The sequence below is a fragment of the Podarcis bocagei genome (genome assembly GCF_964188305.1).
Source record: "Podarcis bocagei genome assembly, chromosome: 2".
NCBI lineage: Eukaryota > Metazoa > Chordata > Lepidosauria > Squamata > Lacertidae > Podarcis > Podarcis bocagei.
Window position 1 is genome coordinate 72,918,479 of NC_138126.1, and position 144,179 is coordinate 73,062,657.

The 144,179-nt window shown below is 41.9% G+C and overlaps 1 protein-coding gene across 2 annotated transcripts; it reads left to right on the top strand.

Annotated features, from left to right (window-relative positions):
• Nucleotides 1–1,507: 1,507 nt before the first annotated feature.
• TRPC7 (transient receptor potential cation channel subfamily C member 7) lies at nt 1,508–108,915 on the top strand. Of its 2 annotated transcripts, XM_081185553.1 has the most exons (13): nt 1,508–1,835; nt 10,489–11,268; nt 45,367–45,549; nt 68,346–68,510; nt 74,080–74,296; nt 78,021–78,254; nt 82,209–82,473; nt 89,509–89,704; nt 91,195–91,416; nt 96,034–96,111; nt 102,251–102,304; nt 106,839–106,914; nt 107,725–108,915. In XM_081185553.1, exons 2-13 carry the CDS (start codon nt 10,516–10,518, stop codon nt 107,865–107,867), a joined length of 2,586 nt encoding a protein of 861 aa, XP_081041679.1. In that variant the 5' UTR covers nt 1,508–1,835; nt 10,489–10,515; the 3' UTR covers nt 107,868–108,915. The 2 variants fall into 2 exon arrangements, with proteins under 2 accessions (XP_081041679.1, XP_081041680.1); XM_081185554.1 differs by lacking the exon at nt 91,195–91,416.
• Nucleotides 108,916–144,179: the final 35,264 nt, after the last annotated feature.

Genomic DNA, 144,179 nt, shown 5'->3' on the forward strand with positions numbered 1-144,179 from the left:
AGGGAAGCCACTGTATTGCATCATGAAAGGAAGGAGGAGTTCTGTTCACAGAGGGGTGACTCTGGATCCAACTCAGTGAAATTGGCCTTTTCTAGAGTACAGATGCAACACACCATGCACTAGTTCCAGATATGTACATATTTTAAAATATTACCTTCCGCCATAACAACCCCTGGTGAGATGCTGGTGGTAATGCTTTCCACTTGGTACACTGCTAGCGATCCTTCTTGGATTTGCTATAGCCTTCACTTTTATATTGTATTACTGGAATGCCTAAGCTGCCCACCAAAACAAAATTTCCATTGCATTGGGGTTGGGGACAGCGGGAGCAGGAGAGAGATTGGAGGAATCCTAACACTTTGTAAAAATGCACTGAGCTTGAAAATGTGCTGTTGGTTCTAGGATGAGTCCCAGAAACTGACAATGAAAACATATTGTTAGTCAATTAAATCATTGAGGGACACACAGAATGTAGAGAAAGAGCCATGATACTGATGATTCTTGAAAAGTTGCCATTTAAAGTCTTGTCATCTTTTTGTGGCTCTGCTTTGCTTGAAAGAGTCCCTGATTCTTTGCCTTCCTCCCCTTCAGTATTACAGCATACTAAGTAGCCACTGTTATGAAGAGGAGATTGTGTTCTGCATATAAACTCATGGAAGCCCTTAAATCCTCAGAGGATTAGATGTGTGAAGGCAAGCATACCTTTAGAAGGATATTGGTTACTCCTTTGCTAAATCAATTTCCCTATAATGAGGAATAGGCTTACAAGGTTATTTAATAGGTTGACAAGACAAAGGAGATTAGGAAACGGGAATATGTGGTCAGGTAGTTTTATGTTGATAAAGGAGAGGGATGGGAAAGGGAAATTATACAGGTGCGAATTAGACTTTGTAGAATGTGGTCTCCTAGAAAGACAGATATGGGTGTTTCAACATCAAAGTCTGGAGACAACAATTGGAGCCAGCTCTGAGGTTTGGGGTGGGATTACGGTTAAGATTACTCTCTTTTTTTTTTTTGTTCCTGTGAGGCTTGGAGTTGAACGACCAGAGAGGAGTGTGTCTCATCACTAGCTTTTGCCTTTGCAGCCTAAACTATCCTGTTGGGCAAAGTAAAAAAGAAAGAAATGAAAATTGCTGTGAAAGGTTCGGATACTCAAGATAATCATTAAATGCAGCTTGTATGGGAGGTGTGAGTGCTGTAAAGCCACAGATGGCTGCCAAAGTATCATTTCATACCAGGTATTTTCCTTTGATGTTCCTGTGACGCTTAACAGGAATGTTTCCCTGCATGCCTATTTTATTTCCCAGGCAAAACAAAACAAAACAACTGTAAGGGATCATTCTGGACTGAATGAGGGGGAACTTTTTTTTTTAACTACATTATATAATAATTGAAAACAGAGGAGTGTAGATGGGTATAGACGCTGCACACATAGAGCAGGTCTGGGTCAGGCGAGTAGGATGGGAGGGAGGGTAAGCTCTCTCACTGCCAAAGCAGCCAGCAAAAGAGCAAGAAGAGAAGGAAACCACACATCAGCCAGGCACGGTTAAATCCCTAAGGTTCCCTGGGAAATTTCCTCCGTCGAGCGAAGGTGGTAGCAATGTTGCAGTTTATCCGTAGCTCAGCGTACTATTGCTGCACGAGGGACAGAGCCGCTCAACCTTGCAGCTTCTGCCTCTGAAGGGTCCCACTTGCCCAGATTAAATAACATTTTCAGCACCACGGACAGAGATTCGCCGACCTGAGTGACAAGCATGGAGCTCGCTGAGCCTGCCGTTCAACCTTGGACTCCAGACATCTAGAGGGGAAAGGATCCCACGCCTCGGATGATAAATGTAAGATGGGGGATGCTTTTCTATAAGGCATAGGGGATGGGTCTGTGCTGCTGTCGCTTTTTAAGGTGAAATGCAACTTGAATCAGTTTTTAATTATTGCCCAAGGAAATATTTCCTGGTGCCTTCTAAAGTGCAAATTCTCTCTCTCATAAAGGAATCTTGTGAGCCCTTTGTCTGAATGAAACCTAACTTTGTGTAGATTAACAATGCAGATTTATTCTCAATAGAACACAAAAGGGTAATTTGACACTTCTTAGCAACGTCTGGTTGTTTCCTTGCTTCTTCAATGTGGGCTTTTACTTCTAAAATAAAATCAGTGCTAGGTACACTGGTTAAGGAGAGATGATGTAGTGCTATCCATAACCTTAGGGCTGGAGAAAAGTGCAGTTCTGTAGATCTTATTTTAATTGTATTTCCTTCAAAGTTTTGGAAAAGGAAATTGTTAGTTAATTAATCTGATGTTGACTAGTAAAAACGGGTTTACAGAAACATTTATTGTGAATATTAAGGATATTTAGAGAGGCTGATATAATGCCAAAATTATGCTGCCATCTACTGGAAAAACATAATTCCTGTGACTATTATAAAAAAAGTAAAATGTTTGAATAAACACTATTTGATAGTTTGCAAACTTGGAGGATTTTCAGGGGGAAATATATTTTCCAAGTCCAGTTTCACACAGAACTCAGTTTCTGTAGATTTAGCATTACTTTCAGGAAGTCTTACTATAGCAGCTTAATTAAAATTGGTCACTTGGGGGGACAAAGGGAATTGTTACATTAGCTTCAATGTTAAAGAAGACAAGACTCTACATTTTCAACAAAAAATAATAATCCTAGTAGTATAGATAGTATTTTGCAATATGTTTAAATGAGTAGTTTAAATTCCGTATCTGGGTTCTTTCTTATTCTCAGTTCTAAATTTTAAAACTGGAATTTAATTTTAAAAAACTTTCAAAAAATTAGCAGATGGGTAAGATTTGAAATGACAGGAAAATAAAAACAAATGATCCAACTGAAATAATTTATCTTGGAATTTCTATATAAAGCTTGGATCTCAAATAGGATCCATTTATGAAAACCTAAGATCAAGTCTTACGCTGTCAGAGCACATCATTAATTAAACCAAGGAGGAGAGCAAAGCAAACTGAAATAAATGGGCAGCTATAACCTTCAATGAAATGAGGCAGAAATCTTCGAAGAGTTGCAATAGTTTGCACAGGAACAAGAATTGCTTGAACAATGGCTTCTGGATATTGCTATTTGTATAGCATTTCAGAATAACAACATACTGCTAAGTTGATACTACTATTTTTGTTAGTGGGGCTCATGCAGTACATGAATCCACCTACACCCTGGAAGTAATAGAATGTGCACAGTTACAGAGTGGAAAGCACCTTATATGCTTACATGGTTATTCATGGCAAATTATGAAGGCCTATAGCAAAGTGCTGTTGACTCTGCACCCACAACTCATTGGCATGATGATAACTTAATAGCAGTAAGTGTCTGAAAGCTTCAGTTCCAAATGATATCTCTTATAAAAATCAAGGGCAAATGAAAGAGCATGTAAAAGTGATGCATAATAGTAGTCAGGATAATTCTCTATTGATTCAATGTACAATGTGAATCCTAATCATGTGGTTTTTGAAGGCTTCATTGTAAAGAGTGGAAGGCTTAAAAAGGGGAAAGGGGTATGAAGAACAGAAAGTTGCTCTCAAATAGTTTATGGGGAATAAGGCCAGGTGTAACATGAACAAGCTCAAAGATGCTTCTCAACTAGGGTTGAAGCATGAAGTAAAACCTCAGTTATTCATTGCCGAAGAATGAGAATAAGTATCTGCCAGGCAAACTGTAGGTAGGCCAAAAAAGGGGAGGACTGAAATGAAATTAATGGGTTTCTGATAGCAAGTATGACAAAGATTAATTTGTGAATCTTATCTTATTTCCTATGTACATAGACTTTGGTGAATATCCATCAGTGACATTTGTGCAAGGACTGATGAGTCCTGCAAAGTCAATGAATATGAAACAGCCACATATTTGCTACTGGCTTTCTTCCAAAATTCCTGTGCTTTCATTGGAGGCATTGCTTCACAAGTGAAGGAGGCCCAAGCAAAGTTATCATGATGGACTACTTTAAATAGACATATATGCCTATGTTCTTCATGATGGATAATTGCTAGACAAATGAAACAGGACGTACATTGTTCTGCAGGATTTACTGATAAGCTGACCCTAGGCCCAATTGCCAATATTTGTGTGCATGTCTGAAAGTACTTACACTGAATCGTATTCCTAGAAGCTATACAATATTGGATGTACAAGAGTTAGAATGGCTGTTGAGACACCTGGAAGGCAATGGGCTAGGTTGCTAGAATGCTTGGCAGCCTTGTTCTTCTCTCTTCTCTCCATACCATTTTCACTCACCACCACATACATGCACATTTCTCTCCCCCCTCCCTCCCATATTTCTACCTCCACACAACTGTGTCCCTGGGATCTCTTGGGGCTAGTCCATGAGGACCTATTTAATAGAAACTGAATGATATTTGACATTGCAGTGCAATGACAAGAGCTATGATACTTGTGTGCAAATTATACATTTTCGGTGAAAAAATAAGTACCAATGTGCTGCTTTTTGCTTTTGTGGATATGTAAGCTCCTTGGGTTCTGTGTGAAGCAGAGAAATGTAGAATTTACATTTTTTCACTCTTTTGCACATACATCAGCAGAAGGGACAACCAAAAATCATGATTTTGTCCCACATGCATACAGGTTTGGCCTACATGCTGGTCAATGCAATATCCCTTTTACTACTACACTCTTTTCTTTTTTAAAATAGTTGCGCCGTGTCTCTGAGACACTCTAGGAAATGAAGATGGTGGCAGTAACAGCAGGGGGTTGGTGGACTGATGGAGAAAGCAGGGCAGGAGCAGCAGAGCTGAAAAAGTGGCGCAGCACATTCCCTCCCCCCACCCCCAAAAAGGGACCCTTGTATAGAGATGGGTTCCCTTAGTCATTTTCAAGAAGTGTCAGTGATCAGTGATGGAGATCTAATATACAACAGGCCAATCTGGATCATGTGCTTTGGGTCTCTTTCAAAATCCCATCATTTTGGCAACAAGCAGAAGGGGAAGATAAACCAACCCCTATAAGCTGATCTTGCTATCACCTTATTCTAAGATTATATTCATGCAGTTTTGGTCCATGCAAAATGATGGTGAAAAAGGGAACTCTGGAGGTGCTTTGTGGCCAAACAATCTATAGTTTTTAGAGTTCTTGAAGTGTAAATAAGTTTCATCAATAAAGAAGTGACTGGACATCAGGTTGGACAACAAAAATGAAAAATTATATACACTAGGCATGAAACTTTGGTTATGCATGATCAGATCTGGAACAAATATTTAGAATAAGTGGCATGTGGTGGAAACAAACACATGTCTGCTCAGAAACAATCCCTGTTGAGTCCAACCAAGGAAGTATGTAGAGTCCCTGTTCATTTCCCTCTTTTATTTTCATTTAATAGGTTTAGGGATAAGGATTAGCATAGCATCTATGATCTTACTTCATATTTATAATTGTTTTAGTATGCTATCAATTTGAAAACTAATTAGATTTAAAAATTGCTAAAGATGATTAGTTCATTCAGGTATAAAAAAAATTATTGGGGGAATTATGCACATGCAAATGTCATTGAAATCAGTTGGTCAAAGGCATGCATAATTTGGCACAATATTGTAGTCTGTATATGCTAACTTTACATCTATGGATGTGGCTTCTCTGTAGGAGAATAGGAGATGAACATGAACACTCAGAATGGATTAACAGTCAATCCCTCTTCCTAGGGAACTCTGGGAATTGTAGTTCCGGGAGGGGAATGGGGTCTCCTCACAGCACCCTTAATAAACTACAACTCCCATGATTCTTAGGTGAAGCCATGGCAATTTAAAGTGGTGTCATAGTGCTTTAAATGGATGGTGTGAATGTGGTCTAACTTAAGTCTTCGATTTCAATTGGTCTGTTCTTAGTAGAACTAACGCTGAATATAGCCCTATGATCTCTTCACATGGAAACTGCTCACTTGTGAATAACTTTGACCTAAAGGTAAAGGGACCCCTGACCATTAAGTCCAGTCGTGACCAACTCTGGGGTTGCGGCGCTCATCTCGCTTTATTGGCTGAGGGAGCCGGCGTACAGCTTCCGGGTCATGTGGCCAGCAGGACTAAGCCACTTCTGGCGAACCAGAGCAGCGCATGGAAACGCCGTTTACCTTCCCGCTGGAGCGGTACCTATTTATCTACTTGCACTTTGATGTGCTTTCGAACTGTTAGGCTGGCAGGAGCAGGGACTGAGCAACGGGAGCTCACCCTGTCGCGGGGATTCGAACCGCCGATCTTCTGATCGGCAAGTCCTAGGCTCTGTGGTTTAACCCACAGCGCCACCCACGTCCCAACTTTGACCTAGGCGAAGCTAATAAAAAAAGTCAGATTATAATCAATGGGCTTTATGATCCTATGCAGCAAGGGAGATTCACATCTTGTGTGAAAGACTGTACATTGTGACTGCTATGTAGTCCTCAGTGTACCTGAGAAATGGAGCTGATATTATTCTAGCAACAAAATATGACTAGAGCAGGATTGGGAGAGTACTGTTTATCACAATATTGTTCACCAGTGCCATCAAATGTCAATACACCATTCCTAGAAAAGTACCCTATCTTAATTGCTGTGTCTGATGAGATTGATCACTAGCAGCCTTCATAAAATATGCAAATACAGTGTAATTTAAATGCAAAGCACCATTAAACAAAAATGTTAAGATAGGTGCAATCAAGTCACAATTAGTTGTTTTTTTAAAAGAATGCATCATGCTCACTCTATACATATGATTAGTTCCCAAACGAGGGCAAAGCAAGAACTTAAAAACAAAAAAACATAATAGCATGCAGATCTCCTGTCACTGACTTTACAGTTTGCCCTGTTAATCTCCAGTCATAATTCAAAGGCAATATTTTAATAGAACATGAATTGATGGCTAAACATTATGCCTGGAAGTGTTCAAAGTTAAGAAAATCATTTTCTTTTGAAGGCTCCCCCCCCCCCCTTAGCTAGAGCTGGAGCCATAATTCATTCATCTCTGTAGTTGGGCTACACTACATACTGTGATAGCATAAATCTTTGCATGTTTTCGTGGAGTCAGCAGGGAGTCCCATAGCATCCAATGGGATTTAATCACCTGTGTGTTTTGGTCAGGTTTTCAGCCTCAATGTTCAATTTCAATAACAATTTTCTTGAATTATTTTAGCTTCATGTTGCCTTACCACACTAAGGCGACATATGTTTTGTATGGCAAATGCTTAGAAATGTAAGGAAGAACTGTAGAAAAATAAATAAATGTGGTAAATATCACAGCTATGTACCAGGCATGTGGCACCGTGTGAGTGTATAAGCAGTGAAGTCAGAGAGAAAGGCAATGCATTACATAATCTTCTGTATATACCTGCCAAATTGAGATGACATTTTATGCATTCCATGAAGTTGAGTCTAGTCCAGAAAGCTTTATACCTTATTCTTATGTTGAAGAAGTGGATCTTTTTTATTTTTTACAATAAAGGCAATATTCATTTGTGGCTAGTCTTTTTATGGGGTCACATGCTGGCTGTCAGTGGAGCAAAAGTCAGGAATAAGGCGAAGCCAAAACCAAAAATGGCTGGCTTCATCCCATTTCTCTCTCTTTTTGCCTTCTCCGTCTTTCTTTTCACCCAGCAAAAAGTGAAAAGTGATAAGCAATTGCAAGATGGTGGACTTGGTCCTTATTGACTTATTTTTACCATAACTTTTGCTTGTCTGCTTTTCCCCACTTCATTTCAGTCAAACTTTTTCTCAGCTCCCATGAAAGTCACCTATTTAAGAAATTACCCCTTTGACAGGATGGTTTCCATACATTCTGCTCCAGCAATCTCCTTGTTTGGGATCATATGTAGATTTCTCCCTAAGCTCTGGGGCTGTCATTTGCTTTTCTATGTAGTTCCCAACAACCAGAGCTTCCCACATGTCTGCAGCCACACAAAATAAGCCTGCAACCTTATTCAGGTCCTGTGTACCTTCTCATTGCAGGAGGTCCAGGAGGACCTTGTCACTGAGTCCCTTGCTGAAGTCTGGGCCCTTGGCACTTGCCCAGCCATGCTGGTTCTTGGCTCCAGCTCTCTTCAAGTCCACACCTGGCCATTGTTTCATTAAAAGCTCACCACCACTTTTACTCCTCATCATTCAGTTAGGTCTCTTTTGAATCTGTTTGGCTTTGTTGTTCATCCTTTGTGATTTGGAAAGCTACAGAAATGTTCTAAACAGCCAACTCATCTGACAAGTAATTGGAACTGAGCCTCCCAATGCTTTGAAAAAGTTAGCCATAAATATTGGCATTCAATTCTCAATGGGAAATGGCTGTGCTGATGGCAAAAATAAATTTCGCTGCTATCAAATTCCTCCCTCCCTACCCCTCCCACCTCTGTTGACCTGGTTTAACAATAAATGTGATTATGGAAAGTAATTAATATGTCTGGACCCTTTGGGGGTGGGTGCTGAGCACACCTACTTGTTTATATCTCTTTGACACTGTCTACAATGGACCAGACCATAAGTTAGACTTGCCATACGTCAGGAAAATTCCTGACATGTCCTGGTTTTCGGGTGTAAAAATGGTGTCAGGGCTAATTTTGCTGAATAGTCAAAATGTCAGGAAAAAACCCAGATGTATGGTAATTAACTATTCTATCAGCTTCCAGGGAGCTGTGTGTCTGAAATAATCCCATAGCACAAGATAGATATTCTAAACCATCCTGGTTGTGGTTTGTTCTTGGTTTTTTAAAGAATTAAATTACATCAAGTGTTTAGGAGTAAATAATTCCCTTTTTCCTAGACATCAAACCTGTGATCCTATGGTCACTGGGAGGGCATCCCAGAGGCTGTAAGATCCCCTGACATGCTCCAGTAATTTAGGACAAAGTACTTCAGCCTCAGAACTGGTTTGGTTTATTTCTCTCCCACTTGAATTAATCAGAGGAAAAGGTGTGTGTGTGTGTGTGTGTGTGTGTGTGTGTGTGTGTGTGTGTGTTTAAAAAGGAACAGGAGGTCTCAGTCTTACCCAACTTCATCTCTGCTCTACCAGCATGGACCTAGCATGACACAGAGAAGAGGTAGCTCATTCATATTTGGTTCTCTACCCGCTTTCCTCTGATAGATAGAGGAAAAATAAATACTAAAATAATATAAAGCAGGTATTTTCTCTCATTAGCAATAGAATTTCACCTGATGATTACTATTGCAATTCTAGGATTCCACTGGAGCTACCTAGCCATTTATCATCTAAATCACACTTGAGCACTAAGTGAACACCTGCATTTTGATGTGATGTTTCAGAGATCCCTAGGGATTCTCCAGGAAGGAAATCTTCTTAATAGGTGACCTTTGGCAATCTTTGGTTTTAAATTGTGACATGAGATCTCAGTGGAGAATATACGTTCAGATGTAGGAATCTATTAAGGAGATTAATGACTTCAGAGAAGCGACGTGGCTTATATATAACTATTACAGTTTCAGTTTTCAAACAATATATTGTAAAACTGCTGAGAACCTGGAAAAGAATGTTGCCATGAATTATTGAATCTTGTGCCCTTCTTTCATCAGTACTTAATTGCCCCTGGAATGATTCCAAGTAGTATTGAATTATTGACCATACAATTTACTGTGGTGAATTCCACTTTGCGTGAGCCTTTGAAGGTGTCATCCAAAATGCAAACATTATTTTTGACTTTATTGAGCTCTGAATCCAAATCCCAAGTTTCTATGTAATTAAAGTGTGCTGTGATAGTAAAATTCTGCTTAAAAAGGAAAATCTAAGTGAAACAAACCCAGATATATGCCTGATCTTTTAATGGCTACTTCATAACTTTGGATGATGCAGCAACAATCAAATCTGTACTTCACCCTATAAGTATGACCAATATTCATTACAGGTCAATATATTAAGATCTAGGTAAATCCTTTTAAAACATGCCATGTTGACAAGCATTTGTGTGCCTGCTTTCGAAGAAACTTTATGATTTAAAATAATGGATATGATCTAGTTGAAGTTAAGCTCAAACCAGATGTTACTTCAATTGCATAGTTAGTAGTTACAACATGGAATTATTATTTTTATTTTAAAGTTGGACAGGGTGGACCATTTTTCACAGGAATTGTAGTACTTGAGGTGGAGAGGTTTAACACAGCCTTCCTTAACTGCTCTCAAAAATATCCCACCGTCCCCCAGAAATTAACCTTAAATGAAATCTCCAATTGGTGCCAACTAAACTAATTCTACTTTCAGTCTCAGAAACCTTTAAGTTCCTTGGGTTGCGCCCAGCTTAGAGTAGACCCACTGAAATGAATAGACCTAAGTTATGCCCGTTAATTCCAAGGGGTTTATTCTGACTATGACAAACATGTGTTTCAATAGCAGAGTTAAGTACCTAAGACTTTCTGCTTGACTCTTTTATGGATATCAATGGGAAATAAAAGTCAGATCAAGCACAAGGTAATCAGTAGATGGATCGACAGACAGACAGCATTCGCCTTTTAGAAATCCACTATATTCTGTTCTTTCCCTCCCAGGCTTGAAAAACCACATATCTGAAAATCATGCATCGACGGCACACCACCCTCCGGGAGAAAGGGCGGAGGCAGGCCACCCGAGGCCCAGCCTACATGTTCAATGAGAAAGGCACCAGCTTGACACCTGAGGAAGAGCGCTTCTTGGATTCAGCAGAATATGGGAACATCCCGGTGGTACGGAAAATGCTGGAGGAATCCAAAACTTTGAACTTCAACTGTGTTGATTACATGGGACAAAATGCTCTGCAGCTGGCAGTGGGCAATGAACACCTGGAAGTCACTGAACTCCTTCTGAAGAAGGAGAATCTGGCTCGCGTTGGGGATGCACTCTTGTTAGCCATCAGCAAAGGATATGTGCGTATTGTGGAAGCAATATTGAACCACCCGGCCTTTGCACAAGGACAACGTCTCACTCTCAGCCCCCTCGAGCAAGAGCTACGAGACGATGATTTTTACGCTTATGATGAAGATGGAACGCGCTTTTCCCATGACATTACTCCTATCATACTTGCTGCTCATTGCCAGGAATATGAAATTGTTCATATATTGCTACTGAAAGGGGCACGGATAGAAAGGCCCCACGACTACTTCTGTAAGTGCAATGAATGCTTTGAGAAGCAAAGGAAAGATTCATTCAGTCATTCGCGATCGAGGATGAATGCCTACAAAGGATTAGCAAGTGCTGCTTATTTGGCTCTTTCTAGTGAAGACCCTGTTCTTACCGCTTTAGAGCTAAGCAACGAACTGGCAAGACTAGCCAACATTGAGACAGAATTTAAGGTAATACAAGATGAAAATCTTTTCTCCCCCTCCAACACACATACACACACACACACACACACACACACACACACGTAATGATATCAGAGAGTTTACAAAGAAAATGTAAGACCGAACTAAACTACCGTATTTTTCCATGTATAAGACTAGGTCCCCCCCAAAAAAATTTGGGGGTGTCTTATACATGGATAGATCCTCCCCTGTTTTCTTAAATTGGAGTCTCCAAAATTAAAGGGCATCTTATACATGGGGGCGTCTTATAGACGGAAAAATACCGTATATGTTAAATGTATGTTTTTAAAATGTCTGCATTTTGTTTTTCAAATTGCAGCCATGATGTTGGGGGGTGGATTAGGGTCAGAACCATGGTAGGCAGGGGAGGGAAATGATCTGTTCCTCACGTGCTGAGATCCCAGTGAAAATCCCTCCCCAAACAGCTCTTCATCCTTAGAAGAGAGCTGCTATTAATGTCGAAGTGGCAAATTCAGAGGGGTGTAGGACGACACCATGGAGGGAAGGGGTTAAAATTATTTTCATACACACATGCACACACGCACACACTATGGTTGCATCTCTGCTTGGGCTCTTGCAGCTTCTATTAGATCAACAAAAAATGTGACACCTTAAATGCATACACACATTTAAGGTATCTCCTGGTCTGACCATTTGAGAAAGCACATGTATCAATGACTGGCAGGACTCCAAGGAATGTGTGGCAGAGGCAGCGGGGTCAGAGGCTGGTCCAGGGGAAGCGGGTAGTGATTTTTGCAGTTTTGTGCCTCTTGAAAGGCAGCAGCCAGGGCTGGAGGAATGGGAAGAGTCTGAGCAGTCAGTGACAGAAGAGGAGGTGCAGGACACAAGGCTGGGGCTGGAGGACAGGGAAAAGTTGTAGCAGCTGGAGACAAGGGAAGAAGGGCAGGATACACCAGAAGTGGATGAAGAGATGCACCTGAGGGGGTGTGTGGAACCCCATCCATCCCTTTCCCTGCTGTCCCCCAGGACCAGGAGGGGCTTAAAGAGAAAGGCCCAGCAGCAACTTCCATGCTGGTTGCTTGCGTGCATCCCATCAGATGAAGGTACTTAAGTTTGGACAGAGGCATGGTCAAGCTGTTGCCCCAGAAGTCCAGCTTGGAGCACAAGCCTGGTGAGGGGATGCCATCTATTTAGTTGTTGGAAGTGTGTGTGTTCCATGCATCTTAAGAGCTACCATAAATGTGCACTTTGTCAATAAAGAATTAAGCTACCAGCTATTTGTCCTCCCCGGGCTCAGCTGGCTCAGGATAACATTCTAGAAGTTGTTATAAAGAAATCTTATTTCAGACTAGATTGATGGTTTTAGATGTATGGATGAAAGAAACATGAATCAATTTGATTTGGGTCACTCATGTAACAATGATCACCAGAATGTGGAAACGAGAACCCTTCTTGGTTCTGCTTGGCAGGTTGTTAGAATCTGTGGATGATTCCATTCCATACCAGCTTTGCCTACGCTTAAAATCATGGCTCTGTTCCATCCTATAATTTTGGCCAGGGACCAATGGATGAGGCCTATGCATTTCAAAATGTAAATGGAAAAAGTATCTCCCCCTTCCCTATTAGAACCCAACGTATTTTCACATTTAAACCAAGTCCTGAAAAGCTAGTTTCAAACATAGTATCTCAAATCTTACTGGAAAAGTCATTGATGTTATTCATGCTTCTGTTAAGAAGGGTAGAGTTCTAGCTATGGTTTCTTGGAGGGTGCTTGAAATGGTCATAGTATGATGCTTAATCCCCATTGATCTAGTATCCTGTTCCCAAATGTCTGTCTTTGGGAATGTAGTCGTTTCAGTTTCAGAAGTACCATGATGCCATACCTTCCAAGCTCTCTATCAGTTTTGCTTTTGGGTTTCTGAGAGACTGTGCACACTCCAGCCCTTCCATTCAATGGGTACATTGGCTCTGGTGATACCTGGAATCAGGTACCATCAATAGGTTGCCCTCTGTAGGTATCAGAAATCCTACAGTCATGGTGCGTACTACTTAGTTCCTTCACCCGCTTTTCCCTGCCACTGAAATTCACCTGCTGCCTTTAAACAAACAAGCAGAAAACCCTGATATGGTTCCTCTGCACATTAAGTCTTTGCAGAAGTGTTTGAGGCCGGGAGAACAGCTCTGAAAAAGAAAAGAAAAAGCCCTTTCTTTTTTGAGTGTGTCAAGATGTCAGCACAACTGATGGATTGGTTCCAACCTCTGTGACTTCAGTACCTGGGAGTTTGGAAGGAAGGGGGATAAGACAGAAAATGGTCCTGACCACTGCTAGAGGCAAGAATCAATATGACAGCTGTACTGCCTTCATTTTGAAAAGGAAACCACCAAGTATCTAGAATTGTTAATTGAAGTAGGAATAGCATTTGCTTTGAATGCACCCATATTTCTGTTAGCATGGCTCTGGCTGCCAGAGGTGTTTTAAAGATTAATAATCAATCCAGATAAGAAATGAGTTTCAGAAAGTGTGTAATCATCAGAAACAGGGGTCTGAACTGCAATGAATTCTACAGTTATATGTAGTGGACATGTTGATTGCTCGTAGGGAAAATAACAGTAAAATATATTATGCAATAGACATTCACCTCAAATTAGATATTGATTACCCAGCCATGTTTCTTCTAATGAGCATAGGTGTTAATCCCATCAATACTTAATTGAGAAATCAGTATTTGATTCTGTGTAGGATTTCCAACTAGAACTATTTCCATGAATACTATTGCTCTTTATTTATTTCTAATATTTTATATATTATTAATAATATATTAACAATCATATTATTAACCATTACTATATTTATTATTAATACTTTATTTGTTTAGTAATATATTACTCACTGCCAAAATACACTTCTAAACATTTTTTTAAAAAAACACCAACTGCGCAAAATTATTGAAATACATAATAATTAAAATATACCATAAAACAAAAATGAAAGAAGTAGACAGAGAGAAGCCATGTATGCAAAATATAATGGAAAGATTTTGAAAGACTGATTCTCTAAGCAAGAAGACTTTGAGAAATAGTCACTTTATTGATTCTTTTCTAACTAGTTGTCAACCTAAGATATACGGAATAATGATTCAATTTCCCTCTGTTTATGGATTTGGGCCAGGGTTCATCTTGAGTGAGTTGACGGTCCATGTTCTGACCAATAAACACTACCAGGGAGGGCATTTTTTAAATAAAAAAAAATCCCATATATCACCTTCTTAAACATCCTTAGAGACCAGTCAGCAACAAACTTTGAGTTCTCCTGCTCTAAAATATTACAGATCAGTCTTCAGCAATTTATGGGCGCCTTACAACAATATGATTGTAAGGACATAACATCACCCCTGAATGGTGCCATAGCAGGGAAAGATAAACCTGCCCGTAGAATATTCAGTATCAAATTTGTTTTAAAATCCCACATCTGATAATCTAAAAGACAGATTTCAGATGCATGTGGATATTCATCAATTCACATGAGAACACCCAAAACAGATATCTCCTTGCTTCGTGAATTTTCAGACCAGCCAGGACAGTTGTCTCATCTTTTTCCACTGCTGCAGTAACTGGCTAGTATAGCTGAAAGGCCTGAGGATTAGGTCCCTCAGGTTATCTATGGACTTAGGATCCAATGGACCCAAAGTTTTCAGGGCATCTAGGATGGCCATGTATCCCAATTTACAGAGGGAAGCTTTCTGATTCAAAGGGCTATGGTTATTTTTAAAAGCATCAGACAGATTTTAATGGTTATTTTAAAAAATCATTAAAAAGGGTAATGGTTATTTTAAAGCATCAGACACAATTGTCTTAATTTCTGTAAGTGAATCCTTCTTGAATTTCTGATCAAACTCACAGCAAGACTGATTTAAGATTAAATAAACAATTTTAGAATGATGTGGTGCACTTCCAATTACAAGTTCAGAAAGTCAAGTAAACATGTTCTCATAGACACCAAGGTTACAGTCCATGAAATGCAGTTCCTCCTACACATATCCCACCAAAATGAATTAAGTTTTGATTTAGGAGGGGTTGAACCCTAAACATAACATTTAGAAATATATAATTACTTTGACCTGCATGTCACAATATCATTCGGCAGGTGCATTTCAGAGCAGCTGACTGCCATGTAGCAAATTAAAATTATACAGCAACTTGGTAAAAAATGCAGGCATTTGTTCTCTAATTCAGCTTAGAAATGCCTTGTTCTATTTAATTTAAGAGCAGCAAATTCTCATCTTTAACCAGAAAAGACATATTCCATTCTCAGGTACAAGCCTCCTTGTCTCAATAATCAACAGAGTTCCTGAATATGTTTCTTTCATGAGTAAGTTGATTACATATTCTGTAAGAGCCTGGAAATTTGCCACTGAGGAGTAAGAGACACAATTTGACCCAATGCAAGTGGTATAAATTGTCACCTTCAGATGAAAGAATATGCAGATTTCCTTCACTCCCCTCCAACAGGTAACACCTGCAAGCAAGCAGGAAGCTCATTTCGTAAATAAGGAAGTGAAATAAACAAGAGCATTAAGTATAAAATGGCTGGATGCTCATTGATCATCTCTTCAGGTGACCATATTTTTAGCAAGCGTTCTGACGGCAATGCCCTTGTAAATAATGTCATACAAAATGTCAAACCTTTGTGCTTCTAAATGAAAACCCAGAAATAAACTACACAATGCCGAACAGAAACTGAATCATGCATTCTTCTTATTTCTGAGCGGCAATATGCCTCTCCTTGTTTGTTACCTACCTAAATCTATTATCGTGCTGAGTACAGGGCCTTCTCCTTACGCAAGCGGCATTCGGTTTCAAGATCACTTTGAGTCCTTGTGATAAAGAAAGCAACATCCATAGCATTCCATTTAGTAATCTAAATTCAATTACAGAATTGCACAGAGGAACAGGATGCGGTTCCACCAGTCAGAAATGTTATTATAAGATTTCAAGTCACACTCATTAGTACGTGCTACCCCTCCAAACCCATGCCAGCAGAGTGGAGTCCACACTGTTTATAAATGCCACCATCAGGAATGTATGCTAGCATAACCTCATAAGCAGTTCTTGATCTTAATTAAATTTAGGATGCAATCCTAACTTTACTTCCCTGAGAGTAAGATACACTGAATACCGAGTAGATGAGTTTAGGATTGTGCTGTTAGTTGAACCTCAAGTGGCTTTCACCTTCTGAAGTCTCCAACCTCCTTTTTCTATCGTGGCTGTTAATACATGGTCCAAAATTCTTTACAATGCAGTTTTAGTGTTCAAAAAGTGAGCTAAACCCTTATGTCAGGCAATGTGTGACAGTAATAGTCTCAGCAAGGCAGGGTCAGAGGAATAGTGAGCAGAAACAGGCATGCACGATAAATAAGCATTGAATGCCAGCCACATTTAAGTTGATTTATTTCTTAATAAAATTTCTTTTGCACTCTTCACCATAAGGACTCAAGTTACAACAATAAAACATACAACTATGTAGATGAAGAGCAATAGCAGAACAAGGGATTTACACAGAAGCAGAACATAGTTCGCCTTGATCACATGACCTCCTAAGATTCTGCCCATGTGGATTGGCTAGCTGGCTTCCATGTGGTGGTCTGCTAAGTAAGGTCCTACAGCCTGACACCCAAGGCTTTTAATTGAACTCCCACTGTGCTTAACGGGTTATGTGGTGTACCTTCATCATCCATTGCATGCAAGGGCCTAGATATCTAGTGATATCTGTGGGATTTGGGCAGATGAACTATGAGGAGGATTGCAATCCTTTGTGTTTTCAAAGTTTTTAGACTGCAGAATGGCCTCACTGACTTTAACAAGATTACTTGAGAGCAAATGATTTTATGATCGGAACCAAACTCCCTGGTGGCTGGAAATACTGGTTTGAGGAAAAATAGACTATGGGTAAATTGTAGGCTTCCTGGAGGTATTTAATTATATACTGTGTATTGCTTCCAAGAGAGCTTCCACAAGCTGACAATAAAAAACACCCCCCAAAACCTGAAGTTGTCTCAGCAGGCCAGCTAATGAAATGGGGATATAGAGATAATTCATTAAATATTATGTCCAGGTAATGGGGATACATAGAGAATTCAATAAATATTATGTCCAGGTAATTTATAAGAACCATTCAGCGAAACAGTTTTGGAATGTAAAGGCAAACTAAGGTAGCTCATTATGACAACCAAGGAGATACAGGGAGCACTATGGCAAAACTTCTGTCAGCACAAGCAATTAAGCTTGTCAGATGGAAGACCCCTTTCTCCTTTCCCTGTGTGTTGTGTTCTGGAGGTTGGTTGGGGTTATTTGCAGGGAAGAGAGAGGGGAAAGCCTTGTTGCACTCCTGTCTATTGATTCTTAAAATTTCTTTCTTCTGCCTACAATAGAAATGCATCACATTTTAAACTCTGTGAAACCTATTATGCTGCCCTTTGCCACCACCTAATATATTGTGGTCAGCTGGCCATTTTAGCCAGCGCTTCTCAACCTTGGGTCCGCAGGTATTGTTGTACTACAAATCCCATCATCCCTGACCATTGGCAAAGGCTGGGTGTGATAGAGGTTTAGTCTGACAACATCTGAGGACCCAAGGTTGAAGAACATCGTTCTTGGAAGAGTTGTTGGGCTACAGGCTGGTATGGAAAAGCCATCTGCTGCTGTAAGCACAAATGGGGCAGGCTTTCAACTCTTTTCTTTACAATTAAAAATAAAATAAATGTTAGGAAGCTCTGTGAAGCGAAGAAAGGATGTATTCTTAAAAGGCTTTGTGCCACAAGCAGAGCGGAACCACAGAATGTCAATGCGTTGAGCTCTGCTTATTAAACCTTTGCATTGCTTGTGATTGGGTGATGGGGGGGGGATTTTACTTTTCTTTTCATTGCTCCTCATTGATTACTCTGCATTCTTTTTCCTAGAACTTCCTCTGAGCACAGTTCAGCCCAGATAGCAAATATACCTTACATGTTCTGGTTCTAGACTGCCTTGCCCCACCATTCTGGCACCACTGTCTTCTAGTCTAGTTTTCTACCTGTTCATCTTTTGGCATCTGAGTGAACAGCCTCTTGGAACTGGCTTCACCATTTCTCTCCAAAGTTGTGCCTCCCCTCCAAGACCCCACCTCCACACCTTACTATGCAGTAAAGGTAAAGGGACCACTGACAATTAGGTCCAGTCGTGACCGACTCTGGGGTTGCGGCACTCATCTCGCTTTATTGGCTGAGGGAGCCGGCATACAGCTTCCGGGTCATGTGGCCAGTATCAGTAAGCCGCTTCTGGCGAACCAGAGCAGCGCATGGAAACGCCGTTTACCTTCCCGCCGGAGTGGTACCTATTTATCTACTTGCACTTTGAGGTGCTTTTGAACTGCTAGGTGGGCAGGAGCTGGGACCAAGCAACGGGAGCTCACCCCGTCGTGGGGATTCAAACCGCCGACCTTCTGATCAGCAAGTCCTAGGCTCTGTGGTTTAACCCACAGTGCCACCTGCAGTATCTGGGTACAAATCTTGAAAATGTTGCAAGTAGGGTAATAATATTACCTCTTTCTCTCCAATTTTGCCAGTTATTGACAACTTTTTTTATTATTCTGGCAGGCTTTTTGCTATACACAGTAAATACTGGTTTTTATGTTTCAGCTATTGAACCTACCTCTTAAGTAGGTCGATTTATATTTCTTTTTATTAAACTGTACTTTTTAAACATTGGAAGTTGGTCTTAGTGGTGGTTTTGCACCAGAAGAATGGGGATAAAAAATATTTTACATTTTAAAAAATGGATATTCGAACATTCCCCTCAATTCTGGATCACTAACCAGCTTGCAACAGCTATGAAAGGTACACCTAGGCCAAGTGCATATATTTATTATTTATTTTCTATTATTCTGTTGCCCATATTTGAACTGAATATACTTTTGTGGTATAAGTGCAACTATCATAGTTTGGGTTGAATCCAACATCTTTCCATCTCATTTTGAGACAAAGGTCCCTCCCCTTTGTTTTAAGATGGTGTGAGGAACCTCTGTTGCTGGACCTCAGGGATCATTAAAATTGTAGTCCAGCATCTGGACTACTACAGATGCTCCTGTGCCTGTATAATATGAAATACAGCTATCCTTAGTAGGGTTGCCATAAAGTAAAACTGGATATTTTTGAGCTATTTCTGAGGTAAATTGGCAAAAACGACACTCCCGACCCTATATACAGTATATGTACCTATTTATCTACTTGCACTGGTGTGCTTTTGAACTGCTAGGTTGGCAGAAGCTAGGACAGAGCAACGGGAGCTCACCACTGTCGAGCGGATTCGAACCACCGACCTTCCGATCAGCAAGTCCAAGAGGCTCAGTGGTTTAGACCACAGCACCATCTGCTGCGGTGGGAAGGTAATTGGCATTTCTGTGCACTCTATCACTCGTCATGGTGTCCCGTTGTGCCAGATGAGGTTTAGTCATACTGGCCGCATGACCCAGAAAGTTGTCTGTGGACAAATGGCAGCTCCCTCGGCCTGAAAAGCGAGATGAGCGCCGCAACCCCATAGTCACCTTTGACTGGACTTAACCATCCAGGGGTAATTTACCTTTTACCTTACAGTATATGTAAGTGTCATAGAATTCAGCATGCTTATTGCTGATTACCAATTTGTTTCCAGGCCCAATACAAGAAGTGCTCATGTTAGTATTTAAAGCCCTAACAACCAACACCCCAAATATCTGACAGAGCCACCATGGGATCTCTAGGTGAATGAAAAGAAATCTAATCTAATCAATAATAATAATCTTCATAAACTTTTCCATTGTGGGAGGTCATTATACCAAAGACTGTCACTGTACCCTACTCCATTGTAAGGAACAACCTCCCTAAGGCCCCATTAAGTTCCTGAGTCCTCAGCCACCTGTTTTCTTCTCCCACAATGTCTTCAGAAGCTTCTGCCTCCCACTCTTCTGTCTTCTGAAAGATATTGATTTGCAAATGTGAACACCCCTGAGGTAAGACTTTCCCCAGAAAAACTAGGCAGACCACATTTTTAGATGCATATGATTTCCACCCACTATGGGGAAAAATATGTGCCTAATTATTGATTCTCCATGACACACTGAAAGAGAGGTGAATAATTTGCAGGAAAATGAATCTTGCATATAAATTTAAAGAATGTGGATTTGATTGAAGCTGAGATACTTTCACATATCATTCAGCAAATATGCTATTTAATATTGTACAAAAACATTTCCTGCAGTAATTGATTTCCAACCTGCTTCCGTGTGTTGTTTTACTCACTGGTCAAATGCTGTCTGGGAAGCAAACACTCTGTCAATGTATATAAATTAGCTGTGTCTTAATTATTACAGTCCTCAGCAATATAGGGATATGTGCAAAATTCAAGGGCAAGCATTATTCTGCATTATGGCAAAAATCATTTTCTGAAAACGTGATATTTCTGTACTTGGACCAAGCCAGGAAGGCAGGAAGAGAAGTGGAGAAGAAGCAGACTCTAAATTCCACGCTAAATGCTTTCTGATATGGAAAGTTCAGATTTTGTCAGAGAAATGGTATAATTGTGGGAGAAGGGGAGAAATTGTCAGGCTGGACCTTTCTGTCTGTTGGGACCTGTAACACCTACCTTAGCAGGCAACAGCCCTTAGGATTTCAGGCTGAGGTATTTTTCAGCAATCTGAGAGCCTTTTTGTGTGAATCTAGGATATTATGTATGTAGAGACTGTGCTCTACCATTAATCTATGATGATGGATTTCCTTTTCTTTCATTATAAGGTTTGGCTCAGATTAGTTATTAAGCTGAGAATAGGACGGTAAATCTCGGCTCGTTCATATAGTTAATTCAACCCCTGTCTTGACATTTCTCATCAATGCATATCCATACCTTCTGCTTTCTGTCTTAGAGTAATATCTGTTGAATGTCCAGTTCAAGTAAAGAGCAGAATGCTCATTCTAACCCACCATGAATGCTTGATAGCAACCTTTAGAGCATAGGTGGGGATCCTGTAGCTCTTTGGATGTTGCTAGACTACAACTCCCATTATCCTTGAATCCGCTGTCCATGGTGACTGGAGCTGATGGGAGCTGGAGTCTGGAGGGCTGCAAGTTCCCCTGTTTTAGAGATTGCTTCCACTTGGGTCCTGCCACCTTTGGCTCCGCAGTGACCAAGGTAACATTTCACTAGAATGAATGGAACATAAAGCTGGCATAAATACATTTTTGAAAATGATGATTGAAGGGGTAAAGGAAGCTTTTCCTGAAGCCTCCCCAAATGATTCACAAGTGGAGCCAAACACCTGGTGCAGCACATAAGAAAAAAATAGATTTATTTATGCCTCTGAAGTTATGTCTTTTCCTAATCATATGAGAAAGTTGTCATTTTCTCCTGAACTTATTCATCCCCAGGTGTACAGTTTACTGAGCCCATAAGCAAACTACACAATCTTCCAGACTCCTGATCTAATGCTAATGTATAACATACCCGTATACTCTTCCCTTGTATAAGGTAAAGGGTTAAAAGAAGGAACTGAACATGTGAAGGTCAAAAATTGTTACAAGGGAAAGCTCTGAAACATAGAGAGGGAGTGTGGGGTGGAGGACATGTTTATAGAAGACTTCTTTATGCGTATGCATTCTAACTAATGGTAACAAAAATAAAGAACACTTTTCAATGAGCCTTCGTGCAATTTTACTTCAATCCACCTGGCCATGGGAGGCAGGTTAAAGTGGTTTTTCCTGCCAATATATATCAGATGTTTTATCAGTGCACAGTTTAATAATCTAATTTTGTCAGTATGAGTTCCTTGGTTGAGGGATGTTCGTTTTTAAGTGCGACAGATACTTACTGGAACACTTCATTTTACCACTGAGGCTCAAGCACTTTTGCTGTACAAAACCTTGTTACAAAACTGTTCAATGCATTCAGACTTTTTATATTGGTTGTGGTATGGAGGTGGGGCAGAATACACCACAAACTTTCTGCAAAAGTCTTGTACTGAAAAAGATCAGTAGCACATAACTGAAAATGTTCATTAAAGCCATGGTAGCATAGTTCTTAAAATCAATGTAGTCTATGGGTTAAGAATCTCTGACTACCTGGGAGACCCAGATTAAAATCCTCTCTCTGCAATGAAGCTTACTGGTTGATTTGGGGTTCAATCATTATCTCTTGGCTTATTGTACTTCACAGGCTTGTTGTGAGGATAAAATGGGAAGGGTGAATTGTGTGTGCTGCCTTGGGCTATGTACAGATAAGGCAAGATATAAATGTAACCATTAAATGAAATATAGGATTTATGAATACAAAATGTTGAAGTAAAAATATGTAAAGATGAATGTCCATACCAGTTTGTATGGGGTGAAATGGGGTGGCATTTCTGTAGCTGCATTCATTTCATTTTCTAACACAGAGGCACCTCATAGTGGTTGTACCTTATGGAAGTGCTGAGATAGAACATATTACAAATTGTCAGCTTACAGAAAATCCCAAAGCAATTCACTGTTATTTAAAAGCAGAAACAAAATGGGTAGACTTATAGTTGCTACCAACTTCATAAAAGCAGGTGAGGCTGTGCATTGCTGAACATTGGAGGCGGCCTGAAATACAGAATGGTTGAAGAAAATCTGGGAAATTGTTTTACAGTACTGACAAAACATAAATAGAATTTAAGAGCCACACACAACATGCAATATAATAACTCATATTGGAAAGTAGTTATTTGCTTTGAATTCAGGAAAATATCCAGCTTTGTTTATTCTTTATTTCTATGCTTTAAAAACCGGCCCCCTTTTATAGGATACAATGGCAAGCTACCGGTATGCGTTGGGCACGACTTGTTTAGCAAGCCACTCTTATTTTAGGATCTTTACGTAATAAACAGATGAGCACATTTGTAGACCTTTGTCAATGAAAGACCATCTTGACTTTTATTCTGTTTGAATTACTTACTTGGTTTCTAAAACTTTGTACTCCTACTCAGCCACAAAGCTCACAACGATGACCTTGGCAGATCACTGTAACCTTGTAGGGTTGTGAGGAAGATAAACTGGAGCCCCCCCCCCCACTTTGAGGTCCTTGGTTGAAAGGTGGGATAAGAATGTGAGATAGGTGCAAAAAATGCCATGGGAAACGTAGAAGCCATGAGAATTACATTTCCCATACTTTATGGCAGGCATCCCCAAACTCGGCCCTCCAGATGTTTGGGGACTACAGCTCCCATCATCCCTGCCCACTGGTCCTGTTAGCTAGGGATGGTGGGAGTTGTAGTCCCAAAACATCTGGAAGGTCGAGTTTGGGGATGCCTGCTTTATGGCATCTTCAGATCCTGCTGCAAGCATGCCCAGCAGTGTCCTTGACACCAGGAACCATGGGTTACATCTTGCCATGATTGCTGATATCCCTCATAGGCAAATTTCTTTGGCTTTCAGCAGTGGGGGTACCTGAGAATCTATTTAACATGCTGTTACCATCTTAGAGAGTGCTCCAGGGCAGGAGTGGGGCACATTTCCTGGGGAGGCTTGCTGTGGTCCTGGAGTGAGTCGGGAGTCTCTTTTAGCCCAGTGAATCTTGCTGGGACAGAATGCAGTTTGCTAAGGATAAGGATAATTTGTGGGTTCTCCCCCATCTTGTGCTTTGGGTCCAACCTGAGAGCAATGCACGAAATAAACAAGATTTCATGTGCTCGATATATTGGACATGATGTACTGAAAGCAGTTATTAAAATCTCACCCAACTACCATGGTCAGAGATTGAGAAGGGAGAGAGAGACAGGGGGAGGGGGAGAGAGATTTCTGAAATGCATGTTACCAAATCTTGCAAATCAATAACTTTCTCTTAATGTAGATTCTTTTTTACAGATTAAAAAAGAAAAATAATTGTTTGTCTCTCAGCAGACATTGCCTTGCAAATAAATGTCATGTAGCTGGAGGGTGATTCAGAAAAAGAAACTGCTCTGTTTTAGCAGACATTTTTATGTGAGAAATATTGTGCTTTTTATTTCCTGGAGAGTTGAGTATTGGCACAAATAGCTTGGCTGGGCGCAGCAATTGATTGCTGGCTGCTCTCTGTGTTAACTCTTCCCCCCTGTGCACTTGGGTGGCTGGTGGTTTTCCATCTGCTTTCCAATTTGCTTTACTGCTCCCACCAAGATAGAAGAACATCCTTGCCACACACAGGCTTGAATAAGGCTTCCTTCAGTGAATGGTATCTTAATGCTGAGGCATAATGGGCACCAATTTCACTCACTACAGAGCCTAGCAACCACAGGTAATAGCTTGGGATGAAACGTTTTCCTGAGAGTTTTGAGGTACTTTGCAATGGTGGGTTATCTAGCAGAGAGATGTATCAACTGAATGCAGGACTCGTGAAGTGAAGGTCTTCTTTGACTTTGATCCTACTGTCACTCTTGAGCTAATTCAGACTGAAATCCTATACTCAGTTACCCAGGAGTAAATCCCATTGGACTTTGTGGAGTGTGCATATAGGATTCTACTGTCAGGCAGTTAAAGGGGGTTTGCATAAAGTAGGAGTAGCTCGCCCATGACACTCCAGAAGCTGTTAGCCTCTCTTTAGCCCCAGCTGGTATGGCCAATAGTCAGGAATGAAGTGAGGTATAGTCCACCAGCATCAGGAGAGCCAAAGTTTAGGCACCTTGACATAAGGTTTATACTTGCACTTGAGGCAAGGGAGCTGGTGCTTCACATAAGCACATGATTTGTCATAACTTGATTGCTGGATATTTGATAGATTAGCTATCTATCAAGAATGCTTGATAGTGTTTGAGACAATGTGAAATGCTGGTGAGGTTCTTTTGTGGCATTTGATCTGTATGTCTTTGTTTAGTAGTCAGGCAGTGGGCTGCCCAGTGAGAAGCCAATGCCGGTGGGAGTCTCCTCAAGGGGGAAACACCGCAAGGTTTTAGCCTTGGGTGTCTCCCCTTCTGGGATGCCATTGAAGCCAAGGACAGCACCAACATGACTGTGGTGGGTCGGTGGTGGAAGGGCCCTGAGTGCAAGGCAGGGTAGTGAAGTTATTCCAGGGTAAGAGTCTGGGACAGAGAAGGAAAGTTCCCAGGTGAGAGCTGGGTGAATCTATCCTTTTCTGCGAGGGGTAGGAATTAAGAGCTTCATAATTGTGTTCTTTTGCACGGCTTTTGTACTTTAGATATCCTGCTGCTGATTTTCCAGTCCCTACTTTTAAACTGTGACCATTGGATATATATTATTATTGTACCTGAGATTATTAGGTAATAACTCATGTTATGAGAATCTGCATTTTATCAAGTTTTTATTAGTAGAATTGTGTTTCTATAACTGGCTTATTTTTGTATTTATTTTTGTATTGCATAGATATGGTGTTGTATATTGGCATTTTTTGTTATGTTCTATGTTGCCAACTGACCTATGGTCTTTTACTTAAGGGTGCTTTATAAATTTAATTATTAATAATAGTACTAATAATCATTATTTCAGCCCACTGGGTTTCACACTCATGAGATACCTATGTTCTGTGGGTTCCTGACTCTCAGTCTCCATTCATGTCCCTATGATTGGGTTGATTAGGGTACTTTTCATAGCAAGATGCCATGAGACTTGCCATTTTTGTTGGGAGGAAATATCTTGAAAGGCACACTTTACTTATAAGGTTACAGTGGATTGTCTTTTTTTCTTCTCCTCATCTGACTTACGTAGTCTCCATGCTAATACTCAAATTCTTTTCCATGGCTGGGGTCTGTGTGATGGACAATCATGATGATGGTTTAAGCATGATTATTATATTAAAGGTAAAGGTAAAGGTACCCCTGCCCGTACGGGCCAGTCGTGACCGACTCTAGGGTTGCACGCTCATCTCGCTCATGAGGCCGGGAGCCAGCACCATCCAAAGACACTTCCGCGTCACGTGGCCAGCGTGAAGAAGCTGCTCTGGCGAGCCAGCACCAGCACAGCACACGGAACACCATTTACCTTCCCGCTATAAAGCGGTACCTATTTATCTACTTGCACTTAGGGGTGCTTTCAAACTGCTAGGTGGGCAGGAGCTGGGACCGAATGACGGGAGCTCACCCCGCCATGGGGATTCGAATTGCCGACCTTACAATCAGCAAGTCCTAGACACTGAGGTTTTGCCCACAGCACCACCCACGTCCCAGCTTATTATATTACCTGTTGTGAAATTGTGGTTGCCAAAAATTCTTGATTTACTACATAATAATAATAATAATAATAATAATAATAATAATAATAATAATAATAATTTATTATTTATACCCCGCCCATCTGGCTGGGCCTCCCCAGCCACTCTGGGCGGCTTCCATAAAAACCAAAAATACAATAAAATATCACATGTTAAAAACTTCCCTGAACAGGGCTGCCTTAAGATGTCTTCTGAATGTCAGGTAGTTGTTTATCGCTTTGACATCTGCTGGAAGGGCGTTCCACAGGGCGGGCGCCACTACCGAGAAGGCCCTCTGCCTGGTTCCCTGTAGCTTTGCTTCTCGCAATGAGGGAACCGCCAGAAGGCCCTCGGCGCTGGACCTCAGCGTCCGGGCAGAATGATGGGGGTGGAGATGCTCCTTCAGGTATACTGGGCCGAGGCCGTTTAGGGCTTTAAAGGTCAGCACCAACACTTTGAATTGTGCTCGGAAACGTACTGGGAGCCAATGTAGGTCTTTCAAGACCGGTGTTATATGGTCTCGGCGGCCGCCCCCAGTCACCAGTCTAGCTGCCGCATTCTGGATTAGTTGTAGTTTCCGAGTCACCTTCAAAGGTAGCCCCACGTAGAGCGCATTGCAGTAGTCCAAGCGGGCGATAAACAGAGCATGCACCACTCTGGCGAGACAGTCCTCAGGCAGATAGGGTCTCAGCCTGGAGTAGTAAATTTCACCTGGAGTAGTAAATTTCATCTGATCCCTTCATTATACACCTTTAGGTGCCAGGCAAAAGCGTTCCTCTTTAACCAGGCCTTAGACTAATTGACATCTGATGCCCTTTCAGATGTGTTGTGGAAGGGGGTTGTATTGAGTTGTCTTTGTTCTTATTTTTATTATGTATCTTGTGTTTTTTATATTGTAATTTTGGATTGGGAACCAGCCTCAGATCTATTGGTATAGGGTGGTTTACAAATTCTCATCATCATAATCTAACACCTGTATTCCAGAATCTTCACTATCTAGCCATTGATTGGTGGCCACTATTTATGGACCTATAGAATCCCAATTGACTTTGGCTGGAGACCACAATATCTGTTAGGGCTGTCACATGCGGGATGGAGCGATCATGTTTTCTCCTGCTCCAGAAGCTAGGACCCAAACCAATGGATTCGACTTACAGGATAGGAGATTCTGAGTAAGAGCTGTTTTACAGTAGAACAGACTCCCATGAGAGGTGTGGACTCTCCTGCCTTGGAGCTTTTTAAGCAGAGTTTTGCCATGTATGATTTAGTTGAGATTCCTGTATTGCAGGGAATTGGACTAGAAGAGTCTCAGGGTCCCTGATGACTCTACAGTTTTATGATTCTGTGGATCATTACCCCAAGCCCTAAGGATGAGATGGGCTATACTTCAAGTACTGCCTATAGGTTGATAGAGTGCTATTCTTTGAGCATATACAAGTTTCTGAAGAACAAGTTATAAATGCATTGCAGGTCTTGTATACATCACAGCCACACAGATCAACATGTTAAGCTGCAGCACTAGAGCCAGTGTGGTGTAGTGGTTAAGAGCGATAGACTCGTAATCTGGTGAACTGGGTTCACGTCTCTGCTCCTCCACATGCAGCTGCTGGATGACCTTGGGCCAGTCACACTTCTCTGAAGTCTCTTAGCCCCACTCACCTCACAGAGTGTTTGTTGTGGGGGAGGAAGGGAAAGGAGATTGTTAGCCGCTTTGAGACTCCTGAAGGGGAGTGAAAGGCGGGGTATCAAATCCAAACTCTTCTTCTTCTTCTTCTTCTTCACTACACTGTGGGCAATGCCATTATGTTGTAGGCACTTGAATGAAAGGAGCTTGAATGGCCACAAAAACATAATCCCTTATCAGAAATTAATTATACTTTATATAGAGCGAGAGGTCTTTTGTTTAGATGCCACTGTTAAAAAGTCAGATACTAAATCAGGAATTTAATCGCCATTTAATCATGAAGGGAAAAGAAAAGTGCACATTCGTTTTCTGTGCTCAGTCCTTCCCAATGAGTTGCACACATTCTCTTCCTTCCAGACTGTGACGATGGACAGATTTCCTTGTGTCAGTAAGATCATGCTCATTTCTTTCCTCAGCTTCATACTCTGAAGTATTCTAGAAGGCAGAGCAAAGGAGTATGATGCTAGAAGAACGCTCCCCGTGTCATCCTGATCATGCAGGACAGATGGAAGGATAAGTTCACGAGGGCCTTGGGGAACAGTGCTCAGCTGCAGGCTTTCCTGAAAATGTAGATATGAGCAGCACATGGTTCCCTGTGTGCCTATTGCCAGATGCCCGCAAAAGCACAAGGCAAAGGAAGAATATGGGACATTGCCCATCACTTCCAATTGGATGGAGCTACTCTGCTAAGCTGTGGCTCTTGGGTTTGCAGCCCTAGTGACTACCTCTCAAAGCAAACAAAATATTGGAGCAGAAGCAGATGAGCCTCTTTTGCAAAGAAAAAAAAGTTGAGTTCTTAGATAAAGCTCCGTATGCTTAGTTGATTTCTGCTCCTTGACTGGACTTTATCCTATAAACCTAATGCACATGTATTATTCTTCTTCTTTTTTTTTTTAAAAAAAAAAGCTAATTGGCAAAGTAATAAATAGCAACCAATCAAAATAGCAGGACCCACTGGTTCATGAAATCCTCTTCCGTGCTCTAAAATGTCAATGCATTCCCAACAGATCTCTTTCCAATTTTTGACTGAAAAAATCTCCAAGGAATGAAATTGTACAGGCCTCATGGGACCTGTATGGCATGGCTGAACTTTTCTTACAACATAGGTAAAGGTAAAGGGACCCCTGACCATTAGGTCCAGTCATGACTGACTCTGGGGTTGTGGCGCTCATCTCGCTTTATTGGCCAAGGGAGCCGGCGTACAGCTTCCGGGTCATGTGGCCAGCAGGACTAAGCCGCTTCTGGCGAACCAGAGCAGCACACGGAAACACTGTTTACCTTCCCACCGGAGCGGTACCTATTTATCTACTTGCACTTTGACATGCTTTTGAAGTGCTAGGTTGGCAGGAGCAGGGACCGAGCAACGGGAGCTCACCCCATCACGGGGATTCGAACCGCCAACCTTCTGATTGGCAAGTCCTAGGCTCTGTGGTTTAACCCACAGCGCCACCCGAGTCCCAGCGCCACCTGCATCCCCGCGTTTCTTACAACATGGTGCCCTCCAAATGATCATGGACTCCATCTCCAGTCAGAATGGTCAATAGTCAATAGTCAATGGTCTCTTCCAACTCTATGATTCTATGATTCTATGAATAGTGGGGGTTGTTAGGAGTCACAGCACAGCAAAATCTGGAGGGCATCATAGTGGCTACCTCTGCATTACAGTTACAAAGTTTTTTCTGACATGCAAACTATTGCCCACAGAACTACAGCCTTCATGCTGAACTGATAGTCACAAATAATGCCTAGAATACATTTCTACATTCCAAAAAGAAATGAAGTATCTGAGTTTGCAGGCAATGTCTCAGGGTGATGAAAACTGAGTACAAACAACAGTAGGCTGTGAGTATGTTGGGAATTAAGGAGATAGTCTTATTTTAAACACAACTTTCTTGGTTTAACTTGGGAAACTGCTTGACCTAGGACAAAAAGCAATGTATTTTGCAGTACAGCGTGGTACTATTGAATTTCTTGGAAGGCCTTTCTAAGAGAACAGTTGAACCTAGAGTCTGTGGGGCCTCCTCCCTTGACAGTTGATGAAAAAGCTGCTACTGCTTCTTCATGGCAAGAAGGATTTGGAGCAAATCCCCATTTAGAATTGTTCTTTGCTATGAATCTGATTTTGGCTAATTAGACTGTTGCTGTCCACTGTAAGTGTTGAGTAAGGTTGTCTGAAATGTTCCCATCCAAGCTTGCATCACAGAGCGGTGAAATGTCTCCACCCAAATCTTCCCCAGGGAAGAACATCGCTGAGCCCTTGCGTGCTGTAGTCTCCCTGGCTATGAAGTCATGACAATATTGAAATTGTCACTGCAACCAGGCAAGGGGTGGCATTGGTCATGAAGAGTGAGGGAATTGTATATCTTCATGATGTTACCTGGGTACACTGAAGGCAGGGAAGCTACACTCTATCATCACACAGTATTCTTTGGCTTCATTTTCAAAAGGTGCAAAGGATGCCCGTTACTGTTTGGCAGCAGAGGTGTACCTCGGGTCCCTTGCACCTTTGGCAAGGAGCTGTATCAGTGGCCCCCTGAAAAACCACAATAGCCACATTAGAAATCACTACATTTTACACAACCCAAGTGAGGGTGAGGTGAGGAGGAAGCAGGGGTGTACGAAGGAGGGCAGGCCGAGGGGGCGGTCCACCCCACGTACCACTCTGGGGGGTGACAAGATGTCCCGCTGCCTCCCCCCAGCTGTAGAGCGGCCGAAGCTGTGTGTGCAGTCAGTATGGGCGCCGCTCGTGCAGTGACCATACTGCTGCTGCTTGCGCACGGCGTCCATACAGGCATCCGTATGGGCTTCTGCACATGCGCAGTCCATAGGGACGCCGCACAAGTGCCACCAGGCAGTTCGCCCCACCCCTTGGCGTCCCGCCCTGGGTGCCTGAGAGGGTTCCTCTGCCAATGGGAGGAAGGGCAAAAAAAAAAAAATCACACTTCTTTGTGCCATGGTATGATATGGATGGACAGCTTTTGATCTCACCACAACAGTGGTGGTTCATTTCCACACACACATGCATCATATAATCCATACTCTCTAGTGGTCTACCTTCATACTGGCTTTCCATTTTTCCTACTGCTCAGCTCCCAGTTCTTGTCTAAACCAGCAGCTTTACTCAGATTTCTGGGGTGATTTTTGTGCCCCCTATGGGGTACAGTTTCACCAACCCCTAGGTATGTCCCTGTTTGGCAGTGAACTAAGTACACAGTCAGAGTCAGGTTGTCTATTCAGGAGGGAGAAATAAGCTGCCTCAGGTGCAGGGGGGGGGTAAATTTGGTTCAGTTCACATTTAAAGACGAACCTACCTAACTCACACTTCCTAGAGAAATACTCAAACTGAAATGCAACCCTCTTTCAAAATCCATGCTTCTCCAAATTTTTGTTCTCCAGCCAACTGATGTGCACAACAAGGCACATACTAGGGTATAAGTGTGCATTAAAGTGAATATTATGGTTAAAATAACATACCTGGGCTGGATCTATACAGATGAAACACTACAGAAAGAAACGTAAGAGCTCTTTATTGAAAATCCCATTGGCAACAGATTATTGCTCTACAGCACCATCTGGTGCCGCATGTTTATAACACAGTTATAAAAATGTATTTGACTAGTGTAGCTGAGTCCCAAGATGCATCATATAAACTACCTGCCCGACATGCTATATACAAATGTGTATTAGGATAAATTTGTATTAAAATATTGATGAATTCCCATGAGGACTTTTAAAAAATGCTAGCTGATGTGAAAACATGAAAAATTTAAGTTAAACTTGGAAAAGGGAGAATCAGAAATAAATGAAAACTGACATATTCAGGTGGCACCATAAGTGGAGGATGAAGGCAGGTACTGGTGTCTGAGTGGTGCAACCAGTCTTTTTTTAAAAAATGTCGAGCCTAGTAGGGTGCAGCGGAAACTGTGTTATTTTGGCTCTTCTTTCCGACAGCAAATTGTCATGAGCTGGCACCCATGCCTAATTTAATTGTAAGTGTATAGCTTAGCTCTATTGAACTCATTTAAATACTGACTGTGTTTTATTTACTCCGACCTATATCAGTGAAACATCAATACTGTCAAGCCAGTGAACTACTCTTTTGAGCTCTGTATATTTTTCCCAGTGGAAAAACGGGATGCTATTTCAGACCCTGAAAATTCGATACAGAGATAAAATGTTTTGTTACAGCTATAAATATATCACCAGCTATATCAGGATTGGAATAAAACTAATCATTTTTTTCTTGAAAGTCTAAGGGCTGTGTGTTCTCTTAAGAGCTGAGCTGTATATGAAGGACCTTTTTCCTCCATGCAGGGTTCAGGGACTTGAGGCTATGAAATTAAAATGGTCACTTTTGAGAGCAAAATTCATTGCAGAAAAATATATATCAGCATAGTTTAGAGAACCATTTGCTGCCTAGTGCATCATTTGCTTCTGCTGTGCTCTCAGGCAAGAAGCAGATTTCTTTAGAATTGAGAAAGGGAGGCCAATAATTGGACTTATTTCCCAGGCAAGTGTGTATAGGATTCCATCCTTAGTTGCATATTGAAATCCAAGGTTGGCATATACTTGCCATCACATTAATTTAAGTGGTGTAGTGTCTGATACACAATTCACACACTGAACTTTTAAGTGCTTTCTACAACTGACCACTAATATATGCAATATGGTGGCACATGTGTTGAGGGAACATTTTCAGTACAGTCAAACTTTGGTTGGTAGTCTGTTCTGGAATCCTGTTCAGCTTCCGAAATGTTCAAAAACCAAGACACGGCTTCTGATTGGCTGCAGGAGCTTCCTGCACTCGAGCGGAAGTCATGTCAGATGTTCAGCTTCTGAAAAAACGTTCAAAAACTGGAACACTTCCTTCTGGGTTTGTGGTGTTCAGGAGCTGAAACGCTCCAAAACAGAGGTGTTTTGGAATCGAGGTTTGACTGTACCACTACCAGTTTTGCTCTGAACTTGACTTCACGCATGTCTACTCTTATTTTGATCCTGTGATGGTCTGAATCAACTGCCACAGATCAAATACTATAAATATTTTTCATGTCACACAACATTTTCCTTTATGGAAGCAGTTCATGGCTGCAACTCAGATTCAAAGGTATCTCATCATGAAATATGGGATAAATATGTTCGTATATGCGCAGGTCTGGAATGACTTCATGTAATGACTACCTACCATTGACCTTCCTGATGTTGTTGGGCTACAACGTTCATCTCCCCTGACCATTGGCCATGCTGGCTGGGGCTGACTGGGTGTAAGTCAGGTACCCCATCCCTGAGCTACTGTTAACTTGGAGAGTCATATATTATCCTGCAAACTTATCCACAATTCCTATTAAATCACTGTGCTTCTATAACTCAGGTGAATCATTAATCTTTTTCTCTAGGCATTTATTCACAAGAAGCACGCTTTTCTTTTCTTTTTAAAGAAAGGTGGATATTCCTATGTATCTTGAAAACAACCCAGGAACAGTTAGCAGAATGGATGATACAAGGCCTCAAGGGGACAACATTCCCATTTTGTGCTCTTTTAATGGTATAATGTGCATGAGATGCAAAATGAATTACGCTCAATGAATGTGGAGATTTGTTCGATCTTTACATACCGGAGTGCTTGCCTAATGAACTCTACGCAGCTTAAGCTTGATATCCAGAGACTCTGTTGTTTATCAGCTAAAAACAGGTGTTTTAGCATAAACACACAAATATGCTTGGAGATATCTATAAGAGAGAAAAGCATTCTAATTAGCTGGAGAATCAAAGGCATGCGGATTAGTTGTGATGTGGAATTGAAAGCCAATTCAGATTAGAGTGGTGTGGTGACAAACACCTTAACAACTGAGAAGTGGCTTTCATTATAAAACTGCCTCATAAACCTCAAGATATTTCTCTCTCTTGTGTGCAGAAGAATGGTGAGGTGTTGAATATGTTAAAAAATTGAGCAGAATTAGTGACATTTTAGAATGTAGTTTTGCTTTTGGTTTGAAGCTTATAGGAGCTACAAAAAAACCTCCTACTATTTTAGGACGCTTATATTTAGAACAGCCAGGTTCTTTTCAGAGGTTGCTGGGCTCCCATTAGCCCCAGTTAGCACGGGTAATGGTCCAGCTTGGTAGGAGTTGCAGAACAACAACATCTCAAGGGCAGCTGCTTAAGGGAGGATTGGCTTAGAAGGCATGTCACCTGCTCTGCATCTCAATAGACACCAGGGGAGGGCACAGAATGCATGAAATCACACAAAACAAAATACAGACCATAAACCACATTTAAACAATTAAACTAAATCAACAAAGCAGCTTAACCTATCACCAAAAACTAATAATTAATATGCTAAAATGCTGAAAATGCCTAGGCAAAACAAGGAAGTCTTTATGCAGCACCAAAATGATAACAGTGCTTCTAAAGAGATTTTAATAATAAACTAGGCACCACCCTAGTAACCTCCATTGAAGGGTGATCTAAAAAGAAAGGATGAATGAAGGACTATCAGAAGGTCACCTGGAGCCATCTTAATAGCATTTTCAGTTCCAGGGAAATACTTTTCTAGTCATCTAATTTATCTAATCCCTTACGGTTCACAGTCTTGGCCTTTTGGTATTAAATTGTGTCTTTAAAAGTGTTTTAACTGGATTTCAGGGTTTTTTCTGTTTTTTAAATAAATTGTTACAATATAAAACACTAAAAACCATATGTTAATGTATTCTGTTTTGTGAGCTGCCCAAAGAGCTTCCTTTTTAGGGTGGTTCTATAAATATAGTACTGTAAACAAATACAGTGGTACCTCGGGTTACAGACGCTTCAGGTTACAGACGCTTCAGGTTACAGACTCCGCTAACCCAGAAATAGTACCTCAGGTTAAGGACTTTGCTTTAGGATGAGAACAGAAATTGCACGGTGGCGGCGTGGTGGCAGCAGGAGGCCCCATTAGCTAAAGTGGTACCTCCGGTTAAAAACAGTTTCAGGTTAAGAACGGACCTCCAGAACGAATTAAGTTCTTAACCCAAAGTACCACTGTACATAAATGTACCTACAAGAAAAGCTATCTTTTCTTCTCTTGGTTTCCTCCTGCTTAGGCAGGCAGGAAGAACAGGACCTTCAAATTATCTATAAAATTGGGAGGAACAAGTTTCTCCAATCTGCTTTGCATTCAGCACGTTCAAAGTAGATACAGAGAATACATATGGAGAATATAGTTTCAACAGTTGTCAGCAGTATTTTCAAATGATCTCAGAAACATTGAGAAATATAATTAAAATGCAAATTAAGGCTGGAAATATGGAAGGGGAAAGTACGAGTCTTCTTTTTCTGCCACTGGGACAGCTGGTCTATTTACATTTCAATATTTTCTGTAAAGTGAAACTAGGGCTGTTACCTGAACCCAGTGGTTGCCATACCCACCAAAAAACTTGGGTGCATCTGAGTGTGTATGTTGGTCACACAGAGTAACTTGTGGTCATTGCAGCCAATGAAAGGTCCAACAGCAGGCCTCCTCATCACTGGCAAATAAGCCTGGTGCAGGTAAGCAGTTGCTGGTTGTGATTGCCTGAAGAGGGACCTTGAGCTGCATCCGTCCACCAGTCTCTGTTCAGTGTCTCCTAATTCAGGTCCTCCATCATGGAGGGCAGGTGTTGTGGTGAGATCACTAGAAACTGCCTCCCTGCTGTGGGGTGGGACCATTTGGATGGCCACAATGCCCCATGTTGCTGAGGCAGAAATTTGGTCAGTTGGGTTGGCTATTGGCTGCTGAGGGGCTACTTAAGTTGCTGAAGGTTGCTTTCTTGCAACATGCAGCGGATCACCCGCCCTCCTCCCCCTATAATTAGGGTTGTTATTATGGCCTTGCTATGCCTGTCTAGGGGTTGTCTGTTTTGGAGCAGGGGCCTGGTAAGAATTTTGCCATTTGGCTGATTGGCTGGTGACACTTGGTTTTTGCCTACCGTGTAGCAAATCGTCACAACTTTGTAAGATTGGCGGTTAGGCATTTGGTTCAATGTTTTGGGGCGGGGACGTGGTTGGCTGTGCCTGCCCCTCCATCGCTGCTGCTAGGGAATTCCATTAAAGGAATCCAGGGGCTCGCCCTGCTTTTGTCAGAACCCTGTCAAGGGGCTAGGGCCACGCCAGAGCCCCTGGGAGCATCTGGGGTGAGCTGTGAGATCGAAGGAGTTCTGGCTCCCCCAGGATGCTTTCCCTTACTGACATATAGTGGTGCCCAGTGTCAGTCCTGTTCCTGCCACCGTGCAGGTTCATGTAGTCTGGAACCAATGCCTAAGCAACCACTCACATGCTGTAATCAAAAAAGTTGTCGCCAAAATTTAATGCCACTAACATTAAACTAAAATCTGTGTCTATGGTGTCTTCATTTTGGGGGTACTTTTGTGGGTCTTCACACGCAATTATAGAGAAGCAGACAGATAGGAACATTCCATTTTGACATCATCACTATGTCCTGGAACAATTCAATGCAGGGAACGTCAAAATAATTGGCAGCTCATAGGTGCCCACTATGGATTGTGTCAGTGCTGGTGCCCAGTACACCATCACAGTAAGCCCACTGGGTGGATGAGCTATGGCAATTTGCCCAGCCTCTGTGCACCCTGGAACAAGCCCTGTTAGCAAATGGTAATTGGAGTGCGATTTCCTGCCAAGAATTCTGGTGGTGGGTGCTCACCAACTAACCTATCCCTTTCCTATTTTTGTCTGGAGGTTGGAGGCATAACAGAAAAGACAAGACTTACAGTGGTAGAAAGCAAACCTCGATCTAAGTCAATCTGGCAGCTGTCTGCATAATTGAACATCCCTGCTTTGAATAGTTGTCCTACCCCACCTAAAAGTTAGCAAGTATTTTCACCCCATCTACCTTAAATATCATGGCTTGCTCTTGCTCTCCAGCCTGCTAGACTTCACAAATGGCCCTCAAAGTTGAGGGTAGATATTCATGTAACAAAAATTATCAGTGCTCTCCCAATCTCTTGTCTTATGCAGAGCAGTTTTCTACTCTTGCCCATTCTCCTGCAGGCAGACTCAGTACTTGACTGCTTTCCAAACATATGGCAACTCCTAGGCAAAATAAATAAGTGGAAGGAAATCCAATTTGGCCAAGCGTGCTACACATATTTCATCTTAAGGCAGTTTGGCAAATATTTATAAGCACTTGAGATATTTGAAACGATGTGTTTCTTTGGAAAACTGGCAAGGAAGTCAAGATAAACGTTTTTTTTTTTTTCTTGCACTGGCATTCAGGGGTGGCTTTAGAGCCAGATAATGGGACACAGGTCTGGGAGGCCTCGGCCAACCCCACAAAAAACTCACATTCCATCAGTAACTGCCACCCACAATGTCATTTTTTTTTTTATTTTAAGAGAGGGTGCGTGTTGCCAAGCAAAGATCCAGACAGTCGCACCTACCATCTCTGGACCCATGTGGGATGCTGGGAGGTGAAAATGGCTGTCTGAAGCTTTCCTCTGCAGCATGCCTGCTCAAAACAGAAATACATTGTGACCAGTAACTGCTATCACACCACCTGGTAAGACCAACTAGTGCAAAGGAAGGAGAAGGTCTGTATTTATTTATTTATTTATTTATTCAAAAGTATTTGCAGGGGTAGTTGGGTCAGAACTTGACAACCTATGTGAAACTTTAGGAAGAAAGCAACAGGACCTGCTCATTCCTTCTTGCATGCTACCCGGTAAGCCAAACTCATGCATTGACTCTTCCTTGTGAGGTCCTGGGCACAAACGGCCATAAAATGCTTTCTGTATTGGAAAAGAGAGCCCCCCCCCCCCCGATGAGTCCAAATTCAGTAGAAATGAAGACTGCTTCCATGCTTAGATTTCCTTGCTGAGTTGGACCAATGACACTTTAAAATCCTAAGTGCTGCCAGTGCCTGGGGGTTAACTCAACAAACCAAGGAGGATAGAATTATTATGGGTGACTACTGCTGTGAATTTCAACCCCCCCCCCCATTGCTCTTCTTATGTAAAGGAAGTGCATATCACACTGACTCCACACTTAAAAATTGCTGCCTGCAGATTTCCGCAGATTCATGTCTAGTCAGTGGAACACACAGAAAAAGAGAATCTGTGACTGGCAAAGTGTACGCACTCCTTTCTAATCTAATGCTGGGGTGTACGAATCTTACTCCCAACCTCCCACTGCTAGATCTCTGCCACATCTCAGAAGAAAGCAGCTGTCAAGAGCAAGTGTGCCATTTTTCTCTCACTGTTTCCACTGACAGCCTCTCAATCCATTAAGTTATCTCGTTTTTTTAAAAAAGCTGTTTTTCTTTCATTAATTAGCCAAGGTAGGCTGGCTGCTCTCATTGTATTCCTTCTAACCGATATTAAGTAGCAACGTTCCTTCAGCTCCTTCTGAATCGAGAAAATGTGTGCGGCTTTGAACAGATGTAAAGGCATTACAGAGTTCATTTAGAACATAATCAGCAGATAATTACAAGGTACTCAGCTAAATTGCAATGAATGGCAAGTGCCAGTCGCTTTCTCCAAACACCAAAATTAGGCGTTTTTATCTCCACATGCAAAAGGGGGTCAAAAGGAGCAGGAAATGACTAATTTGAAAACCTTTTATTATGGCTGAGTTTTGTAAAATTGATATTGTACATTTTGTGCAAGAAAACAATGTTCTGATTGTTTCTGCTGTGTGTATCCTGTTCTATAGTAAATAATAGTAATCAGAAGCATTGTAAGTTTTCCTCCAGTTAGTCCAAAACATACACCACCTAACCTCAGCTTCTGCTGGACTTGAAGCACATACAGTTCTGAATCTTCATAAAAACTATCAGTGAGTTTTGATGTGTCTGTTTACAAAACATAACATGGCTTTATATTTTTATTTTTTTAAAAAAAGGATAAAGCCATTTTTTAAAAAGGATAAAGCCATTGCTCCTTTATTGCAGAATCCTAGGTGGATGGCCTGTTTATCTGTGGCGCCTGGCAAACACTTATTCAGCCTGCAATCTCGGTCTTAGAAGTGAGTCTACAAGTTGAATTTAAGGCTTCCACATTATTTTTGTCCTCTCCCCATCCCCTCCCCTCCTGCCTCTGCAACCTCACAATTGGCAGCATGTCAGGACCCCACTTCATTATAGAACGACTCACCTAATTTCTATGATTGTAAGTTGATTTGTCTGGCAGGCAAACTCGCCCAGAACTTAAGTAACTTTTTATGCATTTCCATCAGACCTGAATTGCTAACTTAGGCTTCAAGCCTAATGTCACTTACTTGAGAGTAATCCCCACTGAATTCAACAGGACTTGCTTCTGAGGAGGCATAGTTAAGATTATACTGTTAGTTAGTACTTTGCACTCAAAATGATGGTCTTTGTTACATTTTTATCATGCCCTTCCTTACAGAAACTCAGAGCTGTTCACATCCTCTATTTTATCCTCACAACAACCCTCTGAGGTAGGTTAGGATGACAGAGAGCAACTAGCGTAAAGATGCCAAGTGAACTTCAGGGCCAACACTACCATTAGGCAGGGTGAGGGGGCTGCTTTAGGTGGCTGATGATGGGAGGCAGGGAGTGCTGGTGAAATAAGATTCAGTGACCAATCTACTCAGCTTCTGTAAGCAAAATGTCTATCTTGTCCTTTGCATCCAGCAGCAAAATGTCTTGGGGTTCAGCCCTGTGTGGCTGAACAAGGATTTGAACCTGGGTCTCCACTCTATTTACTACGCACACTGGCTAGGAGCAGCACGGTTTCTGCCACCATAATGGTTTCCTGCAGATCATGCAGAGTATGCATAAAGCTTCTACTCACTTGGTTCAGATACATTATGCGATCCTTGTGATGCACTATATGTATTATTTGCATTCACATCAGCAGAAACACCTCTGTGGCTTTACAATATCCATGCCTGCTTGTTTCATGTAATGTTGTCCTAAGCTGTATTTTCAGATGTTACTTAAGAAGCTGGGGGCCTGAGTGGCTTGCAGGGTCTTAAGGCTGATCTCTTGGATGGCATAACAACACTTTGTTCCTTGGCACTTTTCTGTCTCACATGCCCTTTCGTGATCTTTATCAACTCTCCCTGCAGAAATACTGTCAAATTTAATAAACCACTCAGCATTATTTATAAAGCTGGATGCTCTAAGAAATGTAGGAAAGGGAAGATGCTCTGAGCTACTTCACATTACTCCTAGTCAAATGATGCAAACATGTGGCTTCGAGTGATATTTTGAAATCCTGTGAGTTTATAAATAGAGAAATTTTTTAGCATCTATCAACATTCTCACACCCCATTTTCCATGATAATTAATGATTGGCTTAATGTTCAGGGCTGTCATCCCAGGCAAATAGAACTAGGTCCTGCTGTGCCAATGCAAAGTTATAGCCTGGTGCCATTGCTTCCAAGAGACTCAGGGTTTTGCATTGTACAATGGATTCCTCCACAGCAGTGGGTTTCAAATGTGCCAAATGGGAAGGAATGGGGAGGGGGTTTTTCCACCATCCTTGTGGTATTTTGGTCACCACAGAGGCTCAGGAGACTCAGAGCCTCTTCAAAGGAGGTCTGCTACTCCCCAGCTTCTCCCCAGCAATGCCTATGAAAATGGCCCAGATTTCCTGTTTGCTGCTCTGTTTTCAGGGCACTCCTGCTGCAGTTCTAGAATCCCAATGGTTTGGGTAGCTCTCAAAGGATGACTCTCATGGAGCTGTAGGCCTTTATTCATTATTATGTTCAGCACACAAACCAAATGATGTATTGATGCAGAACATCAGTGGATTATAAACCAAGAAATTCAGCACTGGAGGGTCAAATGCCTAACAGATATTATACTGTTCCTGGTGGCACACAACTTGGCATTCTGGGGATATTCAGATAAGCACTTTTCAGATAACAATGGAATTTTTCTGCGGCTTGTACAGCTGCTTGGCAAGTATGATGAGGTAATGGGTGAGCATTTGCGGTGTGCATCTTCAAAGGCGCATAATGATCACTTCTGTGGGAAAACCATTGAGAATCAACTGATAGTCTTTATGGCCAAGGAAGTGTCAGAGAACATAGAGAGCAGGCTGTTCATAGCCAAGTATTACTCTGTCATACTAGTTTGCACACCGGATATAAATCCCTTTAAGATTTGTTGACAAAGGTGGGTGCTAAAGGTTTCTGTAAAGGAATATTTCATAGAATTCAGAACAATGCATGAATTAACCGAAGAAGGGCTTATGGACCTTTTTCTAAAGAAACTTGAGGAAAACAATATTAAGGTTAAGGGCTACCACAACCAAAGTTATATAATGGTACCCATATGACAGGACAAAAAAAAGGGTGCCCAGGCAACAACTGCTTTACACTGAACTGACAAACTACTCCATGGCTGTCATTGTCTCAGTCTATTAGTTTCAGATGCAGCCTCATCATCAAAGGAGTCTATTGCCCCTTTCTTTGCGCTATTCTCTGCCTCTGTTCAGTGGAGCCAGATACTGAAAGCCAGTGATCACCATAAAAGAGCCTGCAGAAGCCCTTGATGTTGATGCCGCTATCAAAGAACCACCATGTAAGCACTGAAAAAAGAGGAAATTTGAATACGAGGGTCAGACTCACATTGAGGAGTGTGTTCAGAAGAAATCTTCAAATGAGAGTTCTTCTACACATTTGTCAACATTACTCACGTTTCAGTTGAGCAGCTTGACAATATGGGTGATGCATCGGGATTCTTGTGCAAACTTGAGAAGCTACCAGAAGAGACACTTACCAGCCACTGTATGGATTTCTACAGAGCCCTCACCAACCACTCCAACATCAATAGTGCAGGTGTTTATATCGAGCTAGACCATCTGCACCACATTCTACCTCCCACAATAGGCTCACTACAAGGTGTTCTGCATTGCACAACCATGGAGCTCAGCTTGCTGCCCTTCCCTTATCTCAGTTTGGTGCTCAGACACTTGTTTTTGCCACCCTAGCTCAATGCAAACATGGAGCTGAATGCAAACGTCCTAGCACAATTTGGAGGGGAACACAGCCAAAGAGCTCAGATTGGCACCATCCCTCCTTCTGTCTAATTCTCCAACCCAGGGATAGGATCTCCAGAGGTTGCTGGACTTGAATTAGCCCCAACCAAGCTGTCCAATGTTTTAGGGATAAAGGGAGCTGTAATCCAACAACATCCATAGGTACGCAAGCTCCCCATCCCTGTTACACAACATGGGTTGCCACCATCTTCATCCTAAATTTCTGCAAATAATCTCAATGAAAAACACCAAGCAGAAGGAAGCAGGGTACATAACTGTGAATTTAGATACTAGCAACAACAACAAAAATATACCCAGTCTCAGCACAAGGAAATACAAAGCAGATTTATTAGGAATGGTATCCTCTGAAAGTCTCCAAAGACTTCCAAAGAATCCAGAAAAGTGTAAGGAAAAGCAACTCATGACCTCATCAACAAACAGGTTTCGCTGTCTTAGGTTTTGGTTGATTGCTTAATTATGTGAGCCTCTGAATTTAATTAACTCATCAAAGCTAATTTGAAAAGATCTCTTGAGGCTGTGAGAGCTTATATTGTGACTGCCATTTGTATTTGCTGGTTTGGGACCATCTATCAGGGTTTTGTCATTGCGTCAACATTAACTTTAATCTTGTTTGAATGTCATTGTGTTTACTCAGTCTCCAGTTTGGGGCTTTATATCCCCATGTGCACTGGTGGCTCATAAGCAGATTACTTATGGGGAGGGGGCACCTGGTCTGAATGGTCACATGTGGCGAAGGGGGTGTGCTCTGTGTCCTTACCACTGAGCATCATGAGGCAGCAGCAGAGGCAGGGGTCACCTTATGTTAGAGTGTGGCTGCTGACTGGTCACTAACACCAATGGCCTGGCAAGAAACATCTGGCCAGTCACAAGCCACATATCTATGTTGTGATGATCCAAACACTCCGCTGCTTCTGTTGATTGGATTATCAACTATGACGAGAGAGGAGAGGGAGAGAGAGAGAGAATTACTTAGATTCAGTGTGCGACTCTGCAAAACAACTGCCTTTGCAAGAGAATTCTGTTCAGCGCCTTTATGCCTGAATAACCATTTAGGAGATAATTTTTTTTTTAATAAAAATGAACAGTGCAATCCTCTATGAGAAGTAAGCCCTGCTGAGTGCAATGGGACTTATTTGCTGACAACTGTGTATAGGATAGCATTGAAGCCTAGATTATTCTCTCAAAGGACTCTTGTGTAGAATCTTTACTGTACATTGTCATGCCATTCTGATAATCTGAACCCCACTAGGATTACCTTTGTTCTCACATTCTTTTATTTTCACCAAATGAATTTTTTTTATTTTTTTTTTATTTTTTTTTTTGCTACCGTGCAGAGGTTGGAGGGCCACCTGTCATGGATGATGCTTTAGCTGAGATTCCTGCATTGCAGGGGGTTGGACTAGATGACCCTCAGGGTCCCTTCCAGCTCTTCATTTTTATGAGTCTATGCAACTGTTTTATTTGAATTAACCATTTGTATCATGCTCTAAAACAATGCTGACTATTGTGATTGCTAGTCATAAACAGGAAACCTTTGTCATTTGCAATATAGAAGACTTTACATTTGCAGAACAGAATTGAGACTAGCACATATTGAAGAGACAGTTTGACCTTTCCACAAGATGGTTCTTTAACACCTGTCACCTATTTGGGCAATTTTGATTCTCGCTACATTCTCTATTTCTGTATGCAGATTGTCTCGTATAATAATTATGTGCTTTGTATTTGTTGCAATCATAGTTTGGAACAAGAGGGAAGCCTGGTTGTGACTTGTTTCCATAACTCTTTCACTGCCTACTTTTTGAAAAAATGGATCAAAGTATTGGGCAATGAAGCATTGATTCATAGGATCAAACTTTTTATTGTATACACTGTTAATATTTTACCACTGCTCTTGGTAAAATATTTGTATCTTCTAGAAGAAAACATAGTGGTAGATATCTGTGTGTCTGCAGAAGCAAACATTCCTTGTCCTTTCAAGTAATTTCAGGTACAGAATGTTGCTTTCTCAAAAGTACAAGATCATGTAAACTACAGGTGACAAATCGAACACATTTACCAAAGTGTACCGCTTCATGCTGCAAGGGTCATAAACTAATGTTTAACACCCTGACCCCTGCTCATGAATAGGGATGTCACCCTTAATACACCTACTAGGGAAAAATATGTTCTTACAAGTCGCGTTATTGTGGCCTTGGTGCTGCTAATGCATACAAGTGTTTCACAACATTCATACAAAATCATTCTTACCAAAAGGCCATCTCATATTCCCACCCCTCACCCCCGTGTAAATAAGGTTTGCAATTTCTATGGATATTTTTACTCATTGGATTTTCTGCAGAAACAGTGGGTTTTATCCAACACTGCTGTTCCACTCACACAGCAGAAATCCACTTGTGCAATGCAGCTTGCACCTCGTCTCTCCTGCAGCCTCCACCAGACTCTCAAACTTTGTTCCAGAGGGATGGGGGACAAATAGGGAGCATGAGCGAGGGAGGACCCACTGCATGAGTGAGAGCTGCTCACGCAGTGCATACCTCCAACATTTCTCCGATGAAGATAGGGACGGCCCATTCCATAATGATAATTTTACTATTTATACCCCACACATCTTACTGGGTTGCCCCAGCCACTCTCGGCAGCTTCCAAGATATATAAAAACATAATAAAACATTAAAAATCTTCCCTATACCAGATTGCCTTCAGACGGTTTGGGGGTCGGATAACTCCACACCCTCCAACATTTCTCCGATGAAAATAAGGATATCCTAAGGAAAAGTGGGACATTCCTGGGCTGGGTTCTCTTAATCAGGGACGTCCCTGGAAAATAGGGACACTTGGAGGGTCTGGCAGTGTTGGATACAACCCAATGAATCCAGTTTAAATGGGGAAATAATGTGGGCTGGCATTTTGGTGAGCAGGGTCAATGCTGGCAGGGGCTGATTGAAGTTGTAGAGCATTGTAGGAGCCTCTCAAACATCTGGAGGTCACTAGGTTGGTGACAGCTGTGCTTCTGAGAGTCTTCTGAACCTAAGACAAAACTTTTCAGGGGCCCAGGGGACTACAGTACAGTAGTGAGACAGGAAGAACCCCGTTCATGTGTCCTCATGCAAGTCCTTCATTAGATGACACACATTACATTTGTACACAGGTCTATTGTGGCCTTCAAGTTGTAGGTGGCTGTAGAACCAAGTAAATTCATGCTGCGATGTTTAAAATGTTTGTTTTTCTCTGTTTCATTAGAATGATTATAGGAAGTTATCTATGCAATGCAAGGATTTTGTGGTGGGTGTGCTGGATCTCTGCAGGGACACAGAAGAAGTGGAGGCTATTCTGAATGGAGATGTGAACATGCAAACATGGACTGAGCATCATCGCCCAAGTCTGAGCAGAATCAAGCTGGCCATTAAATACGAGGTCAAAAAGGTAAGCATCCCATCAGCTGCTTTGTTGTTGTCTTTTTCCTTTTTCTTTTTGAAAGCCAAATACAAACTGATAAACTAATGGAATTACTGTATGAGTTTCAGTTCAAAGCACACACATACAAAACGGAAGTGGAAACTGAAAGCAATGTTGGCAAATACGGAAGAGCAAGGGGCAGTAGGGGAGAGTAATAGCCATGAACGTGTGTGCTGCTGAACCCTGGAGCAGGTAAATGCCTGGCTTTTGGCATTTACTTTCTTCTTTCACAACAGGGGTGACCTGAGGCTTCTGTGTTTGATCCTTGGCAGTGGCGTAGCATGGGGGGTGCAGGGGGGGCCGGCCGCACCGGGCACAACATCTGGGGGTTAGGGTTAGGGGGCGCAAATCCACGGGTTAGGGGGCGCAAATTACTTGCCTTGCCCCAGGTGCTGACAACCCACGCTACGCCACTGATCCTTGGGACTCTCATCTGACCATGGCACAGCCCTCAGTCCCCTGATTTGAACCCTTCTTGAGCATTTTTGCGTGGCTAGAATGTGTCCTTCAACTCTGATAATGCTTACACTTGCCTGGACAGAGATAGAGGGGCGAGTGTGAAGAAACAAGCATTCTGTAAATTATAAATTCACCTTTATTGCCCTGCCCACTTTTGCCTCTGGCACCACCCACCAGAAGATTGCCCAGGAAAGAATGCAACCCTTGGAAGGAAAAATCTCTCTCCCCCCCCCCCCATTATATATAAGGCCAAGACCTATAGAGTACAGTGAAGAATCAGCCTAACATTACAGGCAGAGTATTAGTATTTTTAAAAATATGGATTGGAGGGAATTCACCCAATGGGGCTTTCTTCCCTCTGCACTCCCTGAACTTGACTGGGTGGAGTCAGGCACTGGTGGAGGAAGAGGAGTGCGGGGGGAGTGCACTGCCCCCAGCAGCATGATCCTGACAGGGTGCCATCGCAGCTGCCCCCCCCCGGCTGCCTGCACTGGGCACCCCGCCCCCACAGGTGTTGCGCCCCGGCCCCCATCTGCTCTCCGCTCCGCCCCGGTGCCGGAGCATGAAGCTCCGCTACTGGAGTCAGGAAAGCCCCCCAAATAGCATGTGGTGGGAGGAGAGGAGGGATCATTCTGTTTGGCAAGTGGAAATGCTTCCACAGATGGAATGTTCATCCTAGCGTGGTGTTGAATTTGACCCTTACAGTGGTACCTTGGGTTACAGAAGCTTCAGGTTACATACGATTCAGGTTACAGATGCCGCTAACCCAGAAATAGTACCTCGGGTTAAGAATTTTGCTTCAGGATGAGAACAGAAATCGTGCTCCGGTGGCGTGGCAGCAGTGGGAGGCCCCATTAGCTAAAGTGGTGCTTCAGGTTAAGAATAGTTTCAGGTTAAGAACGGACCTCTGGAACGAATTAAGTACTCAGCCTGAGGTACCACTGTATTAATTAAATCTACATATATGTATACAATGCCAAGCCTGATCTAGGCTGCTTGATGAATTTGATTTCTGACCCAAATGAACCAGGGGAACTCTATTACCCATCACCTTTCTTCACACGTTCCAAATGTTCTGACATAGATCATGGTTTGAGAACTATGGGGAAATGTGCATTTTGAGAGAAAATGTGTTTATAGTACATATTTGATTTTGCAATTAATTTAATTAAGAGATTAATGCAGAAATAAGGTAGAACAAGCTTATGGGGATTCAGATTGCAAATCAGATTGCAAAACTGATTGAATTGCCCATCCCTGGCCTAAATGAATGGATTCACCTTGCTTCCTAAGTGTGAGAAAATCTCTTTCAGTTCAATGCTGCATTGCTTTGGGGCCTAAGTACTAGCTATAATGTGGTCCATTTGCCACATTATGCTTCTGGCTTCCTAGACTGTATAGATTTGGCAGAGGAGAAAGGGATCACCACTTCATTTCTCAGACTACAATTGTTTGCGAATAATTTTATCTGTCTGAAACTGGCAGAGAGAGGGGAGGGAGGAGAGATGGAAAGAAATAGATGGATGATGCAAGAAAACTTGCTTTGTTTTAGAGTCAAGTCACCTGGTATGTTAAGCACACTTCTTTCTATATATATAAAAAAGCATTCTTTGTGCTGTCTGTTTTTTTTCCAAAAACTAGAAAAGGAAGAAAGCAGCTGTGTGTAGGGACCCAGTTCAGATCAGGATGGTAGTGCAGTGGGGAAATAATAATTTAACCCTTTCTGTGCTGGGCAAATAGCAATTTGGTGTGAATTTTGGCATGAAATAATTGGTTAGGAAGGGTTAATCCTGTCCTCTCTCTCCCCCTCCCCTTCCTACCATTATCCCAGTCTGAATTGGGCTACCAGGTGAGTGCTTTTTCTGGAAAAAAGGAAAGCAGCCAGCAATTTAATGTATAGCTTGACCCCTAGCAGGATCTTTTTTTTATTGTGGACAAGTGCTATGTGAATGAAAGCCTGGCATTTTTCACCTAGGAAGCTTCCCTCATTTATTTATTTTTGAATGCTTGCCCAATTTATTCTCCATCTTTCAAGGGAACCAAAAAATCCATCAGAACTTTGTCCTTGTGAAACAGCCACAGCGTTATTTTGCATCTGCTAAAAGGGAAAACTGTGAGTAAAAGTGGCCAAGAGAGGGAAAGCAACAGCCTGTTAAAAGCATGGGAAATTACTTTGTTCTAGTCAGGGCATTATCAATGGTTCTCCGTTGCGAGCATGTGCTATGCAAATTGATAATTTCTTTCTTTCCTGGGCCTGGGTGGTTCAGATTAATTATTTGTACAATGTACTGTGATGGAAATTGGGATACTGTAAGTGGACTGTAGAGATGTTCCAAATTTTGTAGCTAACATCTGTTCCCTCCTTTTCCTCCAACTCCCACCACCTGCTTAGTTCTGCCTCTCGACAGCTGTGGCCAGAGACAGTCTCTTCCTGTTATCAAAGCAATTAGTTCAGACTCTAATACTGCAGGGTCCTCCATTTTAATTCTCCCAGAGAGATCCTGCATTTATCCATCATCCCCATTGTTGGATTTGAGGTAGTGTTTCTTTGAAACGTCGGCAGGGAGAGGGGATGGAGGGGGTTGGGGAAATGAACGAACCGGGATTCACAAGTACTGGCGCCGCAGTGTGATATTTGCAAAAATAGGAAGAAATTCCCCACACTCATTAAATTCTGATGAACATTTACTAGGGAGGACAGTAACTCAGTGGCTGAGTACATCATTTGCATGCAGAAGGTCCCATCTTCAATCCTTGGCATTTCCCATTGAAAGGATCAGATTGCAGATGATGCAAATGATCCACTGCTTGAGGGCCCATCACAACATGATGGTTTTTAGAAATGCAGATAGCATCTGCAGGAGGGCACCAGTAATTAAGTAATTAAGCATGGGCAGGGATTTTAACCCTTTCCTCCGCTGCCACTCTCCTGAGGAAAATCCAACCCCTGAATTTGCTTTAGGAAGAACTTCCCCATAAGGCACCATTGGAGGTGCCCCTGCCAGTTCAAATGGCAGCTTCAGAAAAGTGATTTTCCTCAGGATAACAGCAAAGGAGACAAGAAGATTAAACTCTCTCTCTCTCTATGCCTGCTCTGATCTTGATTCAACCACTCCTTTTGCAAGTCCTAGACATTCAGAGGAAATGGGTGGATTAGAAAGTGGGCTGCTGGGTGAAGGGAGTAGATAGGAGAATGTGTTCCAAGACAAATAATTCAATTCTTCTTATTAATTTTCAAACTATTGTGCAGGTAGCAATCATTAAAAGTTGTCCTGAGTCCACCCCTTGCTGCAGCATTTTTTATTGGTAGCAAATCACTTATAGGAATCACACTGCTTCAGTTCGGCACCCTTTAAGAAACTAACTGGAAGTTTCATAGCCATAACTCTGTCAAAGTGTTTTGACTGTTTTTAATGTTGGTTTCACTTTGCGAGTTGCTTTTGTGTCACTTTTTGTGTGGAAAGTTGTTATTATTGTTTTATTTATTAACTGTATGGAGATACTCTGCATTACTTCCTGCATGGATGCTGATACCTTTTTAAAAGTTATGTACTGGGTGTGTAAGGACTTTAATGCCCAAAGCACATTCTCAGGAACTTGAACAACCCATTACATGTGAGCTGCCATTATATAGCAATGCTTTCTCCCAGATGATTCATCTCATCACAGAACTGTACCTGGGTGCTCGCATATTGAGGCTTCACACACTCAACTCAGCGTCCATCACCTTCTGGATTACTTTCACTGTTGTTGCAACATTGCAGGATGCTCTGGAAAGTGGCCCAGATTACAGGAGTTTTGGCTTGTGTGTTTTCCTAGACGGCCAGTTGGAAGCACATTACTCTAGCTAATACACTTTTTTAGATGGCTGGTTGCTCTGCCTAATGAGCAGTGGCAATCACTGCTGGTTTTAAAAGCAAAGCTGACTCAGAGAAGGAACTGTGGGATAGGCTTGCAAAAATAGTGACCAAACCTTAAGAGATATGCAAATTGGTTTGGATCATATCTTAAGCTAAGCAAATTGCACAGCACCACTCCAACTAAAACAGGGCCTGTTTTTTGGCATATTTGTCTCACACTTTTCCAATGCAGAGACTTTATCTTTTCCCTTTGGACTGGTCTTCTATATAATTGCCTACATAGCTCACAGTATGTTGGCTGATGCCTTGCAACCAAACAGTGATGCAGTGGCCATGCTCCCAGTGGTGAGAAAATTCAGTATACGAATAGGCTGGCCATCAAAAGAAGACTAACTTTATTGCAGAAGTGTTTGGTGAATGAGGGTGAATGAGAAGCATCCATTTGTGGGCACTTTCTCCTCCATCTGAACATTGACAAGAACTTCCTATAGGCAGAGAAATGGGGGCCCAATGTAAAGACTGAATGAATGCCCTTCAGTCTGGCCCCAATACATTTGGGTGCTCTTACTGCATGCTGTCAAATGGACTGCCTGGTGATGGACAGAAAAACCACCTGAGATATAGAGAGAGTCACATAAAGCAGTCCTTGTATATTACTGTCCTATTCTGAAAAGGATCTGAATGACTGCTTGCCTGAATACACCAACCCTTCCGCCAACCCTCAATATCAAAGTCTCTCTCTCTAGCTTAGATAAGGAAAAATAGTATCAAATTTCATTCAGGATAAATATAAATTAATTTGAAAAAAAATGCATTTGATTTTCAATTCAAGACTAAGTAGTATCTGATTCAAAACTTCCACAGAGGCATTTGTGTAACTGCAGCAAGAGAGAAAGTAAGACACTTGATTGATGTGAAATTCAACCAAACAAGATATTTCTCTCGCCACAACTGCTACTGTCTGCTTACCAGAAACTCTTGGGGCCATTGATATTTTCCACACATTTCAACCAGCCCTTAGTCTTATTTATTTAATTCATCTTAAATTTTCTAAACTCTGTCTTCATTCAAAACATGGCTTCTGGGGCAGTGTACACAGGAATAAAATATCAATAAAATATTCCATTTTCTAAAACATATCTGTACCTTCACTGGTTCAGCAGCCAGAATTTCAGGCTCAGCCGAAGTATTTTTTTTTTTAATATTCCACAGGTCTCATGCTCCTGTTCAATAGTTTTTCTTTTTCTTCAAGAAATATAAACTTGTTATGTTGCAAACATCACTTAGTCTCATTATTTTATCTTAATTTATTAGTTTGCTGGAACTAATTCAGCGAAGGGAAAATCGTCACTGTCCAAATGCCAGATCATAGGTAGCCCATATTTGACTGAGTGGATATTTCTCTTCTTCTGCAGATGTGAATAGAGCTGCACAATGTAGCTTAGAGCTACCTGAATACTCCACTAGCTCATACAAATCTGTCATCCTGAATTTCCATGGGAACCAATCTATTTAATATTCCAGCCACAGTCTGCATTGATTCATATCTTGTGTTGTCCCATTCATTCCATTGCATATTTTCACAAATGTTCTTAAGGACTCCAGAGGCTTTCAGGGATATCAAAAGAAATGTCATAATTAAGTCAGCTGGCATAAATAAAAAATGCCGTTTAATAAACTGCATTGCTTATGGTGATAAACATCACCTCAACCCAGCATGGATAAAATAGCTGTTGAAACCAGGTTTTATACATAGATCCTGCTCTGGATTTGGGGTGACAACAAGCTAAGTCATAGTTAGAGAAAACACACTGAAATCCATGAACTTGCTATTTAAGTTGATTGATTTCCATGGATCTACTCTGAGTATGGCTAATATTTGATGCTAATCTGTGTCTTCAGTGTGCAAAAGCAGCATGCATGTGTGCTCTTGCTTGTTGTCGTTTATTCGTGTCTGACTCTTTGTGACCCCATGGACCAGAGCACGCCAGGCACTTCTGTCTTCCACTGCCTCCCGCAGTTTGCTCAAACTCATGCTGGTAGCTTCGAGAACACTGTCCAACCACCTCGTCCTCTGTCATCCCCTTCTCCTTGTGTCCTCCATCTTTCCCAACATCAGAGTCTTTTCCAGGGAGTCTTCTCTTCTCATGAGGTGGCCAAAGTATTGGAGCCTCAGCTTCAGGATCTGTCCTTCCAGTGAGCACTAAAGGCTGATTTCCTTCAGAATGGATACATTTGATCTTCTTGCAGTCCATGGGACTCTCAAGAGTCTCCTCCAACACCATAATTCAAAAGCATCAATTCTTCGGCGATCAGCCTTCTTTATGGTCCAGCTTTCACTTCCATACATCACTACTGCTCTTGGAAACCTGGTCAATTTGCTTATTTATTTCTATGGGGCATTTCTACCCCACCTTTTACTCAAAAAGGCTGTCGGAGCAATTTGCAAAATCTTGTACTATCACTGCTGATCACACTTCATTGAATATAGCGTGTCAAATCTATGTGCCTCTTCTCCACATTTCACAGGAAATTGCCAAACACCATTGGTCCCACTAACTCAGTGAACTAGGTTATCATGTGTCTATCTATCTATCATCTATCTAATCTGTTTATCTATGGTGATATCCAATTATGCTCATTTGCAAGTGGAACAGATTTCTGTGGAAAGGACAAAAGTTATTTCCCCTCTTATTCCCCTCTTCTCTCCCCTATCCCCCTTCTAATATCCCCTTTCAAAGGAGAAAAGGAACAGGAAAAGTAGGTGGCAAGGCCACTCCCAGAATTTCCTTAAGAACAGCTGCGACTGGATTCCATAATCAGTGTGTACACTAAATTTATTCTATTTATTCTAAATTTATTCTATTCAGTGAGAGTTTCTTGTATTTGAAATTCAAATTTCAATGACTCACGCGACTTCTCTTTTTTTTGCCATTATGCATTCCATGGGCATAATGAGTTTGTGATGTACGAGTGGTCTTAACAACCTGTGTGTGCAAACCCATTGCCAGGTTTAAGGCTGAGCTTCAAGCTCTTACTGGTGTAAGCAGTAGATTAAGCAACCATCCAGTGCTTCATCTGAGTAATGCACGAAAATGTCCAATGGCATTATTTTATTCACAGAAGGCTTTTGGATCCAGGAGAGAAGAACAGAAGGGCTGGAATCAACTTCACTGATGTTCCTGCTGCAGCTCCATTTGTTTCCCCCCAAAAAAATCTGCCTCAAAGGGTTGGGGACAGAACAACATCATCAGAGGTGCCAGAGGCAGCTCAAGAAATGGGAAAGTGGGGGCTTCTCTGATCTAGTAGGGATTCTTTTTACCTACTCTAGATGTATTCTTCAACATGTCATGTATGCAGCAAAAGCGCATAAGTGGTGGATATTAAACTGGACCATCCACACATTAGTTGTTCAGCAATGCTTCCCTACATTATTGCCATCTGGGGGAGCAGTCTTGTGCTATAGTGCAATAAAAGTGGGGGAGGAGGGAAAATAACAACCGGACAACCCAGAGCATTTGTGGTATTAAAAGGTTGCAGAATTTTAGTAGGAAGTTACAGGACAAATGCAAACAAAGCAATATGTTTGTTCCAATACTTTTGCAGGCTCAAACAAAATTTTAAGTGGGAACACACTTAAAATTTCTCTCCTCCCTTCCATTCACAGAATAACAGCTATGTGTAGTTTGTACCTTACCTCTTTTATTATATAACTTTTATTATACCTCTTTTATTATATAACATTCTAGCCTGCTTAGTTGTTAACGCTTCCTCCAGCAAAAGCTGTCTGATCCCCGCAGCACTGCTAAGAAAGAGGCCTTTAAAGCTGATGATATTCCACCTGATAATCATTGAATTAAAGATCCTCTAAGATTCCCATTCCCCCTCCCCCCCCCTTCTAAGCTTCAGAGCATTTTGGAGTTACTTAGGCTTCATTTCAAGATTTTCCCTACAGCCACTGGCAATCAGTTGCAGTCAACTGTTGCGTGCTGTGCAGTGAAAACATCCTCTGCAAGATCAAGAGAGCAACTCAGTGTGATGCATTAAAGAGGAAGTTGGGCTGGGAAACCATCTGTGCATTAGTCTTCCTGCGTGCAAAGGTCTGGCCAACCATGACTGATATCTGTCTGTTAGGGGTGTGCAATGGACTCGGCAAAACAGCATGGGTGGCTTGCCAGAGGTGAAGTATGATGTCCGTGAGGTAGCACAAAACAAAGTAGAACTTTGTGGCACTTCAGTCATGTATACATTTAAAATAATGCTGCAGACACGCATCTGGTAAAGGTGAATAACAATGTTTCTAAGCCTGCCACAATGCCAAGGTAAATTGAGAGAGCTCTACTTGACTGACAAGTCAAGCTTGTAATTTTCACCCAGAAGGTGAAATATCAGTTGCTTACAAAATACTAAAGGAGACAAAATAATTCATTTTCCACCTACGCCAAGTCTTAAATGGATGCCGCTACATGAAAATCAACTGAAGCTATCCTGAAATCTGGCAGAAATTCATGCCATTAGGAGGGGCACCCTTGTTGGCTAATTCCACACACAAATTCCAATGCTGTAGAAGTTTAATTAAAACAAAATGCAAAGCACAAAGGCTTCTAAAACTATTAACCTATAATTTGGCAGGCCATATCCACACTGGATGAGTTAGTAGTCCTGTAGATTTTTTCTCTTCTGTCCAAGGGGGGGGGAAGCTTTAAAAATTTCCCAGTGGTGAAATTGTGGAAATGAAGTAGACTTGGATGAATCACAAGCTGAAGAACTTGCTATGAGGTGCTTTGGACCTACACAAGCCATTTTCCAAAGCATCAAATTGTGGTCTGAACTCAGTCTTGTGGCAAGTTGCATACTCTTGTTAACTATCCTCTCTATCTAATTACACACCTGTTGAGGCTGGAAAAATATGATATAAAAGTAAACTGCTTAGAGGTTTTCTTACAATCAAGTAGCATATAAATTTTGTTAAATAATTTTTTTTTAATCTAAAGGCTGCAATATTGAAGTCCACGGAACTCATTGCTGTGTCGACATGCATAGAATTGTACTGGATGCTGCTGTTTTGTAATATTTCTATAATTTGAGGCTCTGCATTCTGCGTGGCTTCCAACAGCCTTGAATTTCAAAAGATTAGAGGAAAACAAGAGAGTGGCATTCTGTTTTGTTTTTAGTATTTTAATCTTCTGAAAACACTAAGAGGGGCTTGACACAAAGTTCGTTCAAATCAGCAGAAACTGTTCTACTTACGTCAATACTCATCCCCTCCCCCCACCATGACCATATTTGTTTATTCCATAGATATCTGCTTGCTGTAGGAGCTTATTAGCATCTCTTTATTACCCACTTTATCAAATTCTTGGAAAACAAAGTAGTTTAGTGGTGAGTGTTCTGTGCTTTATAATTTTGGCACTCTAAATGATAGTGGAGAATCCCACATATAAAAGAATCAGTATTGTATATTTCATAGAATGCACACACACACACACACACAGAGAGAGAGAGAGAGAGAGAGAGAGAGAGAGAGAGAGAGAGAGCTGACACTCAGCTTGCTTCACTTGCCATTCCCACTACTCTCTCACCAACCCTCTGCCCCCTAAGCCCCACCCATTCCCATTCCCCTTACTCTTACTCCTTACTCCCCATCAAAGCCCCTCCTTACTCCTTGCCCAAGCCCCCTCCTGTATGCCCCTCCCCTTACTACTTGTCAATCTCAACAGCTCACATGTGTCACCACACTGCCCTTGTTGCTCATCGGCAGGCAGGTGACGCTGTGGTCTAAACCACTGAGCCTTTTGGGCTTGCCAATCAGAAGGTCTGTGGTTCGAATCCCTGCAACAGGGTGAGCTCCCGTTGCTCTGTCCCAGCTCCTGCCAACCTAGCAGTTTGAAAGACCAGTGCAAGTAGATAAATAGGTACTGCTGTGGCAGGAAGGTAAACAGCGTTTTCGTGCATTCTCGCTTCTGTCACGGTGTTCCGTTGCACCAGAAGCGGTTTAGTCATACTGGCCACATGAGCCGGAAAGCTGTCTGTGGACAAACACTGGCTCCCTTGGCCTGAAAGCGAGATGAGCGCCACAACCCCATAGTCACCTCTGACTGGACTTAACGTTCCAGGGGTCCTTTACCTTGTTGCTTAAACTGCCCCACTGTAAGCCCTGCTCACTCACCCCACAAGCTACCTGTCTCCATTGCTTTCCTCACCCTGCAGCCTGTCACCAGCATTACAACAGACCAGTGTGTAAACACACATATGCACACACATTTCCAATAACCACGCCTCAGATTAACATCATTGGCTATGATACAGCCATTGTACTACTATATATATATATATATAGAGAGAGAGAGAGAGAGAGAGAGAGAGAGACTCAAGGCGGGCTCTGATTATTTCCCACATATTCAGTAATAGTATATAGATAAGCAAAGGTTTAAAAAACAAAGTCCAAGCTATGAATTATTATTTTGCTTTTGTCAGAATGCAAGTACATCCGGTACTATAGTGAGTAGATGAAGTATCATGAAAGATGGTCTCTATCTTTATAAAACACCAAGGGAAAAACATCACAAATATCACTAAAATAAACAATCTGACCTTTGTGGAAAGAATCTGTACTTTCAGCTTGCCTTTTCATGCAGCCGTAACTGCAAAAAACCCTTGGGACTGTGGGTACATCTTATCTGTACAGATAAGAAAGTGATTTTTGTTGTTGTTGTTCTTGTCAAGGAGTAGCACAGGGGCAGCTTTTTATACACACCCTCAAAAGTTGCTTTGCGTCAGATAATGGAAACAGAAGAAAAAGCCCACAAGGAACTTCAAACAATCCTCCCCCCAAAGGCCTACCTCCCACATTCTAGCCCTACTTGAGTGTTCTACTCATGGATCAGAAGAACACACATGGGGCTGTGATGAGTAGCCCCTCCTAATGGCATGTGTGTGTGTGCAGTGCAGACATCTGACAGAAAGGCGATCTGGAATGTGGTCTTGAACCCCTGGTTGCCCAGGGTTCTGGATCATGTGTTCTGCATGCATGGAGTCTCCCTCCCTCCCTTCAGATGCTTGTACTGTACATCAGACGTCAGGCCAGGCGGGTTAGTCAGTAGAGCTTCTGGCTAGCATTTAACTGTGACTGGAATGCCGCAAGGGGCATTCTTTCAGCAATGAGAGGTGTGGTTTCAGCTGTTCCAGTTCTCAATAGGCAAGCTTTAAACTCTCTCATTGAAAGCAATGAGCAATTGGGCTCCTGGGCAGAGAGGGGGCATGTGAACAATTATAGGGTGGAGAAGAGAGGCCAACTCAGGACACCTTGACTGGAGGCAGTGGTGGCAGCTGCCTTCTTCCTTATCTTTAAACTGGATTTGGATTGGACAGCTCTTCAAACAGAGAGCTACATTCTGTATAGCACAGGTCCAGGGCCCCATTCAGTAGAATGAACAGGAAGGCCCCCCCCAGCAAAAAAAACTGCAGCAGAACTAGCTTACCACATTTTGAAGTAAGTGAAATGATACATATTAACATCTAAAGAAGCACACTCTTCAATAAAACAAGCCCAGAGTCTAAAAATTCTTAACAGCAGCATTACCCAAGCCCCATCCCACTCCCTCAAAAAACAAAAAACAAAAAAACTGGAGCCAGCATAAAATCAATGGTGGTGGGGATGATTATATCATTTATTGGATTTCCTTCCAGACTGGGTTACAGCAAAATAAAAATGCAAGAATAAAATCAGTTAAACACATTATGGAATACCTTGGATTTATGTTGTAAGTATGAAAGGCGCAAGCCATTTTGTAATGAAAATGTGTTTTCCCCTCCCCAGCACTTTTCGTTTAATATAGCCCAGTATGAAGCCAGGAGTCTTCCTTGGGAGGTGAACCATTCATCACCTTCATTCGAGACGTCAAGTGCACCTCTTTCTATGCCACCAAATTGCAGCTCTCGAGAGCCCAGCTCCAGCTTCCCACAGCTGCCAGTACAATTCTTTACTCACCACGAAAGGCACAGCACCTCTCTCAGTTTAATTAACAGCTAGGCACATAAATTGGTTTTGGGGAGAAAAAAAATTAATAAAATTTAAACAGTTCTCCAGATGGCTTTGCAAATTCTATTTAAAATACAGAGCTGATTCAGGAAACGTCCCCCCCCCCATAATTTCATTATTAATAATTAAGATTGGGAAGATGCTCCAAGCGGACGACTGCCTGCTCCATTAAATTTGGATTTTTCACTGCATTGGTCACACAGTCAAGATGCTTGAACCTCCCCCATCCTGCGTGGAAGCCTCTTTCCTCCCCTCCTCTCTCAGCATGTTGGAGGACTGGCTCATTTATTGGGTGGGGAGGGTGTTTAGTCACTTCTGCTTCAGTCTCTTAGCTCAGTTTGCATGACAGGAAGAGATAGCTACAAAAGTGAAAGAAAATGCAGTGGTACCTCAGGCTAAGTACTTAATTCGTTCCGGAGGTCCGTTCTTAACCTGAAACTATTCTTAACCTGAAGCACCACTTCAGCTAATGGGGCCTCCCGCTGGGGCTGCACCACTAGAGGACGATTTCTGTTCTCATCCTGAAGCAAAGTTCTTAACCCGAGGTACTGTTTCTGGGTTAGCGGAGTCTGTAACCTGAAGCACCTGTAACCTGAAGCGTATGTAACCTGAGATACCACTGTACAGTGGCCAAGGAGAGGCCAGGCATACAAAAAGAAATCAGTTCTCTGTGAAACAGAATAGCTGCAGCCAGGAGGGTAAATAAGCTGAAGGAAGCAAATTCAGGTATCTTGTAAAGATAAACAGAAGACATTAGAAAAACAACAACTAATAAATAGCAGTGATATCTTCTTATGTACCATTCTGTTCTCAGAGGGGTCAGCAAAATGCCTATAGGAAGCCCACAAGCGTGTCATGAACACAAGAGCATTCTCCCCACTCATGACCCCAGAAACTGATATTCTGAGGCATACTGCCTTCGATACTGGATGTTGTACACAGCCATCTTGGCTAGCATCTGACCCAATACATAAATAATGAGAAAAGGGCAAAAATGAATAATTTGGAAACAAATGCCCACACCCTTCTGTTTAGGCTCCAATTGGCAGGCAAAGTTCAGATGCTACAAAGTGCAGAAGTCCGTTCCTCTCATTCTCTTCACAGAACAAGGACCCAACAGAGGCAGGTTTAGGAGTTCAGTCGCATTGAGTGCAGCGCCTCGGGGTGCCAGCAGGGGCACTGCAACTATTATTTAGAATGGAGCATGAAAGGTGCTGAATTTTGGCATTGTTCTCAGCCTTAGTTGATCCTGTTCCAAGATCTCGGGGTTCTTGTGATCCGGCCCTAATCCCAGCTCATTTAAGTAACTGCCGCACAGTTAAAACTTTTCAACAACTGTACTGTAATTTGCTTGCATAACTATGCACCCTTTGTGCTTTCTTGCCTAGATACCTATCTTTTCAGAGTCGACATAAATCATCACAGTCATCCTTACTGGCATGGGTATCTCATTTAGCATGTTATTCACATGTGATTCATTTTATTTGAATTCTTAAGCTTCCTTTTTGCTCACTGCCCATGCAAGGGTTCCATGCCTTATAGGGAAGAGAGAAAGCTATTGAAATAAAATGGCAACCTAGACAGACCACAGATAAAAAATTTGATTACTAAAGTTAAAAGGATTAATGAAACCAATTAGTGGCTCTTGCGGAGTGTGTGACCTGGGCTGCTCCCAATTTAGTCTACATATATTTCTCCAGGAGCAGCAAACCCTTTAAAGTATGTTCTTTTCATACTTTGATGCTAAATTAATGTGAATACAAAAAACAGAAGGGAAACATTCTGGCATTAAGAGTTAATGGAGGGTGATATTCCAGATCTTGTATATTTACCTAACTCAGGGTCAAACATAAAGATGGGCAAACCAGGCAAATATCTGAGGCACTGTGTATATTTGGAGAACCACAACCCTGTCATGGACTACCCTCTCAGCTATTGCTTTATTTCTGTAAGCATTTCTGACTTTCTCTAAGCAATTTGTATATTCATATCTTGGTCCATAGCCCCAAAAACAATTTATAAAAGCAATGTCAACACAAAATTAATGAAAAGTAGCATAAAGCCATATGCCAACAAAAAATCAGTAAACAACACTAAGAACCAGCAAGCAGAAGACAAAAAGTAATCTTTTAAGAAGTAAAACCATAGAATCTTAAAAGCTGGGGAGAACACAAGGGGCTTCACCTAGCACCCCAAAACTTTGAAGGTAGAGAGAGAGCACTCCATAGCAGTGCCACTCAAGTTATTCATCCTCATTTCTTTTGCTAACAACACTAAACTGGATGGTCACACTGGTGTGAATATTCAGCAGGAGGAGGGTATAATGCAAAAATGTAAAACATTTCTGCCTGTTCAACAGGTAGTGTACATGAGTGTGGGTGACTGTGATATCAATTCATTCATTTATTTGTCTGTTTGTAAAATGCCCCACCTTTCCTCTCAAGGGACCTTAGGATGGCAAACAACAAAGTAGCAAACAATGCAATTAAAAATAAAATAAATTGCATTTTATATACATGTAAACATTTTAAGAATTGTATCACATTGTTCATTTTTGCCATAAAAGGGAAAACAGAATGAAGTAGAACGCTTCAGGAAAGTATGTGGGTTCATTTTTCACTAGCCTCCAAGAATGTTCTGGAACTTGGTAAAACCTCACGGAACCTTCCAGACTTTCTCAGAACAGCATTTTCCTTGAACCTCCTGGGATGCCTTCGCCATGCCCTCCATGTTATGTAAGGGCAAGGCATTGCTAGTCAGTCAGTAAAATGAAGTCATACAAAAATGAAGTTCAGAGCTCAGCTGCAGCATTTTGAACTTTGTTCGCTTGCTGTTTTCTTGACTAAAAATGCCGCTGGCCAATCGTTGGATCTCACGGGGGTCGTGCTTCACTGAGTGGGGGCAAAGACAAGAAAAGTAACCCACTGAACTGATGAACTGTGGTTAACATTCTTAAGGTGAGGCCAACTGTGGCATTGTCCAATGTTTGTGCACAGATCCTTTTATTGATGCTAGCATCTATCAGTTTCTCTTAAAATTCAAAAGCTCTTATAAACCTAGAGGAAACTTTTGTTTATATTTGCTTGTGAAGGTTATGAATTAAAACAGACTGACAACCCCAAGCATGCAAAATTTCTATGAAAGGGATAAATAATGGGCTCAGGCTGTGTGTGGGCTACAAAGGCAATAAAAACATTGGGTATTCAGAAGCTGGACAACAGGGAGCAAAAAGCAAACAAGTCTGTGTGAGATGGTGGCTTAAAGTTATGGAACACTTTTGACATAACCTGCTGGTGCACTATGCCTGCAGAGAGAAAGGAAGATGAGAAATGTGCTCTCTTTCTTGATGTGCCAAAGCAAGGCCAACCATATTTAACCCTATTCTCTACAGCATACAGTCTGCAGGTTTTAACCATGACAGTTTTGTACAATAAAATGCTGCGTGCTCGTAGTTATGGTGCATGTGCATAGGATTGTAGCCAAAGTGGTTGACTTTCTTCCTTTCTTTTTGCAACAAGGTCTTCACCATAAGATGAAGACTTTTATTTTGATGTTTTCCTTATAGTGTTCCTTTGTATGCTTGCATTCTAAATAAGCCATTAACAGCCTCTTTTCACATTTTCATGATGTCAGTTTCTAGGAAAGGGAAATAGCTAAATAAAGTAATTATTTGAAGACCCTATAGTTAATACTGCTCAGTTTTGCAACAGGTTACTGACTCATTCTTTAAAAAGGAGAAAACAATGGGGAAAGGGGTTGACTGCCAGAGCCTAAATTTGTTAAACTTTTCAGTCCCTTCTAATTTTATTCCAGTCTAGCAACCCACCAACCTTTGTTTTGTGAAGAAAATATGTTTCCATGAATTTTAATAAACATAGATAGGACAAAAATCCCTTCTCACTTTCCATTTCATAGTTGTTTTTGCTTTAGCTGTTCCTACATACTACTGGTGTTGAAGTAGATTAAAATATATGATGAATTATAACAGAACCAGTCTTAGAGTACCTTGCTGCCAAATGCAATCAATTATTTTTCTATTACAATAATTATTGGAACATGCAGCATGTTGAGAATAGCTTGTACTCTCAAATTCAGTTAGCAATGACTAGGGGCCTCCAATTTAATGAAGCCCCGCAACTATAAATAGATGTGCCTATTCTACTGTGATTCACTGCAGTTGTTGGTATGCTTACCATTCATGTCAGTTAATAATAGGTACCTGCTTGCCTGGGTTTGGCCACATTTCTTTTTGGTCCTCTGCTCTCAGTGCTCTAGCAGCAGGGAAGGGAAGAAGGATTTATTGGGATGAATGAGTTTCAGGCAGATGGGAGGAGGTTTCAATCCACAAAATCAAAAGGCTTTCACATTTGTCAGAGAAAAGCTCTCAGTTTCAATTTCTCCTGGTTTTTCATTCTCCCAAACTTTTCAACATCAGTTTGCAGCTTTGTCTTGTTGCTTTTAAAAAGCCGTCATGAAAATTTATCAGCATTTGGATGCAAATTTCTCCCAATTTACACATTTTTAGATGCCATTTCACCTAATACACACATTTTTGCAAAGCAATTTTCCCAGCTATAATGTATTTTTGTGTGTTGCTTTCACTAATATGTGGGGGGAGGGGGTTTAACACAATGCCCTGGTCTATGTATTTGTGTACACATTACTTGGCTGGAGAAGTACATTGCAGAATTTGGAGAAGTATGAATTTCAAAGGAGGGCAGCATTTTGGTTCACAAATTGTTTCAGATAGTATGCATTAGGTAGGATCACCTACCTAAGTGCAAACAGAATTGAATTTATCATTTATCCATACCCAGCACACCCCAACCCAGCTGCAGAACCTCCCCCAATCCTGAAGCTGGCATAGTTAATTCACCCTGATCACCACCATTGATGGGAGGCAAATTAAGAAGGGGGGGGGTGGAGAGAGAGAGATACTTGACATAAAAATAAATAAATTCAGATGTGCTCCACTTGTTTTTAATGTTCATTTTATAAGTCACTTTCAGTTTAATTTTTGGGGAGGAAAAATAGTTCATTGTTATTATTACTATTAATTCAGGAACATTTGAAGGCCCAAATGCAGCCCACACCTGCCATATTCCAGCGCAGGTAGTTTAGTGTGAAACTTATCTGCTGCTTAGCTGTCTCTTCCTTGATGTCCCTTCCAGCTTAATATTCTGCTGCTCCATCAGCTGTCGGTGAGTCTGTCATCTGGATGCTACCTTTATCAGACAGTCACAGTTATGTCCAGGTTCAGAGATAATCATTCCTTTGAAATCAGTGCCTAAAACTCTATTGATTTTTATGGAACTCAATCATATACCCACAAGAGTCTATAATCATTTGAAATATCACACCATAAATGCTACTATTTTATTTTTCTACCAATGTACTACTTATAGCCGGCTGCAATAAATTCACAAGTTATATTTGCTGTTTTTCTCTGGTGTTCAGTGTCTTTTTCTCCCCCTGAGATATCATTTATATAGAGATGTGTCATACTATCCCTGGGGCTTGTGTCTCTGAACACTTTTTCCTTTAAAAAAAAATTCCTCTTGAAGAGCCTTAATCTCCTTTTGCTTTCTCACAAAATGCAATAAACTATGATAATAACATTTTCTTTATCTCTCCTTTTCATTATCTTTATCTTTAATCATGTCGAAAGATTATTAGCAGTCAGTCACATTATATGTTGTGCAGAGATGGAGTCACTCTGGGGTAAAATATGTAAAAGGAAGAAGCTTTATCTCTTCTAATAAAAACTCCTTTGTGAAGCTGTGGTGGATTTGTCATTAGGAAACCATGCTTTGATACCAGGCAATTTCATTTGTGTTCAACTAGATTGGAGCAGGATCCCAACTTTATGGAAGAAAGAATTAAGAAGTATATACCTTCTGAATGTCAGCAAAAATTATATCCCCTGGGCTCATGTATCTCATATGTTATGCATATCACTGGACAAGTGAACTGTCATTTATTTCTGACAGAATCCGTGAACAGCTTAATGGCTTGGTGTTATGAGGGGAGAACTTGACATTATCAGGGCAAAATTGTGGTTCCATTTGCAGAGGTAACAAGATCAGGGAGCAAACCTTTTGGGGAGCACTGAGGGAAATGCTGGCCATCAAGGCCATTTCTGCCTTGCCCCACATCCACTGAAGAGCAGGGAGTGTCTTTCCAGTTAAGTGACATTTGAGTAAACTTACCTGGAGCATCAAGCCCCATGAGTGGAAGAGACAGACTGAAATGTTTCATTGGTGGTTACAACAACCACTGGAGGCAATTGCCTCCAGAAGGTTCTCTGTTAGAATAAGAGTAGCAGAGAGCAGTGGCTCTCTATTGACCTGTGATGGGTGGACAGGTTTTACATGAAAATGTGTGGTTTTTTGCCATGGTGGCTCTCATTATTTTTTGCTACCGTTGCATTAATTAGGGTGTGCCTGATTCTTCTCCTGCATTCTGCTAGTATTTAGGGTGGACTTGTCCCCATTAACAACAGTGACTGGTGGAGTCATATAAATGGGGTGGGTGAGTGTGGGAGAGAGAGAGAGAGAGACCCCTTGCTTATTGATTTAATCTTTGTGAATTTGGTATAGAACTATTTTTTCCTGTGCATTGATTATGCAGCTCTGTTAGCTGATTGCAGCATTTTTATTAACTGTTTGTATTTTTCATAATATTGTGTTTGTATGATGCGATTAGTTAGCCTGGGCTTTCTTTTTGAGGGAAAACCCCATAATTTTACAGATAAAAACATTAACAAAGATGATGGTGACCTAGGCTCACTGCCAGCGAGATATGGAGTCTAAAAGAGAGGTGATTTGCAGAGTCAGATTTGCAGACAGAATCAGCCGGCAAGGACAGGGTTAAGCACCACACTTACCTGTTGAGTCTTCACTGCGGGTACCCTCCAACCCCTACAACCTAGCTGGAAATCTTGTATTTCCTTCCTTGATTAAATAAGACACTCATTTAGATTCCAGCTTCCAGCAAAGGAAATTGTATACCAGGAAATCAATAAATAACAGCACTAAAAAAATCAATAAATATTTCAATAATCATTTCCACTGGACCAAATGTGGTCCAATTCCTGTGGGAAAGCACTAGCCCAACTGATTGTTAGCTAGTCACCAGCCTTATGCTGCTAGACAGTTTGCCCAGGCTACTTAAGATTAAGTAATCTCTTTCAACCCTATTACATAATAACTATTCTGTTGCATTGTTCTATATTGTTATATAGGCCATGCTCTGTTTTAATGACATTCACAGTTCTCCAGCTGTAGATATACACCCTCAGCTTGCTTTTGCAGCTCAAATTAGACAATATTTAATGATTCCTAAATGTGAGATGTCATATCCCCTCTAGGAGGAGTTTTAACATTTAAACTAATAAGCAGTTCGTTTGCTTTGTTCAAAACATTTTGGACTCTAACTGCCTTTGGCATTGGTTTGATTAAAAGCTGATTTAATTGTCTGCATTGTGCCTACAAGAAAAATGAAAAGCACACAGAGGTTTTTTATGATGGTTTTTCTTCCAGCAAAGAAAATGAAAATATGGTGGTGGACAAAAGGGGTACAGTTATGTGCACGCTGACATCAGCACCATACTCTGAAGTTCCAATGAAAATATTAGACAAAGAGATACTAGGGACCAATGCCAAGGGCTGGTCACCTGTGGTTTCAAGCCTCCCACTCTGCTCTCATTTGTCCCCTAACTCTTGTCCCACCCAACCTATGTGTTGGGAAGAAAAACATAATCCAAAGAATATATACTGCCATAGGAACCCAAAGAGTAGACAGAGCTGCAAGTACACAGCAACTACTATATTCTGTGGGGGAAATAAGGGGTATATATTTTACATGCCTGCAAAACATAGGTGCTGGTGGATGTAGGAGGGAGTATGTAGACTGCTCCCATTCAGTTCTGGTTACAGTGGTACCTTGGTTCTCAAAAAGCCTTGGTACTCAAACTGCTTGGAACCCAAACACTGCAAACCCAGAAGTTAAGTGTTGCATTTTGCGAACTTCTCGGAAGCCGAATTTTGAGTGTTACGCTTCCGTTTTGAGTGCCACACTTCCGTTTTGAGTGTTACGCTGAGGTCTGTCTGTTATTGCTATTTTTTTGCGTTTTTGCTTTTGCAGCTCTTTTTTGTTTTGTTTTTGTGACTGTGTGGAACCCAGTTCAGCTACTGATTGATTGTGTGACTGCAGTACATTGTTTATTGCTTTCATTTTATGGATCAATGATCTGGTTAGATAGTAAAATTCATGTTAAATTGCTGTTTTAGGGGTTGTTTTTAAAAGTCTGGAATAGATCGTTCCATTTTGCATTACTTTTTATGGGAAAGCACGCCTTGGTTTTGGAATGCTTTGGTTTTGGAACGGACTTCCAGAACGGATTAAGTTTGAGAACCAAGGTACCACTGTGTTTGCTTCATAACCTGTTGGATATACCAGTTTCACCACAAACTGGTGCAAATGGCATAGTGAAACCAGAGGCGCAACACGCATGATGAACTGCTTTCTGTGAATGTCTCACTAAATTGAAGCTGCCTCTTATAATTTGATTTAACGTGCCACCAATGTAATTGTGTATTTGTGTCAAAGAGGGCCCCATTCCTGCCCCTCTCCACCTGGCCCAGGGTGGGGCCTGACAGGCCTCATAAGGACTGCTGTGGCTGCTGTCCAGCAAGGACTGGGGTATTTGGGGAAAAGTTTTGTTGGGAGTTTTTGCTGTTGTTGCTGATATCACTGATATTAACTTTTTGTAGCTTTATTTTTATGCGGAAATTGTTCAGTTTGGTTATGTAGTTTTTAATGTGTTTTATTTATTTTTCTGACTACTTTGCTGTATTTGCAATTAGGTAAATCTTTTCATATTGCAAGCCACCTTGAGCATTGTTTTAACTGTGGAGAGGCGGCATACAAATAAAGTGATGATGATTATGTTCTGACAAGGATGCAATGTTCTTTCTACCACAGCATTGTAGACTTTCACAAGCTTCTTAGAAGGCAGCAATATGAGCTCAGAATAAAAACAATAGACCTCTGTCCATCTTTCACTAGATATTCTCCAAGTCCTCCTTATTGTAAGCCCCGGAAGTGGTCACAAAAGGACAAGGTTCTCGGCATGCCAGTAGTAACCATAGCAAGGCAGGACTCTAGACACCTTCCAACCCTTCAAATTCTGTTCATATCCTGCAGATCTATTAGCAAAATTTATGAGCAGTTTTGGGATTTCCGTGGTAATGAATCTGTGAATTCTCTGCTTACAGGCTATGCTGCTCTTTTGAGTTGATTACTGGTAGAAATTAAGAGGAGGAGCAGGAGCAATAGTAGTAGTGTTTTAATTTATTACCTGCCTATAACCCTGAGCTCCCAGCATGGGTTACAACTTAGAATGACTTAAAATCACAAAAATATGGTGGGTAAAGAGACTTGTATTCAGCTTGCCCTGAAAAGTATATTATGAAGATGCCAGATGCAGAAAGTGCATCTCTTATCACACTAGACTATGGAGCCATCAATAACACTGAAAGTGGATTCAGGAAACAAAAAAGGAAAGGCATTCATAAGTAATGACATTTCTGATTTTTACTACAGCAATATGGAGTGATGGCCATTAGTCTAGATGCTTCTCTACAAAGCTTTCTAAGATAACTTCCTTAACATTAGCATTCACACCAGACTTCTTCAGCGAAGCACTACAAGAGATGTTTTAGTGTGTTTTGAAAGCTGAACACAGCAGGGTTGCAGCTGAGAATACAGTCATAATGGGAATACTTTAGTACTTGAGTTTTTTTAGACTGTGGCTTTTTGAACGGTGAATATATCCTGAGATGGCAACTTAAACTGTTGCTATTGATACTGATCACTGTTGGATATAAGAGACGAATCTGCAGAGATAATGGGGGTGCTTTCAAGTCACTGTAGATGTTGCATATGTTCCAAATGGATTATTGCCAACAGATTTGTTTTTTTAAAGAACTCATTGGATTTTCTGCAAAAAGGGTTTATCAGAATTAAAATGGGGGGGTGGAGGTGACTAGCAATTTGTTGCTAACAGTGCTATGTGGATGCTGCAAAAAAACTTGCATGGATGAGGAATACTGTTCCACAATAAATTCCTGTCTGGAAGTACCTTAGATTTAAACTTTTGGAACAAGCAATGTTTTGTCTGATAAGACATAGATGATGAGTGTTACATGAATGGGCCTAATCTCTCTGTTTTCCAGGGATTTGTTCTCTGCCATTGCTACAAGCTTTGAGTGTTTAAAAGGGGCTCTGTTTCTCTGTATATTTACAGCTTCATCACCCCTGTGGTCAGGGGACTCATGCTATTTTCTTGATCAGCTCTTATATTCTTCAGGCAATGCTTACATTCATTTTTCCTCTTGCAGTTTGTTGCCCATCCGAACTGTCAGCAGCAGTTGCTCACCATGTGGTATGAAAATCTCTCAGGCTTACGCCAGCAGTCCATTGCTGTGAAATTCTTGGCTGTTTTCGGAGTCTCCATCGGCCTTCCATTCCTTGCCATAGCATATTGGATCGCTCCCTGCAGCAAGGTACAGATTGGTTAAGGTGCATGTTTGTTTATCATTACTTACACACTGTAAATTCCTGTGGGGCTTGATACCAAGGCAGATGCTTAACTAAGACCACAAACAAATATTGACATCCCGGTTGCAAGAGGGCTAGAAGAAAGTCTCAAGGGTTTCCTGTGGGGTGATAAAGGGATAGGAAGAAACCAGCCAGGCAGCTCCGAAATTGTTTTGAAATTTGTTCCCCAAAGTGCTAGAGATGAGAAGGAGAAGGATGCTATTTAGAGACAGGTGGGGAAAGCACAAATAAAAATAGGAAATAAGGGATGGCATAATGGACGTGGGTGGCGCTGTGGGTTAAACCACAGAGCCTAGGACTTGCCAATCAGAAGGTCGGCGGTTCGAATCCCCATGACAGGGTGAGCTTCTGTTGCTCAATCCCTGCTCCTGCCCACCTAGCAGTTCGAAAGCACATCAAAGTACAAGTAGATAAATAGGTACTGCTCAGCGGGAAGGTAAACGGCATTTCCGTGCGCTGCTCTGGTTCGCCAGAAGCGGCTTAGTCATGCTGGCCACATGACCCGGAAGCTCCATCAGCCAATAAAGCGAGTTGAGCGCCGTAACCCCAGAGTTGGCCATGACTGGACCTAATGGTCAGGGGTCCCTTTACCTTTACCTAATGCCAATTTTACTAGTTATTAGGGGTCATGTGTGGATGCAGTTTTAGAAGAATCAGCTAAGAAACTTTGCTCCTGTTGTTACTACTACATGCACATCCCCTTCAGCCGGGTAGCCCAACAACAAGATGACTGCAGGTTTCCTATCTGTCCCTTAGGCCTAATGACTGCTATCAACCCAAGCTGCCACATGCAGTACATTTAAGGGAACTGACACATGAGGAAGGTGACACTGTAAGGCACTGTAGGTGACATGGTGCCCTTCAGATGTTATTGGAATACAACTTGCAGGATCCCTGATCATGAGGTTAATGGGAGCAGTGGCAAACTTTGGACTCTTAAATTTCAGTGGCACCCTGTGTAATGCTAAAATTCAATGCCCCCCATGTGCCTCTCACACTCTGTTCCACAGCATTGTTTTTGTGCCTCCTGCAGGGCAGTGCCCAGCGGTACCACAAAACCGCCTCTGATGGGAATTGGAGCCAAACTGCATCTGGAAGGCAACGTTTTCAGTGTCATAATCACCTAGGCATGGTTTGCATTTAACAAAATGAAAAAACAGAGACAAAAACCAGACAGTAGATAGGTAGCCGTGTTGGTCTGCCATAGTCAAAATAAAAAAATTCCTTCCAGTAGCACCTTAAAGACCAACTAAGTTAGTTCTTGGTATGAGCTTTTGTGTGCATGCACACTTCTTCAGATACTGTATCTGAAGATACTTCTTCAGATACAGTATCTGAAGAAGTGTGCATGCACACGAAAGCTCATACCAAGAACTAACTTAGTTGGTCTTTAAGGTGCTACTGGAAGGAATTTTTTTATAAAAACCAGACAGTAACTGAAATCAAGGCAGTAACTGAAACCTGCTAAGCCACTCATGTCCAAGCACCAGCTGAACAGATATCAGTTAGAGAGATATCCAAAATATTAGGTTTTGGGAAAGGGAGAAGTGTTGGGATGATTCTGAAGGTCTGAGGTTCTGCATTATTTATCTTCCTACAAATTATATTTTTATGAAGTTTTGAAAGCTGTCATTCCAAGGACGATTTCCACAGCTTTCATCAGACTAACAAAGAAAATAAAATATTGATGCAGCCCTGATCGAACATGGAATTTTTGACATCACTGGAGAAGAGCAGTTATATTAAAAAGAGTTTCTATGCAACCTTATTTCCGTGGCAATGCATGCAGTACTTTGATTGTGTGATGTACACCTGGGTCTCTGTTGGTGTAGGCTGCAATCCAGTGTCTACTTACCTACAATTCCCACTGAAGTCAGTGGGCATTCTGAGTAAACATGTATCAGATTCCACAAATCCAGAGATGTGCTGCTTCTGCATACAGCTGCTTAGACAAATAGTATCAATGTTATCTCCACCAACACCACATACACACAAAAAGTCATTAGGACAAAGCAGCAGTTCTTCCCTATATTGTTGTAGGTAGATACTGCAGAACAAATGTTATGAAATAAGAAGCCAGAGTGCCTTGGCTAGAATAAATTCTAAGCACTGGATTGACTTTTCACAATTAGTGTTCACACTGCAATTATCGTCATCGTACCCTCTCAATACTAAAGCCAAATGGTCCCATGCCTATCATTTTGGAAGGGAAATATTCAAAAAAATAAGGTAGTGGACTGCATACTAGAGGCACACCCCAGGTATGTGAAAGTGCATTCATTTGTAAATTAAATGTTGTTGTTTTTTAAAAAAACTGCACAACAAACAGCTTAACTTAGTGCCACCCAGAGCCCAAAGCAGGCATAGGCAAACTCAGCCCTCCTGATGTTTTGGAACTACAACTCCCATCATCCCTAGCTAACAGGACCAGTGGTCAGGGATGATGGGAATTGTAGTCTCAAAACATCTGGAGGGCCGAGTTTGCCTATGCCTGGCCTAAAGGATCCTGACAGCATCTAAGCTACAGAATGTTAAGAGTATCATTTGGGAGCAAAGGAATATGAGGAAGTAGAATGAGCCTGCTTGAGCCCCCAACAACAGCTTGTAATATCTACAAAGTAGGTATTAGGACAGGGAGATGAGGTTAAAAAAGCAAAACTACTTTTCTTCCCTGCACTAAATGGGGAGGTTTCAATTGTGGCTATTAAAAGGGTGTGTGTGTGTGTGTGTGTGTGCGCGCACACACACACACACACACACACACACATAATAAAATATCCAATAACGTAAAAACAAAACCACAAAATGCAGTAAACCACTGTCAAAATAAAAATAGTTAAGATAGGACCTGAAAAGTCTACAAAGCTGAAAACAGTAAAACCAAAACAAAGCACCGTAGTTATACCCATTCTAGAAAGTTTATTCATCCAAAGGCCTTCTTAGTCTTAATTTAAACAGGTGCCTAAAGGCAGATAACATTGGGGCTTGGTAGATCTCAGTGAGTTGGGGTATTTTACAAGTTTTGTTCTGCAGGGAGAAAGGGGTGTACATTAGTTTGGGGGATCCTTCAGGATTTTCAATGCCAGCAGGGTTGAAATGAGAGGAAAGGTGTGTTTTTTAATATTAACCAGCCTATACATAATATAAAATTCTCAAAAACTTTCCTCAGGACAATATTTTCTGTACTCAATATGAGAATATCCATCCATAGGTGTTTGGACCTTTATGCTGAGTTGTTTATGCAAAAATGTGCTTCAAATTATATCAACACTTCATGAACTTGCTATGTTAGTATTGTGGAAGCTAAGTTTCAGGTCTGGCAAAAATATTTGTGTGTGCTTTAAGCTTTAAAAGAGATGTTCTGGCTTCAAAGAATCCTTTGTTTATATGATTAAAGTGAATATAGAAGCACTATGGAAATATTGGGATAAAGATAATAGATTTTGATCTCACATTTGGAGAAAACCATTTAAGTCTTTATGAAGTCCCCTAGGTTTTTCAGAAGTGTGACAAGTCTGTAAATTTGTTTGTAGTTTTTTCTTTCTTTCTCTCTTTCTTCTTTCTTTAAAGATAATATTTCTCTCTTGAACAATTACTGGTACATTATTGCAAGAGTTTATTGGCAAAGTTGAAACTTTAAAATGTTGAAACTTCATAGTGAAAACTTGTTACAATGTGGTGGAGTGGGCAAGGACCAAAGTAGATTAAACAGCTATGGATCAATTTGTTTTAATCTAGATATGCCCCCACTCACATACAATGAGAGAGATAGGAGGCCAGTATTAAAAGCAGAAAGAGACACTTGGGTGACGACTATAAAATGCTCTCCTTTGTCCATGGCTTGAAGTTAAAGGTAAAGAGACTCCTGACTGTTAAGTCCAGTCGTGGACGACTTTGGGGTTGCGGCGCTCATCTCGCTTTAGTGGCCGAGGAAGCCAACGTTTGTCCACAGACATTTTTTCCGGGTCATGTGGCCAGCATGACTAAGCCGCTTCTGGCGAAACTAGAGCGGCGCATGGAAACAGCGTCTACCTTCCCGCCAGAGTGGTACCTATTTATCTACTTGCAGTTTGATGTGCTTTCGAACTGCTGGGTTGGCAGGAGCTGAGGCCGAACAACGGAAATTCACCCCATTGTGGGGATTCGAACCGCCGACCTTCTGACCGGCAGGCCCTAGGCTCTGTGGTTTAGACCACAGCGCCACCCACCCATGGTTTAGTAACCTGCAATCTCTCTCCCCAAGGAAGCTGCCTTATATGGAGCCAGAGCATTAGTCCATGTAGCTCAGTACTGTCCAGACTGACTGTTAGTGATTTCAGGTCTGTTTCTCTCCCATCTCTATGTGGAGATGCCAGGGGTTAATCCTGGGACCTTCTGCATGCAAGGCAGATGTTCTACCTCTGAGCTGTGACCCCCCTTTCTTTTCCCATGTGACCTCACGTCTAATATTAGAGTTTCACTGGGGAGGAAAAATGTGCCGGGACATTTGTTGTACCTGTTGATACATACAGAAGAGGCAGTAGGAGGAATTAGCCATCCCAGTCCATCCACCGTTTTTGCTCTTAAAATCAAACCCACCCATCTCACACTTCCCTTTCCATGTGATATGGGCAGAACGCATGGATTGTTGATCACATATGTAGTGTTTAGGGATGCTTCCGGCATTATTGCTTAATTAATACTGTTTATTTGATAGGGGCTTTTTTAATCCGGCTTTTTAGGGTGTTCACCTAAAGCAATTTCATTGCTTCATCACCCAGGTGGGAATGCGCATGAAACAAATACATGTGTGTCCATTTTAGGCACACTGATGCCATATTGTTTTAGCATTTTGTTGGACTTTTCAGTGTACTGAATATGTTAACATTCTTTCTTCTACTAGATTCAGGGCCTCTAGTATGTACCGTACTTTTAATAGGGTTGCCACACACCTGTGACTTCCCAGACATTTCCAGAATCCATCTGTCTTTAGCAGTGTCCGGGCAGAAATTGGAAAAAAATGTCTGGGGGAAAATGTCCAGGAAAAAATGTCCAAACCTATGGTAGCCAATGGCAGCAGTGCCATTTTTGCCAATTTTTTTAATATATAAAAATAACTCAAAAATGACAAATAAATTGCAACTTGGTCCCCCAAAAGCTAAAAACAACTCAACAACTTTGCCCAAAAAAAAGCTCGGATGTTCACCTTTTGAAATATGGCAACCTTACTTTTAGGTCCCAGGAGGTAATGACTTATAAGTACAACTTCTGGGCGATCCTTATTTTGGAAATGTCACATGTACAAGTGCATAGGTACCATTAGCAGGACTGTGTTAGAATACCTGTAAGTGAAGTATTTGTGTTTCAAATCCATGACTTAGAAGTAGATGCCACTGAAATTACTGAAATTGCCTTACTCTTAAATAATGCTTCAGGCATTAAAATTGTGCCATGTAAACCTGAAGAAAGTCTTGCTTTTCTTACGGCAGAAATGTTGAAGTCAGCTTCATGGCTTTGTATGTCCTTTGTCTTCAGCTGGGACAGACACTCCGGAGCCCCTTCATGAAGTTTGTGGCGCACGCCGTTTCTTTCACCATTTTCCTTGGACTCTTAGTAGTGAACGCCTCGGACCGATTTGAAGGAGTCAAGCTGCTACCCAATGAAACTGCCATGGATCATCCCAAACAAATATTTAGGGTAAAAACAACACAGTTCTCATGGACAGAAATGCTCATCATGAAATGGGTTCTAGGTAAGTGGAAATGCAATCACCTATTGTTCTCGTAGGCACAGGTCAAGGGGACACAGACCGATGGCAGTGAAGAGCAGAGAGAAAAGTCAGGGCTAAAAGCTGGAGCTCAGGGATGCCTCTGAAAGGGGCCTTCTCTGTGGAATCTTTCATCCCCTGACAGTAACATTACATCAGAGGTACCTAAGTGGTTCCCTGCAGATGTTGTCAAGCTACAGCTACCACTCTCTTTGATCATTGCCCTAATTGGAGCTAATTGGAGTTGGGCTAATGGGAGTTGGAGGCCAATAGCATCTAGGAGGGGCACAGATTCCCCATCCTTGGTGTTTTAAAAAAGACTATTGCCAACAGGAATTATGAGGAAGGCATGAAGATCCAGTGGTGAGGCTGTTGGCTAAAGAAGTGAATTGGTATCTGCCTTGTGTGTGTCCGTGTGAAGATTTTGGTACCCTGCTCATAATCAGAGAAATCTTTATCACTACTGCTCCAGGCACTCTGGAATAATGTTGGATTTTATTCATTTATTTATTTTTATCCGACTTTCTAGAAGAGTGTCGTTTGATTTTCTCATTTAAATTGCTTCTAGGAAGTTATACCATTCTGTTTAATAGCTTGCCAATTCTGATACAGCTTTATGAATGTTTTCAAGGGCTGATAACAAACAGTGTAGCTCAGCTCAGTTGCATTTGTTTTGAGCAGTGCTTGAAGTCCCATGGGGGAGAAAACATTTGCCTACATGATTGACTGCCCTCTCTCTTGCTATCCATTGGTAAGCAAATTATCTTGGAACTCAAACACTAAGACTGTCTCTACTTTTTCCAAACAGCCTTGGTGGTCCTGTATAACACACCTGATCTTTCCAAGCCAAATTGTGCCAATGTGTGGATCTTATAATTCCCCAGTGAATTATATGGCAGTCTGAGAAAATCAGTAAGATCATAGCAGGCAGCATTGACATGAGAGAACAAAGTTTACATGGGAGAACAATGCACAAAACCCCTCAGAAGCTGCTTTACTGGGTGCTGTTTCACTTTCTTAGGCTGAAGGTCAAACCACTTGTGATGTGTCTCATAGTTTACTCTGCCATGCTTGGTTTATTTTTTATAAATAAATAGCAGATGTGATACGGGGAAGCCCAAACTGGATTAAGTCCACTGTGCATTGGCAGGAGGTATAGCTCTTTGCCCCTGCAATGGACCCAATCAGAATCTACCCTCCTCAAAATAATAATAATAATAATAATAATAATAATAATAATAATAATAATAATAATAAATAAATAAATAAATAAATAAAACCCCGCCCATCCAGCAGGGTTTCCCCAGCCATTCTGGGCAGCTCCCAACAGTATATTAAAAACACAATAAAACATCAAACATTAAAAACTTCCCCAAACAAGGCTGCCTTCAGTTATCTTCTAAAAGTCAGATTTCCTTGACATCTGATAGGAGGGCGTTCCACAGGGCGGGCACCATAACCAAGAAGGCCCTCTGCCTGGTTCCCTGTAACCTCACTTCTCACAGTGAGGGAACTGCCAGAAGGCCCTCGGAGCTGGAGCTCAGTGTCCGGGCTGAACAATGGGGGGTGGAGATGCTCCTTCAGGTATACTGGGCCGAGGCTGTTTATACACCTGCTGTTAGCAATGAGAGAAAAGGTCCCATTGAGAATAGCAAGTACTGGGTGCCTCCTTAGGAAAATAGGAATTGGCCTCGTACTTAGACCATCTAACTCAGTATTATGCACAGAGACTAGCAGTGGCTCTCCAGAATTTCAAATCTGGGTTTCTCTCAGAGCCCCCTGGCAATGCTGGGGATTGAACCATGGATGTTCCGCATGCAAAGCAGATGCTCTACTACTCTGCTCTGCTGTGTGGCCACTAACCAAAATGACTATGTTCCCCCTCAACTGTTGGAGGCAGCATGCTTCTGAATCCCAGTTCCTGGAAACTGCAGGAAGAGAGGACTGCAGTGCTCAGGACCTGCTTGCATACCTGAATTGAATTTCTACACCTGCTGCGCCACAACTGACATGGCAGCGGGTGGGCCCATGTTTTTTTCCTGGGTTGCCCCAGGCTGACATGGTTCTATGAAACTAAGGAACCCTCCCATGCAGAGGTGCTCTAAATTCTACCTGGAAGATTTGGAGCTGAGTTCTTTTTGTCAAAAGCTGATACCGTCCTTCAGACAATGGAATCTCCTGGCTCTGAGCCTGCTCATTTACAGTGCAAATAAAGATATGCAATCTTTGTGCATCCCAAATGAAAGTGCGTTAAACAACAGTTGGGTGGGATATTAGATTTGGGAAAGTGAATAAGCGACAAGCTGTAAAAAATTCATGAATGACAATATGAATTATTTATTTCTTTTAAATCATATTGAAATGCCTCCCAGGGGATCTGTATTTTGAGAAAAGAATAACAGGTGCATGACAAGTGAAGCAAATTCAGGATATCTGTTTGTCCTCTCCGCCCATCCCCAAGATATCTTCCATTTTCACTACTGTTCTCTTAGAATAACTGCCCACAACCTGTGCAAGCTCTCTCTGCAGCCTAGATAAAGAATATAACATTTTACATCTTGCTACAATTTTTTTCTGGTTTCCCCCCAATTATTTTCTCAATTACATCACAAATGAAACCTCACTCAGTCAGGATGATGGTATTTGGAATTAAGCAGAGTGAACTGAATTTCAATGAAAAAAACTGCATTTGATGTGAAAACTGGTCCTGTGACATTAACAATTCTTCATAGCTGAGTTTTGGGTGGAAAATAATGAATTACTACAAGAGTTCTCCTGGTTGATATTGGTGTAGCATAGTCGCTATGAGCCACCTTTTGCTCCACACTTTCTAATCACAGGTTCACACTTTAAAGCTCCATGTCTGAGCACTTCCACTTTTTTACCTGCCTCTTTCCCCAGGAAAACCCATGCTTTGACCCAAAATCCGAATAAACAGCAATCTGGGTTTTCTGAGGATTGCCATTTACTCTGACTCAGCAGTATAGACTAGGCTTTTGTGGGTAAAATGCCAGGGCAAAAACAACAACCCAAGTGATCAGACATGGCATTTTAAAGCATGGACCTGTGTCTAGAAATGTGACACAAAAGGAAGTCTGGATGAGCCCTAAGCTACAAATCAGGAGGTCCTTGGTTTGAATTTTGCTTCTGCCATGAACTCACTAGGCGGCCTTAGGCCAGACACCACCACATTACTTAGCATTGCCATACGTCCAGATTTTCCTGGACATGTCCAGGTTTCCAATGACAGAATTAGCGTGTGGGAGGAATTTGGGGAAATCAGCAAAATGTCCAGATTTTTACTTCTTGAAATATCACAACCCTATTTTAACTTCTCTTACAGGGTTATTGTGGGGATTGCAACTATAAAATGTACATGAAGTGCTTTGAGGACTTGGCAGAACTATTGTTGTTGGTGTTGGTTGTGATTTGTTATACTGAGAGTCAGTGAATATTCGGAAGGACAGCTATAAGAGAACATAGATTGCTCTGGCCCCTAAGTTTTTGCATTCCAGGAGGGACCACATTTTGGGTGGAGCTGAAGAAATGCTGCCTTTGCCGTGTTGCTCAGGGGAGAGAGGCAGAGAGACAGTGTTTTTGCAAGTTTAATGCAACATCTGGTGCCTGGGCATGGCTGAGGATTTTGAGGGACACACCTTTGCCAACCTTGCTGATGACATGATGCCAAGTTTGTCTGCCCTCCCCTCAGGTATGATATGGTCCGAATGCAAAGAAATCTGGGAAGAAGGCCCCCGGGAATACGTCATGCATCTTTGGAACCTGTTGGATTTTGGGATGCTTTCGATCTTTGTAGCTTCTTTCACTGCCAGATTCATGGCTTTTCTCAAGGCATCAGAAGCACAACAATACGTGGACCTGTACGTTCCCGTTGATGACCTCAGTAATGTCACCCTTCCTCCTCAGGTTGCCTACTTCACATATGGTAAGAGAGGGTTGTTACTTAATACGTTTTTGTTGCTCCGGCTCAGGCAGAAGCAGCAAAGTTCTTCTCCTGAAGGTCAGGGGATGTTTGCAAATTATTCATTGAGCCAGTTTGTTAAAACAACTAATACAGAATCAGACAAGTCTGCTCTTAAATGAAATTCCAGATTTGTATGGAGATCAAACCGAATGCAGTTGTATGAACAACCTCAAGGCCGCACAGGAGAAGAACCTCTGCATTGTCGAGGTTCACCGTACAAAAGGTAACCTACAGATGAAGGGATCTGCTTTGTGTTCCCAAAGAAAAAGAGACCGAGCGAACGAGACATTCACAGCTTGATAATATGTATGTACATTTAGCAGGTGAAACTCCTGGGGAAGCGTTGGCATATGACTCACTGCTAGGGTAGGACCCCTTAGTATTTCTCCAAGGGGAAAAAGGAAAAGAAACATTTGGCTATAGTTATCACTGACTGCCAGCAGCTCCTTAGTAAAAGGGCACTAGGTTAAAAAAAATAAAAATCAAAGTTTTGTCTGGTCTGGTGACAGATGGCAATTTCCCGAATCAGGTTTTGCAAAACTAAAATCCCAATTCAAAGCACCATTCCCACACTGTGAGCTTGTTGTCAAAATGCATTGAGACAGATTCCTCTAGATGAGGAAATACAAGTGAGGCCAAAACTGAATGATCAGTGGCCCACATGCATTTGGAAACCCAGCAGCATGTCTGCGCTGTAAAGGTGATGGTAGTGATTTGCAGGCAAAAGCATGCAGGTGCAAAGAGGGGGTGCTTAACCTTCATCTTTCCCCTGCTTTCCAAGCTGTTTTCCCTGTATGATATCAAATATGCACGCAGAGCTTTCATGGGGTTGGGGAGAGAGAGCATCTGGGGGGTTGCAGGGGAAAGGGGAGGGTTAAGCACTACACCCCTCAGTCTTTGCTTCTCCCTTGCAAATTGTGTCTGTAGTGCCTCCTTAAATGTAAGGGGTGATCTGTGTGCAGACGTCCCTGGGGTTTGCCTGATCTCAACCTCCTATATTCCAATATACATCTTTGGAAGAATCTGTTTGGGCCTCCATAATCCATTCTAGAGTTTTGGATTTTGATGCGCTAATGTAATTTGTCATCAATTGTAGAAACAGGATTGTAGCTGTTTCAGGACTAGGTCACCAAAAGCAGACTGAAATGTTTTTCTTCTGTCACACAAAGTTGCCATAATTTTGAGCCATACATCTTCTGGGCTCGGTTGTTACAGTTGCCTGGGAAAAAACCTGCAGAACAGGGAAGCCAGGAAAGAATAACAGTATTCAGATGTAATGTGACACAATGTACTTTTATTGAATTTAGAAGAGCAACGCTGATTTCTTATAACACCCAGATGCAGAACACTTGGAAATAATTTACATTTTCTCTAAGAAAATGTGTCAGGATAAACTTTGTGCACACACATAGTAAAGCAGTTACTAATCAGGGCATGCATATGGATTATATTCTTTTTTGACACTGCTAGACCATTTTACCTTTCTGCTATTACATATTGTGGGGTAAGTGCTCCCTCTTGTGGAACAACTGTGTAATCAGCATTATTCTGAAGTACAAAGTGAACCAGCAAGAAAGGATTCTCCTGTAATGTAATTCACAGAATTCTACACAAAAATGGAAATACTAAAACATCCAACTAGTTATCATAAAAGTAGACATTCAGACAAGGGCCTGTCAGAGACTTGATATTTCTGCCTATTATTTCTCTTCTTAGTTATTTGTGTGTCTGTCTGTTTATAATACCTCAGAGTCAGCATCTTTGTTCTGAATAATCATAGTATTGGATGGCTGAGTTTCCTCATTTCTTTTTGTAAACATATTTTCTAAATTCAAGTGAAAGGAAAAAAAAGGAAAAGACAACAGAAGCCTCTAAATACTACACTAGATTAAGAAAAATTAAGTAAAGGAAAAAGATAATATAAATTGGAATACAGTGGTACCCCGAGTTTCAAATGACTCAGGTTACAAACGCTTCAGGTTACAAACTCCGCTAACCAGGAAGAGTTACCTCAAGTTGAGAACTTTGCCCCAGGATGAGAACAGAAATTGTTGGTGGCGGCGCAGCAGCAGTAAGAGGCCCCATTAGTGAAAGCACGCCTCTAGTTAAGAACAGTTTCAGGCTAAGAACGGACCTCCGGAACAAATTAAGTTCATAACTAGAGGTACCACTATAAGCTATAGGGGGAATGTCATCTGCAATGTTTTTTCCATTCTGGTAGCTGATAAAAAGAGCCCATCCTTTCTCTCTGTTTCTAACCTAGTGGCTGATCTGCTGTGCTTTCCCTGTATCCCTGATCTGGTACCGTCCCTACCATTAGGCAGTGTGATGTGATTGATTCATGTGGCAGATGTTGGGAGCAATGGCGGCAGCACCCTGACTGTTCCTCCTGATCTCCACCACTCCTCCCACCTAGTCCTTGGTGATAAGGCAATATATCCCATAGTTCCTCCCCCCCCCCAAAAAAAAACCCTTAACCTTCTGCCTCAAGTGTGATGGAGGACACTATCCCCTTGTCAGTGTTGGAGTAAGTTTCAGTTGCCAGTAAATCTGTAGAATGGAGTGTGGAGTACCATCTTACAGTGCGGTGTCTTGGGCCAGGCCAGGCCAGCCCTAATAGTGCACATTTGTCACATCCCTGACTGCCATTGGCATGCCTGCTATAGAGAGTACTGAGTTAATAATAATAATAATAATAATAATAATAATAATAATAATAATTTTTATTTATATCCCGCCCTCCCCAGCCGAAGCCGGGCTCAGGGCGGCTAACAACAATAAAACAGTACAACACAACACTCTAAAATCATTCATTATAAAATTAATTAAAAATAAACCACTGGCAACCATTGGGCCAGAGCTCCGCGAAAATTGCCGCAGGAGGGAGTCAGGCTGTGCCCTGGCCAAAGGCCTGGTGGAACAGCTCTGTCTTGCAGGCCCTGAGGAAAGATGTCAAGTCCCGCAGGGCCCTAGTCTCTTGTGACAGAGTTAGACAGACTAGTGGTCTGCCTGGGTTAAAGATAAAAGTAAAGTTAAAGGGGACCCCCTGACCATTAGGTCCAGTCATGGCCGACTCTGGGGTTGCAGCGCTCATCTCACTTTATTGGCCGAGGGAGCCGGCGTACAGCTTCCAGGTCATGTGGCCAGCATGACTAAGCCACTTCTGGCTAACCAGAGCAGCACACGGAAATGCCATTTACCTTCCCGCAGGAGCAGTACCTATTTATCTACTTGCACTTTGATGTGCTTTTGAACTGCTAGGTTGGCAGGAGCAGGGACTGAACAACAGGAGCTCACCCCGTCGCGAGGATTCAAACCGCCGACCTTCTGATCGGCATGTCCTAGGCTCTGTGGTTTAACCCACAGCGCCACCCACGTCCCTGCCTGGGTTAGTGCAAGGCAATATCCTGTCTTCTTATATATACCTTTAGACATCTGCTGCACCTTGATCCTCTGAAATGTGATGCTAGTTGATGGTGGTGATGCTTTTATTATTTGTACTCATCCCCTGTGATGGGGTCACTGCAGCCACTCTAGGCAACTTCCAACAAAGCATAAAAACACAATGAGACATCAAGTATTAAAAACTTCCCTATAGAGGGTAGCCTTCAGAAGTCTTCTAGCTTAATGGCTATTTTTGGGTGTCCCTCTGATTTGTCCGAAGCCCACTATTTTGTTCTGGAAATCTTGCAGATGAACTACTGCAGTAATGAAAGGTAATAAAAGAAACTGGAAGGATAAAGTGAAGTGGGTAAGAAGGGAAGACCGTAACATCTAGGAAATCCCTAGGAAATCCCCAGTGAAAGAAAGCATTCCCTGGGTCTTCCTACTGCAATGTACAGGTCCTCAGCCACCCCTTGAACCTTAGCTCTGTTCACATTAATAATATATATCTCCTCTTGTGTTTCATTTTAGCCAGGAGCAAGTGGCTTCCCTCAGATCCTCAGATCATATCAGAAGGACTATATGCAATTGCAGTGGTACTCAGCTTCTCCCGGATTGCATACATCCTCCCAGCAAATGAAAGTTTTGGTCCTCTCCAGATCTCTTTGGGAAGGACTGTGAAAGACATCTTCAAATTCATGGTTATTTTCATAATGGTGTTTCTCGCCTTCATGATTGGAATGTTCAACCTTTACTCCTACTACCTTGGTGCAAAATATAACCCAGCATTCACGACGTGAGTATCTCTGCAAGACAGTTTGTGATGCAACTGGCTTTCTCTCCAGATTGCCTTTGTATATGTTTTATACAGATTGCATAAAATTACATGCCAGTTTGATAGAACAAGTGTTGAACTATGCTGTGTAATAATTAGAAGTAGTAAAATAGACTTTATGCAAAAGTGCCACATTTAAGAACTTGAGTACTGTTTACTTTGGTGGTTGATCAATGCAGATGACACATTACACGCTTTAATTTAAGCAGTGCTATTTTTCTAGAAAAAAATAGGTGCCGGAACTCACCATGAACTCCTTACTCGTTCTCTTAGAATGGTCATGGTGCCATTCTGAGAAGTGCCAGAACTGAGTTCTGGTGAGTTCTAGCTGGAAAAAAGCCCTGGCTTTAAGTATGATGCTTAGGAAAGGTTGGATGAAACCACTGATTTGCTATGTTTGCCCCTCTCTTCCCTAAGCCATTTGTCTTCACTTGTCTTCTGTGTTGTTGTTGTTGTTGTTGTTGTTGTTGTTGTTGTTGTTGTTACTCCAACTTTTTCCCTGATGGGACTCAAGACAGCTTACAGATAAAAACAAGAACTGCTAAAAACATAAGGAAAAAACTATAATTGAAAAAACAATTAAACATTGTTAGAATTAAAACTATATACATATATAAAATTTGGTTTAAACATACAATTTATTACAGTAAAAACAGCATAGCAGCAGCCCTTTCATTAAAAGCAGCCAGTTCCCAAAAGCCTGTTAGAACAGGGAAATCTTCACCTGCCAGTGGAAGGACAACAAGGAGATAGCTTTCTCTAGGAAGGAATTTCTCAAGTCTGGGGGCAGCTACTAAAAAGGCCCTCTCCTCCCATGTCCCCACCAAGCATGCCTGTGAGGGTTACAGGATCAAGAGAAGGGCCTGCCCCAAAGATCTCAAAACACAGGCAGGTTCATATAAGGGAATACGATCTCTCAGATAGCTTGTACCTAAGCTATGTAGGGTGCTATGCAGCTTTGAGTAGCTGAATCACGAGAATTATCAGCAAACATTCAATCCTGGCAGTTGAGGAATCCTTAGGGACTTTGCAGCTCAATGTTTTCCATATGCTGATGATACCTGGATGAGTGTTATCAGTGTACTGAACACATTGTTCTACAACTTTCCTGAGAGCCAACATGTGAAGCAGGAGTGGGCATTAAAAAAAAAACCTGTTAAAAAAGCCCTAGATTTGAGGCTATTCGGACTTGACCTTTGCTGTTTCCATATTCATTATGCTACCCGGTGCTATGTGCTATTTGGGTACCATCTTAACAATATACATGAATATAAAACTTTGTAGCTCAGTCAAGCAGAATGAATCATCCGATTTTCAACTGCCTGTATGCCCTTAATTCTGCTCTCAAGTGCACACATCCTTTGACAGACGTTGGAAGTGAAAAATAGTATCTAATCCTGTAATTAAAGGCTGTGGCCTAAAGAAGCTGTACAAAATAGCAGATTTCAGGTTGCAACTGTCAGTATTTCACTTCTTAGTGCTCCAATTCATCATTTTTTAAAAAAGATAAATGCAATTTACATTTGAATTTATGCTGAATTAAATTCCTTGTCTTTGAGAGATTAAATGTAAAGGAAGGCAGCGGTCACTGTCACATGGCTGCAAGTAATAATCCTATTTTACACATTTCCATTAGTGATGATGCCCATTTTGGAAACAAGGAGAATGAAATTCCCCAGTCTGGAAATCGCAAGTTCATGACAAGCTGAGCACAAGTTGCCTTTGAATTCCAACCCTGTCTCACAGTTTCAAGTGTGCGAGGATCGTAATCTCAGAGTGTGCTCAGAAATAATATGACTTGTTTTCCGATTTTATGGGAAAGAATTCATTCTAATGCCCATTCCAAATCACAAGTGGAGGTCTGACTCGTCAACTTGCTTTGCTGTGGTGGCAGAAGGTGTAAAGCAGGCTGTCTAAAGCAGGGGTCAGCAAACTTTTTCAGCCATGGGCCCGTCCACTGTCCCTCAGACCTTGTGGGGGGCTGGACTATATTTTGAAGGGGGGGAATGAATGAATTCCTCTGCCCCACAAATAACCAGAGATGCATTTTAAATAAAGGCACACATTCTACTCATGTAAAAACACACTGATTCCTGAACCATCCATGGGCTGGATTTAGAAGGTGATTGGGCCGGATCTGACCCCCGGGCCTTAGTTTGCCTACCCATGGTCTAAAGGGTTAGTGTGGGGTGATCAATGAGGTCGAGGATGGTGGTGGCAAGGTCTAGGGTAAAGTTGGCAGTGTCTAGGGGGTAGAATAGGTGCCAAGGGTGAGCGAAGCAAGCAAAGGGGCAGCCCCTAGTATATAGCTATAGGGAGAAACTAACTTAAAAACCTTGAGCTGCGGGCTAGTCAGTGATGGAGGAAGAGGGGGGGTGGGGAGCGCACCACCCCCGGCACCAAAATCCTGGAGGGGTGCCATCGCGGCTCCCCCCCCCCCCCCCGCTGGGCACCACACCCCCAGGACGCACCGCGCACCACGCCTGCTCTTCACCCACCACTGGGGCTAGTTAACTAGCAGAATTGCTTGAGCAAGAGATGGTTCTCATGTCAGATTGCTTTTGCACCAAAACATCCCCAGTACATCAGCTGAAAGCCTGCACCATTTATTACTCCTGTACATAGAAATGTAGCATGTTTTGGAGAAAGCTTAGATTCCAACAGAGAATGTGTCTCAAATACAGAGACGGGCTCAGTCCCACAATCTTACTACCCACCCCTGCATTCTGGATAGGTACATTAGGCCTACAACACTTAAATTTTTAAGGCAAAAATATTCATCTGGAAAGACACCTTAATGCTTTTTTCAGACAGGAGAGAAATTATGCAGGAGAGATTTACGTAAGTGATGTGTCCTCCTGGAAATAAGCCTCATGCTTACTGAAACAAGGAGAAGTCATCATGCAGCTCAGCTGTCTGTCACATATTTTTTTTCCTGCATGGTTTTAATGTCACATATTACTATGTGGTGTTAATTCTTTGTTTGATGAAAGATCGTAATATCCTCTGTTGAGCTTGTGATGTGTAGTAATGGAAAAATCCCATCTCCCTCCAGAGACAGATATATGTAGATGCCAATATAGTAAGGGAGATTGTGTGTATTGCAGCAAGAGGGAAGCAGCCAGCAGGCTTCAGACTCGGCTTGCAGCTTTAATTCACTGGATAAATTTGAATCATTCACTTCAGTTCCCCCATTCTGCAGTTTATCCTTCTGCAAAGTGGATAAATACCTGTTCAGTACTGAAGAAGTAGGGTATCTGATCACTACCACAGTGCCGAACGTAACAGGTTCGATCCAGACTCAGCCATGCTTAGAACAGACCCACTGAAATCTACAGGACTTAAGTTTGCAAACTCAACTGCCATTGATTTCAGTGGATTTACTCTAAGCATGGCTTGTGCAGCAATCCAAATTTTCTTGCCGCCATGTGGAGCCACCACCGCAACAACAACCTGGCCAATCACAGTAGCAGCAACAGAGGGGGAGGCAGGTATTAGTGGATCCCTAGGATGCTAAACAGACCTACTTCCTGCTGAGTCAGAAGGGGAGAAGGTAGTGAGTGGGATCAAAGCTGGGTTGGGTGGGGGAAGGGGAAGTCAATGTGACAAAGTGAAGCCTATAGCAGGGACAGACAAAATCTGAGCCCCTGGCCTTTGTCACTATAGAAAGTAGGCTCCATATGAATGTGCCTCCATAAAAACAATAGAAAACCTTGAACTGGATCTCAGGAAGATCAAAAACCAAAAATCCAGCAACCAAAACCCTTCCTTTCTGACATCTAGTAGTTTATGTGGATGACAGCTTTGGGATGGAAGAGCATTTTTAAACTAATAGTTTTTTAATTGACTTTTCCAAAGGGAAACAAAAGCAAATACAGTCAAACAATACAAATAATCCCTAATAAATCAAAATGTTGTGGTCTGTGCACACATGTAAGGGGAAGGAAGGGGAGGAAGGGAAGGACATCTGGTGGTCCAGACCAACCTGGTGCTCAGACAGTCAAATAAATAGTTTTGTCTAAAGGGAACCAGTCAGAGGGCCTTCTTGGTAGTGGCGCCCACCCTGTAGAACACTCTCCCATCAGATGTCCAAGAGATAAACAACTATCTGACATTTAGAAGACGTCTGAAGGCAGCCCTGTTTAGGGGCGTTTTTAATGAATGATGTTTTAATGTATTTTTAATCTTTTGTTGGAAGCCGCCCAGAGTGGCTAGGGAAACCCAGCCAGATGGGCGGGGTAGAAATAATAAATTATTATTATATTATTATAAAGAGTCCATGTATCAGATAAATTCCCATCTTTCTTGTGCTTGAGGTCAACTTCTCATATGCTGCAGTTGTGTCGTGTCCTCAGTCTGCTGTCTAACTGGGGTGCTGGTGGTAGACTTCTCCATGTTAACATTCACCTGCCTCACAAAGTGCTACAACTTAAACAATGGGTTTCCCACTACCTCAGACTGCCATTTCAAGCAGCAATGCCTGGGAATTATGAAAGGGCAACAAATCAACAGTTGTTTTTTATTCTTATTCTTATATTTTTACTGCCAAGAAGTGGCTGGGGGAAGAGATGTGAGGGCTCTTTATTATTATTATTTTACCTCAAGTGCCAAAATAATTTGGCAGGCTTTGGACAGTAAGCACTTTGACATGGGAAGAGGGTGCCATTTTCTGTTCTACCTCATTCAGTTAATATGTATAGGACCATTGTGGTCACAGACTCACAATGCCTGCATAACAATGAGACTTTCAAGGGAAATATGGCAGCATTCCAAAACAGAGGTTAATGCTTAAGTTGTGAGGGAAAATAGCAGTTTTGACACTAATATATTAACATTGCTGGGAGGACCTGAAAAAATAGTGGCACCCTTCCAAATTAAAATAAAAGGTTAATAGAGGGATACTGCTGGGGTCAAGGTTTTTTATTTCAGTTGGCTAAGTGATTTAGATGACAACCTTCAAACATTTATAAAAGGTATTATTACTGGGAAATGTTCTGCTTAATGGAAGAACAGAAGCCATGCCTCAGCTTATATGAACAACAGTTTTACAGTTCTTTATATGTAGTTTTCAAAACCCTTCAACTGTTAAAAGGAAAAGCAGTGTAAGGATTGTTGGTTTCTATTTCCCTCACTGAGCAGCAAATGCATGCCACAAGACATTGTTTACATTCCACAGTCAGAGTTACTGTTGGGTTCCCACGGGAATGGGAGACTGGATGTGACGTACACTGGTTTCCTGTTTTTCAGTGTCCTCTCGGTTTCTTTGTGTCGAGAGGAGTTGCTTCTCTGCTCTCACAGAGGCAAGATGTATGTCTGTATGCTCTCAGCATAGCTTGTAAATAAACTTCAGCATGTAGCACATTACCTGCTTATCCTTTCGTTGCGTGACTACGCTCTGCATGGGCTCAAGATAAGACGGGCCTGTACCAGCTCCAGATGGGCCGGAGCTGGTCAAAATCTCACAAGGATGCAATAATGCTCATTAGTTTAGCTCATTTGCTGTAGAGTAATGCCAAGCAGCAGGTGTGATGCTTACCTGTGTATAGGAAGGTATACAAAAGTAAGTATGCATCTCTCCATTTATCTGGGTAATCAAAAGGCATCATCGCAGTTCAAGCAAGCAAAATCACTTGAGGATATGGAACAAGGCCAGTGAGCTGTGTGGTCCAGTGAAAGGTGTGCCATAGTGAGAGTCCAGAAAGTAAGATTGCCCCAGATGGCCACATTTAGGGCCGGGGCCTGAGGATTCTCACCCCTCAATTAGATCTTATCATCTCAGTGATTCAGGAGTCTCCTCAGAACACCATGTGGGGAGAGGGGTAGAATCATAGAATGATAGAATCATAGAGTTGGAAGAGACCACCAGGGCCATCGAGTCCAACCCCCTGCCAAGCAGGAAACACCATCAGAGCACTCCTGACATATGGTTGTCAAGCCTCTGCTTAAAGACCTCCAAAGTAGGAGACTCCACCACACTCCTTGGCAGCAAATTCCACTGTCGAACAGCTCTTACTGTCAGGAAGTTCTTCCTAATGTTTAGGTGGAATCTTCTTTCTTGTAGTTTGGATCCATTGCTCCGTGTCCGCTTCTCTGAAGCAGCAGAAAACAACCTTTCTCCCTCCTCTATGTGACATCCTTTTATATATTTGAACATGGCTATCATATCACCCCTTAACCTCCTCTTCTCCAGGCTAAACATGCCCAGCTCCCTTAGCCGTTCCTCATAAGGCATCGTGTGTGATCGGGTGGGCAGATCGTTCATGAGAAATGAATTCCTCACATAGTGTACATGTTTTAAACAAACAAAATAAAATAACAAGAACTGTCCCATGGCTATGCAGCTTGGGTTCTCATGCATAAGGTAAGATGTGAGGGGAGGTGTGTTTAGTTCATATTTAACCACAGAGCCTAGGGCTTGCCGATCAGAAGGTGGGCAATTCGAATCCCTGCAACAGAGTGAGCTCCTGTTGTTCGGTCCTAGCTCCTGCCCACCTAGCAGTTCGAAAGCACATCAAGTGCAAGTAGATAAATAGATACCGCTCCAGCGGGAAGGTAAACAGCATTTTTGTGCACTGCTCCGGTTCACCAGAAGTGGCTTAGTCATGCTGGCCACATGACCCGGAAGCTGTGGACAAACGCTGGCTCCCTCGGCCTATAGAGCGAGATGAGCGCCACAACCCCAGAGTCATCTGCGACTGGACCTAACAATCAGGGGTACCTTCACCTTTTAACCAGTGATCCATGGAGGATTTAGTGAATTGCCAATAGACATATTGAAACCCTGTATGGATTCATAGTCCAGATCCAGACTAAAATTGGAAATAGGAAAATCAGCCAATGTAAGGGTGTGATATTGTTCGTCAGTGCTCTTAGCCTCTTAGTACATCATGTATCTTTATCACCTCAGAGGATATTGCCTAGTTGTACATGCAGCTCCTGTGATCACATGGAGACAAGGTATCTATGGAGGACTAAAGACTCTTTTTTTGTCTTTAGGGTAGAAGAAAGTTTTAAAACCTTATTCTGGTCCATATTTGGTTTGTCTGAAGTAATATCAGTGGTGCTGAAGTACGACCACAAGTTTATTGAGAACATTGGATATGTGCTCTATGGAGTTTATAACGTCACCATGGTGGTTGTGCTCCTCAACATGTTAATAGCCATGATCAACAATTCCTATCAGGAAATTGAGGTAAGGTACATCAAATGTGATGATGTAACAAATTTAATTGGTGACTATATATTATGAAAAGGAAGATCATCTCTTTTTCTCACTTGGTCATTTATTTTATTTTTATTTATTAAATTTCTATAACACTCTTCCTCCCAAAGGAGCCCAGTTCCATCACTGTGGCCTTTGCTCTCTCTAAGGGCAAAATGCATCTCTACCCAGTGGGTTTCCTCTATTTAATTTGCAAATGATTTCAAGATCACTTGAGGAAACATTTCTGTGTACAGTATTTCTAATCTGGGTTTGGATGATGGGGCACAATATGGCTAAACCTGCCCCCAGCCTACTAACCATAAAATAGGATGGTTGTTTGCTGCTACCTCTTTGTAATGTAGTTATATCTGAATTCCTGTGAAACACAACATTACACCAGAAGAGAGGTTTTAAAAAGCTCAGGAAGCATACTGCATTTATCATGGTGCAGATTTAAGAATGGACTGTCAGCAGGTGCCACATTCTCTTACTGACGCTGATAGCTTTTTGGTTTTCACTCAGCAAACAATAATTAATCTGGAGATCCGAAGGTACAAGTAGAAAAACAGAAGAAAGATGCCATTTAGATCAAAACAGGCAGTGCTCACCTTGAATTGCCCTCCCACAATTGTTATTTGTGTCTTGGCTCCTTTGACAGTCATGTAGCAGTGAATTTTTTAAACTGAGAAATGAACTTGTTTGCACATCCTACATCTGAAAAAGAACCACATTATAGGAATAAGGCCATATCAAGAAAGAAAGAAAAGGCCTGATTATAATCCTACCAGAAGGGATGAGAAGTGCTATGTGAGAATTAGTAGTGGATCAAATGCCAAAGAATTGGATATTTCTGTAGTGCATTTGATTCATGGCTAATTGCAAAAGGAAGTTATAAGCAGCATTTCTGCAGACGGTTGACTTCAGGACAAAACATTTTGGCACCTGTGCAAGATCAAAATCGAAAGAGCACTTTTTAAAGCATCTTTTCAAGACTGTTCTAGTAACAATGAGCTTACCTATCCAGGAGCCTGTGTGTTCTGTTTAAAGTTTGGGAAAGGTCTGGGTTGCAAGCCAGACTTTAATTTACAGGGATGAGGAGCAACCATTTCTTCTTTATCCCAGAATTCCTAGGTGTATGACCTGACATCTGTAGTTCCTGGGAGGGACTAATTCAGCTTGCAATTTCCATCTGGGACTGAGTCTATAAACAACCTCATGCCTCCAAGATAAGCCTAGGTTTTGTACATCCCACCCTCCCTTATTTATTTAAAAGCATGTACAGACTGCTTAGTATTTCTTTTTTAATCTTGCCTGAGGAAGACATCTGGAGAATCAAAAGCTTGCTGCACTTTTGTGACATTTTGGTTGGTCCCAACAAATGTATTGCCCATCTGTGGAATGATATACACTGAGTTGTCTTCTGAAATGGTAACATTGCCATCTTTTAAAAAGCAACCCTCGTTTTGTTCCTTTTGCAGGAGGATGCAGATGTGGAATGGAAGTTTGCACGTGCCAAGCTTTGGCTTTCATATTTTGACGAGGGAAGGACTCTACCTGCTCCTTTTAACCTAGTGCCAAGCCCTAAGTCGTTTTATTATCTCATAATGAGAATTAAAATGTGCCTCATAAAACTCTGCAAATCCAAGGCCAAAAACTGTGAAAATGATCTCGAGATGGGCATGCTGAATTCCAAGCTAAGGGTATGTCCTTTTTTTTCTAACAAAAGTTGCGGGTAGGGGATTGTTCATTCATCCCTTCATTTAATCATTTTGTTTAAACCAGTGTTCTTCAACCTTGAGTCCCCAGATGTTGCTGGATGACAGCTCTCATTGTCATCAGATAGCTTAGCCAATGGTCATGTTTGATAGAAGTCCACCAAGAACTGAAGCTGAAGAACACTCCTTTAAAAATGTGGCAGCCAACCTTTATGGAAATGTGTCACAATATGAGAGAGCGTCACTCTAGTGCAGATGTTTTTGGCCTAGAACTCCCATGATCCCTAGCTTGCAGGACCAGTGGTCGGGGATGATGGGAATTGTAGTCTCAAAACAGCTGGAGGGCTGAGTTTGAGGCAGCCTGCTCTAATGCCTGCTAAAGCTAAAATACATCCACAGTCTCCCTGTGCATTGGTGTGGCTGGTGTTTGCTCTGCAGAGTCATAGAAAAAGCAATAGTGCAGCAAGGAGAACAGGCAGCAAAGGTGAAGGACCCCTGTATGGTTAGGTCCAGTCTCGCTTCAGGCCGAGGGAGCCGGCGTTTGTCCACAGACAGCTTTCCTGGTCATGTGGCTGCACTGTGCTATAGCCAGATGCATCAGCTGCTATTCAAGAATGTTATCCTATTGCTGGTTCTTTGTCCAGAGTTTATGAAGCTGGGGGTGGAGTAGAGTGTGGGGGGTGGGTGGGTAGAGACAAAACTTCCAACTGGTGCTTGAACAAGAGAATTTTATTACAATGATGTGACCCCTGCATCTCAATGTATAGTTTTTCTCAGCAGCAAAATAATCATGGCACTCTCCCCCCCCCCCAAAAAAAAATTAGACTGCAGGTATTCACTCAGACCATGACTTTCAAAACCTTATAGGCTTTGAACCTGCACAGCCTTCCCCAGGGGTTCGATGAAGAAAACTTGCAAATAATTACAGTAATATCAGTTACATAGAAACTGCTCTTTTTAGTGATGAATTAGCTCCTTCTGGCTTAATTTGGAACTGGCCTTGGCAAACTGAGCTATTTTCCAAAAGAAAGTCAGTTCTCTCTCCACACTCTGCTGACCAATTCCAAATTCAAAAACCCTCTCAGACTGATGTCACTGAGAATGCAGCAAGGTTTCCAGTTGTGTCTCTCAATCCATTCCACAACCTCCATGAAACCTTGAGTCCTGCTCCGCTGCTCCTTCCTTTTTCCAGAACAGAGGCAGCCAGGTCTGTTTCTATAGATGGGTGCTTGTCTTTCCTGCTCTTTTGTTTCCTCCATCCGTCCTGTGCATTGAATGCTTCTATAGCAGTGTCCCAGGTGCAAAAAAAAAAAATAATCCTAGGGAATGTAGCTCTCTAAGCCATCTAAATCTTTTTATTTTATTTTATTATTAATTGACATCCAAGGCTATCATACACAATCTTAAATACACGTACAAAGAAAAGGTAACACTAATAATAATAACAACCTTAAATAATTATACCGTTAACTATTGATTTAAACTTGTACTTATACGTGCTCTTTTCTTATACTTTCTAACTAAACAAAAATAAACCAAAGTAAAATCCAATAAACTAAACTAAGTCAAAATACACTTCCAGTCATTTCCCGATGTAAGTTACATTTACAACATTGAATGTACTTATACTTCTTACCTTACTCTTAATATATTTTCTAATACTTTCTTGTAAAATATTGTACCATTTCTCCCAATTTAATAATGTTTAATTTACACAAGGGTCATTCAAACGTTGTCATAGAAGTTATGTCGTTATTATATTTTTGTAGGTATTTCTTGAACATATCCCATTTTTGCGTGAATGATTGTTTTGTATTTCCCCTTAATCTATTTGTCAAATGAGCCATTTCTCCATAGTCTAGTAATTTATTCTTCCATTCCCTTACTGTTGGTACTTTTCCCACTTTCCACTTTGATGCAATTAATAACCAGGCAGTGGCTGTCGACTAAGCCATCTAAATCAACAGTATGGGCTGTGGTATCCTGGATAACTATGTTTTCCAAACTATCTGGTTCCTGAGATGTTGCTGAAATATTTTAGGCTATAGGTGCTGGGGCCTGGGACCCTCCAGAGGCTGTTGGACTCCAGCTCCCATCAGCCCCAGTCAGCATGACAAATAGGGGTGATGGGAGTTGTAGTTGAGCAACAACAGGAGGACCACAGGTTTCCTGCTCCTGTTCTAGGGTATGAAGTGAGCAACTTTGGATAAGCCTCCCCCTGAACACAGCAGTTGTATCTGAAGGGTGTCCTTCACCCTTATCAACTGAAAAGATCATCTGGAGGGGTGAGAAACACGACCATATCCACTGTAGTGTTGTTGTTTTGAAGTTTTATTACAACAGTAGGTTCCTTAATAAAGCTTCGGGAACCACTATGTATGGGAAAGGAACTAGGAAGAGAAATTTGGATACACACCAAAGAATATGTGACATCTCAACCAAGTAAGCAGCAGAGCATCTCAAGCTCCATTGTACAAAAAGAACAAAATATGGTAGGGATAGATTACCATTTCTGTAATTTTCTGTTTCTGATGCATGAGGAGAACGCTGCATATTTAAAGAGCTTTATAGATCCTTCAGAGCATAATCAGCTGAAAAAGTGGCTTCAAAGGATTTTCAAGCTCCTTTCCAAGGCCATACAATCAGCGGAAACAGTGATTTTTCCAAGTGTGTTTCAGAGAACTGAATTCCTCAGTGAGAAAATCAATAATGAAGGGCAAGCTTCCTTGAAAGTCAGCTCAACCCCCCCCCCCACTACTGATTTCCTCCTGTGTTGCAGAGCCATAGGGACCGTTGGATATATTCTGGGAAATCCCCCACCCGTATCACCGAGTGGCCCAATAGAATTGTTGCTAGCAGTTTGTGGGAAATAGCTAGGCATCCTACACATGTCCCAGAACCCTTTCATCTACAGGCAGGGACTGTTGTTGGAAGTAAATTCATAAACCTCATAATTTCTGTTCTGAAATAAGTGGTTGCACTTTGCCCCTGCTCCACTACACTACTGGTTGTACTGGGCATATATATATATATATATATATAGAGAGAGAGAGAGAGAGAGAGAGAGAGAGAGAGAATTTTTCACTAGGTGTTTCATGAAGCAGAAAGCCCCAACTATTTAGCATTCTGGGCTGTTAACCAGCAATCTGTCTAACGAAGGAAAGGTCAGCAGCCAGCCAGCAGCATAATAATGCACACTGGGTGGGAAGGAAAAAACAGATGAGAGGACATAATCAAATACCTTATTTAGTTCTGGTAGAACTGAAAAGGAATTTGCAGCAGGTCAGCAGAAGGTGGTGGAGCAGAACACCTGAATGTGCAAATCTCCAGGGTAGTTATGGGATGGAACAAGAGGGATCCTTTCATTCCTAGGTGCAGCCAACTGTGATACCAATTCTGGAATAACCCTTTGCTTTATGAATTTCACCCATCTGTAAAGTACCTTACGTAATCTACTTAAACCTCCATCTTAATATACATCCTTGAAGTAAAGAAAAGTCACAAAGGCAGAGAGAAAATGGGTTTTTCTCTTTTTCAATTCACTTCACTTCATCCCATTATCTACAATAAATCACCACCATCAAAAAAGGGAGATGCACCAGTTTGATGAGGATAGACTACTGCCAGCACATAACTCCTGTGCTTAAAAGCTTGCACTGGCTGCCCATATGTTCCTGGGCCAGGTCCAAGGTTCTCATATTAATTTAGAAAGCCCTTAACAACTTGTGTCCAGGATCTCCCAAGGGCCACGTGTTCCCTTATATCCCTGCCCAATCACAGAGATCTTCAGGTCCAAGCCTGTGGAACTCCTGCCTGACTGAGATTTGACAGGCATCCGCTTTCCTGAATTTCAAGCACACAACAAATAATTTCTTATTACACCGGGCATTTTAAAGTAGTGTTTTGTTTCTTGGATGAATTTTACTTGTTCTTATTCTTTGTATACCGCTTAGAAATTCTCAATATTAAGCAGCATATAAATACCCAAAATAATAAACAAACCAACACCAGCCCAGAAACTTTGTAACAACAGTTGTCTATTGTGGGGCCTAGGGGCTGATGCTGATAAAACACATTATTTCTCTGGAAGTATGGCCCCACAGCCCCTTACTGAGCATGTTTCTCCTTCACACAATTCATATGCGAAGGGGGGCAGTGTGGGTAGGTAAAGACTTAAGATTTCAATTGTACAAGGCCACACTGAGTGGGTGAATGTTTTCCAACACCATTCTATTGAAATCTACACTGATGTCCCTACAATCGTTAAACAGTGGGTTGTATGAGAAATTTTGTATGTCTGAAGAGTTCATACATCATTTAAACACTAGGACCAGATTCTATTTTCACAAAGTGCTATGTATTCAACAGTTTCTCATCTACTGTAAAAGTGTGAATTGCCAGAAGCACATAGCAAAAGGAAGCTAAGTCATCTGGAATACGAGACCTTGTCTTCGGATGTAATAATATCAGGTCGTTTCTTTGCACAATGCAGCTCACCCCTTGCAAGGTGTTATTAGCCATCCTTTTCTTAGAACTTCCCTTCTACTGCTTTCATAAGAACATTTCTTCATTGGTGATGTACTCTACATTTGTACATTTCAGAAAGTCCGTTTCGAGTCCAGTACTCAAAATTCAGACTTTACTGTGAAGAATGCCTACAACAAGCCCACAAGATACCAGGTAATGGCAATACAAAAAAAGAAAGGTGTGGCATAGAAAAAGATAAATATGTCAGAAGAGGTTCTGCTTACATGTTTGTGGTCTACACTTTGATCCTACACATGTCCACTTAGAAGGAAACCAATCTTTAGCCATTTCCAGAGAGATAGTCACATCAGTTTCTTGAAAAATAAACAATCGAAGGGTCTTGTGACATCTTAAGTAATTTATTATGGGATATGTTTTAGTAGACTTCATAAGTGGGATAGAGTCCATGAAAGCTTATGCCATAACAAATGTGTTACTCGAAACAAAATAAAAAAAATTCTTTCCAGTAGCACCGTAGAGACCAACTAAGTTTGTTATTGGTATGAGCTTTTGTGTGCATGCACATCTGGTATCTGAAGAAGTGTGCATGAACACGAAAGCTCATACCAATAACAAACTTAGTTGGTCTCTAAGGTGCTACTGGAAGGATTTTTTAAATTTTGTTTCAACTATGGCAGACCAACACGGCTACCTCCTTGTAACTAAATGTGTTACTCTTTAAGCTTTAACATACCCTTCCTTCCTAGTAACTATGCCTAAGATCTCGACCTTAGTAATTTGTAGATGACCTTCATTCATAAAAAAGCACAAAAGTCAACTTAAAGACCATTCCAAGGCAATGCAGACTATATTATACTTTATAGTGTACAAGTACTAGCAGCAGATATGACACCCTCCGTTATAGAGGTGACCATTCATTTAATATCAAGCTCATGTAACTCTCTGTTTAATTCCCACGATACAACAAATCAAACAAAATCTTTAAATGTTAGGTTGCACAGTACCATTCAAAACACACCTCAGGTATATTAGTTACATAATACTTTAAAACAAAGAAAGAAAGGATTGCAGTGTTTTATTTTGGAAATTGCACAGAAGAAGCAATCTACATATCTCTTTTGATATTAATAAGAGAATCACTTCCGCAAGCTCTCATTCACATCACGGTTTTGTTCTTTATATAACGTTAAATGTTTTGGATTTGTTCTGATCTGTTTGTAGCCTCTGGTGTATTAACTGAAGTTCAGTGGATTGTGTTGCAAAACAATAATTAGGATGGAAATGATAGAATAACAATCTAGACCCATTGCTAAATAAACTGCTTTTGTTGCAAGATTTGCAGAAGTTTACCAGAGCAATCCTAACCCCTGATTCATGCTGCAGGTAATGAGTTAGGATGCATCAGTGTTCCTCTGCAGCATTCTGCTAGGGCGTCTCTAGTAATGCCTGGTTAGAATTGCTCCTTTCCTTCAGATAGAATTGCCCTTACAGTGCAATAAACTACTGGAGTTGAGTGGGACCTGCCCTGCCACCCTCGAAAAGAAAGTGAGGGGAAGAAAAATAGATGTCACAAACCATTTTTAGACCTTGCTGATGCTCATCTTGCTACTAGCATAAGATTGCTTTTTAAAGGATTAGACACATTCATGGGGGAAGTGGGTATCATTGATTATTTGGTGCGATAGCAAAATGGAACCTCTATGTGATCAAAGGCAAAATATCAGAAGCTTCCCAAGGTGTGTCTGTCTGGTCAATATTTGAAATACAAGGATGCTGGACTAAAGGGACCTTTGCATCAAGGCTCTTGTGGGTCTCTCACTTCTAGCCTTATAATTTACGCATCTGCATGAGGCTTTGGTCAATCATAGTGGAAAGTGATGCATGGCTTTCTACCAGTGCCAGCTATTAAGTCATTTACCATTCTGGCTCCAGATTGTCTTGAACAGATAATGAATGTATTTTTCAAGGAAAACTCCTAAAAGCCGAGCCAGAATTTTGAGTTGTGAGGGTAAAGCTTGAGAGAGACAGAACTGACTTGCTTGTGGGCCAAACCAGGATGGCAGGCCATGTGGCTGGCAGTCAGGAGTGGATATTTGGCAACTGGAATCTTCACTAAATCAGGTCCAAGGATGAAGTTTCACAAGATCAGGTTGGGAACATCACTGCAAGCAGAAAAAAATGGAGTTGGAAGACAGTATCTTGAAAAACAGAGAGCGTATGGGACAGATTTAAGGGAAGTGAATGCGGAAGAAAGTTCTAGTTTAATTGCTTTGTGCAAAAGATGGAGCACTGATGGAACCAGGAACATCACTGAAGGGGGAATGGTTGGAGCGGCAGTGCTGCCCTCCATACAGACGTACTACTGCTGCTCACTAGCTCAGGGCAAGGTGAGTCAAGGTGATGCCAAGATTGCTGGAAGTCTGAGATGGCCTTCACACACATCCCATGCACTACTGCTGGATGGATCAAAAGTCCACCTAGTCCAGCAGCCACAGGTGCCAGTGGGAAGCCCATCAACAAGATATGAAGGTAGTCACCCTGCCTTCTGTTGCTCCCCAAGCATTCAGTGGTATAATGTCACTGAACCTGGAGCTTTTATACAACCATCATGACTAGCAGGCATTGGGAGACCTATCTTCCCTGGGAAGAATCTCCCCCCCTCAAAAAAAAAATAATCACCCCTCTGCAATGGCCCCTTACACCTTTTTTTCCTCGCCATCTGTCCTTCCAAACATATTTAAAATTGTTGGCAAGGAGCAGAATATACATGTGATAATGGGTGAGAGCGGAAAGGGTTAAGGACTCTCTTCCGTCCATCAGTTCTCCCTGCCATTGTCCTCAACCCATTGCCTTATGTGAGGTAGGGAGGGGACAATCCCAGTCCAACCCTCTTGTACCTACAAACATGTGAAGCAACAGACTGGTGTTGCACTTGTGAGCTTTGCCAGCTTAGTGTAAAAAGGTAAAGGGACCCCTGACCAATAGGTTCAGTCATGACCAACTCTGGGGTTGCGGCACTCATCTCGCTTTATTGGCTGAGGGAGCCGGCGTACAGCTTCTGGGTCATGTGGCCAGCAGAGCAGCGCACGGAAACACCGTTTACCTTCCCGCCAGAGCGGTACCTATTTATCTACTTGCACTTTGACGTCCTTTCAAACTGCTAGGTTGGCAGGAGCAGGGACTGAGCAATGGGAGCTCACCCCGTCGCGGGGATTTGAACCGCTGACCTTCTGATCGGCAAGTCCTAGGCTCTGTGGTTTAACCCACAGCGCCACCCGTGTCCTATCCAGCTTAGTGTACTTCTGGGCAAAACAAAGAATATGTGAAGATGAGCTAAGTGGTACCAGATATTTAAGAGAAGCAAAATAGCAAATGCTTGCAGGAAGCAGATAGACATGCAGTAACTGTACATAATAGGCAGTTCATCCAACAGCTGCATTTCATAGTTTAGGGTCAAACCTAGAATGGTGACCCACAAATTGTATCGGGATACACACTATCCTTACATTCACAAACAGATGTTGAATGTTTTTTTACCATATTCTACTCTGCTAAAAGAGTTCAAACACACTTTTTTGGAGGGGGGGGCAGTCACCCTCCCTTGTTCTCTTGAGTTCAATCTCCATGCTAAGTGTATCTGATTTGAAACACACACACACACACACCCCGCAAAAGGTTCAAAACAATGAATTCAGCCCAAACTAAAAAAACCATGACACCTTCTGCATGAATGATGTTAACCTCAGAGTAATTGTGCAGTATAAATTACTCTTTTCAAAAGGGAGTAATTATAGTACATGGTAGGTGAAGACCCACCTAAGAGTACTGAAGCCAGAGGCATTGTTGTTGTTGTTGTTGTTGTTGTTATCCCTGAAAAGAGACAGCTGCAATAACATTCTTTGCTTTTTATAATGCTCTCACCAGGCTCGGTTCCAAAAGATACATTATTTAAAATGTCAAGATTCTGCCCAGAGGAAGAATAACAAAGTAATAATAATAGGAAGCAAAACACACTGGACAAGCATACTTAGACAAAAGAGAGAACAAACAGCAGCGATCAATTCTGTTGTCTGGCCAGTAATTATTTTCAGCTACAACGGGATAGTGTAATGTAATTACTAATATGACTCCCTGCTCAGTTCTGTCTAGTTAGCTTTTTAAAGTGATGCATCTCTGCCATGTGGAAGTTAATGAAAGTACAGAAATACAGGCGCTGTGATACCAAGGTGGGAACAGTAATAAGAGGATCGCAGAATGTGGTTGCACTCGAATGATCTCTTGATAATAACCCACATGCTATTGTATGTATCTATATATCCATAAGTTACTTTGGTGTTTGATGTTTTAATATTTCAAGCTGTTTAAAGTGAAATATTGAAGTAATATGTTCTTTCCTCCCCTGTGGGTTGGTATCGGAGCCAGTATGAAATATGGACAATACAACAAAACATGAGAAAAAGCCACATATAGTCTGCCTTTCCCCCATGTTCTCCATTTTCCTCTCTTTCCTAGAACAGACAGCCCTGTAGGGATTTGCTTAAACCTTAAAGAACAGCAAATTCTGTCCCTGAATAGGGTTATGCTTAAAAATCTTGAGCAAATAGCTGCATCATTCATTGCTCTCAGTCTATGACTTTAGTTTTCCTTCCTTGCACTCTTTTTCACATGTCAATTCCTCTTAGTTTATCCACGAGTTATAAAGAAGATTCCATTTTGGAGCAGTTTTTCCAGGTGAACCCTGTTGAAAAGGAGTTTCACAAGAGCAGCTGTGCTATAGAGGAGGAGGAGGATTAATAAATAAATAAATGCATAAACACAACAGGCTCCTATGGGCTGCTGGATGATCATTCCGTTTATTTCTAATCAAAGGGAACTAATTAACTTTGGGAATTTCTTTGCACTTTTGAATGAGAGCTTGGAGGAAGTATCCTCTGCATCCCAACTAAGGGAAAACCATTGGCACTTGGGACTTTGAACATTCAGGACCATCTTCTGGGATCACATTTGGAATAGCATCTCTTTGTCTCCACTTATATAGAACAAATACTACAAAAATGCCAGTGCCCTCACTTCCAAAGGAAAACAAACCTGCCTAATAGATAACGGCCATCTGCTTTGAGATAACAGTCTATAGACACCTCCCATCCCCACTTGCCTCCAGCTCCCCTCTTTTTTGCCCTCAGGCACAAATCCAGCTAGTGGGCTGAAAGAGATTGTCCTCTTCTGCTAGACACATTTGGCAATATTTATTAGAGTTAATTTAATCAGTTAAATTATTCGATGAAATTTTTTTAATCAACTATAAAGATGCCACTGATTAATCTGGGAGCATATTCTTTTTTATATATTTTAAAAATGCAAGTGCTTATAAAAGTGTCATGTGACAAACACCATCTTAAATGAAGGATGCCCTTCTGTGTGAGCCAGAATGGACAGTTTGTCTTATCGACATATCAGTTTACTTGTAATCTATGCTCCACAAATATTGTGTTACTATTAGATGGCTATTTAAACAGAAAGCTCATATCTTCTGCTTCTTATTTTGATTAGTGCTACATAGATTAAAATGCAGAATTGTGTTGTACAAAAAAAAATGTGTTCTGCATGTACTACAGTTACACCTATACATGACATTTCCAGAAAACTGCTGTCAGAATTATGATCTTTACAACTATGTTGTGACAATCTTTTAGCTAATGGAATAGTTTGTGGAGTGGACCCCAAAAGGTGCTAGGTTATCTGGTGGATCTAGTGAATGGGAATAATAATCGTGTACTTACAATTTCAGTTGAAGACTGCCAGTCAATATGTAAAACATCTAGAAGTTTGAAGATTACCCATGAAAACAAGGGTGCTGTACGTGTGACTATGCTGGTTGATAACCCAAGAAAGAGAAATTAACTTAACTGATCAAAGCCTACAATAATTTGTTGTCTCAGAATTACAAATACTGCTAAACACATGCAAGGAAAGCCAGATATGGTTTTATTTAAAATAGTCAATATTTATTTATTTAAAGTGTTAGTTCAATGGACACAGTAAATACTCTATGATCTCAATATCAACCGCATGATTAAATACAACTAGTATTTGTAGTAAATGAAATTCCAGGCATTCAACTCTTATTGGGGAATGTTGCAAATACTGTGGTAAAAGGTGTGTTAGGTTGTTGTGAATGACAAGGAGATGGTGGCATTTCTGCATGCTGATTCCTTGTTTTCCTGCCCCACACCCCACTTCTTAGCCTTCTCCTTTAAAGGTAGTATTTCCTTTGGGATTCAGTTATTTCCCCACTTTCCCAAAACTTGTTCCTCAATTTATGTTTTCTCAGGTGGCAACACTTCTTCCCAATGGATTCTACCATCATGGTCATCTCCAGCACATAGTATGTGTATTGTACCTCATGTATTCTTCCAGAAGTACCGTAACCCTGTCTCGCTTCTACATTGCCACATTGCATAATAGATCTCCATTTATTATGCAAACTGTATATGCATGGTATATACAGGTTTCACTCTTTTTATTGGTTCCAAGTATTTTGTCTCTATATTTGGCTGAACAAGGACAGGTTTGTTTTTTCGAATAGATTTCCTGGTAGTTCATGTTTTTTCTTACCTTCAAAGAAGAACATACGTTGAAACAATTTCACTGTAATGCCAAATCATTGTTGATTCACACATAATATATATGAGCAGGAATAGTAAGACTGCGGGTATAGGCAGAAGACAGGCAACACTCCTCCTATGAACTTCCTTAGGTTGACTTACCTTAGTATCCAAGCTATAGTGGGCAATCACATGTTGACAGTGATGGCTACCTGTCAATAGATGGGGAGAGGGGGCTACTAGTAATCGATCTTTAAACTCCCAAGAAATTAATGGCACTCTCTAAACTGTGTTTCTGTGTTTGAAGCTGGAACACTATGCATGCAATCACAGCAGAATACTTTTAGGGTATCAGGGGTATCCAGAAATACATTGACATGGGGATTGCCTTTGTTAGATTGGGGTAGTTGTTTTGAAACACAAGACTTATATTTCATCGGAAACGTTAGGCAAAGAAATAGCTGGAGAACAAGGCGAATTGTAGATTGTTGTTCTGAAGTATTTGCCTCTGGCAGGAAGGGATGGATATTCCTGCAGGTGACAATCTTCATAGATCCCCCCCTCCCAATCACTGCTGAGATTTTGGTATTAATACTTTTTCATTTTTGTTCATTTCCCATCATTCAAAGACGCTCATAGGAATTATGTCACAGCTGTGTGGTACAAGAAACTTGCAAACTGAGGAAGTCACAGGAACCCTTTATAAAATACCTTATTTTATTTTATTTTATTTATTAGATTTATATGCCACCCATCACGAAAAGATCTCAGGGTTGTTCACAAGATAATGCAATCAATAAATGGGTGCAATAAGCTTTTAGCCTGCTGGAGATGAGGCCCCCACATTGCACCAGGCAGTCATGAACAAAGTAAATAATCTGTAACACTGAAGATGAGTTACCCCAAATATTTGGGGTGGCACATCTTGGATTATGAGATGAAAGTGGAGATGCTTGGAGGAAAAGGGTCAAGAAATCAAATTCTTAATTAATCATTCATTTCCCACTGATTCCAGGGAGGGGAGCTGCACTTGGACCTTAAGGTAAAGGGACCCCTGACCATTAGGTCCAGTCTTGACCGACTCTGGGGTTGCGGCGCTCATCTTGCTTTACTGGCCAAGGGAGCCAGTGTACAGCTTCTGGGTCATGTGGCCAGCATGACAAAGCTGCTTCTGGCGAACCAGAGCAGCGCACGGAAACGCCGTTTACCTTCCCGCCAGAGCGGTACCTATTTATCTACTTGCACTTTGACGTGCTTTCGAACTGCTAGGTTGACAGGAGCAGGGACCGAGCAACGGGAGCTCACCCCGTGATGGGAATTCAAACCTCTGACCTTCTGATCGGCAAGTCCTAGGCTCTGTGGTTTAACCCACAGCACTTAGTCCCCTATTAAAAGAATTGGGACCTACCTAAAAGAGCTTAGCTTTGGATGGACCATGCCCATATCTTAAAAGAAATGCAGGATACTTTCTCCAAAATTGTGCCAATAACCCGAGTAAATAAGTTGAGATTTAGGTGTGGCACCCTGTTATACCAGACACAAAACTGCAAAATAATTTTGCCAGTCCATAAGGTGATTGATTCCATATGCTTATGGCACTTATGGCAAATGGTTACCACCAGTTTTTAATTTTTGCAACTCTGTTGCATTTTGTACATTTCTGCTGGCTGAGAATTACCCTTCCTTTACAGTTTGGAAGGAGGAGGGAGAGAATTTTAGGTAGCATTGGAGGCTGTACTATTGCAGGGGTAGGAGAACTGTTACTATGACTTAGCCTGCTGAAGCCCCACATATCCTGAGCATTAAGAAAATGAAGGTACCTAATTTCTGGGGCCGCAACCCTATAAATAGGTTGAATATTTTAAACCGAGGGCAAGGTTTAGTGGCTAGACTTGAAAGTAACGAAAACACTTTACATTTTGAAACTATTTGGTTTTGAAGTACCTTCTCAAGAGAAAAGGAAAAGGGGAAATCATGAAGCAGCTTTCTAAATGATATTTTCTGAGTGATGTATAGTATATGGATTTAAATTTAATCAATTAAATGACTAGCTGTCAAGGAGAAGGAAAGTGCTCAACTAAAACTTGTAGCATGGGGCAGGTATATTAATATCCTTTCTCTACAAAATATTCCTTTTAAAATTGGACCAACTCCTTTTGATTATGATTGTAATCCTACAATTTGCTGCCTCCCCTACTCCTTTACAAGGGTATAGTAACGCTATATACAGTCACTTGGAAGATAATCCCATTGAAGTCAATGGAGCTTCTGAGTAGACATGTATACGACTGAACTGTTAATGGTATTATGGATTGCAAGCATATTCTAGTTTGGAATAGTTATCATTGTGCTCTTTCAGGCTTTAATCCTAGTACCCAGATTGGACTCAGTGGGGCCTACCTCTTAGCAGACATGCATGAGATTGTTTTGCTGTCATTACAAGCTATGCCATTTATTGCTTCTGAATAACATTTTATTTTAATACAGTGGTACTTCTGGTTACGAACTTAATTTGTTCTGGAGGCCCATTCTTAAGCTGAAACCGTTCTTATCCTGAGGCACACTTTCGCTAATGGGGCCTCCCGCTGCGCGTGCACCTTTGGCACACAATTTCCGTTCGCATCCTGGGGCAAAGTTTGCAACCAGGAGCAGCTACCTCTGGGTTAGCGGAGCTCGTAACCTGAAGCGTTCGTAACCAGAAGCATTCAGAACCAGAGGTACCACTGCATATGGTTGTTGTTAATTTGTCTTTCTGTTGTCTTTGAAAGTGGAAAGACTATTTTTTTTTCAAATGTTAAATAATATATGCTTCTCTCACATTTTCCGTAAAGTCATTCTTGCCCATGTCTAATGCTTCTCTCAGCCATGTGGTGCTACTTCCTGTTTTCTCTTTGCAGGTTTTAATACTTGAATGAAGAGATTGCAAAATTAGGATTTCATGGAAGGCAACAGTATCTCTCTGATACAGTTGTGTGTAGTGTCTTTTGCCAAGTAAATTGATTCCCATTCCTTCATTTGAATCTACCCAGCGTCTATGGCAAATCACACACAAATTATTGGCTCCCTGCTTTTTCTTTAGCTGATAATTTGTCAGGAATTTACTCTAGTGTTAGAAATGTGAAGATTACAATTCTTAAGTGGGACCTTTGTGGATGCAATAGACACAGTTCTTAAATTACTTATTCTGACATAATCCCATTGGCTTCAGTGGTAATACCATGAAAGTATTTATTTATTTAAGGAATGTAAATGCTGATTATATGTTGTGCAGAATGGTATAGTTCCTGCCACCTCTATGGATGCTCAGATAACAGTCCCAGTATCATTAGGGCATATTAGCTAACGATTCTGTCTTGTTCTGGACATGTTGTGCAGATGCCTGATTATCGTCTTCCAAAGCAACTATTCTATTCCAAACTTAAAAATGGAAAGCGAAACCATTCTGACACCCAGATTGGATAAACATAAACAGTTAGCCAAATATATAGCAAAATAAGAACATAGGAAACTGCTTATGCAAAGTGAACCTAACTCGATATGCTAACTGGCAGTATCCCTTCAAAAAGGAGCCTTTCACATCTCTACCAAAAGATGCTGGTGGATTCATGTTGACATGTTTTACATATAAAGCATCTTTTCTACCACTGAGCTACAGCCCTCCCCACATCTTTTTGGGTGGCAGAAGATATTGACATCACTATATAGAAGCAACCAGGGAGGTGGCAGCAACTGTGCCAATCCAGAAAAGTATAAAAGCAGCACTCTTGATTTACACATACTGCTGTTCATCTTTCACATTTTATAATGGGAGCACCTCATAGCAAGTGAATATATATTACATTTTTTAAAAAAATGAAGCTCAAACCTCTAGACCGCAGTTCAACAAAAGAGTTAGTTTGCCTATACTTCCTGGATAGCATCTACTTGTGTCCCTCCACTGACTGAAGGCTCTTTGATCCAGTGGAGACCTTCCACCTTCTCTTCCTCATTTGTCCTACAGATTTTAGCAAATTTCCCCATATCTCCTACAGTCTCCTGTGCTACCTCCCATGATGCTTCAGAGGGCACACAACCTCAAGGAGTAGAGGGAGGGATGCAGGAGATTAGAGAGGGAAAGGGGAATTAATGAAAATTGCCTCCTCCCATTCTACTCACAGAAACTCCACTGAATCAAAGAAATTTTCATCAGTAGAAGACCACCATTGGATCCAACCCACTGAAATCAATGCTACTATGTACTGAAATGTGGCCATTGTGCTGTACGGATGTGCTCAGATAACATCAATCCACTAAACTTTTCAATTGAATTTTCAGAAAATAATGAAGAGACTTATTAAACGATATGTCCTAAAGGCTCAGGTGGATCGAGAGAATGATGAAGTTAATGAAGGCAAGCTCTTTTAAACTTACCATTATTGTTGTGAACCTTGTCTGAATCATGTAATGTTTTTAACAGCTTTTGTAGCAACACATTCACTTCCCAGTTGAACCTTGTATCAATCACTTTCTGAGGCAGCTTCTCTCATATGCACAAAGGCAAAAATATGGTGCAAGGGGGAAATATGTTGTCTGAAATTCCTGACATCTCTGAGGTCTCCAAAGTACAACATTCCTGTCTTGTAGTTATTCTTTTTCTGCTGGAAATAGCAACAGGCTTGTGCTGCTTAGTTGTAGATGCCAAAGCTAATTCGTTTCCAGTGCATGAGAATACTCAGTTGTGATAAGCAGAGACAGATATTATTAAATCTGAAGGATATAATGTCAATTCTGGGCCCAACACACAGGATTCCCAACAAGAATGAGATCCATCAACTTCACATGTGAGTGCTGCTGTTTCCTAAAATTCAGCACCTCTGAGAAAGCTATGGATTTGACAGTACATGCTTAACAATAGTTGGAATAAAGTTCATTGTGGTCAAATACTTCATCTACCCTTTTGAAGCAGACATCATAGAGTACTCACAGGGTCTCAACCCAGTTGGATCCTTGCATGCAGCATTAGATGTGTTCAACTATTCCATGACTACAGCTTTTCCACTCACAGGGAGAGAGGGAAGATCAGTGGCACAAAACTTCTGTACAAAAGCAGAATTTACAAGAGAGAGGAAGAATAATGTAAAGGGCAAATGAATTGCCGGTTGTTATCGTTATCCAGTCTGGTTAATAATAACTCTTCCCCCCACCTTGTTGTTGTTTTTAGGAGAACTTAAGGAGATTAAGCAAGACATTTCAAGTCTCCGCTATGAGCTTCTTGAAGAAAAGTCACAAGCAACAGGAGAGTTGGCAAGTCTAATACAGCAGCTAAGCGACAAGTTTGGAAAGAGTTTAAATAAGGACATTTGAGGGCAGACAAATGAAAAAAAACACAACTTTTTTTTTATTTCAACCAGCATTCTAAAGGAGCAAAAACTGTGCAAGAGAGGAGCATCGAAAACTGTATCTTTTGCAGATACAGTTGTTTTATGGGGACTGTGCATTCGTTTGGTTTATTGGGTGAAGCCAATGATCAATTAATTCCTTTATGATATAAAGGTGACCTTTTCGTATAAAATCAAGCCTTTTGACATCAGATATAGATGCATAAACTTGAGAAGATAAGCTTGGTTGTTCTAGATACCCAAAGCAACTTTTGAAAACCGGAAACAAGCCAGGTCCTCCATTGCGATGTGTCAGCATACGTTGAATGGGGATCGGACGCATCAGGAGGAAACAAGAGCGAAAGAAGGTGCCAAAAAAAGGTGTTTGACAACTGAGATATTTTACATGAGTGTCCCTACTGGGCTGGAAAGTCCTCAAGTTCAAATCTCACCCCAGGGCAGAGCTGCATTTTATCTTGGCAGGCACAGGTTCCAAAACTCCTTATTTGCTGAGATAACATGACTGTGGTGGGGGAAGGTAAGTGTGTAGCTCTTCTGCACCCACCAATTCTCCTCTGCGCCATTTGTTTTTCTCCCCCCAGCAGGCGTTAGTTCAAGTTGAAGCCTGGGTTTAAGAGGGGAAATGGTATAAAACTACATGGGGTAGGGTGTGAATAAGAGAAGGGGGGAAAGGTGCAGTACATTCAATGACTGCCAGTACTACCTAGACATTACCCTTCCATTGCAGCTTAGTAATGTAGCTCTGCCTCCTACCTGACCTCTGGCTGGCTGAGCTGCTACACCATACAGAGATGGAGTGGGGCGAGGCAGTAAGGCTGTGTAAATGCACCAGTGGAGCCAATCCTGCCAGCGTGTTTGCACCACAGTGACTTTGCCACCACTGTACCCTTCCCCATCTCCTGGGACACTGCAGCAGCTCAGCCAGACAGAGGCCAGGTGAGTAGCATAGCCTTAGCACCCATACACTGCTGCTCTTCAGTTGTATATGCATGCAGAATTGCCATTGACTTTCTATACTTTCCATGCAGGCAGGAAAGGGATGGTTCTGAACATGCCTCGTTGCTTATCTGTTTCCAGTCAACTCTTTCAATTGTGCCAAAAGGCGCTTTTTTCTCTTTAGGCACCATAGCCCAATCAACTGAGCAACCATTTTTGCAATAAGTCCGCTCCCCCTTTCAGGTACGGTGGCATTGCAGGATGGCAGAGGCTCCTCCAAGGCCCCAACGAGGGAATCGCAGCATCGGAGCTCCATCCAGATAGGGGGCAGGCACATGTGCCCCCTTATCAGAAGCCAGATCCTAGCCTGCATCCCAGATTGGCAAATGGGGATGCAGGCTTCGACACGGGCTAGGCCAGGGGGTGGAGCCAATGGAGCAGCAAGGCTTCCCTCAGGTCCACTCCCTGGCCATTCAAACAGTCCTCACCTGGGGCCCTACCTACTTTTCCCTCGTTGGGTTGCAGTAAGGTTTCTACCCCAGCTGATAAAGGGCAGTGGGGAAGCAGTGGGTTTTGTTCCTGCTTCCTTCCTTTCACCTTTCTTTGTATCTGGATGAAACTGGAGGGCAGCAGCATCAGCGAAAGAATATCCCCTCGGCCAGTGAGCTTGCTGAGACTAAAGGACATGACAGCACAAGAGAAAGAGCTCCGTATCTTCATTTCACCCAGTTTCTGTAGGCTGTATCCACAGTGGTGCAACTATAGAAGGAAACAAAGGGCTTCTTGTTTGTACTGCCACTTGGCCCAGAGTAGCAAGTTGTATTGGAAGAGAGGCACCTGGGACATAGGGAAATGCTTTGACTTACATAACAAAGTCATGTTTCCATCATGGTGTGGAGTTTTGATTGGCCATGCACAGGGCCACTGGCCCAAGACATTTTGCTGCCGGAGGCAAAGATTGGGGTGTTTATTATTTCCCCAAAAGAGTTCAAGGTGGCATCCACACTTCTTCATTCCATTTTATCCTCACAACAACCCAGTGAAGTGGTTTAGGGTGAGAGATAGTAACTGGCCAAAACTCACCCAATGGGCTTCATGGCTGAGTGAGGATTTGAATCTTTGCCTTGCAGATCCTAGTCCAGCACTCTAAGGTGTATATATCAAAAGTGATTTCAGTCAGCAATAGTTAATGTGGTGCCTTCCAGAAGCTTTGGACTGCAAATTAATAAATAAAAGCTCCCATTCATCCCAGTTAGCATGGCCGGTGGCCAGGGAAGATGGGTGTTGTAATTCAAATCTTCTGGAGGGCCCCTGGCCTAAGTTATTCAGTTTGTCAAAGGAAAATGGTGAGTGTAACCCATACACACAGACTCGGAAGTGAACTCTGTGAAACTTAGCGAGGCCAGCTTCAAAATCAACATGCCTACTATTGAGCGAGTCTTGAATAGAAAGCCATAGAATAAATGTGAGCTCGTGCAATTTGCCGTCAAAGAATCAGCAGCACCTCTGATCGCATCATGATCGCCATCGGACATTCCAACAAAATGTGAAATTTCTTAGCAAAGCAGTTTGCTGCAATTTATTCACTTCAAAAGGTGGCATTATTATTTTTATCCCCAAAATTAAATGTTTACAGTCCTCAGTAGTGGCATCTTCATACTGCACTCTTCCAAGTGGAAGTAAGTATTAATTAAACTACATTCTTGGAACTGGTAACTCAGCTGCTTGTTTCTTTGATGGCAGAAATATGATTTCAGCTGGTCTAAGCACACCTTGCTACTATATGGTACCAGAAAGCTGTACTATTTGTTTACAAGATGCACCTATACAATTACATTAGATTTCAGCTAATAATAATGATTAATAATAAGCAGAACCTGAAGGTGACCTGTGACCTGTTTTTAAGTGCCAGATGAGAACACAGATAGCCTAATAGATTAATAGCTATATTTGTTTAAAAAAATAAAAAATAAAAAAAATGTGTACTGTAGGCATAACTGTTTAGAGAGAGAGACAAAAAAATCAAATAATGTATTTTTACCTTTAATAATTTTATCTTGTATACTGTAATATTTTTATCTAAAACAATGACGACAAAAATAAAATTACCTCAGAATATTTTCTTGTGCCTTGAGTGTGATATTGATAAAAACTTCATTTTTAATAAAAGCCAGCAGGTTCCAATTGTAGCACAAAAATCTAGCTTTTTATTAAACTACCTGGCACTCTTCCTTGAACTCATGTTCTCACTCCTGTTTCAGTGATGTCAGCACTGACTTGGTCATGTCCACAGAATGGAAGATGACAGGGTCCCCAAGGATGCGCTCTGTGGGGAGCTGGCTTCAGGCACCAGGCCCATTGGCAGACCAGTTCTGCTCTACAAAGATGTCTGCAAATGTGACATGAATGCTGGCAACATCAACCCCACCATTGTTTTGGAAAGCGCAAATTTGATAGATTTGCCTCCAAATGCACATGGAATCAAATTTATTTCCCTATCCTTACTTACAGCAAGGGTATCTGAAGAAGTGTGCATGCACACGAAAGCTTATACAGTGCTACCTCAGGTTACATATGCTTCAGGTTACAGGCTCCACTAACCCAGAAATATTACCTCAGGTTAAGAACTTTGCTTCAGGATGAGAACAGAAATCGTGTAGCGGGGGCGCAGCGGCAGCATGAGGCCCCATTAGCTAAAGTGGTGCTTCAGGTTAAGAACAGTTTCAGGTTAAGAACAGGACTCCAGAACGAATTAAGTTCTTAACCTGAGGTATCACTGTACCAAGAACAAACTTAGTTGGTCTCTAAGGTGCTACTGGGCAATTTTTTATTTTTTTAATATATTTTTACAGCAAGCGTGTGTTTCAATGAAAAATATATGCTTTGTCTCCAGTTTGCTAACACTAAACTGAAAAAAGGAAGGAAGGCAGACAGACATTGGCTGGCTGTTGCTAGATTTTTATGGATCTGTGTTTAAGGGTTTGTTTACCCCCATCCCCACCCCCAAAATGGGGAAGGGGGATTAAATCTATACAGTGACTTCTTTGTTTGCCCAGACTGAATGTGAAGATGCCAGTGCAGTTGTCAACATTCCACTACTTCTCGGCCCCAAATTTAGCATGGAATTTAAAAGCTAACTTTGGCAGATGTGCTAGATCAAAGCAGAGTGCTTAGGAAAGCATTTCACATGAGCCCTGTTTGGGCATTCCTCCTCGTGCAACTGACAGTCGAGTGAGGGACGACAGCAGGGCCCAGACCCAACCAGCCCTGCCTCGCACCATCCAGCACATTGGGCCACATGCCTGCAGTACTGTACCCGCTCTGCACTCATGATGTTGAACCCTGGTCTGAAATACAGGGGGGAAATCAAAAGAGGAGGGTGTTGGAATCAAGCACTCCCGTGCTTGTGAATTTAAACCCTCTGAGCCTACCTTATAGAATTAGAAAACTGTAGAATTACCTGTACTTAATTGTTCTGTTTCTGCTACACATTATTATTGAAGCAATTTTTGAGGGGAGTATCTAAGAAACTGGAGGGTTCCAAATGCTTGGGGGGGGGGAATAGGGGTTTATAACTACAATTTGAATGAGTTTAGGGGTGTTTTGGCTAAGAATGAAAGGTCAGCAACCCCACCCCCTCCATAAAAGAAAAATCACCCTGTTTGACTCTGTAAGCTTCCCCACACTTTAATTTTTAGGGTAAGTCAGGGTAAGGGACGCGGGTGGTGCTGTGGGTTAAACCACAGAGCCTAGGACTTGGCGATCAGAAGGTTGGCGGTTCGAATCCCCGTGACGGAGTGAGCTCCCGTTGCTCAATCCATGCTCCTGCCAACCTAGCAGTTCAAAAGCACGTCAAAGTGCAAGTAGATAAACAGCGGGAAGGTAAATGGCATTTCCATGCACTGCTCTGGTTTGCCAGAAGCGGCTTAGTCATGCTGGCCACATGACCTGGAAGCTGTACGCCTGCTCCCTCAGCCAATAAAGAGAGATGAGCACTGCAACTCCAGAGTCGTCCACAACTGGACCTAATGGTCAGGGGTCCCTTTACCTAAGGCAAGGTAAACTTTTCATAAAGCTGTTGTTATTAAATGTATTTTAGTCATGGATTCCAGGCCCTGAAATACACGATGAAGGAGAAATCTTAGTGGTGTTTGCTGATGTGTGTAAGTTAAAAAAGAAACATTTCCATGACATTTGGCCTGAAGAGAAATGTACTGTGGCTTGATTAGAGCTTTTCAAGCATACAGACATCCAAGACCAGGGCTATGTTTTAAACTTACGTGAATGATGAATGCCATTCAGTGTGCCAAATACACCAGCCTAATCAAAAGATGTGGCAAAGATTTAAGGGAGCATCAGGCATTGCTAAAGCCACTGTAAACCATTGTTTACAGTTCTGCATTAAAAGGCAGAGGCAGGCATCACGTGGGACTAAGAAGAGCCGGCAAATTTCTAGGGAAAATTTATGCTTCTCAAAATAAATAATAATATTCCATCTTCAAATAAGAACCATCACCCCATTAAACTGATTATCAGGAATATCAGGACGACCTTATGCATGCTTACTACTAGGAAGCAAAGCTGATGCTAATTCACAGCAGCCCAAAGAAAGAGATTTTCTTAGCTGAGGAGATGCAGCCTGATAACAAGACTAATAAGGGAGGAAAGTGAATGTGTGTGTGTTTGTTTGACAGACACACAGAGAGAATGAGAATGTAGAAGTAAAGCACAAAGGACCCATTAAAATTTGTGGTGGAGAGACACACATCCAGGGCTTTTTTTCAGCTGGAACTCTACAGAACTCGTTTCTGCCAACCCCCTGGTGGGCACCATTGCTGTTATAAGAGAAAAAGGGAGGCGTTCATGGTAAGTTCCGGCACCCCTCTTTTTTCTAGAAAAATAGCACTGCACACCAAGGGTGTTGGAGTTCAAAAGCATATGGAGTGTCACGGGTTCATCACCCCAGATGATGAATGAAAATGCATGAATATCGGCCATATTGGCGGTGGCGGTGGTTGAAGAGTGTGTTATCACGGCCTTCTCTTGCTCTGATTGCAAACCTTAATAGAATGACAATCTGTTTGCACTCATTCCAAATGGGATTTGCCTCCTGTATCTACCCAATGGCTCTCCCTGCTGACCTGAATTCTAGGAATTGTGTGGGGCGGGGGTCCTCTTTTCAGCCTTAGATCATTTAGGTGCCCATCCTGCCAAAGAAAGCAGAAAATGGGGGGGGGGGTTGAACTCTATTGGGGGGGATCTGCACTTATCTCCTGAAGAAGACAGCTTTAGATGTGGATCTCCAATATTTGGATTTTTCAGATCGCTGGCTGAGCCTACTTCCAGCAACTTCCATTTGGCAGGGTTTTTACTGTGTCTCAGAGTATTGTCAAAGGCGCATGTCATTCCTCCCAGATCAATCAAGAAACTTCCCAGATAGATGACACCATGGTGTGACATTATTTAGACTGAGAGCCAATTTCCTTCAATGCAGAATTAGTGTGGGTGGTCTGTCTTTTGTGTGTGACACGTCTTAGCAATACCTGACTCAGAAACTTGCTTTCCATGTTAGGCAAAGGAAAGCACTGATCAAATACCGGGTGCTTCCTACAAAACTAGAAAGAAGTACGCTGACTTTTGACCATCATTGACTTGGAGTTCACAAACCTTTGGTTTGGGAGAACGTGTGGATTAGTAACTACCTTGACTTCTATGATGATTTCTTAAGATGGAATAAATAATGTCATGTTCAGGATCCAAATAACCAGACAACCAGTCTCTGGTGCAAAACCAAAGCAATACAAAATAAACACTCACAGAAAAGATTATTTTATCCAGCTGTGAAAGCCTGTTGGAAGAAAAATGTCTTCTGTTTTATTAATATGTTTCTGTGCTGTCAGATTACTTCTATTCTTGTATTCATATCATCATCATCATCATCATCATCTGATATAGTAGCACATTTAAACAAGAAAAGATCTGCCTGAAAACATAAGTAATCACCAGGTTGTCAATTCAGTGTATTTTCCATCTATTCTATCTCATAGCCTGCAGGCTGTGCTCACGAGTCAATAATCCAGCTCTGAGAAGCTAATGCATTTATAGATGTTGTGGCTGTTCTGTGAAAGAGGAACACAAGCCACATCACACCAAATGCTTCATTCTACGCTGAACTCTTGTCAGGTTCCTCATAGGTTAATTAGGCAATATAGAAAACAAGCTTTAATGCACGAAGCAATAGTTATCTGACCACTAATTAGTAGCACTTTAGATGATCGCACAGTAAGCTGAAAAAATAATCAAGAATTGATTTTTGACATTTTCATTCCTCTCGTAGCTGCACCAGGCAGTTTCCTCATAATGGCAGGGGAGAATTTCTGAGAGCCTTTCAATGTGGGTCAAGTGGTGATGGGCAAAAAGAACAGTCATGAATGGTCCAGACTGCTGAAGGTAGGCTGTCATGGACTTGATCCGTGCTTGGGTGAGAGACCAGTATGTAGGAACCCTATGTAGGCAACCCTGTTTTCTAAGGGAATAGATAAACTTTTTATCTGATGACAAGAAGTAGCTTTTCTTCAGTGAACTTTAAATTATATCACATTCCATAGAATCGTAGAGTTGTAGAGTTGTAATGCAACCCAGGGGTCATCTAGTCCAACCCCCGGATCTTTTGCCCAATGTGGGGCTCAAACCCACAACCCTGAGATAAAGAGTCTCATGCTCTACTGACTGATCTTTCATTATCCTGAAAAGCAGCACTCAAATTATTGTAGGGTGGGGAGGGGTTAGGGAGATATCTCACCCAAATCCATAAACCCTGTCCCATGATTCCTTGCAGCATGAATCACATTGTGGCCCCAATAGCCTTCAAAAACAGTAGGTAAGGGTGCCACCACAAAAAGTATAGGGGCAAATCTCCTGTAATTTGAGCATTGCTTTAAAAGCAATGAATTATTTTAAGTGTTTTTATTAGATATTTGTACACCACCCTGGAAAGGGCAGTATAGAATTTATTCAAAAACAAAGGCAGGACTCCTGGTAGCAAGAGACTGAGTGTTTCGTTTCTCCATTACACTCCCACCAGTTCCATCTTCAACTCATGCTTCCCTCTCCCTCATTTATTCCCTCTCCAGGTTTAAAGAGAACCTTCCTGTTGGGAAAATGCTTTTCTATATGATGATCACACAACAGGGAAGAAACTTGAGATGTTTTCATGAAGCAATCATTATCCGTCTTCTGCCTGGGCACTGGAGTTGAGAGTAGCTATTCCAGTCCCCAGAGGCTTCTCTTGATACTAACATAAATATGCCTGCAGCCAATAGGTTTTCTGATAACTAATAATAAAGTGTTCCAATGTGAACAGCATCTGTTGAGGTTTCCAACCAAGCACCCAGAATATTCATTCCATTTCCCCTTCTGCCTTGGTTTTCTATCCCCCCACCCCCAAGAGACTCTCAGCAGTCTGTATAATTTATTACACCGCAATAAAAAGGTTAAGTTTTTAAGGCTCCACAAGACATAGACATTCAACTAACAAGTCCTACCAGCAGAAGCCTACACAAGGACTTCTGCTGGTGCAATGGGGCTGTTCTCCCCCATGCCTGCTGTGCCCCCAGCTGGCTTGTGGATGGGGTCAGGAGAACCCCTAGAACACAACATGGAGGAGGAGAGGTCAGATCATTCTGTCAGGCAAGAAGAAATGCTTGTGTTGGTGGAGTGATCTACTTAACACTATATTGACTTCCTCCTCAATATTCCATGGCCTCTGAGTATGGCCTCAGTTGGATAAAGCATGGTGCTGATCAGGGCCGGATTTAGGTTTGATGAGGCCCTAAGCTACCGAAGGCAATGGGGCCCTTTATATGTCCAGCTGTCCTTTGTCAACAACAAATGGTCGCTGTTTTTTGTGTTGAATATATGCTATATGGTAATTCATGGACCTAACAGGTATCTAAAGCCATTTGCACATAACAAATAGGAGCCTACACAACACTGTATGTGTTGTATGTAGGTTTTATTTCATTTGTTTTTTTATCTTATATTTTGGAAATGTACATCCAGGTTTTTTTCTTTAATTTTTTTGGAGGCCCCCTAAGCTATAGCTTGTTTAGCTTATACTGTACGTAAATCCGGCACTGGTGCTGATGGTGCCAAGGTTGCTGGTTCAATTCCCATATGGGACAACTGCATATTCCTGCATTGCAGGGGGTTGGAGACTAAATGATCCTTAGGGTCCCTGCCAATTATAAGATTCTATGATGGAGTTGCCCCTCTAGGGTTTCCTCTCCCCTGCCAATTTTTTTGAACTTCTACAAACCTTTCTTTCCAGCATGCTCATGTCTCCTTTTTATTTCCCAGTGACCCTTTCCTGAGCTACAAGGCTCTAAACACCCGTGGTGTTGTTGTTGTTGTTATTATTATTATTATTATTATTATTATTATTATTATTATTATTATTATTATTTGGGGCGGGGTGAGAGAAATGAAATATCCACAGCAGCAGCTGCAATGCTGCAGGCACTCTATTAACTAGAAATATCTATTAAAAAACCCATTGTCATCCCTGGGGATCTAAGTCCCTTAATAAGCAAGGTTACGAGAGCTTTAGTTTCATTCCTTACTACCTGTGAACACTTAAAGATTGCAGCCCAGTGGAGCATCAACTATCATTAGAGCCTGGGCAGTGACAGAACCTCTTAAACTGTCAGATTCCACAATGCAGTGGCCTTGGCAGGTGTTTGATAAGCTTATATTTAGGAACAGATGTAGGGTCATTCTGCACAACCATCTCGTGCATGGCAGCTTCTGTATGCATGACAGCAGCCGGAGCTGAGAGGCAGTTATCATGACCCATGAGGGCTGTGCTGATGAGCTTTCTCCTGCCCACAGCCACCTTCAAACATGGTACTCAGGTGTGCTTCAAACATGGTACTCTCACCATGCCAGAGTTGCCATATGACTCTTGTCTAACTGAGCTTCCATCTGCATATCCCTGGACTCTCCTTTAGGCTGCTACTGGCTATGCAGACAGTCTTCTGGGATTTATCCCCACAGGACAAGAATGCTGTGGGGCACTTTAAAAAGTTAGTGTGTTGCATGCAGCAGCGGTGTATAAATTAATTTATTGTCCTCACATGAGGGAAGATGTCCTGTATGAATATAAAAATAAATATCACTTTTTTCCAATGAATCTGTTTGGGGAAGATGTGAGTTATTAATTTAAGGAATTGATGTACACATTATGTATCTTGTCCCTCCCCCTTTTGTACCTTTTTGCACTATTATTTATATATTTCTGTATGTTAGCATGAAGGCCTGGTGACAGCAGATCTTCAACATGAAAGAAGAGTCACGTTATATGTTTCTTCACAGATATTAGGAAACCGTCTGTGATAAAAAAGACATTTTGCTAAAGCCCTAAAAGGCTTCTATGTCATCCACAGAAACAAAAACAAAGAAAACATAGTGGCATGTTGACAGTTTTCACTTACATAAAAGAATGTCAGAAGATGAGAAAGAACAATATGAAACCTATAGCTGCACAGAAAGGGAACATCTGAGCCTTGAAACAATTCCCTGCGCAGTTGTGTCCTGAGAATGCCAATCAAAGGTAAACCTGCCATTAGGTTAGTGAACCATCTCAGGCCATGGATCTGGAGGTTACCATCCAAGACAACCAAATGGCAAATATGTCAGGCTTCATGGAATTGGCTTCCTCCCCCATGGCAGTAGATAAGCAGAACAAAGGAAAAGGAGTCTTCTTACCAGTTAGAAACTTTAATAATCACAGCGAGAGAACAAAGAACACATCTCCTAGCAATGGTGTGCTCCCAATTAAGGATCACACCCCCTTCCATCCCTATTAATCTACGTCACTCCTACTTCTTGTAATCTGAGCTTGTGCCCTCTGTGTTATCTGTGCTTCTGTTCTGCCACTTTCTGAGCTCTCCATGACTTTGGAGAAGGGTGTGTGTGAATGCTTTCCAGAAAATGTGAATCTGTTAGCCCTCTCTCTTCCAGTGTTTCTTCTCCTACCTGTTCCCCATCCAGTATTTCCCAGTTTCTGCCTTCTGAACTATGTCCCTCTGCAAACCACTGTTCCAAATCTATACTGTCCTGCTGCTGCTGGGAAGATTCGGGATCAGGAGGAGGGGGTGGCTCCCACCATTCTTCCTCAATGCAGCCCTCGCTGAAGCTACTTCTGATGCCAATACAGATGACCTTGCCAACTGACTTCTGCCTATGAGCTGTGTGCCATCTTACAGCTGGGTGGTTTGCAAGCCACTAAGCTTCACTACATGACATATGCTTCACCCAAATGACTTGTCATGTGCTGGGAGACCCTGTGCAAACAGGTGCCATATGTCCCAGATTCAAGTGAGTGTTTTGCTTCCTCTGCACGGGGCTATGGACTGCTTTGCAAGTTACATAAAAGTAGCGTCATCCGGTACGTATGTGATTTGCACTTCCTGTGTGGTATGCAGGGAGGAAAGCTGAGCATCTGCCTGTAGTGCCCTTCAAATTCATGATTCCCCTGTTCCACGTATGACACAGAAAGTGTTCACAGTGTATACATGCCACTTATGCTGTACTGCTGTCACTGCTGCTGTATTATGTGTGAAGCTGCCCTGACCTCCTTCCTCTTAAATGTGTTTCTGCCAGATAATTGACAAGCAAGCTACAGAAGCCTGATTCTGAAACGACCCCCTGAGATTCTTGTCAAGTTATGTGGATGAACTGTGAAGCCCTTGCAAGTGCAAAGACATTTGAGAATGTGAATAATGCAGAAAGGGGTGCTCTGTGGGGGAACCCAACATAGCAAGCGGAAACAGGTGAGAGATGGTTTGGAGTTGCTTATCCCACAGACACTTCTGGAGCTGGAAGCCAGAAGGTATTTCTTGGCTTTCTTATTTGGTTCTGCTTGAAGCCACAAGCGGTAACCTCTTGCCCTTCAAAGGGGTTGGACTGTAGCATGCAGAAGTTCAGTCCCTTGCTACCTGAAAGGATCAGGTAGCAAATGATGGAGAAGACCCTGCTGTGACTGGCATTGTAGAGAGCCTCAGCCAGTGTGGGCTAGATGAACAATAGGGGAGCAGGTGGCACTGTGGTCCAAACCACTGAGCCTCTTGGGCTTGCTGATCAGAAGAAGAAGAAGAAGAAGAGTTTGGATTTGATATCCCGCCTTTCACTCCCCTTCAGGGGTCTCAAAGCGGCTAACAATCTCCTTTCCCTTCCTCCCCCACAACAAACACTCTGTGAGGTGAGTGGGGCTGAGAGACTTCAAAGAAGTGTGACTGGCTCAAGGTCACCCAGCAGCTGCATGTGGAGGAGCGGAGACGTGAACCTGGTTCCCCAGATTATGTGACTACCGCTCTTAACCACTACACCACACTGGCTCTCGAAGGTCAGCGGTTTGAATCCCTGCGACGGGGTGAATTCCCATTGCTCTGTCCCAGCTTCTGCCAACCTGGCAGTTCAAAAGCATACCAGTGCAAGTAGATAAATAGGTGGTGGGAAGATAAACGGCATTTCTGTGCACTCTGGTTTCCATCACGGTGTCCCATTGTGCCAGAAGCAGTTTAGTCATGCTGGCCACATGACCCGGAAAGCTGTCTGTGGACAAATGCCAGCTCCCTCGGCCTGAAGCGAGATGAGCGCCACAATCCCATAGTCATCTTTGACTGGACTTAACCATCCAGGGGTCTTTTACCTTTACCTTTTTTACCTAGATGAGCAATAGTCTGATCTGGCATGGTAGCTTTCCATGTGTCCCCTGTCCTGCATTTCTCTTAGCTGTTGCTGTTGATGATTCCCTTAGGTCTCAGCCACTGCAAAACACTTGCAACTTGTGTTTCTTACTGTACATCACCTAGTGAATATAGGCACATCCACACTTTCACTTATAAAAATAATAATAATTTATTATTTATACCCCGCCCATCTGGCTGGGCCTCCCCAGCCACTCTGGGCGGCTTCCATAGAAACCAAAAATACACTAAAATATCACACGTTAAAACTTCCCTGAACAGGGCTGCCTTAAGATGTCTTCTGAATGTCAGGTAGTTGTTTATCGCTTTGACATCTTGTGGGAGGGCATTCCACAGGGCGGGCGCCACTACCGAGAAGGCCCTCTGCCTGGTTCCCTGTAGCTTTGCTTATCGCAATGAGGGAACCGCCAGAAGGCCCTCAGCGCTGGACCTCAGCGTCCGGGCAGAACGATGGGGGTGGAGACGCTCCTTCAGGTATACTGGACCGAGGCCATTTAGGGCTTTAAAGGTCAGCACCAACACTTTGAATTGTGCTCGGAAACATACTGGGAGCCAATGTAGGTATTTCAAGACCGGTGTTATATGGTCTCAGCGGCCGCCCCCAGTCACCAGTGTAGCTGCCGCATTCTGGATTAGTTGTAGTTGACCTTTATTTTGATTGTCTTGTGTACAGGTTAGTTCACCTGGGTCTGAAAGCTTTTCTCTTTGATACACAGCTATGCCTTGAGAAAATCTGATCTTATCTACTGAATCAGATATTATCTGATGCATGGAAAACCCCAAGAGAGGCTTTGCTTAACCAAGTTTCAATTCAGTGGGTAAGATCAGATTTTTGCAAAGCACAGCTGTGGAGCAACCAGAAAAGTTATCAGACATGGGAGAATTCATCTCCCTCTAACCTGTATGGAGTTAGGGTCATAAAGGATGGAATGATGGAGAAGGGGGAGATGGAAAACTGTGCACTTTACAACTGAAGTAATACAGATGGCCATCTAAACCCTCCAACCACCACCCAAGACCAAGTCCAAGGTCTACCAGATGCGCCACTGATCTGCCTAATTTGTGAGCTATAAAATGTTGCTTTAACTTTAATTGCTGTGTCCCAACTGTCACTGCTTGCCTTGCAGCAGCAAAGTAGCATCAGAGGACAGGGCAGTTAGGCAGTTTGATGTAAGAAGGAAAAGAGAGTTTGTTAATTCCCTCTGCATATTAATGACAGTGGAAGTTGTGGGAAGTGGGATGTCAGGCTGCCACCCACCCACACTTCCCTGGATGCTGGAAGTTTTTCATTGTTCTGGCAAGTGAGCGAACTGAGATGTCACCAGGACTGTAAAAGAAATTGGAAATAAAGCCTGGCAAAGGATGCAATCAAAGAAAGAAGCCGGAAAGTTATATTCTTCAGCACCGGTGCTTCTGTTTTGTCACCAGTCTCAGAGAAAGAATAGGGATCTTGTAAAGCTCATTTTACATTCAACATGCTCAGCAGGAAACAGCTTGGTGGGGCTGTGCCACTCAGCTGACCTCTGGCTGGTTGGGTCACTGAAGCACACCAGGACAGAAAGAGGAAGGTTGGCGTGGTACGAACACACGGGCAGGAGCACTGGATTGGCTACACCAGCAGATTTGCACCATGCCATCCACCCACTCCTCTCCATCCCGCTGTGCTTCAGCACAGCCATCTGCTGCTGAAGATGCTACAAAATCATTCCTGAGGTTGCAGGCTAAATGCCCTGTTTCCAGTGCCTAGATTTCAGGAAAACCCTATAACAGCAATGTCCAACTGGTCAACCGTGATCGCCAGGTAGATCACCAGGGTTGTCCAGGTCGATCATGGGAGTTAAAAAAGAGATTGCCTTGTTTTTCCTGAGCGATCGTGACACGCCCCACCCCGGCACTAAAGCTCAACAACCCTGACCTCCCCCCCCCCTTAAAAAAGCTCAACAACTATGGGTAAATACAATGGGTAGCTCACTGTCAGTTTTATTATACTGGGAGCAGATCACAGTCTCTATAGAGTTGGATGTGCCTGCCCTATAGGATAATGAAAAAGTTGGGGGCGGGAAGAAGGATTGCTGCACCTCTGCCAAAGTGCCAGGATTTGGTGTATGGGCAAGACCTTCCATAACAAAAGAAAGGATGATGTGTCTGTAGTATTTATGAGATGTTATACAAAGAAAAATATTTAACTTGTTCCTTCTGCCTGCACATTTACCACTCATTTAAAGCAACCCAAAATCAATTTAATGGTCATGGCTTCTCCCAAAGAACAATGGGAATTGTAGGGTTTTTTGTTTTGTTTTTTGTATCTTGGCAAATGCTAGTTCATCCACATTACTATGGTCCTGAAATGCTATTCTTTGGCTGGCAGTTAAGCATGCTTGAAAGGGGTGGGGTTTACATGTGTCTTCTAAAAACAAACTCATGCATCCTGAGCCTATTCATTCACTCAGAAATAAGTCCTAGTTCATTTAACGGAACTTTCAAGTGAGTGTGCATACTGGCTTCCCCAGAGAAAAGCCCCAATGAAGACAGTGGTACTTACTTCCCTGTAAAGGTGAATTACAATTAGGTTGCATGCCAGGCTGGAATTCTCGTTCAAAGTTAATGCAATCCTTTTTAAACTCCTTTTTGTTAAATTCTTTTTTTAATAATTTGGAATGTTCTTACATTGTAGTTTGAGAAATCAATCTTCAAAGGTCAATACTTTTCCTCTCATGTAATGAAATTACTGCCTGGGTTAGAATTATAATTTGGGATAGTGCATAAACTTCTATTCACTTCAGAAAATGTAATTGGAATTGGCCCAAAGTATAACTGGAAGCAAACAATTTAAATATATCTGTCAAACCATTTTTAGAGAGTTCCCTCCCACCATTCATCAGTTTACTTACAATTTTATATGCCACATAAAATACTTTAAAAATCCAAAACATTTCCCATTTCTTATCGAGCAGTCATGAAATGATTACTAAATAGATTCACCCCTTTGAATTTCACTGAACATGAAAACCCAAAGTAATCTTGAGCAACAGAAATACATTCATCTGGACTAACGGTGTATTAATAGATTAGACTGAAACACAGGCAATTATAACTCAAGGTATTATATACTATTTCAAACATCTGTTTCTGCTAGATAAAAGTATTTGAATGTTAGCTTTTTATATATAAAAAATGCAATGCTCTATTTACATGTCTAACTTACTTCCTGAAGAATACAACAAAATGCCATTGGGCGCTTCAAGAATATGATTATTTTATAAACCATTATACATTTTTGTAGGGTTTTGCTAGTAATTAGGATGCATTTTGAAAAAAAATAAACAAATTACAACCATGAATGCAAACCCTGAAATGTATTAACTTCTGCATTACTCATTTTCTATTTGTGTCAAAGTAATTCACTAGCCACCTAGCCAGCATGGCCAGTGGTCAAAATAATGGAAATCGCAGAGCAACACGTTGGCTACCTGCACAAGTACATCAATCCAGCAAACTGTTGAGGGTACCAAGGAATGCATGTAGAAGTCAGCTTCTGCCTTTGATTTCATCCCCTGCCGCATTGAAGTTAGAGACGCCAGCAAAGGCCTCAGATAAGAAATGTGGGGCTTATAGAAGTCTGCTTGAAAGAAGGAGCATGCTTTAAAAGCTCCCAAATTCTTCTCTGTCTCAGATTAAAATCTGAGCTGGTTAAATTCCCGGCTTTCTTCCCCACCAGCCCTCCCCAACCCTAAAGCACTCTTCCGCTCCAGGCCCCCCCTCACTCCCACTTCCGATTAGGGCTTATATTGGATATCACTCATGATATTCCCAATTGCAGAAATCTTGGAAACTTTCTACGGAAACTATAATTCTTTTAATCATTGTTATCAGGAAAGACACAACAATCAATATAAACTCATGTGTGTGCAGAAGGACACCTTAAGATTTTCACATCAACGTACACACTGATGGCTGAAGCTGGTGCCTTAATTCAATCAAGGTACTGAAAACAAGAGTTCTGATGTAGTAAGGAGTTGAATATTGGTATTTGTCAAAGTTTATCTGATCCCTGAAACTTATAGCATAAATACAATATACTTAAAAACTGTTAACATTTCCCCAAAACCGTAGCAACTTGCTGTTGCCAACAGAAACAGGTGCTCAGTTTCCATGACAATTACTTGGTTTCCTGGGTAACTCTCACCAACGCCAGGATTTCCCTGACAGAGGATTACTTTTTGTGGGTGAAATTCTAAATATTATTTGTTGTGATTTTACATTTTACATTTATGTAGGCTGCAAAGCTACATGCACTTGTCTGAGAGTAAAGCTGCATTGACAACATACATCTGAAGTACACTTCCCTCCAAAGTACCCTGGGAACTATAGTTTGTCGACCAAATTGTAGCTTTATAGACTACAACTCCCGGAATTGGGGGGGGGGGGTAAGTATGATGTGTACACAGCCTCAGTCCTGCATGGAACTCAACAAGATAGATTTGGATTTAGACTTCCTGTGTAGTTAAACAATGGCTATTGGTCACTAGACAAGCAATTTGCTTGGCAAAAGCATCGCCAGGCCTGACTGGCAGGTTCAGCCAGCATACAACACCAGTATTTTTTAGTGACATTACTTACTGGTATGGAATAGTCACCTTTTTCCCCTGTTGCTCATGGCAGCCATTTTGTGATGGCACCAGAGTTGGCCCAGCCACTAGGCAGGGTGAGACTGCTGCCTCAGGCAGTAGAAACGACTAGTTGGCACTCCTGTAGGCCTGTCCCACTGTCTCTGCCAGCAGCGCCCATGTGGGGCAAGACTGCATTCATTTGGGGAGAGAGTGAAATGGGACATGGCACCCCTGGGTAGCACCTTTGGAGCCAGTGTGGTGTAGTGGTTAAGAGCGGTAGTCTCGTAATCTGGGGAACCGGGTTTGCGTCTCCGCTCCTCCACATGCAGCTGCTGGGTGACCTTGGGCCAGTCACACTTCTTTGAAGTCTCTCAGCCCCACTCACCTCACAGAGTGTTTGTTGTGGGGGAGGAAAGGAAAGGAGAATGTTAGCCGCTTTGAGACTCCTTAAAGAGAGTGAAAGGTGGGATATCAAATCCAAACTCTTCTTCTTCTTCTTATCAAGATATGGCACCTCATATTTTACAAAACAACAACCTGCATGACACCACTAATATCTAATAAATCTCAATAGATCAAATGCCAAGTTTTTAGCATCTGCTGGTATCATCTACAGAGATCAGTGAAAGAGACCTTAAAATTCCATTTTCCCAGAAGAGAACTCAGAGCACTGAGAATATGGCTAAATCTAAATGTGGATCTTGTGAGTGATGGGCTCATAGATGAGGTAACACAGAGAACCAAAAGGCTGAACAAAAGCTTATCTGTCCAGAAAAAAGAATTCCTGCCAAGTTGCAGAATCACCCATTGAAGAGGAAATGCAACAGAATGACACTGCAGAAAACACTTTCTTTCTAAAGAAAGGGACTAATGGAAACAGATACAATAGCGGCTAGATCTGCCAGAGAAAAGCAAAAGTGTTCCTCCAAACTCCACAGACCAATCACTGGCAGCATGAAACAACCTGTCCCTTCCTCCTTCAACGAAACAAGTGGAAAAGAGAGAGTGATAAAGACACTGAGTAAAAATGAAGGGAACGTTTGTGTTGGTGACATTTATTGTGCAGAGCTAAAGGAAGAAAAGGGAAGGTCAAAGGGACTGGGGAAAAAACCTCCTACATAAATCCTTATCAGTCTGTCTCTGCTTTATTATTCTTTTTCCTTCTAACAGTCTAGTCTCTGAGTGAGAAGACTAAGAATTCAGAACTATGTGATAAAGACTTCCACTCTTGATGGTAAGAAAGCGCTATTAATGGAAGTAAATTACAAGGGGAAATGGGAGAAGTTATCATAATCAATTAGCACTGGTAAGCAGAAGACTAACAAAAATACCTCATGGAAGAAACTATTAAACATAGAAGAGCACAGTGACAAGACATACACTCCTTGCAGTACGTCTGTTTATTTAAAAGCATGTATATGCCACTTAATAATTTTTTAAAAAAAACCTAAGCAGTGGAGGCTGGCACTTAAACTGTCCAATTATACAAGAGATTGGTCTGCTCTGACCTTTGCAACAGCAATAATGTCTCAACATGGCAAGGTAGAACTGCCAGCTCCATTAGGTCTCAGATTTCAGATATTGTGGTTCTGCAGTTCTTTTTATAAAATTACATTTGTAGCCTTTACTTACTCTAACAACCTTGGGGTAGTTTCCATTGTGGCTACCAGGACAGATCAATTCATGGATAATATCTAGTAGATTTCTGCAATGTTTATCCTGTGTCACGATGATAATGAAGATGCATCCTGTCCTTTGGACAACCACATCTTTATTAAACTTACCAGTGAAGCGCTCCAATAGCTAAGTACCCGGCCTGCGTGGGAAGTCATGATTTTTCAGAGATGTTCAACTAGCCAAACCTTCCCTACTCAATGAGATGATCAGCTATTTCAACACAGGCTTTTGGACTAACAGATTTACCACCTCATTAAGAATCAAGCCTTAGGCATCTTTCATTCATAGTTTCCCTAGAAAGCTCACAATTGCTTTTCTTTGCTCTTCACACCCTACCATAAGCAAAGCAATGCTTTTGCAAGATTGCGTAATGGCGCAGGCTCGTGGAGAGGAACTTGCAACTGCTTGGCTCCTCCACAGCTCTTTTTACTGCTGCAGTGCACTGAGCTAAACCAAGATTTGGTTTAGCATGCCATCTGAATTGGGACTCATGGTTAAACTCTGTCATCACTGACCATGAGCTGTAGCCAAGAACAAACCATGGGACCTGATGTCACAGAGCCAGGCATAATGTTAGCCTGGTGGCTGTTTTTCCATCGCAGATCAGGAACGTGTGTCAATTGTAGGAGTCCATAATTCCCCACCCCCCAACATCAGCTACTTCTACTCCCAGTTCCCAGAGCTGAGTTTAGCTTGGTAACATGATAAAAACTCTGATGGAATGGAAACATTGCAAAAGTTTCCTCATTGCAAATTGCTTCTACTGTATTGTGTTGGAGCGGCACCTGTCAGATTAACGTTAGCCACGGCTGTGTTGCAATCTGCTGTTTGCGCTATATTTTCCGACAGTAATTGGTTTCCTAGTAAAATATCCTATTTTAGGTCATTAAAAACAATCCTGTTTGAGATGGTTAAGAATAATTATTCTTACATCTGTCTCCTTTTTCATCTTCCCCTCTTATCTGGCTCCCTAGCCCCACATGCTCAAGACATTTTGTTGCCTAAGGCAAAGCAGCAAATGATGCCCCTCCAACACCACCAAGTTAAGGTGCGGAGGACCCAAGGCCAGCCAATATAGTCTGGTACCTGAAAATCCCACAAGCACCTCTTCCCCTCCCTGGTAGTCAAATACCACTGTAGTAGGCTGCATACACACTTAAAGCACATGTTTTTTCACAGAGAACTGTGGTTTACCCCTCACAGAGGTACAGTTCTCAGCACCCATAATTCTTCCCATAATTCCTTGTGTTTAAAATGTAGGGGGTGCATGCAGCCATAGATTTGTTGCCCTTTCTTGACACCCAAAATCTGCAGCCCGGGTCAGCTGCCTCACTCTGTCTAATAGTAGGGCTGCCACACACACACTTCTATGATTCTGTGATTTATGCTGATCTGATAGCACACTAGCTGAGCAGGAGAAAGCAATCCTGCTTAAAACATCTTTTCTTTCTTGGAAGGTATCCTAAAAGCAAGTACTAAATGTTTCTTTTAATTAGTGAGAACCTACTGACCTAGCATTAAAATTATCTTCACTCCGACAGGATGTTGTTAGACAGAGGATGTTTTGCCTAGTCAACAGAAAAGGCTTGCCTTTCTCATCTGCTCAAGAATAAAAATAAATCACAAATACACGTAGATCATCATATTAAGAAAAATGAAATTGCTGGAGTAGATCTTTAGCTAAAGCTCTGTCAGTGTTTCCTTTTGAACTTTTAAAGAAACATTTCTTGCAAAGCTTTGCCCAAGTGAATGGGCACAGAGAGCTGGAAAATCAGGCCACAACTTCATTAAAGTACAGATTCCAGATGGATATTGACATGACATGCAGTGACCAAAGTAAACTTGCTGGCAGTGTTACCTCAACCTCCACCCGACCCCCAGTCTTAGTACAGCGGAAGAAATTCGGTATAAGGCTGCAGACAGCTTAAGCTAGCTCATGCAACCCACTTTGAGCAAACATGTACCAAGGCCTCCAAACCAGGCTTGACCTAAGCTACTGTCCCCAAGACCCCTTAAAGCTGGGTGTGTGGAGCATCTGGGTCCCTGCCCCATGTCCTAGTGTCAAACAAGCTAGAAAAAAATCCCCATCTGATCTGGACCATAGCCTTTAACAGATAGCATTATCAGGTCAAATTAAACTCTAAGACAGAGATGTCAGGAGGTGACCTATGCAGCCTAAGTACCAGGTGTTTTGGGCTGGGCCCCAGATCTCTTGCCCTTTCCCCTCCCCTCCCCTCCCATTTAATTTAATTTTATTATCGTGGTATGGGAACAGCTCTGAAACGGATAAAAAAGCTTTACAGAGAATAATTAAAATTGCCCAGAATGTTATTGGGCTCCGACTACCAACCCTGGATGAGATCTTCACGTCTCGCATTTTGAAGAAGTCACATAATATCCTGAGAGATCCCACCCACCCTGCTCACAACTTCTTTGAACTATTGCCTTCGGGCAGAAGATATAGGACAATGAAAACACGAACCACACGCCTTCTGAATAGTTTCTATCCAAGAGCTCTGACTGCACTAAATAATGATCTCAGGGCCAGTTGCAAGGTTTAGCAAGCAGAGAGTAGGAAGGAATGAGATAGGTTTTAGGTTATGTTTTAGGTTTTAGGTTATGTTATGCCTTAATAGGTTATGTTATATTCTGGATTTTATGTTTTTATAGATTATGTTTGAATAGGATGAGAGTGTCGGAGATACGTGCAAATGTATATGTGAACCCGGTCTTTGGGTGGGTGTTTGATTTTCGTTGTTGTGTATACTGTGTATATACGGACAATGACAATAAATTTATCTAATCTAATTTAATTATACGCCCCTGGGTGTACTGCAGAGGACAGTGAGATCCTAGCTACCTACCACCATCTTAATTTGCTCAGAGGCATTTATATGTCAGCATATGCAAAAATAATAATAATGCAGATTTGTGCCACGGACCTGCGTGCCTTGAATGTGTTAAAACACCTAGCAATGCCCCCTTGCTGATACAAGCATCAGTATTCAATTTACACAACCTGCCTTTTCTTTTTCTGTTGCCTTAGGACAACCTAACAGTGTGCCTTGCATCCATCCATGAGCCACAGATTAAGATACTCCACAATAAGAGATTGCTTGAGTAGAAGAGCAGTTTTGCACTTCTGTGAGCACAATTTATTCTTTGATAAATCTCCATTAAATGAGGTATATTTTCTAGATTCCAGATTTATGATCCCCGCCCCCACAAGAGATAAGATTTGGATTCCAAATATTAATCCTTTTTAGCAGCTGTCATATCCCTGGTGATTAAACACTTCAGATCATGTTGGATTCCCATTAGCCCAAACATGCATCAAATATCATTTGTCATTTGAAAATACATTCTGGCAATGGTTTGGGGTTTTTTTAAATCCTCACCCACTGGGGGGAGAGAACTAAGGGCATACATTAATGGTATCAAGAAAAACAATAACTATGAATAAAACATTGTATTTTATTATCACCATTTAATGATCAACTTATAATGCAAAGTAAGCAAATGTAAAATCAATCACAGCAATGTGCAATTAACAACAAATTAAGAAGAAACCAGTCGATGCCCAACTGATGCAAAATAAATAAATAGATACTCTATCCGTTCAGTGCACTAGAAATCTGATGGTGCAATCTCTCCTAAGCCTTTTAAAACCGTTCCAGAAAGATTGGATTCTGCTGTGCTTTAATGTGACAGAATAAATAGTGGGATTTACGAGGGATATACTCGTAAACCTCTGCTCTCTCTGAGTAACAAGGTGAGGCTCTGTGTATAACATTTCTAGTCAGGCGTCTACAAGCCACAGCCATCATTTTTGACAATATGCTCAGCAAAGGTCACCCATTTAATAATGAACCCACTCAAATTAGAGGCATGAAGAGAATGCCAATGACAGCTAGTCTAAGAAGTAATATGTATCCTGTTAAGTATGCCGCAGTATCGGACAGCCATAGTCTTTCTTGTAAGGGCCTCCAGTAAAAGTGTGCAAATGTGCAAATGTGGCTGCCTTCTAGTTGTTATAGCTAATAAATGAATCTCTCTCTCTCTCTCTCTCTCTCTCTCTCTCTCTCTCTCTCTCTCTCTCTCTCTGTGTGTGTGTGTGTGTGTGTGTGTTTGTGTGTGTATTTAAATCATCTATCTGCCTGCCTGCCTGCCTGCAATCCTATAGACCTGGAACGCATACCAGGTGCCATTGGATTTTATAGGCGTTCTCTTTCTCTGAGGATATTGCAAGAAGTCTGCTCAAAGAAGTCTCCTTGTTCCAGCTGTGAAAACTTCCATGGCAGTCCCTCCACCACCATCAGAGCTTGAATGGTGCCACAAGGGGCAAGGGCACATGCTGCAGTGCATTGAGGGCAAACAGGGGCATTTTTGAATCTGCTTGATCCAAAGCCCTACCACCCACCCCATTCCCTTGATACACATACCCCTTTTTACCAGAGGTGTTAAGGCTGGTGTATTTATTTTCCCTCCCTGTCCTAGCTCCCACTCTCAGCTCTGTTATTGCCAATAGCTTTATTCCAAAATTCACTGCAATCTCCATAAGCAATCAGACTATTGATTATGCGGTTCAATGGTTCGCAGCAGAGCTGTAAGATTTGGATTACAGCTCTCCCCTGGCCACATACCTCGCACTCTCCCCTGGCCACATACCTCGGGTTAAGTACTTAATTAGTTCCGGAGGTCTGTTCTTAACCTGAAACCGTTCTTAACCTGAAGCACCACTTTAGCTAATGGGGTCTCCTGCTGCTGCCGCGCCACCGGAGCACAATTTCTGTTCTCATCCGGAAGCAAAGTTCTTAACCTGAAGCACTATTTCTGGGTTAGCGGAGTCTGTAACCTGAAGTGTATGTAACCTGAAGTGTATGTAACCTGAGGTACCACTGTATACATATATTAGTCCAATAGAAGGTCACAAAGTCTGTCCAGAAGGGTAAAATAACATTCTGCACCTCTGCCACCTCAGTCTTAATCAGTGGTGGAAGCATGGCTTCTGAATTTTTTACCTTAATTGGCCAAGCATGCAGTGTTTTCCTGCATTATCAGAGTCCAAGGACATCAGCCAGAAAGGGGAAATCACTTGAGGGTGGTACAAAGCAAGTCTGTGAGGTATGTGGCCAGGGGAGAGTGCGTATATGACTGGAAATGGCATGTGACCTGAGAGTCCTGAGGGCCAGAGGGCCATGGGGGCCACATTTGGTCTCCAGACCTGAGGTTCCCTGCCCCTGCTCTGCTTCATTTGCCCCACAACAGCAACCCCTAGGATTTCTTCAGTCCACCATGCAGCCCTCTTTGCTACTAATACAAATTACACTTTTGATCCTCGCGCGTCAAATGTTACAGCAATAATCTTCGTGTCATTTATTTCTTTAATTCTCCACAGTTTTCACAAACAGAAATTTCCTAGCTATCTTATTTCACTTGTCACTTCCCCCTTCTCTCTGTTTTTTTGTGTCTTGTTTCCTCATGGTCAGCTATTGGCAGGGGATATTTTCTTTCTTTCTTTGAGTTGCACTGTGCCCTGCACAATATTAAGTGCTATAATAATATACCGAATCTGCAGGCTTTACTAGTTTTAAAACAGCAAATTGCTCCTCTGTGCAGGCATATTAATACTCCCACAACTAGTTAGATAATCAACATATAACTCCTTTTAAAGTTGAGGGGGGAGAACAAACCTGGAGTCTATTTATAGCAAGAAGATGGAGCATATTGTGCATTTGAAAGTACCTGTGTCAGCACTGCTTTCCTTAATAAAGCAAAATTGACAAGAAGCTTTATCAGCATAAAACATATTTTGAAATTCATAATTGGCGTGGCAAAGAAGGGATCCATCTAGGTAGGAGGATTTAACCTTGGTGTGCAATATTTTTGAACAAAATAGAACAGCTAATCTGCCACATTTTGGAGGGGAGGGAGAAATACCTCTTTCGCATGGAGTTAATTCTAGTAAAAATAAAGAGGATTGTCCATTGACTGAGAAATGTATATGAAAAGCTTGTAGTTTTCAAATTAGTACAACAAAGCAAATTAACAGAATACTTATAAAATAGCATGAACGAAGTTTTTAAGGCAAGCAGTGTGTGTGTGTGTGTGTGTGTGTGTGTGTGTGTGGCAGAGGACGAGCACACAGAGCCCCACTTCCCTACACAGATTCAGTTTTAGAATGTCTGAAAGGCTTCTATCTATATGATACGCAGCTCTGGAAATGCACTGTTGTATTCACATGGAACTTTGTTGGTTATCACTTTAAAACATTATACATGAATAGGACTTCAGATGAGTAAGACAAAGGTATTGTTCATATGTCAGGATTGCCAGATCACACTGTTGTTTAGCATCATTTGCACAGATTAGTAGTCTAATTGGTGGCATGTCTTTGGAATCAATTCACACACATACACACACACACACACACACACACACACTATTAAAATATGCTTTCTCATTCACACTGAAATGGATATAGGAACTGAATTTCATTGCGATAAATATTTCTTAATCATTCTCCTCAGCAATTGCTCTCTGCCATTTTCTCCTACACAAAGAAAGGTCAGCCCAGTATTCTGATTTCATAGAAATGAACTCCCCTCTGTATCCTTTGGTACACCATGTTCATGGCTGACCATTTGTTTCGCCTTCTGTGGTGCTCATGAAAGCACGATACTTGCTGTTTTTTATATTTTAAGGCTAAAGACCTGTCAGAGACCTCGACGTTTAAAGGAATCTTCAAGTGCCACCTACTGGCTCATCTGGAGTAGGTCAACCTTAATTTCACCCCTAGTCTGGGTTCTGTTAAATTCATTCCCCTCCCTCCCTTTCTGAGATTCAGAGCTATGATACACTGGACTGTTTCAGAGTTAATGATTTTTCAATCCTCTAGTTTTTGTAGCAACTTTTATTCCCAGAAAATGACCACACCACACCTCTGGAGTTCTGACATTTCAGTATTTATACCTTTACTGAGGCAAAAAATAAGGATGATGCATAGAGCAAAATATTATTGATAAGCTTCATCTTTAAAACTTGCACACATGTGTGGAACATCCATTGCTGATAGAGGCCTGGGAAAGTTTCCAATGCCTTCTAGCTTTTTTCCATAGCTATTAGAAACTCAATTTCCTCACTCCACAGCAGCCATGAACACACCACATGCACCTCAAGATCTTCAAGCCGAGGGCATTGCCTGTTTCCATTATGCCTCCCTACCACTGCACACACACACACAACTTCTTTGCAAGAATATCTTACAGTTAACTTAGACTGGGCCTCTAGTCAAAGGAATTGAACTTGAATTGCCTTGGCCCACCTTCAATTCTTCCTGCCTCTAAGTTGATTGATGCTGAAGCTTCAATCTTTGCTTGTTAGTGCTCAGCTTCTGGAATCCCCATTTTCCCAGCAGCTCTACAATCAGCATAGTCATGTGCGAACAGAATTATGTCCATAGACATAATGGTTTGAATACAGATGCTCTAGTCTAAATAAAACAAAATAACCAAATATTCTTCCTCAGCCCATTTGCTCTGCTGTTTTGCATTATTTCTGGGTTTGTTCCTCTGGGTTGCCTTCTCATAAAGCTGCCCGACAGTCTGTGCCTTTGATGCAGCCATCCCAGGGTGAGAAGGAAGAAGAAGAAGGAATTCCAACTGGCAGATCTGAAATACTTGAAAAATATTCCATGCTGTTACATCACTAAGAGCTCCTCTAGGGCACCTGTTGATTGACCATTCTCCTGATTTGCTTGCACAAAGCTTGTGCAGAAATCAGGTTACATTCTGTCTTTATTGACCATTCATTCCAATCTGTTTGCAGGGAGCTTATACAACAATGAGCATTCATCCTGATTTGCTTGCAGGGTGTTTATACATCTTCCTGCTAATCATTCATTCATCCCGTACTTTTCAATACATTTCTGCATCACTTTCCAAGCTGCAAAGAGGTCTGTTTCCTTTTAAAAGTGGATTTGTTGTGTTACAGTGACAGAGCACTTTAATCTACTTCAGTGGCGCCAACTTAACTTTCCTGGAATGTGCTTTAATCCTGCCCACAAATTGCTGACAGTCTGAAGGTGCCTTAAGGGAAGAGAATACTAGTTAAGATGTGAGTTCCAACAACGCATCCCATCTACTTTCATTGAAAAAGACACTATGAATTGAAAGTGGAGACACTACATCAAGGGTAGACAAACTAAGGCCCGGGGGCCATATCCGGCCCAATCTTCTTCTAAATCCGGCCCGCAGATGGTCCGGGAATCAGTGTGTATTTACCTTAGTAGAATATGCCCTTTTATTTAAAATGCATCTCTGGGTTATTTGTAGAGAGCCAGTGTGGTGTAGTGGTTAAGAGCAGTAGACACGTAATCTGGGGAACCGGGTTCGCATCTCCGCTCCTCCACATGCAGCTACTGGGTGACCTTGGGCCAGTCACACTTCTCTGAAGTCTCTCAGCCCCACTCACCTCACAGAGTGTTTGTTGTGGGGGAGGAAGGAAAAGGAGAATGTTAGCCACTTTGAGACTTCTGAAGGGGAGTGAAAGGCGGGATATCAAATCCAAACTCTTCTTCTTCTTCTAGGGCCTGCCTGGTATTTTTACATGAGTAAAATGTGTCCTTTTATTTAAAATGCATCTCTGGGTTATTTGTGGAGCATAGGAATTCATTCATTTTTTTGTCCAAAATATAGTCTGGCCTCCCACAAGGTCTGAGGGACAGTGGACTGGCCCCCTGCTGAAAACGTTTGCTGACCCCTGCACTACATGTACTTTCCCCTGTTTGTTTGTTTGTTTGTTTGTTTGTTTGTTTGTTTTGTAACACAAGAAAACCCACAATAAAAACTAATTTTAAGAAGGTCCTAGTGAGGCCTGCATCTCACTTGAAGAAAGGATGGGGTAGCAGTGGAGAGACCATACTTTATGTGCACTTCAAATCACTCTTTAACCACCCCATTTCCACACTTGAAAAATTATTGCTGAATACAGTGGATCACACTCCAATTCTTCCTCTCCCCTTGCTAATGAGTAATGAGTACTTTGCCAGAATCTAAAATAGAGTAGGTGCCCACAAATACAGTCACTATATCTGCTCCTTTTGTGACTACAGTTACAGAAGTTTGCAAACTTCCAAGACATATTTCTGTTAATTCCATTCATGGTAGGATTCCGTAGGCATCTGCATTTAAACCTTCTCCCTGCTTGCAAAGTGTCCTTTGTCTTAGCCTTTCACACCCATTCCTCTGCAGTTCACTATCCATCTGCTGCACCATCCCATTTTTAGTATTCAACATTCGCAATAAACAACACTAGCAAATTTACAAGGCTGCTTGCTTCGCTAATGTTTCGATTAATCATCTTCTCTCCCCATCTGTTTCCGTTCAGACAGTTCAGCTCACTCTATTCATAATTCACAGCATGTGAAATTCAAGAGAATTGATCACATTCAATCAAGTTTCCTCCCTTCTACAAAAGCTTCTCTCCGCTTCCCCACATCTCATCCAGGCATATTAGACAATGGGCAATCTCAAACAGGCTCGTTGAGGGGTTGTCAGAAATCCCACTTGGATGTATTGGTAATCCTACAAGTACCCAAAGGAGCATGCCTTTTTTTAAGGCTGTCAGCTGATAGAGCTGCCTACGAGGGCTCTGGATACTGCCCACTATACTTCTAAAAATATCTAGCATTGTCATCTTTGGCAAAGCATAGTTCTATTATTTGGTAAGGTCCCAGATCATAAAGCTCCCTTTAATTTCTATTTCTCCTCCACCCACAGTTCACAAAGTTGGTTTATAAATTCTCCCACCCCCACCACCGCTTGTAAAAATATTGCTTTCAAATGAACTTTAAAAATGAATTGTATTCAGGTCCTGCTTCATCAGATCACTGATCCAGCAGGACTCCTCTTATGTTCTTAACTTGCTCTTCTGCTCTAAGCATAGCAGAGGGCTGCATGTCTGTTGTGGTGTTCACAAAGATACCCTTTGTCTGCTGAAATAATAGGTGTGCAGTTATTCCAGTGTTACATCATCTGTATCTGATGCGGACTGTGCAAAATAATCAGATATGATATTTTACACACACACACACCCCAAAAAAGTGAGCTATACAAACTTGTGCAATGTTATCAGTGTTCCTTATGTGGTAGACATTGTTCCCTAGAGAGTGGCTGCCATCCCCTAAATGCCTAAGCAACTCCTCATAAGACTGGCATTTTTGGAAAAGGCAAAACTTCCATAATTTTTTTTAAAAAAGAGCCAGAACTTTACTTCCTAATTTTGGAATGGGTTCTGTGGGTAGGGTTCTTCAAGCTGAATCTGGGTTGCACTGTGGGCCCAGACACATGAGATATAGCCAGCTTGCTGTGGTCCGATCAAAAGTAGAAATAAACCCAGCCACGCTCTGTTACAGAAATCACAGTATGATGCCAGGTGGCCACCAGTGAAGCAAAAGGTATATGGACTTGGCCTACAAGTGTGACCAGCCCACACCCAACTGCTGTGTTTCAAGTTGGGCTATGCACTGCAACTCTCTTTGCTTCCTCAAGAAAGACAATTTTTTACTTGCCCTGAGGTGAAGATGTCTGAAAAAAGAAACATCTATGTTCTTCAAGCCATATATAATCTTCTAAATATGTGGTCCATGGAGAATTTTCAATGACCAGAAAGACGTTTAAGAAAATGTGGCACTTTGGAATGAAATATCTCAATTGCTTTGTTGATCGATTTTTAATACAGTATTAAAATTGGTTAAAACAATGTACCTTGGTGACAACAGTTGCTACGGCAACGTTGGCTCCCATGCCAATTTCATAATGTGTGAATGTTCAGCATCATTTGGCCTACATCCCCCTTTCATGACATGAGGTATGCCCACGTTATCTAAATTTTCCATATGTCACCAGTATGGTGCAGTGGCCATTTAGAATGGAATAGATTTGCCTTGGCACCATTCCTATCCCAGTTGGCTCAGTTGGTTACAGTGTGGTGCTCATGATGCCAAGGTTGCAGGTTTGATCCCTGTATGTGCCAGCTCCATATCCCTGCATTGCAAGAGGTTGGATTAGATGACCAACCTTCCAACTCTACAATTCTATGATTCTATGATCTCAGCACCACTTCCTCCTTCGTTTTCTTTCTAGCCTTACAACTAACTCTAAATGCAGCACTGAGCTTGTGAATAAAGAGCCCAATTATTTATGGACAACTAAGACTAGTGTGCTTTACCAAAGATAATTAACGGGACTACAACTCCACCCTGTAAAGAAGCAAACACAGCAGGGTATTGATGCAATATAAATTTCACTTGTTTATTGTACTGTATGAGGCAATTCTGGAGAGGTGGTTTATCTTCATCTATATTTAAATCCTTCTCGGAAGTCAGGAAGAGGAATGGGAGGTAGGTAATGAAGGGGGGGAAGCATTAATTTAAAAAGCACCACTAGAAAACTCAGCCTTCCCCAACCTGCTGCCATCCAGAAGTTTTGGACTACAATTCTCACCATCCCAAACCAGCACAACTGATGGGACTTATCATCCAAAACAGCTGGAGGGCACAAAGTTGGGGAAGGCTGGTTTGATTTTTCTCCCTTCATTTCTCTCAGCGTGGAGCCAGTGTGGTGTAGTGGTTAAGAGCGATAGTCTCGTAATCTGGGGAACCGGGTTCGGGTCTCCGCTCCTCCACATGCAGCTGCTGGGTGACCTTGGGCCAGTCACACTTCTTTGAAGTCTCTCAGCCCCACTCACCTCACAGAGTGTTTGTTGTGGGGGAGGAAGGGAAAGGAGAATGTTAGCCGCTTTGAGACTCCTGAAGGGGAGTGAAAGGCGGGATATCAAATCCAAACTCTTCTTCTTCTTCTTCTCTCAGGGTTGTTGCTGTTCAGCCCAGAGTACAGATTTCTACATTGGCCTTAAATAATGTGCCACGAATGCTAACTTCCATCTTAGTTTCCATTATACTGATTCCATTATATTGCTTCATGTGTTGTTGTTTTCCCTCATATAAAATTCAAAATCAGTCCCTGACCCGTTTTTCTCTGAGCATGAAAAATTACAAAGGGGGTGGATTGAAATGCAAAGCAGCTTCCAAATTGGAAATGGGAAGCTGGGGAAACACACCATCAACCACTAATCTGAAGGAATCTGAAAACAATTGGATGGGTATGTTTATGAGGAACACATGTATGTTCAGTTGAGGTTAAATACATCTACTTGGAAATCCCTTTCTTTAGGACTGGAGGTATACCTTACATCAAGCCTGAATTCACTGTACAGGTATGGCAGTATTGGGGGGGGGCACTGAGCTGTTGGGTCCTTCATGAACTGTATTGTCCCCTCATTGCTGTTCCCACTTCTAGGTACACACTGTCAAATAGCAACCCTATTCATTTAGAGCCTTGGACGGTCACTACTGATGAGGTTGCCTTCAGCCTCAAAGAGTGTCTGTCTTTGCCAGAGGGAGGTGTTTGAATTTCGATGTATAGGTTGCTAGAGCGTTGGGGGAAAAGAAACAGAGGCAAGGAAAAATGCAGCAAGTTTTCCAGTATTAGAGAAAGCTGCAAATCTGTGGAAATGATAAGGAGCTGAAGTTTTACTACTTCAAAACTTGAAGTTTGTTATTTCAAGGGACAAGAGCGGTACTTTCACTTCAAAGAGGCTGAATTGACCCTGAGACATATGAGCAGGATCTGTCAGTATGCACTCTGTATTCTTCATCTTACACCCCTTGTAGTTATTCACACAAAACATACAGCAGTTGGACAGTCTGTGTACTTGTGTCCATGATAGCCAAGCTGTACAAATTAACAACTGTACACTCTTTCACACAAATATTTGCACATGTGTAGGGACAGCTTGTACCTGTGGTCAGCATAACCTGTGAAGAAGCCTAAGGTCATGCATGGTGAATATTCACAGCCTGATTCAGACATGCCTGTGCACTACAATATCTCATATCACTCAGTAACTCAGCACTCAGCCAGCGTGCAAATGAATCTGTGAACTTCCTCCTTGGGGGGGGGGGAGGAAACATGTGCAAAGTGATTTCAAGATATATATGAATGCTCTATCTGTAATGTTTAGTCAATGACAGGCATTTCACACATGCAATACGTCACTCAGCATTGCTGCCATTACATGTTGAACACATAGTGTGTGAACTTGCCTAGTATTTTAGCTATTACTAGCTGGGTATAAAGTACACAAAAGGTGGAGTAGTTTAGAAGCATATGAATTGTATCAAGTCCAGCTATCATATCACTGATTACAATAAAAAATAGTGTAAGCCTACACCTCCTAGCAACTGACAAAACATCCATGTCATTATTCGGTCCAAACCTTACATTTTAAACAAGAAACAAACAAAAGTTTATTTTAAGAGCATTCAACTCAACTAGGCTGAATACAGTGGTGCCCCGCAAGATGAATGCCTCGCAAGACGAAAAACTCGCTAGACGGAAGGGTTTTGCGGTTTTTGAGCTGCTTCGCAAGACGAATTTCCCTATGGGCTTGCTTCGCAAGACGAAAACGTCTTGCAAGTTTGTTTCCTTTTTCTTAAAACCATTAATATCCAGGGTGCATTGCTTGAAGAGGTGCAGTTGCGATTTGACTTCAAGGAGCAACTCATAGCACGCGGTGTGGTAGCCTTTTTTGAGGTTTTTGAAAACTTTGCTGATTTTTGAAGCTTTTCCAAAACTTCTTTTGCAGCCATTTGGTAAGTTAAACTTTTAAAACTTTTTGGGGGTTTTTTGGATTTTGGGTTGGGTGTTTAGAATTCAAGGACTTGGTTCTGGGTTTGAATTTCTGTGTGGTGGGTGGCTGGGTGCTTTTGAATTTTTTGGATGTGAAGCACTGATTCTTTTTTTTTTTCTTTCTGCTGCTGCAGAGGCCGGCGAGAGGAAGAAGGAGAAGGTGACACTGGAAATGAAGAAGGAGATCATCCGGAAGCACGACGGTGGAATGCGTGTGACAGACCTCGCCAGGGAGTACGGGAGGAATCCATCGACCATTGGGACCATCCTGAAGATGAGGGAGAAGATCCTTGCAACCAAGGGAGTCACCAGGATCGTGAAGAACCGCCCAGCTGTTCTGGAGGAGGTCGAGAAGTTGCTGCTCATCTGGTTAGAAGAGAAGCAGCATGCAGGGGACACAGTGACTGAGGCCGTCATTTGTGAGAAGGCCAAGGCCTTGCACGCAGACCTCGTCCGGGAACAGCCAAGAACCTCAGGCGAGCCAGAAGTCTTCAAAGCAAGCAGAGGTTGGTTTGACCGGTTCAAGGCAAGATCTGGAATCCACAGCGTGGTCAGGCATGGAGAGCCTGCCAGTTCTGATGTTCCTGCGGCTGGAGACTTTGCAGCGGAGTTCCTGGAGGCTGTGAAGACGGAGGGCTACGTTCCACAGCAGGTCTTCAACTGCGATGAGACCGGGCTGTTTTGGAAGAGGATGCCCAAAAGGACTTTCATCACACAGGAGGAGGCCAAGTTGCCTGGCCACAAGCCCATGAAGGACCGTCTGACCCTGCTCTTCTGTGCCAATGCAAGCGGCGACCTGAAGATCAAGCCCCTGCTGATGTACCACTCGGAGAACCCATGGGCCTTCAAGAAACACAAGGTCGACAAGGAGCAGCTGAGTGTCATGTGACGATCCAACAGTAAGGCTTGGGTCACACGTGTGCTGTTTGTGGACTGGGTCAATCTTGCTTTTGGCCCTGCTGTCAAACAGTACCTGCTGGACAACGACCTGCCTCTGAAGGCTTTGCTTCTGAGACCCCGAGGTGGCTGTCACCAGTGGAGGCTAAGGCCTGGAAAAAACCCAATATGGAGGCCGGCTGGCTGAAATATTGGGAAATGGTTGAAAAAATTGGAGACAACTGGAGGTTGCAGAGCTATGAAAAACTAAAGAATAAGGTGCAGGATTGGTTTCACTATGCTCAAATTCTTGAGGTTTTTAAGGCAGATAAAAAAACAGGATTCCAGGTGGAAAAATCGAAACTAGAGACAGAACTGTTAGAACCAAAGACTAAGTTATTATCAAGAATGTATAACTTGCTGCTTAAATGGAATACCCAGGATGAGACAGTTAAATCAGCCATGATAAAATGGGCTCAAGACATTGGGCACAATATTATGTTTGAAGACTGGGAAAGGTTATGGACCACCGGTATGAAATTCACGGCATGTAATGCCCTGAAAGAAAATATTATGAAAATGATATACAGGTGGTACATGACCCCAGTCAAGCTTGCTAAGATATACCATTTGTCTGACAATAAATGCTGGAAGTGTAAGGAGGCTGAAGGGACATTCTTTCACCTTTGGTGGACTTGTCCAAAAGTGAAGGCCTTCTGGGAAATGATCTACAATGAGTTTAAAAAGGTGTTTAAGTACACCTTTCCTAAGAAACCGGAGGCCTTCCTCTTGGGCATTGTCGGCCAAAAGGTGTTAAAGAAGGATAGAACGTTCTTCATGTATGCAACTACAGCAGCAAGAATTCTTATCGCCAAATATTGGAAGACTCAAGATTTGCCCACACTGGAAGAGTGGCAAACGCAACTGATGGACTATATGGAATTGGCCGAGATGACTGCCAGAATCCGAGATTTGGGAGAAGAAACAATCGAGGAGGAATGGAAAAAATTTAAGGACTATTTGCAAAAGTTTTATAAGTTATATGAATTATAAGAACTCGCAGGATTTGGAAAAGTTAGCTCCAGCAAGAGAGTGTATGATTTATGAAATTAGGTAATACCAATGAAAGGATTAAATGTTTAAATGTTTAAAAGGATATTATATCTGCTTTTAAAGTGAATGGATAATAAGTAATTTAAACTCAAAATGCAATGATTGGAAAGTACAAAAGAAACACATGAAACAAGGTAATAATTTGCTGACAATTTTATTATTAAGAATGCACTGTGTGGGAGATGTGGGGAAGTCCGCTAGAAGACTGAAATAAGCTTTGAGACGATCCATCTTTTTTCTTTTCTTTTCTTGTTGTCTTTGTTTCTTTGTTTACTTGACTGTTCATTTTTATCTGGAAAAAATGCAATAAAAAATTTTATAAAAAAAAAAATGAAGGCTTTGCTTCTGATGGACAATGCTCCTGCTCATCCTAAAGGCCTTGAGGTGGACTTGTTGGAGGAGTTCAGCTTCATCAACATCATGTTCCTGCCGCCTAACACCACGCCACTGCTCCAGCCGATGGATCAGCAGGTCATCGCCAATTTCAAAAAACTCTACACCAAGGAGCTTTTCAGGCGATGCTTCGAGGTGACTGATTGTACCACCATCACCCTGCGGGAATTCTGGAAGGACCACTTCGACATCGTCACCTGCTTGAAGATGATCACCACGGCCTGGAACGGGATCAGCCAGAGAAATTTGAATTGCGCTTGGCGCAGCCTGTGGCCGGACTGTGTGGCACCAAGTGACTCTGATGCACCAGAGTCAACAGTGGTGCAGGACATTGTTGCCTTGGGGAGGACCATGGGCCTGGAAGTCACAGAGGAGGACATCAGCGAGCTGGTGGAGGAGCACGACCACGAGCTGATCACCCAGGAGCTGGTCGAACTGCAGGCAGAGGCTGCGCAGGAGCAGGCCTTGCTGGAAGAGGAGGAAGCAACTGAGGAACGGCTGTCCTCCAAAGAACTGAGGGACATTTGCCTGAAGTGGAAGGATGTGCAGGCTTTTGCACAGTGGCACCACCCTGACAAGCACGTGGCACATGACCTTGTGAACACTTTTGATACGAGGGTCATGTCGCCTTTCAGGGAGGTGCTGAAAAGGCGGATGAAGCAGCAGACCATGGACAGGTTCTTCAGCAAGAAGCAAAGAGTGGAAGAGGAACCTTCTTCGAGTTGTCCCCCAGAGTCTTAGAAAATGTACTGTACACTTTGTTGATTTTTAAATGTTTTTCTGTCATGTTTAGAAACTTAATTTATTGTTCCTTCAATTTTTGAAATGCTCTTTACAGTATGTGTGACTTTAAAGAGCACTTAATGAACTCTTGTTGTACCAAATTTGGCTTTGTTTGGACTTTTTTTGACCATAGGAACGCATTAATTGAATTTCAATGCATTCCTATGGGATTTCGTGCTTCGCAAGACGAAAAATTCGCTAGACAAAAAAACTCGCGGAACGAATTAATTTCGTCTTGCGAGGCACCACTCTATTGTTTCCAATCAGTATCAGCACTATATTTATTACTTTTATTATTATTATTTGAATTCATATATCACCCTATACCCATGGGTCTCTGTACAGATTGAACATATTTTAACATGTTCAA

Excerpts from the sequence above, each read along its gene's own strand:
- TRPC7 (XM_081185553.1), top strand. The coding sequence starts at position 10,516 with ATGCATCGACGGCACACCACCCTCCGGGAGAAAGGGCGGAGGCAGGCC. Across the intron at positions 78,255-82,208 it reads GGTTGCCTACTTCACATATG|CCAGGAGCAAGTGGCTTCCC; the intron begins GTAAGAGAGGGT and ends GTTTCATTTTAG. Across the intron at positions 96,112-102,250 it reads ACAAGCCCACAAGATACCAG|GTGGCAACACTTCTTCCCAA; the intron begins GTAATGGCAATA and ends ATGTTTTCTCAG.